At 41.5% G+C, this 144,179-nt stretch overlaps 2 long non-coding RNA genes across 4 annotated transcripts; one reads left to right on the forward strand and one right to left on the reverse strand.

Annotated features, from left to right (window-relative positions):
• The first annotated feature begins 6,819 nt into the window (after positions 1-6,819).
• Positions 6,820-46,808, forward strand: LOC106732616 (uncharacterized). 3 transcript variants are annotated; one of them, XR_001368859.3, is made up of 5 exons: positions 6,820-7,150; positions 21,056-21,173; positions 42,787-42,908; positions 44,192-44,384; positions 44,584-46,808. It is a non-coding gene; the product is annotated as an uncharacterized LOC106732616 (long non-coding RNA). The 3 variants fall into 3 exon arrangements; XR_012902568.1 differs by having other exon boundaries at positions 45,791-46,800; XR_012902569.1 differs by lacking the exon at positions 6,820-7,150 and adding an exon at positions 16,034-16,290 and having other exon boundaries at positions 45,791-46,785.
• A 2,542-nt stretch (positions 46,809-49,350) lies between these two features.
• Positions 49,351-56,339, reverse strand: LOC142827814 (uncharacterized). Its single transcript, XR_012902570.1, has 3 exons — positions 56,117-56,339; positions 52,285-52,403; positions 49,351-50,491 (listed from the first exon to the last, which is right to left on the reverse strand). It is a non-coding gene; the product is annotated as an uncharacterized LOC142827814 (long non-coding RNA).
• Positions 56,340-144,179: the final 87,840 nt, after the last annotated feature.

Genomic DNA, 144,179 nt, shown 5'->3' on the forward strand with positions numbered 1-144,179 from the left:
TTAATAAAGCAAATGTTGTCTCCTTTCAATATCTGATCCTAACTAAATTGTAAAAATATTGTGTTTTTTACATCTTTATGTGTTCACTGCCTATTGAAGACAAAATAAAACTTGGTAAAAGCCTACAATGCACAGCTCTGCTTACACTATTTATCTGCAGTCTTGGTACCACATAGCCTACTTATTATGTACCAGTTACATGTCTCTAATCCAAGTACAGCAATGTGCACATTATGATTTCAAAGTTTTTCTTCCTCCCCTCGCCCCGGTGTGTATGTTAGTCAGTTTCCCACCTGAGCCACCCTCTTTTGGAAATTGTCATCTGTTTGTGAGCCAAAGGCTGTATGTGCGTGTGTGTGTGTAAGGAGCCATGATTCCACTTGTCAGTTAGCCAATCCCCCATTATATTTAGGTTCGGTGGATGAATTCTGTTTAGATTTACACAGTTTAAATTGAAAACTATATGGAGAATACATTTGCTATTCACTGTCACCCACATGATGTCTTTTAGGAAATGCAATAACGATCTAATAAGTGATGAAATTCTAAAATATTACTTAGGATTTCAAAAACAAAGAGGTAAGCCCTGTAGTATGTGAAATTTTCAAAAAAATTGATTTATTTTCAGTGAACACTTTTATTTGAATACTCATATAGGCTCCTAGTTGAACTCTTTGCTACTTGTACAATTCAAATTTTAACACACAAAAGAGATGTGCCAAGAAAAAGAATGCTGCTGAATACTGACTTTTTACGTACATGAGCACTTTTATTTATATATAAACTCTGTCTTAAAAATGTCCTCTTTGAGGTGAACTTGACATTATGAAGTCTTGTTTGCATATTTCTGTTTTGTCATTCCTCTACAATACCTGTTTGTTTTTATTCCTCCTTAAAAGAATCTTCTGTAAGGCTTTTCATTACTAAAGCACTAAATATAGTATTTATCATAATACAATTTTTCAGTTAAACACCAACAAAACAGATGCATATTAAACAACAAGCAAAGCAATGATAAATATTTAATACGAAACATGAGAAACAAATCAACTCATATGATCTTCTTCCACAACAAAATTAGGGCAGGTCTCTTTTTCTTGTACACACTGACCTCTATAGTTTCTTGTCATAGCTTGTAGTCTATTTGCACTTCTGCAGACTGCATATTCCAAAGAAATAAGACTCTGAGATTCTATTAGCTTGTAAATCTCTATATCTATGCCCAGTTATTGAAATAGTAATTGTTCACTTTTTCTATAGCTGAACTTCCACTGTGGTCAATGAGCCCTGGTCTACACTAAGGAGTTATAACTCCCCTTATTTCGAAATAAAAAGTAGAGTATCCACACTACGAAGACCATTATTTTTAAATAAGGGACAGGTTATTTGAAAATAATAACTCCTACTTTTCATGAGGAATAGCACTTATTTTGAAATAGTTGAAGTACAGTAGTTGCTCCACTACTGCTATTTTGAAATAATTACTCCCTGGAGTCATTCAAAGTAATTTCTCCCCAGTGCTTCCTGGGTCTCTAAATTGAGGTAGCAGATCCATGTTAAAGGAGCCTGCCTCTGACTAATTTTGAGGCTTCCCTGTAGTGTGGACATGCTATTTCAAAATAATTATTTCAGGAGTTATTTCAAAATAAGTTATTTTAAAATAATTTCCTAGTGTAGACATGCCCTAAGAGTTCTATATGAAGAAAAAACAAGATTCTCCACCATAAACCCATAATCAGAAATTAAAATATTTCCCATAACTTTTTATACAAAAGTAGATTTTTGGATCTGAACTGTCTTAGGCCTGATTTACACTAGGACCTTAATTCAAAATTAGTCCCCTATGGTCAATTTTCCAAGTGATGCGTCCACACTGCCAAGACCATTATTCCATAATAAGGACCTGCCAAATTCAAACTCTGTAGTCCTGATTTTCATGAGAAGTAACATTATTCCCATACTTTTAAGTTCAAAATAACGTTATTTTAGATGCTCCGTGCCACAAATTTGAACTAATTGGCCTCTGGGAGGCCTCCTGCAGCTCCCCAGAGTGCTTCTTGGGGCTCTGAGTCTGAGGGAGGCTCTGTTAATGTGGATACACTATCTCAGACTACATTCAATTCTTCCCCAGAGTGAGGACACGGAACTTCGAATTAGTAAAATCGGGTGCCCAGAAGTGGAACTTAGAAAATTTGAAATAATCACCTAGTGTAGACATGGCCTTAATGACTCGATCCAGTTTTTGTGTACATGCAGCCTGGTTGAAAGGAGAAAGAGCAGGTGGCTTGCCTATGGTCATGCTTTATAGAAGAGATCCAAATTGTTTTTATTTTTTTGCTTTATTTACCTTTTCCCAGAAAAGGTGAAATGACACCCCAAAGATCTGCTTATTGTGTAATTCTGTGGCAGGCAGCAAGTATAACTGAGCAAGCAAATAAACCCTTAATATTGCAAAATAATCAGTTCAATACTAAATCTATAAAATTATGTCTGAAACTTTCTACTTCCATTTTATATTTCCTTACTTCATATACTCTCCCCGTATTTTGTTGCTTTCACTGCCTTTAAAATGTTAATAGCTAAATGCTGTAGTTTGTTCAGGGTGTGTCTACATGGCATGGCAATATAAACTTCAGTGGGGGGGAGGTTATATGTAAAGCATGCTAACATGTTGTGCACTAATAGGTCCATGTAGATTCTATTGGTGTTAAAAGGCATGAGGTAGCTTTCAGTGCATACCACTAGCAGGGTCTACAACATGTTACTGCATTTGAAAAATCATATCCCCGCACAAATCACAGCACAAAGCTGTGGAGTTTAGATATATCCTTAGAACAAGCAGAATATAGCTAAGTATGGGTATGTCTACACTACAATGTTAGTACGAACTAACGGACGTTAGTTCGAACTAACATTCATAGGCGCTACACTAGCGCTCCGCTAGTTCGAATTTAAATCGAACTAGCGGAGCGCTTAGTTCGAACTAGGAAAACCTCATTTTACGAGGATTAAGCCTAGTTCGAACTTACTAGTTCGAATTAAGGGGTGTGTAGCCCCTTAATTCGAATTAGTGGGAGGCTAGCCCTCCCCAGGTTTCCCTGGTGGCCACTCTGGCCAACACCAGGGAAACTCTATTGCCCCCCTCCCGGCCCTGGCCCCCTTAAAGGGGCACGGGCTGGCTACAGTGCCCGTGCCAGGTGCAAGCCTGCCAGCACCCAGCCAGCAGACCCTGCACCTGGCACGGAACAGAGCCACCCACCCGATGTCCCCCAGCCCACCCCCTCTTCCCGGGACCAGGCTGGCGGCTCCCGGGAGCTTGCCCTGGACCGCAAGAGGCGGGCACCTGCCTGGGCTAGTGCGGACATCGTGGACCTCGTCCACGATCTCCGCACTAGGCACAGGAAAGTGGCCGTCTAGGGCAGGAGAGCTGCCAGCCTGGCCACCCAGGAGCAGGTGTGCATGAAAATCAAGGGGGTCCACTGAGACCCCCGACCCTGAGCCCTGAGCTTACAATGGCCATACTGGGTCAGACCAAAGGTCCATCTAGCCCAGTAGCCTGTCTGCCGACAGCAGCCAACCCTAGGGACCCTGGAGGGGATGGACCGAAGACAGTGACCAAGCCATTTGTCTCGTGCCATCCCTCTCCAGTCTTCCACAAACTTTGGGCAGAGACACCACTCTTACCCCCTGGCTAAGACTACTCCATGGACCCAACCTCCATGACTTGATCTCACTTCCCTTTCAACTCTGTTCTAGTTGTAGCCTTCACAGCCTCCTGCAGCAAGGAGTTCCACAGGTTAACTATTTGCTTTGTGAAGAGGAACTTTCTCTTACTAGTTTCAAGCCTGCTACCCAGTCCTTTCCTTTGGTGTCCTGTAGTCCTTCTTTATGGGAACTCATGAAGAACTTTTCTGAATGCACCCTCTCCACCCAACCTCTGCTTTTAGAGACCTCTATCCTGTCCCCGCTCCATCTCCTCTTTTCTAACCTGAACAGTCCCAGTCTCTGTAGCCTCTCTTCATCTGGGACCTGTTCCCAACCCCTGATCATGTTAGTTGCCCTCCCCTCTCCCAGCCTTTCTCTTCCCCTCTCCCACCTTCTTTTTCCAGTCTCCCCCAGTTTTGTTCAATAAAGACAGAGTCAATGTTGGAAGAAACGTTATCTTTATTTTGTACATCAGGAAGGGGGGCTAGGGAAGGGTAAGTGGAAGGAGGTGAGGGAGGAATGGGGTACGAGCCCCCGATGGGGAGGACTGGGCTGGCTCTGCGGGCTTCTGGGGGTGGAAGCTCTCCTGCAGCCCCCCAATTGCCCCCTCTCCCCAGATGGCAGCCTGCGGCAAGTGCAGCCGGTCTGATGGCCGAGTGCTGTGATGTGCCCAGTGTGGGCACTCCGGGCACTCCAAGCCAGGACTGGTTTTCAAGCGGGGCACCCCTGAGAACTGTCTGTCCGGGGTGGGGATCGGGTCCCTTTAAGCGCAGCCCTCGGCTAGCCTGAGACAGCATCTCCACGCTCTAAGTCCTCCTCTGATGCCCTGCTGGCACTGCTTCCGGCCATCCTTAAGCCCTGTTCAGGGTCCACTCAATGTGGACATGCTAGTTCGAATTAGCAAAACGCTAATTCGAACTAGTTTTTAGTTCTAGACGTGTTAGTTCGAATTAGCTTAGTTCGAATTAACTAATTTGAACTAAGTTAGTTCGAACTAACTCTGTAGTGTAGACATACCCTTTGATAACAATTTTGAGCCCAATCCTGTAAGCCTATGGCATTCAGCATCTCTTCTGGTATTCATTGATTAGGCCCTTTAATATTTACACACTGATCTTGTGTTACTGGGAACATCCCTAGATACAAGTAGCTTTTTAAGATGTTAACAGACAGCCTTTATAAAAGTTTTACTGATGAATATTTTACAAGACCTATGGATGATTTTTGATGTGCAAATATCAAAAAGAGTGACTGTGTGTGTATGTGTTGATTGGAAAGGACGGGGGGAGGGGGAGAGATTTGGCATAGGCAAAAATTAAACTCTTAAATTTATGTACATTTCCTTCCTACAGTAGCATTCAATTTTACAACAGAAGAAATTTCTGCAGACCATGGGGAATTAAAATAAAAGCAACAAACTGCAAGAAAAAAATGATGAAATCCACTCCTCCAGCTGTTGACAGGTATGTTTGTTAATGAGATTCAGTACCAGCATAAATGCCAACAGAAGGGTTAATGATGGTTTATTAAATAGGGATATCCCAAGTAACAGAAACAGCACTGTAGAACTCAATTATGGAGTCATAAAACAGGTAAAATTTCACATAGGTGGGAAAGAGGGACACAGCTTGAAGAGTGTGTTATGTTTAAAAAAAAACAAAACAAGTGGTATGGCCAGTGAGAGAGATACCTGGTTCAGTAGCTTTCTTAAGAAACTCTTCAGGCAAAATTACTATGAAAATATGTGGGAAAATGCTGTTCTATCTGCCTTGTATTGGTTTCCCCCATCTCTCCTGCCAAAACGTAGAACCCTGAAAATCAACACTTTTCCTTTAAAATGGTGAATCTTTGCTAGTGGGCAATGGGATTAGATTGCACAAGGTACACCAGAGGTTTTGCTATCTACCTTCCTCTGCCAGCTTTGCATAATTGGGTCTATCATATGTCTTTAATCAAGTGACTAACTAATAATATTAAAGGTTACATCAAATGAATCTTCAAAGATTAATAAATATTAGGCATTTAGCTTTGAATTATTTCCTGCCTTTCTAAGGCATTAAAATTTAATCCCCTCCCCCAAATGTCCAAGATTCATTATTATTTTTAAATATATTTCTTAATATATATCTGGACTTAATGCTGTTCTTGGCTAGGGTGGAGAGTCAAACATGTGCAATGCTCCTTACCATACCTAGAGGAAAAGCCAGCCCTGATCTAATTTTCAGTATGATAGACAACTTTTCACTGTGCTGTTATACTAAGTGCATGTCCACTATTTTATTAGTTTAGCTTACAGTAACTGTTCTGAGATCATTCTTACCTATTTAAATATTCTATGTCCCAAATAACTTGAAAAAAATATATTTCATCACCATCATATAGTTTAATTGCTATAGTTTTAGCCAGTTAAACCAAAAGAGAAGTAGATGCTGCCATGTTATTGTTTAATTATAAGTAGCCAGCTGTTGAAATTTATTTACAAGCTTCCCATATTAGCCTCAGTACAACAATAAAAACTAAAAATATTAATCAGTTTTGAGAATAGAATAGCACCAGAATATTCTTAGTTTGTAAACTCTTTGGGGCATGGTCTGTGACTACATCTGTGTTTACACAGTCCCTATGTTACAAGGCCTTAATTCCACTTGAGATTATTTCTGCTCCACACTACAAATTTATGTCAGTAAAACTATGTTGCTCAGGGATATGAAAAATCCACACCCTTGAAAGGCACGGGTTATGCCAATCTACTTCCTGGTGCAGACAGCACTGCCTCTCAGGGAGGTGGGATACCTACTGCAATCTCCTGTTGGCTTCATCACTAAGTGCAATAGCATTGTGGGAGAAAAATCAAATAACTCCAATTGTGTCTAAGGGGGGACTGTGCAGAAATCAAAACTCTCTAAAAGAAAACTGCTGTAAGGTTTAAAAAGTTTTCCAGGCCTCTCTCCCTGTATCAGAGTGAAATCAAATTAACTCTAATCAAAGACCCTTAGGAATGACTATCTCAAATTCATGGAGACTTCTAGTCTGTCACAAATTATCATGTAAACCCTTATCTTTGTCACAGTTTGCCTTGTAGACTCCTCCACTCAAGTTCTCATGTGACTTTGTGTACTGTAAAAACTTACTTCTAGCACTCCTGGGGTGAACAGAAGTCTCAGAGTACTTCTGCTGAGACTTTGATATGTTAAAGAAGAACAATCCACAACTGAACTGTCTAAGCATTCTGTATATAGGATACCTGAATCTGTCTGTCAGGGCTGCTGCTTCACTCTTGGAAGTGACAGCCTGCATGCATGCATCATAAAGTTTTCTCTTCTAGGTTTCTCTCCTGCCTCACTGATTTGACCTCCGGCCTCGGACCCTTCTGGGGGCTCTGTACCCCAGGGGAGCGAGATTTCCCCCTCAGCATCACTATACCTCCTTAGGCACTATCACAAAGGTAGGAAAACTACAGCCGATGGGCCACATGCATGTCATCAGACCTTTTAATCTGGCCCTCAAGCTCCCTCAGAGGATTGGGGTCAGGGACTTGGCCACTCCTGCTTGTGGCATGGCTCTGCACAGCTCCCAGAGGAAATGGCATGTCCCTCTTCTGGCTCTTAAAAGCCAGGGGTAGCCAGGGGGTTGAGCATGCTGCTCCTGCCCCATGTGCCAGTTCTGCAGTTCCATTTGGCCAGGAACTACAGCGGAGCTGCAGGGGCAGTGCCTGCAGACAGGTCAGTGCGTAGAGACGCATGGCTATGCCTCTGCATAGGCTCTGCAAGGGGGACATGCTGCGGCTTCCAACATCTGCCTGAGGTAAGAACCACTTGAAGCCTGCACTACTGAGCCCCTTCATGCCCCAACCCACTGCCCCAATCCTGGCAGCACATTCCTACATGCCCAACCCCTCAGCCATGGCCCCACCACAGAGCCTGCCTCTCCAGCAGTAGCCCTCCCTGCCTCCACATTGCAACTGCTTGTCCCTGTCTGGAGCCCCTTCCTGCACACTGAACTCCTTGTTTCTGGCACTATCCAGACACCACACCTTCAGCTGTAGCCCTCACCCCCTCCCACATTCCAACCTCAATTTTGTGAGCATTCATGGCCTGTCATACAATTCCCAGACTGAAATGTGTCTCTAAAGCCAAAAAGTTGTCTTACCCCAGTGCTAGCTGTATATTTAAGAGAGTTTGTGCCTCTGTCTGTCTGTCTGTGAGACCATTTGTTCAAGAACTCTTCCTAAACGTAAGAGGTAGGACCACCAAATTTGGTACGCAGATTAACTTAAAGCAAAGTTCGGGTTCCTGGCACAACCAAACCCGATGACCTGCTGGCCAGAGTTGGGCAACGTAGCCCTGGACACCACATGAGGAACCCCCCCACTTCCCAGCCCCTCTTCCCTAAGCCCCCATAGCCAACACCCTAACATAAGCCCCCATTCCCAACACCTTCCAACCCCCTTCCCTAAACCGCCACAAGAATCCGAGCAATGCTAAGTAAATCCTCTAGTCATAATATAAATAATAAAGAAAATAATGAAGAACAGGAAGAATCTGACAGAGCTACAGATTATATTTTCAAATACATCAAACTAGGACTTGTAACTGTGGCTACTGAAATAGGAATTACGATGGGCTTAAACTGGAACCATTCAAACTTAGTTGACTTTTGGGGGAAGGTGAGAATCAGCTAGAATGGGTCAGTGATCTAAATCACTCTTGGTTTTAGATTTGAAAGAAAACACAGCCAATGGAGTTTTTCATAATTAACACCAACCCAACACGTGCCCATCCTAATACATTACACGTCTATCGTAAATATAAAAGTTGTGGAGGCATGTTAGTTTCATTAGGCAATAGAAAAGAATGTTGTTGTTATTCAAGTTTAAGCATGGCTTCAAAGGCAGGCAGGAAGAAAAGAAGATGGGGGGGAAAGAACAGAGAAAAATATGAGAAAGAAACATGGGTTTGCGTTTGAAACCTTGATTGATAGCCTGCTCTCAGACCTAAAGGATTGCTTCATGGACTACAGGATGATACTATGCTGTAAGTGCCAGATTTTGGACCCTGTACCCAGTGTAAACAAATTTTGAGAAGGCTAGAGGAAAGGATGAATTCATGGCTGTAATACACCCTTTGAGCTGCAGCTGCTCTTATGGCTTTTATTACTCTGAGGGCAGATTAGTGATGTATCCTTTCAGTTCAGGATCAACTGTCCCTGGCTTCGAACTACATTCCCACTCTGCATTTTAGTTGAATAATCTCTTCAGGGAGAAGGTAGGCCAGGGAAAGCACAGATATGAATTTTAACTAGCTGTGTGTCCCCAGAGAGGGCCAGGTAGAGAACAGAAGGAAATTACATAATAAAACCTTCAGGAGAAGACAGCCCAGGTAGGACAGTTCTATGAACTCTAAAAGTGCCTCCTGTGATTATTCCAAATTAGGAAGATATGAATTAGAGCTGGCTCTGTGTGTGTGTGTGCGAACTGAAGATCACTCCCCCCCCATGACGGGGCACCGTCACCCCACACTCAGAATGCCCCAGCACCTGTGCTGTACAGTGAGAGCGGAGCATGGCCTGCCACTTGCACTGCCTGTTCGTGGGCCAGGGCTCAGCTGAGTGGCGCGGTGCCACAGTCTCGGGATGGGCACCATGCTGCCGCCGGTGATGTAAAGGAAGGGGGGGCAGAGCTTAGGAGTACATCGGCGGGATGTCACAGAGGGAGGCGTGGGCAGTGGGAGCGGGGAGGGAGATACAAAAGGAGCATGAGAAAGTGGGAAGGCAAGCAAGCAGGGGTTTGATTTTCCCTCTGGCCCCGGGAGAGGTTTGGGGGCTTCCGCGTACAGGCCATGCATGCTGAGGAGACTACTGTGAGGATGCTCGGAGTTCTCTGGGTGGAACCGGGGTAGGAAGTAGCCCAGGGCGGGGTTTCCCTGTCTGAACCTGCAGGCTGACAAGTTGCAGCAGGAGTCCCCATCAGCCAGACAGGAGTGTGTTTGAATCTGTCTTCAGGGCCCTCGGCTGGGACCCGTGAGAAAAGGCAGGTCCGGGTTCCCCTATCCTGCCCACCAAAAGTGGGTACGAGTAGAAAGACTATTGGACAACCTAGGGGTTATATGAACTGTAGGAGGGACAAAATAGACTGGGAAACCCACAAGCGGGGGAAGGTCGAGGGCCCGTGTGTGGCCCCGGTGGAGTGAAAGCTTACCTCATCCTTTCCACCCTGCCGAAAAAAGGCAATCTAAGACCTAAAGTGCCCAGTGCAGTGGAAGGGGGTTAGTTAAAAGAAACCAGTCACAAAATCACCTACAATGCTAAAAGGCGTCTGTGGAGTAATTAAGAAATCTTCAAAGGCGGTAATCCCAGAAGGGACTTTGGCTCCATATTTTAGCCAGCAGACAGTATGGTAAGATGGCATCAGGCCTTCACAGGAGGACTTCCTAGTCAGTGCTTACACTCTATACCCACCTGAGAGAATGGTTGAGCTTATTAGATTTAGAATCAGGAGAACCGAGTTCCATATTCAGACACTTTGATGATAGCTGCTATGAAAAAGCAAAATCTTATACAGGCACAAACATATCCTGAAAAATGTGTTAGTTCAATGTGTTCAAAAAGTCATCTGTTTTGGTTCATGTTCCACCCAGCCTACACTTTCAATTTTCTCATTGATCTTTATGTATGAGTTGGCTCCTCCAACAGCATTCTATCTTGCCCACCAGGCAATTGTCCAGTCTTTTTATGGCAGGGGTGGGGAACCTTTTTTGTGTTGGGGGCTGCTGACTTATAAAAAAGTTAGTCAGTGGCTGCACACAAGTGAGAAGCAAAATAAAACCAAACAAACCCTCACTGATGTAGCTCCTGACTGAGGGGAAAGACACTCCTCACATTCCTCTCACACACCAGAGCCTAGTGGTGCTTTGTCTAGTAGATTTTGTATGCTCCAGCCCCGCAGAGAAACAACAGGGTGGCTGAAGTGCCAATGCTGAGGTGAGCCCTGAGCCTCAGGGGCTGGATCCATGGAAGCCGGGGGCCAGATTCGGCCCCTGGGCCTTAGCTTCCCCACCCCTGTTTTATGGTGATGGACTTCAGCCCTGCTGTGTAGATGTACCCTCTGGGTATGTCTAGACTACATTGCTTTTTCAAAAAAACTGCCCTTTAAAAAAAAAAACAACTTCACCTACATGCACACTGTGATTGTGTTCTTTCTAAATTAAATCGAACGAACGCAGGGTTTTTCCGACATTGGTAAACCTCAAATAATGAGGAAGAACACCTTTTTCAAAAGAGCTCTTTCGAAAAAAAGTGTGTGTGGACGCAGAACAGGGAAATTTTTCAAACGAACAGGAAATCGAAAAAAGCACAGATGCACTGGTGGACACTTTGTGAATAGCAATCAGGGCTTTCTTTCATGAGAGCATCCATGCAGTCTGGATGCTCTCTTTCAAAAAAGCAGATTGCTTTTTCTATCTGTTTTGAGGTATGAATGCTCTCTTTTGAAAGAAATTTGCATTCTAGATGTACTCTCTGTGACCTACTTGTCAGGGCCAAAGTCTTTCAAGCAAAGTTCACGTGTCCAATATCATTGAGACTGAACACTAGCTCTGATTTAGCATCAAGCCCAAACCTAGCCCGAATCTAAACATCTTCAGAATTCTGGGGGTCTGAAAAACATATGGATCCACTCTGCACTTCTCTAAGCGAACTCCAGGTCGAGCTGTGCAACAAGATCAAAACATCAAGTTAAGTTATTAGTTTCTTAGACTTAGACTTCAGCTATTTTCCCTTGACTCAGGCACCATCCTTCCTCTAAGCGACTCTTTGTGTGTTGTAAGTGCAGTCCCTTAATAAGTTTCAGGGGACAACTGTTATCTGAAGAAATATGAATATTTTGTGCTGTAGATAGAACATTGTAAATCCTTTAGCTAGTATAACACACAAGGCATTTTCTGTGTGAAGACAGGGACCTGTTAATTAGAAACAAAACTATTCCTTGAGAATAAGGGAGCTATCATTCCAATAAAGATATGTAAGCAAAATGTAGTATTTCACTATTTGTGTAAGAATATAGTAAGTATAATGAAGGTAATAAGGTACATTATATAGGTGTATCCTGCCAGCTCCCCTTTCTGGTTAGCAGAAAGGAATGGCCTAGTGCCATTGGAAGATAAAGCTGTGAATGCACACTTTGATGTTACAGGGGGTGGGGCAGAAATCCTTTGTGGTTTATTATGATCACTTTTTAAATGTTTAGGTTAATGTTTTATTTCTTTTGATGTTGTCAGAGCTGTTCCCAACTCTGGCACTCTGAGTGCAGAAGGTGAGGGCCCACAAGAAAGCTTCAAAACCTTTCCTCTAGAGGAATCATAATACACAGATTTTGGAGAATCGCTGCCACCATCAAGTACTTTTTTATCTCTAAAAACCAGGGATGAACACTTAACACCACCCTCAGGGGTACCCCAAGCACTTTTGCCCCAAAAAGAGCTTGAAAAAAGAAAAGGCTATGTCTACATTACACTGTTTTTCTGGAAAAAGCCATGCAGATTGCGAACTGCAATTTGCTTAGATTTTTCTGCTTCTTTTTTCGGAAGAGGCTTTTTCGACATTTGGCCCATCTACATGGGGCCAAATGTAGGAAAACTCCCCTTTTTCAGAACATCCTTTCTTCTTCGTAAAATGAGGTTTACAGGGATGCCAAAAAAGTGTGTCTGCTTGTCTGAAAAAAAATTTCAGAAGAGCAGACTTGTTTCCTGGACGCAGCAGAGTTTTGCCGGGATACCGCCAGTATCCCGGAAAAGAGCTGCTATCTAGACGTAACCAAAGAGAAAAAACAAGCTGTAGTCTCTAGTAGCTGCCCCCTCAGTCTGAAGCATGCAGATACACATAGACAGACAGACCTTCGAGGACACAATAATCAAATCATCATCTTAAAAAATGTGATTTTTATTACAAAACAAAAGATAAACTTGATAAAGCATACTTGGTTGCTAGATGTTACAGAGCAACTAAGGAAAACAAATTAAAACACAGAGGCTACGTCTACACTGGCATAATTTTGCGCAAATACTTTTAACGCAAGAGTTTTTGCGTTAAAGTATTTGCACAAGAGAGCGTCTACACTGGCATGTGCCTATGCGCAAGAGATGTGCTTTTGTGCAAAAGCATCCGTGCCAGTGTAGATGCTCTCTTGTACAAGAAATCTCAGATGGCCATTTTAGCCATCGGGCTTTCTTGCGCAAGAAATTAACGTTGCCTGTCTACACTGGCCTCTTGTGCAAGAGGGCTTATCCCTGAGTGGGAGCATCAGAATATTTGCGCAAGAAGCATTGATTTCCTACATTAGAACATCAGTGTTCTTGTACAAGTACTCGCAACCAGTGTAGACAGGTGGCAAGATTTTGTGCAAAATCTTGCCAATGTAGACACAGCCAGAGAAAAGTCTCTGGGCACAATTCAAAGTAATGAATTGGGAGGAGAGGCACAGATTCACACAGAGCAGATCAAAACAAACCACAAAATAAAGAAAAATTACCCTGAATTCAACTGGGTTCACTTTTCCCTTTACTAACTTCCAATTTTCTCTTTGTTCAGTCTACCCCCATGCCCCAAATTCCTTTGAGATGTAGTATCCCTGCCTGGGTTTAAATCATTCAGGCCGTGTCCAGACTCAGGGTTTTTTTCGGGAAAAGTAGCCTTTTCCCAAAAAAACTTCCCCTGCGTCCAGACTCAAGCCGCGTTCTTTCGAAATTATTTCAAAAGAACGCGGCTTTTCTTTCGATGGCGGTAAACCTCAATTTACGAGGAAGAACGCCTTCTTTCGAAAGTTCCTCTTTCGAAAGAAGGCGTTCTTCAATGTAAAGAGGCCATCTTCGAAAGAGAGCATCCAGACTCGCTGGGTGCTCTCTTTCGAAAAAGCGGATTTCTCTTTCGAAAGATCCGCCTGCAGTCTAGACGCAATCTTTTGAAAGAGGCTCTTTCGAAAGATGCTTTCGAAAGAGCCTCTTTCGAAAGAAGCCTGCAGTCTAGACATAGCCTCAGTGTCTCTCAGCTTCTGGTTTATCTCTCCCACACAAAGAAAGCAGGCAAGGAATCTATATCCAATTCAAATTTCAACACTCTCTCTCAACTGGTTCTCCCCGCCCCCTGGCCAACAGCTTTGCTAGCTACCTGGGTTTAGCCCCTTAGTCACTGGTTGCTAGTCAGGACTCCTCCTGTCCATTACAGATGTCATAACTGATTTTGTAGTAGCTATCTTACACTTTAAGTATGTCTGTGCTCTTGGAGCTAGAAAGAAGCTGTGTAATTCTTGTTTGTTTGAGTGAAGACTGCATGCATAATGCATAATGAAAAGTAGGTATAAAGGCTACTGTTGGGTGCAGCTGGCCAAGAGAGGAGTGAGAGACTTGAAGGCATCATTGTACCTGATGAGGGGCAGATTGAAGACTCTGAGGCTAAAGAAGGCATTCCCTGAGGACAGAGTAGTAAACATCACTGAAACCAGCATGGGGCAACTTCTAGAGCAGCCATGGCCAACCTATGGCTCGCAAGCTGCATGAGGCTCTTCCCCCGCATCAGTGCGGCTCATGAGAACAGCCTCCTGGCTCCCTTGTGCTCACCAGGCAGGGGAGCTGTCTGGTGCTTCCAATATGGTACTTTCAATATGGCAGCAGCTGGTGGGAGCCTGCTGAGGCTAAAAAGCATAGAAACACACTTCTCACACTTCTTAAAGGGGCAGGCCTTTTTTTTTTGTTTGTTTTTGTTCTACAACTTTGCCCCGGCTCTCCGCGCTGGATCCACTAATATCTTGGCTTTCTGTCCAGAATGGGTTGGCCACCCCTGTCCTAGAGAGATTCATTTGAAATTCTGATGAAGAATGACAATGGAAACTACAAAACCACAAATGGTCTGGTAGCACTTTATAGACTAACAAAACATGTAGATGGTATCATGAGCTTTCGTGGGCACAACCCACTTCTTCATATGACTGAAGTTTTGAGTTTAGGATGAAATTACCTTAAATTAAACACTCACCAAGCATGAGGCAGTGAGATCCATAGGCTTGAATGGCAAAGAACTACTATCAAGGTAAAGTTTTTTTTACCATGGGACTTTATATTTCATCCTGCCAAGCCTTGGAGCATCAGATTGCAACTGGCTATTAGATTGGTCTGAGGTACAGATTAGTAACTATAACAGCATTGACAGGACTGGTGTGTGTGTGTGTTGCATGAATGAGAGCATATGCTGTTTTTAATGTTGTATTCTCAATAAATGTGGCACGCTGCCATATCCCCTGAAAAAGATCCAGTGTGCTTCTTGTAAGCATAACGTATTTAAGGAACAAAACAACTCTGACAATGCACTACTTTGAAGAGTAAATGTGCAGCCTATATTGATAACCAGGAGGCACACAAATCAACTTATCAGCAGTGGCAGATGGATGCCTATTTCCCCACATGTTGTACAAATCAGGGACTCTGAAACTTCTGCAGTTTCACAATTGCTTTGTATTGCAGCTCGAACTGTGCTGTTGATAGCATAATTCATGAAGAAATGGCCATTTACTAGAGATTGTGGTGGAAAAGCAGCAATGAGACACCAAAAGTTTTTTTTACTGATTATTCCCAAGGCGCTGATAAAGGAGATACTGGAGACAAAAAGCTGAATAAATATGCTTTCAACCGCTGAGGAGTTAGTAATTTGAAAATAATGTAGCTTTCCTATTCCTTTCTAACCAAATGATTGGCTCTGTAATGAACTAAGGGCTCTCTTAGGCTGTCTCCCACTACAGTACTTAGAAATTAGAAATGTGCTTCTGTGCTTTATTCCCAGAATGCAATAACAATTCCTCTTAATGAGCAGAAATATGTTATATTGTCGTGGCACCAGTGAAGCAGGAAGAGCCAAAAACCATATATGAATACAATTGTGTAATAACTATTTGGGAACATCATAAGCATTAACTTCATGTTATCTTTCATCCAAATGTAGGATTAGTCTGATCCAAACCATATGAACGAGGAAAATAGCTACTGTTTTAAATAGTTCTCCAGGCAGAAGACAAATTAGCTTTAAATCATAGCTGGTTGGTTCAACGTGGCTTTCATAGTTTCATCAGAGTAAAACTGAACCCTGGAATCTTTAGAACATAATGTTTTCTGTGGCTTTGGTGTTAATTCAAAAGGATGGACAAACAGACACACCATTTTTAACTGTTATTGCTGTTTTAAACTGTTGTTGCAGATGATTCTCATGTTTATTAAAATGTAAATATGTTTGGTTAGTTTAAAAACAGTGGTTTTACTTCCTATTCACAGATCCCCTACCAGATGGAACAATATGTGCTGCCCATCCCTTTGTGCATGTGGAGTATCTGCACAACTCATGAATGGCCCAGCTGCAGAGGTTGTTATTAAAATACCCTCTCTCCTCAAACTCTGCACAAGACCCAATAGAAGGCTACAAAGGGAGGTTAGGAAGCACTGCCATCTGGCCACCCCTCCTCTCCCTTGGGAGCACCTGAGGAGAAGATATCCCTGAGAGTCCAGCAAAATATCCCCTTTGGCAAATGTGAGGTGGGAGCTGCATTTCCAGGTAATTTCATAATAATTTCATTTGATGACCGATTCATGAACTTTATGGCCCAAGAGACCACTATGATTGTCTAGTCCAGCAATTCCCAAACTGTGGGCAGGACTCCAAAGTGGGTCACAGCTCCATTTTAATGGGATTGCCATGGCTAGGGCTGGCATTAGACTTGCTGGGGCTAAAGGCCAAACCCCAAGCCCTACTGACCAAGGGCTTCAGGCTTAGGCTTGCACTTCAGCCCTGGGCAATGGGGCTCAAGTTACAAGCCTCCTGCACAGGGTTGAATTCCTTGGGCATCCTCTTTGGCCCATCTAGGGCGGTGAGGCTCAGGCAAGCTCAGGCTTCAGTTCTGCACCATGGGGTTGTGTAGTAATTTTTGTTATTAGAAAGGGGTCATAGTGCGATGAAGTTTGAAGACTGGGGATCTAGTTTGACCTTCATATTACCTTGTCCAGTAATTCCTGCATCAAGCCCACAACTTCTGACTGAGTTATACCATAGTCTTTGGAAATATAGCCAGTTTTTTTAAGACTCCAAAGACTGAAGAATCAATACCACCTGTAGGTATGTTGTTCTTATAGCTAATTGCCCTCACTTTAAAATGTGCACCTTATTTCTAATGTGAATTTATTCAACTTCATCTTCCAGCCACTTTTCAGTAGATTAAAGATCCCTCTATCAGCAATCTTTTCACCCTAAAGGTAATTATTGACAACAATTAAGTCACAACTTAAATTTCTTTTGGATCAACAGATCAAGCTTCTTAAGTCTCTTACTCTAAGATAGACATTACAGAGTTCAGATAATTCTTGTATCTCTTTTTGAAACCTTTCCAGTTTTATCTGCCTGAGCACTTTTCACCAAGAAAGTCCCTTAGTTCTCTTTACTATAACTGTAGATTTATGGTGAATAATCCTTAGATAGTTCAGGCCTCTGTTCTTGTTATTCCTAGGAAGTAAAAAGTGATTTTTCTTGCAATTTTATGTTTAGTTCCAGATTACTGACATGGGAAATTTCTTTCTTTCTAATTGATTGTATTAATAGCATACTGGGTCAAATTATATTCTCAGTTATATAGCAGCATAAATCTGGAGACCCACCACTCAAGGCAGCATTCTAAATTCTGCCAGTTCTACAGGCTCTTTGAATGCGAGATATATACAAGTGCTGTCTGTTATGCTCCAACATCATAGTAAGCAGTTCAATAAATATGAGAATCAGCTGCAATAAAACTCACAAGTTATTCTACAGTTACAAAAATTTAATTAAGAACATTTTGTGAAGTGGGTTTATTGTATTGGTTGCTCACAAAGTATCTCAGTGATGTTTCCAGGATATATCTTCAGAGTTGGCCTTGGGAATGGTGTGACAAAATAACCCAAACTATGCTTTCTAACCTAAAATGACCAGCCCTTTTGTAAGGCTTAAATTCCAGTTTCTATTAATAGTCTCTGTGACATGGTGCTGTCACAGGTGACGCTTAAGGGTGATTCCTGGGTGCTGACAAGGTTACAGCCACCCTCCTTTTTGCTCTCTGGGGCTTGTCGCTGCTTTGTTCTTCTGGGCCAGCCAAGGCACAGAGCTGAGAATCAGGGTCCACCCCCCCCTCCCTTCGAGAAGCAATGCAGACACCGAATCTCTTCAGGGCCAAGAAAAATGCAGCTTTGGCCCCAGCTTCCTGGGATACCACTCCCCAAATGGGATCAGAACTCCAAATGAATAATTTAGGTAAGCCTCCTTTAACAATGAAAGGGGGAATGTACACATTGATTCCTTCCTCAGGTAATAATTATTTACACTGGGCTTGATAGAAAATAAAAGTGATTATATTAAGAACAAGCAGTAGGATTTAAGTGGTAATAAGTGAGAACAGGCAGAGCAAAGTAGACTATAAACTCACAATAACAGAAAACAATTAGCTACTTCTACGCTAAAACTTCAGTACAAAATTATTACAAACTCACCCTAAAGCAGTTTCTTTCTTGGCCACGCCTTCCAAACCAAGGAAGTCTCCTTTTCCTGGGGGTCTCTGGTTTCTTCACAGGTGTGCCACACCAGCAAGCCAAAAGACAAAATACTCCTACTTTCCTATTTTTTTTAAAGATTCCCTTAGTGCATGGGAAGTCACCTCTCAACCACTGCTAAGACTTAAAGACAAAAGGCTATTTCCATGGCTACCTCCAGACTGCATCCCTCTGTTGGGATGCAAATAAAGCAAGTGCAAATGAGCCTGGGATTTAAATATTCCGGGCTTCATTTGCATACTCACGTTCCAGCGCTGTGCCGATCACACGCCATTTTGAAAGTGAAAGTGCTGTGTAACCACAGTTCTGCCAATAGCGGGGAGCTTTTTCGACAGATCCTGTAGTCCATTTTTTGAGGTGTACAGGATCTGTTGAAAAAGCTCTCCACTGTTGGCAGAACCGCAGCTACACAGCACTTTCACTTTTGAAATGGCGTGTGATCGGCACAGCGCCGGAACAAGGCTTAAAGGATCTGCCGACGAAGGGTTCTGGGGTTGGCAGATCCCTGTCTAGACTGCCATGCTGTGCCAACAATCAGCTGATCGGCACAGCGCTGCAGCCATTTTTATTTAAATGAAGCGGCGATTATTTAAATCACAGCTTCATTTCCCTTTGCTGTCCTGCCTAATCTACATGGCTCCATCAATGGAGCCATATAATTTAGATACACCCTGAGTGTCTGGCTGGTGCCCTGAAGCATGAGATCTCACAGACTTTATTAAAAAATCCTTTACTCCCTTTTTTTAAAATGCCCAAACTTTTGTGAAATCCTAGTATTCTTGGGTTCAATGATATCTCATGACAATGATTCCCACAGCATACTTGTGTGTTGCTTAACATATGTCCTCCTATCAGTTATACATTTTCTGTCTTTGGATTTCAATGACTGCCCCATTTTAAATAAAGGAGTAGCTGATTGACTTTCCTTATACCATTTGATTTTCCTTATGCCATCCATTTTTATGCCATTATCCTGTCCATTTTATTTGCTTCCTCTGTAAACAAAACTTTGCAAGTATTTTATGTTTCCTTCATCATGCCAAAATCTTTCCATGGTGCTGAGCATTTTCACCACCCATTTCTGAACCTTCTATTCATGCTATATATTGGTTGACATACGGTGCTCAGTACTGGACAAGTGTTCAGGTTCAAAGTATTACATGGAGTCACGTAATGGTATTGTATCTTAAGTAATAACTTCCACCCCATTTCTAACACATACTATTATTTTGATTTACTTCAGTCCCTCAGGGCCCACCAAGATGATTTTTCAATGGTGTTTATAATTACAACCAATTTTTTCCTTATGGAAATTAGGCTTACTGATCAGTATACTTTAGCTACTTAATTAACTTCTGATAACACATAGGACAGGCATGTAAGAATCACTATAGAACTGGTCATTTGCACTGTTAATTCATTTTTGCTGTATTTATGGTTTTTGAAACATCTGTGAAAAATCATGACTAAAGTGGTAAAATTTTGCAGATATCCAGCTTGCTACTAGCTAGATCTTCCTCTTCTGTATCTGCCTATTCTTCCCTCCTTTCTAAAAGGCCAGTTAACACCTGTCTGTTGTATCTGCCCAGTTTTTTGCTAGGTTTCAGGAACACATTGCAAACTTGTCCCTTTCTTTCGTGCCCTCCCCTACCTTCAAAGCCACTCTCCATCCCTTCTCTCCAGAATATCCATCTACTAAGCATCATTATTCAGCTATTTTTATTGTTTATAGCACCAAGAACATACCCATTATGGAGGAAGTTGCTTCTAAGCTTCCATCATGTACATTTCCATATCTGCTTTTTATATTCTAAAAATGGTTTCTCAACCTTGATATCATGAACAAGTCTTGGGGAGCACTTTACCAAAATAATACCTGTATAAATAAAGATTACATCATAACAAAATCTGCTAATATGCACAGTGGCAGGCTGAAAATTAAAACAAAAACAAAAACAAAACAAAAACCAGAATGAGTACATCCTACTGCTGATCCACATTGAGTCTTATAGCTGCTACTAAAAACGTAATTAAAAATTTTTAAATTAGAAAAATAATCCACACGAAGGAGATTTTCCCACTTATTTCAAAGAGAAGCTATTTTTAAAGACAATAGACTTCCTACAACCAGCTATATATAAGGGGGCTTATTCCTATGGACATCATTCATAACTTTTAGCTAGCAACACAAACTTCATACCTTGACATCTATTTTGACATTATGGGTGAATTCTGGACCTCTCTAAAAATCAACAGAAGTTTTGGCATAGGCTTCAACGAGCTGGGATTTCACCCTAAATGTTTCTCTGTGTGCCTTCTGGAAACAGGGGCATGTTAATAATATGGAATGTGTTTGACGAGAAGAGTAAAATTAGAATATCCTGCTATACCTTGATTACACAACTGCTGATGTTGAGGGGCTACACATACAAAAAAGGCTTTATAAAATTAGCTGCTAACCTCCAGCAGCAATCAATTATGTTCTTAATTCTCAAGGATTAAGCATAACAGTGCCCCTGGATAATGAGAGAGAGATTAAGAGAAAGAAGAAAATGAGATAGATGATATCTCCTGGGTCTGAAAAAGAATATACATTAAGGTGCCTTTTCTACAAAAGATAATATTTATGCTTAAATTATATTGAGATGAGCGTTTAAAAATTTTGCATGATATTTTGTTCTGGTTATTGCTAACTCTATTTTCTTGACTCCTTGTTGATTATCACATTGTTCCTGTTTTATTTTTAGAATGAAGATGATGATAGACAACACTTGCTTTACATAATGGAAAAAATAAAAAAGGCCTGATTTTCTTTTATACTAAGACTCCTTCACACCATATTGGTAATATAAGAAAAGTTTTCAGGTGAACCTTACAATTCTTCTACACCATGAAAGTGGTGAAATACAGAAAAAATAGGATTTTAATAAATAATAAGGAAAGAAAAATTATAGGCCCAGATCCTTAGCTGGGGTAAATCGGTATAGCTCTTTGATTTTAACAGATATAGGACAATTTATACTAGCTGACAATCTGGCACTGCATGTTTTGGTTCCATTATTTTCTTCTAATTATTTTAATATTAATTTTTCTAAGTTGTTGACAGAGTGACAGATAGATATGAAATTGATCCTGATTTATGTATTTTAACTTCAGTGAGGGAAAAATGGGTTAATTATACAAAATATGCGTAACTGTTTTTCTGATCTAGAAACAATGGGGCTGTGTCTACACTGGCAAGATTTTGCGCAAAAGCAGCTACTTTTGCGCAAAATCTTGCTGCCTGTCTACACTGGCTGCGAGTATTTGTGCAAGAACACTGATGTTCTACTGTATGAAATCAGTGCTTCTTGCGCAAATACTCTGTTGCTCCCTCTCAGGGATAAGTCCTCTTGCGCAACTGTTCTTGCGCAAGAGGCCTGTATAGATAGGTAACATCAATTTCTTGTGCAAGAAAGCCCGATGGCTAAAATGGTCATGAGAACTTTCTTGCGCAAGAGAGCATCTACTCTGGCACAGATACTTTGCGCAAAAGCAAATGTTTTGCTCAAAGGCACATGCCAGTATAGATGCTGTCTTGTGCAAATACTTTTCCGTTAAATGTATTTTCACAAAATCATGCCAGTGTAGACGCAGCCCGGGAGTTTTTCCTGAATAATGATGGTAGGATAGGGAACTTCTTTGGGTATCTCCAGCCACAAGTGTCTTTTTAGTAAAAAAATTAAGCATGGGTTCTGAGCTTAGTTATGTGTCTATACATGGTTTTATTTTATTTCTGAAGAGCAAAACACTGCAGAAGTGTACTATGTTATGTCCCTTTTGTCCTGTGTAAAAAATCATTAGACAAAAACATTTTGTTTCCCCTTCATCACAAAATGTGAAATCTCCCCACTATGTAGCATTCACTCCTATGCAAAGCGCCAATACAAAGGAATATGCATCTGCAATGGGATCATAGCATGTCATAAATAACCTGCAATGGGATACATTTTAATCCTATGTGTACAAACATATAGACAGCATCATGAGTTGACATAATTTAAGTGATAACAATTCTCAGGGAACAAACATGAAAGTTATCAGTGGCTGTGTCTACACTGCACCCCTTTTCCAGAAAAGGGATGCAGATTAGACACATCGGAATAGCAAAATCCGTGGGGGATTTAAGTAGGAATAAGAGATCCTCCACAAAAGGGCTTATTTTCCGGAGAATCACGTCTAGACTGGCAGTTTTCTCCGGCTTATCCCCAAGCCGGAAAAAAGCGGCAGCCATGTAAATGCAAATGCCGCATGGGATATTTGAATCCCCCGCGGATTTTGCTATTCCGAAGTCTACGTTAGCATCCCTTTTCCGGAAAGGGGTGCCAATGTAGACACAGCCAGTGAGTCTAGAAACAAATGGGTCCAATTCTTTGAAGTGTTTAATTTTGTTAATTATTTTCAATACCCTGAATTCTGCACCACCCTAAAGAAAACCCTTCTATGCAAGATTCAGAACTCTCTGAAGTATATGATGCCTAGTAGCTAGTTATGATACAGTTAAAGGATTTTATTAACCAACCATCCTTAATCTAAAAATATAAGTAAATAAATTATTCTGCATAGTATGTTCTTTCTGGTACATGGTATATTTTCATCATTCATTAAAAGAAAAATGTGCAGGATATGTTGTCTACAAATAAAATATTTTAAAAAAATTAGTAGAAAATTCTATGAGTCCACAGTTATAAATAAACCAAAAGCAGAAATAATGACCTTTCTGTCCTGTAGTATTGAAAACAGTTGTTAAAATGACATGGTTAAGTGTTAAAGGAAATGCCAGCCAGAGTCAATTCCAGAATAGTTTCTTATGCTCTCAGGAATGTAAAATCCATTTAGTCTGTGCAAGTGGAAAATAAGATCATTTTTAACACATGAATTTTAAAGGAAAAGCAAATAAATCTAGCTTGTCTAAACAAAATCTTAGTCAAGTCTCTCAGTCTTTCAGTATAATATATTTCTTTTCTAGCAATGCAATGTTTGAAGGGAAGTACACTTTAAATAGACTGAGTTTGCAACTCGGATATAACTCACACTCTCAACCTACAGAAATAATGCCAGAGAAGAACTAGAATTAATTTCAGTCTTTTAAGAACTTTAGATGTTTGATATTCCAAAAGAAATGTTCTGACATCACTGTTAGCCTATGTTTCTTTTATCTGTTACCTATCATTAACTTTAAATTTTGCATTTAGTAAGTTACTTTCATTTTAGAGTATGATATGGGTAGTTTTCACCCATTATTTAAATACAATAGTCACCGGAGAGGGTTATTCTTATACTTATTCTGAATCGGACAAACTGCACAACAGTTTTTGGAGAAAGGAAGTGAAGAGTAACAATAAGGAAAAATTCAGGTAGTTGGAATGTAGGTATCCAAGCTGATATTTGGCCAAAATACTGGTGTAAACACTATGAGCGCCAAGCCTTAGTTTTGCTTCTCTTCTGAAAGAGGCTCTTCCAAAGGCATATCATCCAGAATTTGATAGTAGGGCATTGGGTCAGTGTTGACCAATGGAGCAATAGTGCTATATTCTGAATCTTCATTGTCACTTCCTGCGGCACCTAGTTATTCTCTAAAGGACTCCCATCCAAGTCCTGACCAGACATTATCTAGTTTAGGTTGAGAAATAATAGCTCAAGGGATGAAGGTTATAATTACATAGATAGTTTACCGCTATCTTTTCAGCAGTTAAACATACACTGTTAAAAGAAGGCCTACATTTCCCTTAGGCTATGTCTAGACTGCAAGCCTCTTTCGAAAGAGGCTCTTTCGAAAGATACTTTCAAAAGAGCCTCTTTCGAAAGAGAGCGTCTAGACTGCACGTTGAACTTTCGAAAAAGCGGCTTGCTTTTTCGAAAGAAAGCATCCAGTGAGTCTGGATACTCTCTTTTGAAGAAGCCCTATTTACATTGAAGAACGCCTTCTTTCGAAAGAGGAACTTTCGAAAGAAGGCGTTCTTCCTCGTGAAATGAGGTTTACCGCCATCGAAAGAAAAGCCGCGTTCTTTCGATTTAATTTCGAAAGAATGCTGCTTGAGTCTGGATGCAGGGGAAGTTTTTTTGGAAAAAGGCTACTTTTCCTGAAAAAACCCCTGAGTCTGGACACAGCCTTACTTATGTTTTATCAGCCTATTATAATGGCTCAACCAAACCCAAACCTTGCTTTAAGTAAGGACAAGAGGAAGCTGAATATCAAATTTGGTGTCCTAGCTCTTACTGTTTAGGTAGGAGGAGTCCTTAGATAATCATACTCACAGATGGACAGACAGACAGATGCACATTTCTAAAATATATTGTAAAGATTCTAATACCAGGGTCTAGCAGAAATGCTTTTACATAGCAAGTGTTTCTTCCTTAGAACAACATTCAGTCTGTCACAGCTGAAGCCCTGTTAACCAAGTATTCTCAAGATGGGTGTTCTTCTTTCAAATTTTAAGGAAACCCCCAATAGTAACTAAATATGACTTTCTTAGTGCACCTGAGTGACCTATGCATTTTATACATTATTTTATTCATAATTTAAACAGCACTAAGGCAATTGTAATCATAACACAGTAATATGAACTGACCAAATAGCTGTTAAAATAAACAGCATTCATCCCATATGAGTAAGTGGTTTAAAAAATATGATTAAAATTATGAGCCTGATGGTACAACCCTTACATTGATAGTTCTTAGTCACATGAGAAGGACTATTGGACACTAACTTCACAGTAATATAACAGAGATAACAGTATGGCACATCTTATAGAACGGTAGAAGAAAGATTAATTGTAATGTTAATTTTAATGTGCTGCCACTGTAAGGCCCTCTTCTAAAAAAAGACACATTGGTCATCTGTGTATTTACTATATGTGGCTAATCAAGAAAAAAACATCTCTTTGAGTAACAGAAAGGGCTAGGAGGTAGAGGGCTCACCCTCTCTTGAGTGCCCATCTGGCCAAAGACATGTGTCCACAAGCTCCCACTCCTTCTCCTGGCTCTGGGAGTGGATGCTGTCCCAGGTTCCTCTTCTTCTAGCTTGCCTAGGACCATGCTTCTTCTTGCCCCCTTTAATAACTACTGTAAGGTAATGCCTTGGACAGCATTGGTCCAATAGAAGATATTACGTCATCCACCATGTCTCTCTAATATCTTGAGACCAACATAGCTACAACATGTCTAGATTATGTTATTTGGGTGCTTTCTGCCTAATAATATTCTATCAATATAGGCCTACCCGCTCCTCTGAGTCCCAGTTCAGGGACCATGTAAATAGCAATTGTCTGCTGAGTGACCGGTCCTTAAGGTTTCACTGCAACTTGATCCCTGGGCCACTTCCCCCTAGGTCTGCACCATCCCTGCCCTCACCTCAAGGCTTTTTCTCAGATTTTCAACAGCACCCTGTCCAGGATTCTGCAACTTTTCCTACCCACAACCTCTGATCTTCATTTGCCAGCCCTGGGCTTCAGTCAGATCTGCAATCTGTTCTCCACACTGACCTGTCCAAGGTATTGCCACTTTCTCAGTCAGTCTCTGGGTCTACCTAGCTTGAACTTCAAAGAGGAATGACTAGCTCTGGCCGAGCAGCTTCTTTATACTGGCTTACTGGGCTTTGATTGGTTACAGTGGAAGGAGCCACCCTAGCTCACCTGGAGGACTTCTCCTCTGCTCTTTTTTCTAAGGCCACAAGCTTCCAGCAGGGGGCTTCGGGGCCTAGTCCACCCCATCACAAAGTGTCAGTTGAAAGCTGAGGTTTTTGCTTGTGTACTGGATGTGGTTATGCTTGAAGAAATAGAATTCTGTTGGAGGCAGGAATTGGATACTGGATTACTGTGAGGATTCATTTTTTATAAATTACTAATTTAAACATTATAAATTAAAGAGTTCTGAGCTTTTCTTTTTGTTATAAATATTTACAAAAACCACAATAGATTCCAAACCATTGGTGAACCTGAAACACAAGAATGAAGAAGCTTGTAACAGGCTGTAAATAAGGCAGGACAAGTGGGGCAGCTGCCCAGGGCACAAAGCCAGTGGGACAGAAAAATGGGGAGGAAAAATTATGTAAAAAATATGTAGGTGGCACAAATATGCTTGCTCACCTTAAACACTAAAATGTCTACTTATGGCTCTGAACAAAGATAGAAAAATACTTGTCCATTGACTTGTTTAAAATTTCCAGAATTGGTCAAATATCATTTCTATAATATTAAAGAGACTTGGGGTGGGAGTAAGGTAATATCTTAGACCCAATGTCAGTCCTATAAAAGATATTACATCATCCACCATGTTTCTATAACATCTTGGGACACAGCTAAGTCATTCGAACACAGGAATGGGCAATATAACAGTGACAATTCACCAAGGTTAGCTCTTGTTGGGCCACTGCCACTATATTTACCTGTCCCTCTGCAGGTACAGTCAATCGCAGCTCCCACTGGCCCGGAATGGTGATCCAGGTAAATCCAGGTGAGGCGCAGGTAAATACAATGGTGTGGGGGCCCACCAGGGGATAACCCTGGCAGATGGGATCCAGCCTGCAGGCCAGTATTTGTCCACCCCTGTTCTAACAGGTGAGGCAACGAGTTGAGTCAGATCTATGAGACCAATGAGGCAGATGAATTAGTACCAGGAAACTAGCTATTACAGGAACCAGAGGCTCCGAATTCCCCTCTAGTCAGGGGATGCTCGACCCTTCCCCCACCACAGGACATCCCTCCACTCTGCCTCTTTTCCCAAACCTCTGCCCCTGCCTTGCATCTTTTCTGCCTCCTTCCTCAAGTGTGCCTTATCCCAGCTCATTCTACTCCCTCTGGAGCCACCTGAACAAAATGAATCATCTGTTCATGGAGCTCTGGAAGTTCAGGGAGGGAGGGGGATGGGTCACCACTAGAAGTGTGGAGCGGGGCAGAGTTTGGGAGCTTGTCTGCCAGTGGGTGCTCAGCATCGACTAATTTTTTGTCACCTCTGACAGGAACTGTGCAATTTCAAAACTCTAAAAGGTTTTACAGCTAAATTTTCAGAGGGTCCTTCATCTGAAACCTATTTTTGCTCTGTCAGTTTTGGCTCCAAACACCATGCACATGCTTAATTTTGCATATGCATAATTTCATTGAAGTCACAAAGGTTTTGGAACATGAGAACAGCTAAATATAAATCCTCACATAGCACATGCTTGAATTTCTGTGTGTGAGTACTCCCATTTACTTAATTAAGTGAAAATGTACATATGATTGGGGCCATATTGCTTAGGAAAGTTTATGCTTTGCTCTACTCTGTTCATGTTCTGGAATATATCTGAATAATTACTACTGACTGGTCAACTCTTTGAATGTTGATGTTCTATGTCTACAAGCTGTCAACACTGCATTTTAAAACAGAAGCAAAGACACAGAGCCTATCACTTAACCAGTGTACAAGATCTGTTTTTAAATACAAATATTTAGTGCATCATCCCTTTAGCTGACAATAGCATTGGCTAGTGGTGGATATAAAGTTAGTTACAAGTGCAGGTAACTGGGGGATCAGGTACTATATATGGCTCAGATTTTCATCCTCTCCTAATTCACGAGTACTTATAAACACTTTGTAATTATTTTGTTTTCTCAAAAGTAAAAAAAAAAGAAAGAAATCAAACACTTTCCAATCATTGCAATTGGCAAGTTTTCTGTCTTCGGGAATTATTTTTGGCATCTCAAGATTTTTCAGTGTTAGAGTAAGACTACGTTTTCACCCTCTTTTGAGAAAGGGATGCAATTGAAGATATTTGAAATTGCAAATTAAGCTGGGATTTAAATATCCTGTGCTTCATTTCATATTCGCATTATGGTGCTATTTCAAAATAGCACTATTTTGAAATAACAGACGGTGTTAAGATGCAGCTATTTCTAGAGAAAACCCTTCCTTCGAAATAACTGGTAAACCTCATTATATGAGGAATAAGGATTATTTCGAGAGAAGGGTTTTCTCTCGAAATAACCACGTCTTAATAGTGTCTGTTATGTCAAAATAACGCTATTTCAAAATAGCGCCATAACGTGAATATGCAAATGAAACACAGGATATTTAAATCCCGGCTTCATTTGCAATTTCGAATGTCTTCCTTTGCATCCCTCTCTTGAAAGAGGGTGCAAGTGTAGATATACCCTTAGAGATTAAGTAGCTTTGTATTCACATTTCAGGAGGACACTTGAAGGTTTTTGCATATTGGTAGAAAGATTCTGGAATGGAAAAATTTTGTACATGTGGGTAATGAAAGATTTTTTTACATTGCATAAGCCACAGATTACTTGATTTGTATCTGGTAGTTAATTGCCAAGGTTTTAGAAGGAAATCGGGCAAAGAATTTTGGACGTCCTAGAAGAACTATAAATCATTTATTATAAAACGACCAAATAGATTGGCACGCATTATTGCAACAGGAACAGCAAAAATACTGTAGGGAACTTACTGAAGAAATGCGAGGGCAGATCCACTCCCTATCAAAATAAATGGGAACTTTGCCATTAGCTTCACTGGGAGCAGGTTTGTTCAGTAGTAAGTTCAATCAGCAAAAAGAGAAAAGAAAGGAATCATTTTTACACTTCAAGTTAAAGTAAATTCTGGTAATAAAAATTCACAGAACACATCCATGTAAGTTAGGTCCAGTGGTTGTGTTCATTTGGCAGGCCTAGGACAAAATAAGTTATCCTGAGTAATTCACAAGTGTAGCATGTGAGGAGTTCATTATAAAGTATTTGTAAATAGTGGATATTTGAACTAGAGTCCACATCTAATAAAGATGAGCTAATATTTTTGTGTCACAATGAACTTTAAAACATCATGTGTGAATGAAAACAAATCATTTGAGGAATTGTCTCTTTCATGGAATTCTACAGTGCCCACTCCTATGTATCTAACTTAATTTTATAAGGCTTCCATTTTTTGAAGAAGTTGTTTGAAACATGATCAAAAGTTCAACTGTTGACTCTTACAGTGTTATCACAGGGCCTACCTAGCCAGTTCAGTGTCCTGCCTCATTTCCCTGAGAGCCAACAAAGTTGTCCATCCCTTTCATCACAGCCTAGACCTGTAGCCATGTCACATGCCCTAAAAGGAGCAATGTCTACACAGCAAAGAAAATGCTATGGCTGGACCCTCCAGCTGGAAAGGCTTGGGCTGCAGTGGTTTTGTTCCTGTGTAGACTTCCAGGCTTGGGCTAGAGGCCAGGGGTTGGGAGCTGTGGGGATGTAAGAGGTAACAACCCCTGTCCATGTTTTCTATCCCCTTCTTCCAGGGCTACCACACAGCACTGACTATTCCCCAAGGGTATGTCTACACTACAAAGTTAATTCGAACTAACAGACGTTAGTTCGAATTAACTTTGATAGGCGCTACACAAGCGCTCCGCTAGTTCGAACTTAATTCGAACTAGCAGAGCGCTTAGTTCGAACTAGGTAAACCTCATTCTACGGGGACTAAGCCTAGTTCGAACTTACTAGTTCGAATTAAGGGGTGTGTAGCCCCTTAATTCGAACTAGTGGGAGGCTAGCCCTCCCCAGCTTTCCCTGGTGGCCACTCTGGGCACCACCAGGGAAACTCTATTGCCCCCCTCCCGGCCCCGGACCCCTTAAAGGGGCACGGGCTGGCGACAGTGCCCATGCCAGGTGCAAGCCTGCCAGCACCCAGCCAGCAGACCCTGCACCTGGCACGGATCGAGCCAGCCACCTGATGCCCCCCAGCCCTCCCCCTCTTCCCCGGACCAGGCTGGTGGCTCCCGGGAGCTTGCCCGGGACTGCAAGAGGCGGGCACCCGCCTGGTCTAGTGCAGACATCGTGGACCTCGTCCCCGACCTCCGCACTAGGCATAGGAAAGTGGCCATCTAGGGCAGGAGAGCTGCCAGCCTGGCCACCCAGGAGCAAGTGTGCATGAAAATCAAGGTGGTCCTCTGAGACCCCTGACCCTGAGCCCTGAGCTTACAATGGCCGTACTGGGTCTGACCAAAGGTCCATCTAGCTCAGTAGCCTGTCTGCCGACAGAGGCCAACCCTAGGGACCCTGGAGGGGATGGACCGAAGACAGTGACCAAGCCATTTGTCTCGTGCCATCCTTCTCCAGCCTTCCACAAACTTTGGGCAGGGACACCACTCCTACCCCCTGGCTAATACCACTCCATGGACCCAACCTCCATCACTTTATCTCACTTCTCTTTAAACTCTGTTCTAGTTCTAGCCTTCACAGCCTCCTGCAGCAAGGAGTTCCACAGGCTGACTCTTGCTTTGTGAAGAACAACTTTCTGTTACTAGTTTGAAGCCTGCTACCCATTCCTTTCCTTTGGTGTCCTCTAGTCCTTCTATTATGGGAACTAATGAAGAACTTTTCTTGATGCACACTCTCCACCCCACTCATGCTTTTATAGACCTCTATCATATCCCCCTTCCATCTCCTCTTTTCCAAGCTGAGAAGTCCCAGTCTCTTTAGCCTCTCTTCATATGGGACCTGTTCCAAACCCCTCATCATTGTAGTTGCCCTCCCCTCTCCCACCCTCTCTCTTCCCCTCTCCCACCTCCTTTTCCCAGTCTCCCCCAGTTTTGTTCAATAAAGAGAGATTCTATTTTTGAGCACAATTGTCCTTTATTTAGTATATCAGGAAGGGGGGCTAGAGATGGGTAAGTGGAAGGAGGTGAGGGAGAAATGGGGTACGAGCCCCCGATGGGGAGGACTGGGCTGGCTCTGCAGGCTTCTGGGGGTGGAAGCTCTCCTGCAGCCCCCCAATTGCTCCCTCTCCCCAGATGGCAGCCTGTGGCAAGTGCAGCCGGGCTGATGGCTGAGTGCTGTGATGTGCCCAGTGTGGGTACTCCAGGCAATCCAAGCCAGGACTGCTTTGCAAGCAGGGCACCCCTGAGAACTGTCTGTCCGGGGTGGGGGTAGGGTCCCTTTAAGCACAGCCCTCGGCTAGCCTGAGACAGCATCTCCACTCTCTAAGTCCTCATCTGATGCCCTGCCGGCACTGCTTCCGGCCATCCTTAACCCCGGTTCAGGGTCCACTTAATGTTGACATGCTAGTTCGAATTAGCAAAACACTAATTCGAACTAGTTTTTTAGTCTGGATCCGTTAGTTCGAATTAGCGCTGTAGTGTAGACATACCCCAAGTTTCTTACAATGCTTCTGCTGTAACTTTCCCCTCAGGTCTTCTGCAACTAAGCTCCCAGTAGCATCCCAGGTCCCAAGCCTCCCATATCCTACCTCAGCTGAGCTCCTCCAGAATCACATTTTTTCCTGGTTTTGGCCTGCTCCAGGCTGTACTATATTTTGCCCCTTTTCTAGGGACTGCCACACAAATGATTTGTTTGGTAGAGTTTGGTAGAGCCCTGTCCTCTTTTGTTTTACTTCTTCAGTTTTTTTCTGAACCACTTCTACCCTCTAGCAGCTCCCAACTTCTGCTCTCAAAGGGTATGTCTACACTAGAAAGTTAGTTCGAACTAACGGACGTTAGTTCGAACTAACTTTCCTATGCGCTACACTAGCGCTCCGTTAGTTCGAACTTAATTCGAACTAACGGAGCGCTTAGTTCGAACTAGGTAAACCTCATTTTACGAGGACTAACGCCTAGTTCGAACTAGCTAGTTCGAACTAAGGGCTGTGTAGCCCTTTAGTTCGAACTAGTGGGAGGCTAAGGCTTCCCAGGTTTCCCTGGTGGCCACTCTGGCCAACACCAGGGAAACTCTATTGCCCCCCTCCCGGCCCCGGAGCCCTTAAAGGGCCACGGGCTGGCTACTCACTTTGTGCCAGTTGCAAGGCTGCAAGCACCCGTGCCTGCACAGCCTGCACCTGCCACACTATGAGCCAGCCATCCGAGGGCTCCCAGCCCTCCACTGCTCCCCACGACCAGCCTGGCGGCTCCCGGGAGCCTGCCCGGGGGCGCAAAAGGCGGGCGCCCGCCTGGTCAAGTGCGGAGATCGTGGACCTCATCGAGGTTTGGGGGGAAGCCTCAAATGTCCACGATCTCCGCACTAGCCACCGGAACGCGGCCGTCTATGGACGCATGGCTGCCAGCCTGGCCGCCAGGGGCCACCAGCGCAGCCGGGAGCAGGTGCGCTGCAAGATTAAAGACTTGCGGCAGTCCTACTCCCGGGCCTGCCTGCCAGGGGCTGACCCGGAGGCCTGCCCCCACTTCCATGCCCTGGACCGCATCCTGGGGCCTCATGCCGTCCCTGCCCCCCGGGACGTGATTGACCCCGGGGCAGAGGGACCGCTCCTGGACACCGAGGAGGAGGAAGAGGGCTCTGAGAGCCAGGAGCCTGCCGCCAGCCTTCCCAGGACCCGGGACCCCCGAGGCACCCCACAGAGCCGCTCGCCTGCATCATCAGAGGCCGGGGAGGCGTCCACCTGTGAGTACCCTCGTGTTCCCCTTATGTGTACGGGGGGCTGGGGCGAGAGGGAGCCCCGGGACCGTGCGCCTGGGCCTTGCCCACTACGGAGCAGCAGCTGGGGATCCTGCAGGGGCCCTGGCCTTGCAGAGGGGAGCTGGGTTTCACACACCTGGGCCCCTGGGGTAATTGACCGCTGGTCTTCTTGCACCACAGCTGCAGCACCGGGGACTGCAGGGCGCACCACCCCGCCTGCAGCAGCCGCCCGCGCCCGGGCAAGCAGGACAGCCAGGAACCAGGAGGACTACCAGAGGCGGCATCTCCGGTTCCTGGACCGACAGCTCCGTCTCCAGGACCACTGGGTCCAGGAGGACCTCAGGCTGCGCCAGAGGAGTCTGGAGGCCCTGGAGGAGCAGGGCCGTGCCCTGCGAGGCCACCTCCAGAGCCTGCTAGACCGCTTCCCATTTCCTCCTCCCCCTGCTCCCCCTCTTGCTCCCCCTCTTGCTCCCCCTGCTCCCCCTCTTGCTCCCCCTCTTGCTCCCCCTGCTCCCCCTCTTGCTCCCCCTCTTGCTCCCCCTGCTCCCCCTCTTGCTCCCCCTCTTGCTCCCCCTGCTCCCCCTCTTGCTCCCCCTCTTGCTCCCCCTGCTCCTCCTGCTCCTCCTGCTTCCGCTCCTGCTTCCTCCACACCCCCTGTCCTCTCTGCCCCCCCCTCCACAACCATTCCCCACCGACGCCCCCGGACCCGCAGTGTGGCGAGACGGGAGAGGCACCCAGACTCCCACCCCTGAGCTTTCCTTTCCCTTCCTCCCTTCCCTCCCCTCCCCTTCCAGCTCCCTCGTCCCAGGTTTCCCCCTCCCTTCTCCCACCTTCATTCCTCCCTCCCCCACCCCAGTTCTGTGAAATAAACAGACGTTTTTGTTGGAAAAACAGGTGTCTTTATTGTACAGTAGGTAGGGAGGGGAAAGGGGAAGGGGGGGGTAGGGTGGAAGAAGGCCCCGGTGGGGCATGCAGGGAGAGGTCAGTCCTCCTCCTCCTCCACCTGGAAGCTCTCCCGCAGGGCTTCCCGGATCCGGATGGCCCCCCGCTGGGCTTCCCGGACGGCGGCGGTGCGGGGCTGACCGTAGTGTCCAGCCATGCGGTCAGCCTCAGCCATCCAGGCTGGCAAGAAAGCCTCCCCCTTCCGCTCACACAAATTGTGGAGCACACAACATGCCGCCACCACGGGAGGGATGTTGTGCTCGGCCAGGTCCAGACGGGTGAGGAGGCATCGAAAGCGGGCTTTCAGTCGCCCGAAGGCCCCCTCCACCACGATGCGGGCCCTGCTCAGCCTGTTATTGAAGGCCTGGCGGGAGGGATTGAGGTGTCCCGTGTAGGGCTTCATGAGCCAGGGCTGCAGTGGGTAGGCGGCATCCCCCACCAGGCAGACGGGCATGTCCACGTCCCCGACCCTGATGTGGCGGTCGGGGAAGAAGGTCCCGTCCTGCAGCCGCTGGCACACGGAGGAGTTCCGGTACACCCGGGCGTCGTGTGCTTTGCCGGACCAGCCCACATTTATGTCCGTCAACTGTCCCCGGTGGTCACATACGGCCTGCAGGATGACGGAGAAGTACCCCTTGCGGTTCACGTACCGGGACGCCTGGTGTTCCGGGGCACGGATGGGGATGTGCGTCCCGTCGATGGCCCCCCCGCAGTTGGGGAAGCCGAGGGCGCCGAATCCCCGGATGACGGCATCCGGGTTGGCGAGGCGGACCACCCTGCGGAGCAGCACCCGGTTGATGGCCTTGACCACCTGCGGAGAGAGACACAGCAAAGCGTCAATCAGTGGGGCGCCCGGGTGGCTGGGAGCGTGCGTGCCCTGGCAGTGCCCCGCGCCCCACTCCCGGAAGCAACCCCCCTGGCGGCGTGTAGTACGGCCGGGACAGCCCGACCCCTCCGGTGCGGGGCGCTTTCGCCTCCTCCCGCCCCCCCCTTTGTCCCTGGGGCGGCCCATCCCCTCCTCGCAGCCCCCCTCCCCCCCGGCTCGGTGGCCGACGAGCGCCGTACCTGCATGAGCACTGCTCCGACAGTGGATCTCCCCACGCCGAACTGGTTCCCGACGGATCGGTAGCTGTCCGGCGTGGAGAGCTTCCAGAGGGCGATGGCCACCCGCTTCTGGAGGGGGATGGCGGGCCTCATGCGAGTGTCCCTTCTTTGCAGGGCAGGGGCGAGCCACTCGCAGAGCTCCAGGAAGGTGTCCCTCCTCATCCTAAAGTTCTGGGTCCACTGTCGGTCGTCCCAGTGCTCCAGGACGATGCGGTCCCACCAGTCGCTGCTGGTGTCCAGACGCCAGATGCGGCGGGGCACGCCGGTGCCGGGGCGCCGCCGCGGCTCCTCCACGGCCCCCAGGGCGGCCAGGCGGAGAGGCAGGGGGCTGACGTTCCCCAGGTGGTGCCAGGCAGCCTCGAGCCATTGCTGGCAGGCTTGCAGCAGCAAGTCCAGAACGTGCACCAGAAGGTGCAGGGCGAGCCGTGGCTCCATGTTGCCACCTGCGGCGGCCCCCCCGAAGGGAAGCACCGACACAGACGGGCACAGAGACCGACGCTTTGCTGTCCCTCGGCGAGGTTGGCAAGCAAGCAGGAAAAGCTGAGAACCGGCTGTCCAGGGGGGGTCCCTTTAAGCACGAGCCTCAGATAGCCTCAGACAGCAGCCACACAAAGCAACTGCTGACCTGATGCCCTGCCAGAACCGGTTTCAGCTGCCCTTAAATGCCCCCCTGCGTCCAATCAGTGTGGACGCGCTAGTTCGAACTAGCAAAACGCTAGTTCGAACTAGTTTTTAGTTCTAGATGCGCTAGTTCGAACTAGCTTAGTTCGAATTAACTAATTCGAACTAAGTTAGTTCGAACTAGCGCTGTAGTGTAGACGTACCCAAAGTGTGGCAGGGGGGACTCACACAGCAATTCCCAGTGAACTGCCACTTGTGCCTTCCTTCTTCTGCTGATGCCTTCTGTGCTTCCTCCCCCTGAACTTCTGCCGAGGCCCCATTGGAAGGCAGTTTGTTCAATACAGCTGAACTGGACTATTTCCCTTCTAAATAGGAAAGTCTCTTTGTGACAAATACATATATTTCTATGTCAGTTATTTCATAGAAAATATAAGATAAAGGACTGTGATCATGCTAGGTATACCAAGACTCAGCTAATATAGAAGCCTGCTGAACTAGGCTGGAGAATGTGCCCTTAAAACTTTTGTCTTAAAGGAAACAGCATTTTTTCTAGTTTCTAAAGTCGGTACTACATTCACTGTTATATAAAATCACTTAGAAACACAAAACTGTGTCCAATTTCTTAATTATTTTTCATCCATTGAACACCTCCATGTTTGTTTCCTATAGCTTCTGAGAACATTCTCTTTTTTTAAATAAAAAGCACTGATATATTTGACATGAAATCCCCTACTCCATCATCACTGTGAAGTGAGAGAGGCAGGGGGTAGTATGTTAAGAGATGTGAGTTGGCAAAGATGAGAATTATGAAGAACCTAGAAGCTTAAGCCAAAAAGCCTAACATGGATGTGGTGGTAACATGGCAAGCAAGTAAAGGGATGCACAGAAAGGAGGGTGATTTGGACAAAGTGACCAACAAGGAAAATAATCTTAGCAGCTGTGTTCCGTGTTGACCATAAGGGTGTTAAGGAGGCACAAGAAAGGTAGGTGACAGTAAAGAAAAGTCGGTGCTACCAACCAGAGTTGAACTTTAAATTACATTATTAGTAGAACATTTGCTTAGGTATAATGGGGCAAATTAATTTCTGATGCAGTTCCATAAATCAATGGAGCTGCAGCATGCAGCTAAATTTAGCGTACTTTACTGTCCATTATCATCATTTTGTGATATTTATTTTTTCATATAATAACATTAACTTTCTCTTAAGTTTAAATTATTCTATGATAACAGACAAGAAACACTTGTTCTTTCTCATAATAAAAGTTGGCCTACTAAACTTTATAGATTGAGAATTATTTGCCTCTTTTATACCTGGATTTCTTTGTGTACATCAGCTAATGTTTCATATGCAAGATTTCCTGGGAATCAAAGTTGCAAAAATATTATATTAGTACAGTTTCTCAGGATAACCTATAAAATCCTAGTAACTTATTATTAAAATAGATAGTTACACTTTCAATAAATGAGCACATAGAACTATGATGGTTGATAAGATGGGGTGTATCTAGACTACATGGCTCCGTCGATGGACTGTACTTGAATTATTATTATAAACTAGCCAATTAGCCCATCATAAGACAGGATTTTCAGGTCTCTCCTCCACATCAGTCTTCTCTCCTGAGCCTCCAGTCTCTCGTTCCGTCTCTCTCTCCTACTCCTTCTTCCTCCCCCCCCAGCTCTCCTCCACCTCCTGCCTATCTCTCTGTCTCTCTTTCACTTCTCCTCCTCCTCCTGCACCTCACTCGGGGGACCGCGGTGCCCAAATGGCCATTTGGGCTCCGCACTCCCCGTGCTGCATGGGGGGGGTGCAGAGCTCAAACGGTCACTTATGCCACTTGCTCCCATGCGGTGGCCTGGCTGAGCAGCGCAGAAGTCAGACGAGAGCCACTGCGGGATGCAAAGGGGGGTGGGGCGATGATGTTCATGGCCAGGGGGCGGGGCCTGGAGCCGCTGTCATGCCGCATGTCACCACCCCGCCCCCTCTTCCCCTCCCACTGTGGTGCTCGGCTGACTTCTGAGCTGCTCAGCCAGGCCGCCGTGGGGGAGCAATCGGTGCAAGCGGCCGTTTGGGTCCTGCTCTCCCCATGCAGCATGGGCCGCCCAGAGGGAACAGCCAGCATTTCAGCAACAGTGCCGCCCAGAGGGAAAGAGCCAGCATTTCAGGCAACAGCGCCCCTCAGAGGGAACAGCCAGCATTTCGGTGTTACAGACTCTCAGACACTGGGGGTATGTCTACACTACAAAGTTAGTTCGAACTAACGGACGTTAGTTCGAACTAACTTTAATAGGTGCTACACTAGCGCTCCGCTAGTTCGAATTTGAATCGAACTAGCGGAGCGCTTAGTTCGAACTAGGTAAACCTCATTTTACGAGGACTAACGCCTAGTTCGAACTAGCTAGTTCGAACTAAGGGCTGTGTAGCCCTTTAGTTCGAACTAGTGGGAGGCTAGCCCTCCCCAGGTTTCCCTGGTGGCCACTCTGGCCAACACCAGGGAAACTCTATGCCCCCCTCCCGGCCCCGGACCCCTTAAAGGGGCACGGGCTGGCTACGGTGCCCGTGCCAGGTGCAAGCCTGCCAGCACCCAGCTAGCAGACCCTGCACCTGGCACGGCACAGAGCCACCCACCCGATGCCCCCCAGCCCACCCCCTCTTGCCGGGACCAGGCTGGCGGCTCCCGGGAGCTTGCCCTGGACCGCAAGAGGCGGGCACCTTCCTGGGCTAGTGCGGACATTGTGGACCTCGTCCACGATCTCCGCACTAGGCACAGGAAAGTGGCCGTCTAGGGCAGGAGAGCTGCCAGCCTGGCCACCCAGGAGCAGGTGTGCATGAAAATCAAGGGGGTCCACTGAGACCCCCGACACTGAGCCCTGAGCTTACAATGGCCGTACTGGGTCAGACCAAAGGTCCATCTAGCCCAGTAGCCTGTCTGCCAACAGCGGCCAACCCTAGGGACCCTGGAGGGGATGGACACGAAGACAATGACCAAGCCATTTGTCTCGTGCCATCCCTCTCCAGCCTTCCACAAACTTTGGGCAGGGACACCACTCCTACCCTCTGGCTAATAGGATTCCATGGACCCAACCTCCATCACTTTATCTCACTTCCCTTTAAACTCTGTTCTAGTTCTAGCCTTCACAGCCTCCTGCAGCAAGGAGTTCCACAGGTTAACTATTTGCTTTGTCAACAACAACAACTTTCTCTTACTAGTTTCAAGCCTGCTACCCATTCCTTTCCTTTGGTGTCCTCTAGTCCTTCTATTATGGGAACTAATGAAGAACTTTTCTGAATGCACCCTCTCCACCCAACCCCTGCTTTTAGAGACCTCTATCCTGTCCCCCCTCCGTCTCCTCTTTTCTAAGCTGAACAGTCCCAGTCTCTGTAGCCTTTCTTCATCTGGGACCTGTTCCCAACCCCTGATCATGTTAGTTGCCCTCCCCTCTCCCAGCCTTTCTCTTCCCCTCTCCCACCTCCTTTTCCCAGTCTCCCCCAGTTTTTTTTCAATAAAGACAGAGTCAATGTTGGAAGAAACGTTATCTTTATTTTGTACATCAATAAGAAGGGGGGCTAAGGAAGGGTAAGTGGAAAGAGGTGAGGGAGGAATGGGGTACGAGCCCCCGATGGGGAGGACTGGGCTGGCTCTGCGGGCTTCTGGGGGTGGAAGCTCTCCTGCAGCCCCCCAATTGCCCCCTCTCCCCAGATGGCAGCCTGCGGCAAGTGCAGCCGGGCTGATGGCCGAGTGGTGTGATGTGCCCAGTGTGGGCACTCAGGGCACTCCAAGCCAGAACTTCTTTGCAAGCGGGGCACCCCTTAGAACTGTGTGTCCGGGGTGGGGGTCGGGACCCTTTAAGCGCAGCCCTCGGCTAGCCTGAGACAGCATCTCCACGCTCTAAGTCCTCCTTTTATGCCCTGCCGGCACTGCTTCCGGCCATCCTTAAGCCCTGTTCAGAGTCCACTCAATGTGGACTTGCTAGTTCGAACTAGCAAAACGCTAGTTCGAACTAGTTTTTAGTTCTAGATGCGTTAGTTCGAACTAGCTTAGTTCGAATTAACTAATTCGAACTAAGTTAGTTCGAACTAGCGCTGTAGTGTAGACGTACCCTGGGCTACTATATATATGATATTGAATAAATACTATGTATTATAAAACATAACAAAGAAGGCAGATGTTTTTGTCTTTTGTAATATAGAAGAATTTCTATCAAGCAAACTGCAAAGCTCTCTACCAACTGCTCCTGGTCTTGAAGGAACCTGCTTCGCTTTCTTTGTTCGGATTCCTCTTGGAACACTGGTGCTCACCATCTGCAAGAAAGATGTCTTTCTACTTTGAGTCATGGCCCCACTGTCCTTAGCCCTGCTCTCCCATTCCTGAGAATCTAAATTTTCTGGCTGTCTATAGCCCCTCAAGAATGTTACAGATGAATTAATGGTTGCTTGATTGTGCCTAAAGAAGTTAAATGATTTATTTATGGGCTGTATTTCAATTTCTATTTATAATACATCAAAAGGGCCCCCACTCTGTGGCATCGAGTCCCTGGCTTTCTGTTAGGTAGATGGCTGGTTTGGTTAACCTTTTTTAACTCTTCAGATTATTACATAGAAGGTAATAGTGAACCAGAAATTTACTACACAGACAAGAGTAAATCTGAACATGAGCGACATCCCTTCTAGCTCTCATCTTGTTTCAGCTTCTCCCAGCTGAGTTGTCTTCCTGATGGCAACACAACTTACATTTATCTGTGCCCCTTGTTAAAGGAAGGGATGTTCCAAGAACTCTTTGCCCTTTGGCACATTAGAATCTTCCACTTGGGGCTGTTTGTGTTAAGTTTACCAGTGTGTGGCTAATTTAATAAAGAAAGAATTAATAAAACATAAAAAATTGAATCAAAATTAAAATGGCTTGCTTAACATCTCTGGATTGGACTTCCATATTCAAAACTAGATATGGCATTTTCAGTTTATTAGCCTACATCTCTTGAAAACAATCCCCGCTTTGAATCCTATTGTCAAGTTGACATATTCATTTGCTATATCAGCTTTTCATTGTTGTCCAGAGCTCTCCCTAGTGCCTCCAGGATCTATTTCTTAATTCCATTCAATCAGACTGGAAAGCCAGATATACCTTCCCTGATCCAAGGCAGCTACTCCTGCTCTCTAAACCATTTTTTTCATAGTTATATGAGCACCCACATAGATATTGAGTGTTTAATGATCACCTTTCTATGGGTTAGATAACTCAGATATCATCTCTCATACATAGGCTATCTGAGTATATCTAGATTTGGTCAGGCCTCTTCTAAAACCCCTCTAAGCATTTTTTCTCTTGTCAAAATATGAATTTTGAACGGGCCCCAGGTCTCCATCACGTTGGACAACTGAAAAGGGATTTCTACAATAGTATTAGCTTTCCCACATAGAGTATGATATGTTCATTTCTCTCTCTCAACCAGCTCTCACAATTTCTGAATTTCCATCCTGGGCAGACACATCATATTCCTCTCTTGTTCTACACAGTGTCAAGCATACTATTGATGGTCTATAAATAATTGATCATCACTGACTACTAAGTTATTCAAACATTTCACATGTCTTCTCATAACATAACATAAGAACATAAGAACGGCCGTACTGGGTCAGACCAAAGGTCCATCTAGCCCAGTATCCTGTCTACCGACAGTGGCCAGCACCAGGTACCCCAGAGAGGGTTGACCGAAGACAATGATCAAGCGATTTGTCTCCTGCCATCCCTCTCCAGCCTCTGACAAACAGAGGCCAAGGACACCATTTTATCCCCTGGCTAAAATTTAATCCCCTTTCTCACCTTTGTTTGCCTCTTTAATCAACTGTTGTGTATTATGTATAGCATAGATTGGGATCTCTTTAAGGCAGGGATTGTTCTCAGATTAGCTGTTTTTACAGTGCTGAGCAAAATGGCTTCCTAGGTATTACAAATACCTATATATATAAGAAAACTATATATTATTAGCAACTATATATTGTTGAGAGTGTATCTGGCTGCTTAAGCAAGAACTCCTCCTAAACTGCAAGAGCTAGAACCACCAAATTCAGTATTCATTTCCCTTTAAGTTATTATAACTTAAAGCAAGGTAAAGGTTAGGTTGTACCAGAAAAATGGGATGTGCCTGGAATGGGATTGTGTCTCATAAAACCAAACATAAAAAGGACAAAATCACCAAATCAAGTACAGTCCTCAACACTGAATGAGTCAGTAATTAGAAATATAGACTGCTGTGTTTGTGATGACCAGGAGAACCATATGGTGACTTGCCTGCTTGGTGTAAAGGTTGCAGATCTCTTGAGATATCTAGATATACTTATGTGTAGTTCTGGGGAGGAGCAGGTGGTCGTGGTATATGTAGGTGCCAATGACATAGGGAAGGGTAGGAGAGAGGTTCTTGAGGCCAAATTTAGGCTGCTAGGAAAGAGACTGAAATCCAGGACCTCTATGGTAGCATTCTCTGAAATGCTTCCAGTTCCATGTGCAGGGCCATGTAGGCAGGCAGAACTTTTGAGTCTTAATGCGTGGATGAGATGATGGTGTAGAGAGGAGGGGTTTAGATTTATTAGGAAGTAGGGACATTTTTGGGATAAGGGGAGTCTATACAGGAAGGATGGGCTCCACCTAAACCAAAATGCAACCTTATTGCTGGCACTTAACATTAAAAAGATCATAGAGCAGTTTTTTAAACTAAGAGCTGGGGGAAAGCTGATGGGTGTGGAGAAGCACATGGAATGGACAGAGACATCTCTTAGGGGAGGTTGTATAAATAGAGATTATCTATGTTCTAGTCAGGAGGAGAGGATGGAAGATGATAAAATACGGGTAAAATCAGATGAGAATGATCAAATGAAAAAGAGTGTAACACTTCAGGAAATGGCAGACAGATAAATATTGACAATTTTTGAAGTGCTTATACACAAATGCTAGAAGTGTAAAAAGATGGGTGAACTAGAGTGCTCATATTAAAGGAGGATATTGGTACAATAGGCATCACAAAAATTTGGTAGAATGAGGGCAATCATTGGTACACATTCATACCAAGGTACAAAATGTTACTGGAAACCAAGGTGACTATAGCCTTTATTTTGTTAATACATAGCAAGTGATAAGAGTTTGTAGGGATGAAGGAAAAAAATAGATTTGATGGAATTTTTAAGACCTGACATGACAAAACTCTGGCTGGGGAGATTTAGTAGGGCTGGTCCAGCTTTAGGAAGAGGGTTGGACTTGATGACCTCCTGAGGTCTCTTCCAACCCTGATTCTATGGTTCTATGAATGCCCATCTAAAAAACATTAAAAAAAATTAAATGGAAAAATGTTAACAATCTCTTTCTTAAATAAATCCGAAATAAAAATTAACTTATAAAATCTCTCTATATAGAGAAAAAAGATTTCCTGATGGACAACAGAATGTTCTTGCTGGACAACAGAATGATGACATCATGTCAGCAGCATCAACAGGCTCTCTTAACAAAACAATAGCAGCCAGAGAGAGGGGAGAAGGTGAGTGTAGCAAGCAGAGGGTATTGACCCCTTGTAAGTCTGTATTTTTGAAAAATACAGTAATTTAAATAAAGTGTGTACATTTTTCTTTTGTTTTATAAAAAGCCCTTAGTAAGAACTGAGCAATGCCAAGTAAATGTGCAAGTTATTAATAATATTGGCTTCATCTAAATTAAATAAAAATAATGTAATTAAAATTTCAACTTTTAGACAAGGCCCCCCATGTATGTCACAGTAATCTTAATCTATACTCTGAATTCTTTAGTATTCCAATGCAGCAAAGTAGAGATTCTGTAGCAGTTTCAAATACATGTTAAAATGACATTTTGATTGACTTAAACATGAAAAAATACAATAATTATAGTAAGCATTGTGCTCTTTGAATTAAAATTGAATTTATTTTGCAACACTGTTCAAACTGCTGCATAATACTTTTCTGAGAACATAGAGTACACAAGGACATAGTGCCTTCTACTACACATTAACACAGTAGTAAATCTACTTAATGCTCTGACATCTGGAGACAGTCAGTATTCTCATACTGCTCATACATTAAATGCAGAAAAAGATAAGAAGCAGGTGGTTTTGTATGTTATGCCACACCATTTCTTTAATAGCCCTAAGTGAACAGCATTTTTCCCTTCAACTTAATTTATTAAAATGTTAGTGGTGTTTTAAATATGTTCCATAGGTTAACTATTTGGGGCCAGATTCTCAGTTCAATGGAGCTACACCAATGTATTCCTGCTAAGAACTGGGCCCTAAAGCTCATGTACCTGATAGTACTTTCAAAATACGAATATATTCAGCCGAAGAGGAATGCCTTTTCCTCAGGTTCACTCAGAAAGGAAGAACATGCCCTTCAGGTTTTCAATTAGCCACATTCCTTTCTTATTTAGTACTGTAGATTTTTGAAGAAAATCTTCATAGGTTCCCAAGGTCAGAAGGGAACATTGTGATCATCTCATATGACTTCCTGTGTAACACAGGATTCAGAGCTTCCCTGAAAAAATTCCTGGGGCATATCATTTAGAAAAATATCCAATATTGGCCACTGATGGAGAATCCATGACACTTGGTAAGTTATTCCAATGGTCTTGATACCGTCATGGTTAAAAAAAATGTGTCTTATTTCCAGACTGAATTTGTCTTCCTTCAACTTCTAGTTATTGATCATGTTACACCTTTCTCTGCAAGACTGCAGAGTCCATAGTTAAATATTTGTTTTCTATGTAGGTACTTATAGCCCTTAGTCATGTCACTCTTCTCCTTCTCTTTGTTAGGCTAAATTTATTGAGCATTCTTCACTGAAAGTTATGTTTTCAACATGCTTCTTAAAGTGTTCAAGCATCCCAGGATCACAATAGTCTTTTTGGCCACAGCATCACACTTGGAGCTCAAGATCAGCTTCATTATTCACCAAGAGTTCCAAATCTTTTTCAGAGTCACTGCTTTCCAGGATAGAGACTCCATCCTGTAAGTATGGCCTGTACTGTTTGTTCCTAGGTTTACATGTTTACATGTAGCCATATTAAACCACATATTGTTTGCTTCATCCCAGTGTACCAAGTGCCCAGATTGCTCTATATCAGTGACCTGTCCTCTTTATTATTTATTACTCCCCCACCAATTTTTGTGTCATCTATGATTTTATCAATGATGATTTTATGTTCAGGTCATTGATAAAAAAATTCAATAGTATAGGACCAAGAACTGATCCTTGGGGAAATCCATTGGAAACACATCTGCACAAGAATAACTCTTTTATTTTGAGACCTATCAGTTAGTCTGCTTTTAATCCATTTAAAGTGCACCATGTTAATTTTATATTCTGGTTTTTTTTAAATCAAAATGTGTTGGGCACCAAATCATGCACTTTGTACAGAAGGCTAAATATATTCAATCAACATGATTACCTTTAGCAACCAAAATTTTGATGTCATCAAAATATTTCAAATTAGTTGCACAGGTTCTATTTTCCATGAACCCATATTGGTAGGCATTAATTATGTTACAATTCTTAAATGTTTTGTTATCTGAGTCCTATCTTAGCATATCACTATCTTAGCCAGGAACAATGTATGACTGACATGTTTATAATTACCTAAATCATCTAATTTCCTGTTTTTAAATATTAGTACAATATAACATTTCTTCCAGCATTCTGGAATTATCACAGTGTTCTCAAACTTTTTTGAAAACCAATGTTAACAGATCAATGAACTCCTAAGGCAGCTCTTTTAAAAATCTCCACGATATAGTGGAGTTATATAATTTGCCTTTTCCTCACATACGGAAGAGAAAAATTATTAAATATTTCTTCACTATTATTGATAATTGTACCATTTCCACTGAGTAATGGACCAGTACCATTGTTTAAAAAAGAACCAATAGTATTTGTGCTCTTAATATACTTTAAAAACACCTTTTTACTATCCTTAACACTATTGGCTATAGATTTGTTTGTGTTCCTTTGCCCCTCTTACTCATTTTCTACAATTCCTAGTGTGTTACACCCCCACCCCCATGCCTTATGAAAATTGGCTGGTGAATATGAATATTCATAATCTGAAGATGCTTTAAACAAAATATGTGATGTTACCTATCAATTTTAATGTTACAATTTGATGACTCTGCATATCCTATTTTTGTGCATGTATCATTCTTGTTTGTGAAGTTAGAAATATGAAGTGTGAATCTGCTTATAGTTTTAAATGTGCTAATAGGAACCACTGTTGGTGCCCCAGAAGCCTACTGGCTTGGTGATCAACTCAACAACCTGTAAACACCCTTGTTTGTCCTGTAAGTCCAGAAAACAGTCGGTTGAGGAAGAAGTGTGACTTGGTACTGTAATTCATTTTGAACCTAGTGTTTTTCCACAGGAGGGAAGATGTCAAACAAAAGAATCCCATCCTGGGGGAAAGTCTTTTTAAGCAATGGAAAGCTATCAGCTCTTTGTCTTTGGTGGCCTTGGAAAATGCTTGACATACCCTAAGAAAAACAAAAGAACTTTAATGGGCTACAGTGGAGACCCAAGTAAGGGTAAAAGATCATCTCTGACTTGAAGTGTTTGCCTGAAATAAAAACGGCTTTTTATGTTAAGAATTTGCATGTAATAAGTTTCTTAGTGTATAAGAACTTGCTGTGAATTATCTAATCATTTTAATTTAGTCACTTACTTTGATCCATCTGTTTTCAATTGCAACCACTTAAATCCTATCATCTGTACTTAGTAAACAAAAGTAAGTTTTATTATCAGGCCTAATGTACATAATTTTTACCTAGGGGAAGCAACCACTGTATATATCTCTCTTTCATTGATAAAGAAGACAACCATCCTCATAAGCTTTCCATGTGTAAAACTTTTCCATGAAGAAAGATTTATTTGAGCTTTTTATCCCTTTTGTGGATGATTTTTTCAATGTTGAACCCTTAAACTGCATCCTCCCAGAGCTGAAGTGGTTCAGTGTCTGCATTGCTTTGCAGAGAAAGGGCAGTTACCTCAACTCTGTGCATTGTCTGGCATAGCAGGATAGGGTGGTGGGGAGCCCCAGGGTATGTCTAGACTACATGGCTCAGTCAACGGAGCCATGTAGATGAGTTTATTAGACAGCAAAATGAAGTGGCGATTTAAATGATCGCCGCTTTATTTACATCAAAATGGCCACCGCGCTGTGCCAACGATCAGCTGATTGGCACAGCGGGGCAGTCTAGACGTGCCGCGGTAGACAAGGGAAGCCTTTGTCGACCACTCCGGTATGCCTCGTGAAACTATTTGTTGTTTTTTATATTCTTAAAGATAGGCTAGAGGGCTGTAATTTCTGCTTGATGTAATGATGTATTGTATATTTTTCACTAATTCCTCTAGAAAGGCATTCTAATAATAACCAGAAGCATATACTGTAAAATGTTATACAATTGTATGTATATTATTTATTAAATGAATATTTAGGTGACAAAATCACTCTCTTATATTTTACATTACTAATTTTAACATGGTTTCAGCAATATGCACATTATAAATTGAGTGATATGACAAATTTTGGATTTTCAGTTACTATGGTCGTGCTGTGCAGCAAAGAACATGGCAGATAGCCTCAAGCCAAGTCTCAGCAACTATAGTAATCATTCCTGGGGTACTCAGGATCTTCTTAAGTGTTAACTATTGGGCTTTCCTTCACTGGGCTGGTGTGGCTATTAAAGTACTCTAGGCAGACAGATGTTCTCTATGAGAAACCTAATTCCTGAGTATACTCTTTGTCTCTGTTCCTGGAATGACTACTGCATCTAGTTCTTTATATGCAGCTGTGTAATAATTAGTTCCAGGCCTCGTATAGCTTTGTGTGTGTGTGTGTGTGTGTGTGTGTGTGTGTGTGTGTGTTTGTGTATTTAAATGTTAAATGGCAGAATTGCTAATAGATCTGAAAATATCTTCTAGGTAATATCTTATGGGTAAAGAAGGAAACAATCATCTACCTTTAAGCTTTTTGCAATGCAAATTGTCTTTTAGAGGGTTCATGACTATCATTAATTTGTCTGTTTCTTTTCTTCCATGGAGTTCTCTGCCACTTCTATTTTCTGTTCTACAACAAAATTGTTATTTCCATGGCACTTTCCCAGCTGACTGAGTGTGGATTGAACCACACCCTAGAAGGGCCCCATCCTCTGATTTCTAATAGCATATTCCCTTTCCTCCTCCTCTTCTAAGTCCTCCACCTTAAAAATATTTCATTCAGATTCCAGAGCTACCAGTGTGCCAGCTGCTCCTACCAGAGCACTGAGAAAGCCACGTACTAGTTACTCCTTAGTATGGACACTTGACTAAGGTTCCTTGGTTTTACTCTGAGGATACGTCTACGCTACAGGACAAAATAGAATTATGATACACAACTTCAGCTACATTAATTGCATAACTGAAGTCAAAGTAGGTTAACTCAACTTTTGGCACTGTCTTCACTGCAGGAAGTTGAAAGAAGAACACTCTTCCTTCAGCTTCCCTTATTCCTTTTGAAAGCAGGTTTATTGGTTGATGTGTCTTAACTAGACTGCTAATTTCAACCCTAGAAGTTAGACAGCAGCATCTTTGATCTTCCTCTATAGTCCAGACGTACCCTGATCTCTCTTTGGAGAGACTGAAATGGGGAGAGGGAAAGAATTGCTTACTTTCCTTTGCTTCTAGGCTCTTTCTTGCAGTCTCCTACCACCTGGGGACAGCTAACCTGTCACAGATTTACATCTGGATTTGGAATCAATGCTCTCTGTTTTTTCCAAACAGCTCAGTAGCTGCTTGTTGCAAGAGAGTGGGCATTTTCTTTTAATGGTGATCTTTTCCACAGAGGTCAATAACTCCCCAGAATACTCATTTACCTAACATTTTTACTGTTACATAAGCCCCTGAACATCACTGAATCAAATTTAATTTCCAGGCACACACTCTCTAGACTTCACAAAAATTAATACACTCTCTCACTGGGCCAGATACAGCCACATTTACTCCAGCTGAATAATAATCTCTTCTGTGGATTGTCTCATTATATGTTGTTTGAGGTGGGTAAGGATGACAGAATTGGGCCCCAATCTTTGATGCCGCTTGGGATAAATTGACGCCTCACTGAAATATCAGGAGGAGGAAGCTTGGTACACAGTCAGAACATTAATGTAAACTCTCAGTTACATTAGAGTAAATGTAGAAGAATTCTACTAGCTTAAGTGATTTTAAATATAGATGACTAAAAGCAGACCCCAAATTGTATTTGTGCTGAAGAGTAATTAGAGAGACCAGGTGGGTGAGGTGATATCTTTTGGACCACTTCTGTCAATAAAAAGGTACAAGATTTTGAGCTTACAGAGAGCTCTTTTTCAGGCCTGTGCAAGCCTGAGAGCTTCTCTCTCTCAGACAACAGAAGTTGGTCTAAAAAAAATATTACCTCAATCGCTTGGTCTTTTTAAGAACTTGGGACCAACATGGCTACTATAATATTTCATTGAAGGGGCACTAGGGCTATGTCTAAACTGCAAGCCTCTTTCGAAAGAGAGCGTCTAGACTGCACGCGGAATTTCGAAAAAGCAAGCCGCTTTTTCGAAAGAAAGCACCCAGTGAGTCTGGATGCTCTCTTTCTAAAAAGCCTGTTTGCTATCAAGAACGCCTTCTTTCGAAAGAGCACTTTCGAAAGAAGGCGTTCTTCCTCATGGAATTAGGTTTACCACCGTCGAAAGAAAAGCCGCATTCTTTCGATTTAATTTCGAAAGAACGCGGCTGCAGTCTAGACGCAGGTGAAGTGTTTTCGGGAAAAGGCTACTTTTCCCGAAAAAACCTCTGAGTCTGGACACAGCCTAGGTAAAACACACAAGGTGTATCTTTGTAGATGACTTGATCATCATTTGTCAGTATGCGGACTTTCAGACTACACTGTTGGCACATAACACATAGTCACAATGCAAATAACAATAGCAATATCTTTATTACAATGCTATAGCTACATTAAAATTTCCAAGAGCAATGACTATTCTTGATTGATTTCTCCTCAAAGATTTATTTAAATACTGCACACAATTTGAAAAAGTTATAGAGTTAATAACTGGGAAGTTTGGCTATTATTTTGCAGTGTTCTTGTTAATCACTTTCATTGCATCCCATCTTATTGCTTCTTCCAGCAATACATCATAATCCTGTGTTTGTGGTGTCAGTAGTCTGTTGCTACAAAAGGACTGAGATGTTCTAAATTCCTCATTATGAGCTGACAATAGAATAAACTGCTGAGAGAAAATAGTTTAGGAGAGAGCAAGTGTTTTTATAACATAAATACCTATAGTAATAAGTAAAGATGAATAAGTAAAGAAATATTCTTATTGTCTGATGTATTGGAAAATGCTTTTAGTCTGATGGTAGTTACTGATTAATTTGGATATTAGGCAAGCACAGTTCCAATAGGTTAGAGTAATCATTCACTTTTCAGCATGTGGATTTTAGAAACTGCAATGTGCATTAAAATATTTGAGTCATCTACTGTTAGCATCATTTGCTCTATAAAAGTTATAGAGAAAGCAACCCAGGGTACATTGAGACAGGGACAAAAAGCCCACTGCTGGCATGGGTCAGTTCATTCAGGCTTGTGGAACTGGAGTTGAAACTTGTTCTGCAGACGTTTGGACTCAAGCTGGAGCCCATGAGGGTCCCAGAGCTCAGGCATCAGTCCAAACATCTAACTAGAGATTTATAGTCCCTCCGCCTGAGCCCCGTGAGCTTGAGTCAGCTGCCCTGGACCACTCCCAGCTAGGCTGTGGGTCTTTTATCCCAGTGTAGATATATTCAGAAAAACACACATTTTCTTAGGTGGCCATAAAAATGTGCATGTATATTTATGCCACGGCAGATTTCTATGCATGTCACCCATGACTGGACATGCATGGATGTGGGAAAACATAAGAAAAAGTACATGTTTACACGTGTGCTTTTGAACAGTTAGGTCGGAATGTTTGGTGGTGTCCGTATTCTGAAATTCACAACCTCGATTGATTCTTTATGTGAATAATTTTGTACTGGTAATCTTCTATGTCCATGTACTGCAAAAGCCACAGGAAGCCTGCAAAACAAGGGATTTAGTTAATGACAAGCAAAGTTTCGATCAATACCAGCAAGCTAAGACTTAAGTTAAATAGGTTTAAGATATATTACACTGAGTTTTTGAAAGTGTGATATATTCTCTCACTGAACAGTTTCCCAAGACTTGACAAGAGATGGAGTCTTATGTGAGCCACCTCTATGGATCAAGGTGGTCTAGAAGTGGGTTATATTTGCAAAGGAGAGGAAGTGGAAAAAAAATCAAATTTTCTAATCTCTATTAGTAGATGAGGTTTAAAAATATGTTTTAAAGGCGAGAGCTGCCCCATTTCCTCAGCTGAATATATATTTAGCACTCTAGTTCAATCTGCAATACAGGCAGTCCCCAGGTTACGTACAAGATAGGGACTGTAGGTTTGTTCTTAAGTTGAATTTGTATGTAAGTCGGAACTGGTACATCTTGTAGGGGAAACTCTAGCCAAACATTTCTCCAGAGCTCAGTTTTATTCTCCCACACCTCACTTCCCTCAGTCCTTTATTCTCAAGCTAAGGTTTCTGATGAGAAAAGCTGCTCCGCGTCTCCCTAGTCTGCTGGCGGGGGCGCTAGCTTCGCGTCTCCCTGGTCTGCTGGGGGGAAGCAGCTAGTGCGGGGTTGCCTCACCCCGTTTGTAAGTAGGGATCCGATGTAAGTCGGATCCATGTAACCCGGGGACTGCCTGTATATACAAATAAACTACTCTGTAGCCAAAAGAAAGGGAACTTTCTATTTGAAGATCAAACTTGCAGAGAACAAAAAGGTAATTTCTATTCAAGCTACTTATTTCTTAGAGATACTCTGAAGTAAAGTGAAGAGGGTTAACCAGGAATTTATGTTATTAAAAATAAAATGGGATCATCAAATTTTCATTCATCCCTATTGAAAAACTGTATAAACAAAAAAAATTTAAAAGTGGCTTGCAAAACAAATAGCTTTCAAACACTTTCATTCCCATATAGGAGTTAATCTGAGAATTGTACATAGTAAACAAAGTCAGACAACTTAGAGGGTCAGAGTTTCAGCTGGTGTAAATCAAGCTCCATTGAAGTCATTGGAGCCATGTTTATTTAGGCCAACTAAAGATCTGGTCTATAAAGTTTTCACTTTCAAAACACAGCACTTTTTCCTTTTTAGAAATCTAATCTCCTTGCCTTTGATGAAGCAACGTGGAAAACTCAATGACACCCAAAAGCTTTTATTCCCTCAAAACTGAATATACACCACAGCATTTGTAATGTTTTGACAAAATTGAAAATATTTTTATGATCAGATAGCATAACAATATTGTGCTCATGTTACTTGTTTGGGAATAAAAACATCAGTTATTTCACAAGACACATGTTAGTGGTTAAAATAATGGTCTTTGAACTTCTACAATCTTTATACATATATTAAAATGAACATATGCAACTGCTTATGCATTACAGCTTAGAAAAATGTTTTTATAACCTCATTAACAGAGCTATAATCTCAATTTTAATTTCATTTTACTATAGTTTCATCAGATTTTATGAAGATAGACAGTATCTTACTGTAACTTTGCAGCAAGTAATATATATTTTCATGGACGTTGGACACAGAGAATTTTTGGATTTCTATAGCTCAGCAATCCCTTTGCATCATGGCAGAGCTGATTTCATTATCCTTTAAACATCTCTAACATATACATGCCGAATCTAACCTTATATATCTTCAGGGATACAAATTTCACAACCTTCCTGGGTATTTTACTGTTTTCTAATTATCCTCTTTAAAGTTTTACATTAGGCTCAACCTACCCTTTCCCTGCTGTAATTTCAGGTAATTTCTTGGTCTGTCTTCTTTAATGATGGCCCAGTTTAATTCTTATTTCTCTGCTACCGAAGTCTTATTTTTTATTTTGGCTGCAATTTCCAGCCTGTTGAAATATATGAAGTGATGAAGTGTGGGGCTGAAAGGATTGAGGCATACAGACATGAATTATTGAAACTGGTTGACTGTACAACAAATGGATGCAGTCAAAAGCAAATCCATCACTAGCCTTTTCAACTTTTTTTATAGGCTCATAGAAGATTTCCCATGTTGGTAGCACCATGAATGAACTTGGCCCCAGAGGAACAAGTACATTTTCTTAAACAGTTGCCTAAATCATCTGAAATTAACCCCAACACTGTTACTTTGCCTTATTTAAACATATCTCTTTTTTAAATACAGTGCAGGGTGTTTTGTTGTTGTTGTTGCTTTAGTTCGGATGTCAGGGTCGAGGCCACTATAGCTATACAATATTACAAACCTAGGCTCAGATTTAGATTTGCATCCTAATCCTACTACGCCAAATCTTTTCTGATTTGTGAGCAAGGTCTCAAGAGTCTTATGACCCAGGTGAGCAGGACTCAGACCCAGCAGGCCTTGTTGTTTTGCACTGTGGATGCAGGTCAGGTATGGAGGGCAGGTTTCAGGGTTGGGGGTACAGCCACAGCACTTAGCATTGAAAAGATTCTAGGTAGCTAGGTACAATTTGCCAAAGTTAAACGGCCTCCCCCTTAGACAATCTAGATTATGGTAGGGGCTGTTCTTGCCATGGCAGCAGGGCAGAATCAGGAGGGTACAAAAATGATTTTAAACCATTATGCTGAGTCTCTTTACATAAAAAATAAAGAAGGTCTCTTTGAGGTGCAGCCCAAATTTTCAGCATGGAGGGTAGTGATCTCATTTCACTTTGGATGCCCTTTGTACAATGGTCTTACTGAATTAAGTGACTCCAATTACTAGTGAAAGCTCAGATATTGCTTCAGGGATGTGTAGTGACCTGCAACTGTTAGCAAGAACATCTCATCTAACCCCATCTAACAGGATGAATAAAAACTGGAGCTAGCCTGGAATTGGAATTTTCAGTCTGTGGGAAATTTGGACATACTGAAAAAAAGAAAAGATTCCAAATCAGAACACAAAAGCCAAAATCTCCTCCACAATAAATTTTGTTTCCTATTTTTATTTTGTATCATTTGGGACATTTCACGTTCCCAGCGTAATTTTATCTATACTTGTTATTTATTTTATTCTGTTATAACATAAACAATAAGCCTTGAAATTAAACATAAAGAATGTTCCATTCCCATAAAGTTGAAATGCCTTGTTTTTATTTTTTTCTAAATGGTATTTTGTCAGAATTGATATTCTACAGTGTTTTGAGATTTAAAAAATGGCATTTTCTGATGCAAAATTGCTGATAGGAGAATTTCCACAAACTCTACTCATAAGAAGAGAGACAGCTGCTAAGAATATAGGTCTGGTGCTATGTAAGATTTAATGAGAACAGTTTAAATGGCACACAAATGAACATGAATAAATTTTAGTCTCTGAAGCACAGGTATAACTATCTGTATTTGAGAGGCAGTACTGAGTTAGTAGGCATGTTTTGTCCAAGCTGAAGTTTCTGAGGGGTCTAAAAGGTATCCTTGATGCTGGAAACTGTAGTAAACTGACCTATGGTTAAAGGCATGGTAACGATGCTGAGTTGTAAATCGGAGAAGAAATCTTAGAGCATGTGTACACTAGGAAATTATTTTGAAATAACTTATTTCATAATAATAACTCCTGAAATAACTATTTCAAAATAGTGTGTCCACGCTACAGGGAAGCCTTGAAATTAGTCTGAGGTAAGCTCCCTGAATGTGGATGCACTACCTCAACTTAGAGCTCCAGGAAGCACTGTGGAATAATTACTTTGAATGATTCTGGGGAATAGTTATTTCAAAATAGCAGCAGTGGAGCCTCCGCACTACCACTATTTCTAAATAACTATTTTGAAGTAAGTATTATTCCTCATGCAAAGCAGGACCTACTATTTTGAAATAACCAGCCTATTATTTTGAAGTAATGGGCTTGGTAGTGTGGACACTCCACTTGTTATTTCAAAATAATGTAGTATAGTATAGACCAAGGTTTAATATCCTGTCCAGGCACAAAGGGGAAAAAGCATTTCTGGGTGTCATCACTAACTCGGAATCCAGGAACTTTCATAGGAATTCCAGATTATGAATTAAAAACAACCCCACAACCCTAACAAAAAAACCAAAAAAACCAACAACAACAAAAAAGGAAAAGCTAAAGACCACATTTTTTGGATGTGATTAATGGTTATGGGTACTTTCATTTTTGGGTTTACAATGTTGACACCGTAAAGGGGACTGTTTTTCAGAGGATAGATACTTCCCCAAAAAGGAGATAGTAAAATGTACTTGTCATTTTTGAATTTCTTGGCTAACATGATTGTTGTATATTTATAAAACCGAACACATCTGCTTAACTAAACAATCATCTAAAAGATCAGTTGTGGAAGAGGACTTTTTCATGCCTAACCTGGAATAAAGGAACAATAAAGAAGCCCAGCAATTGCTATTCATAATTTTGAATGCGAGTCATTACTCTTTGTTTTATTACTGGGAAAAGTTAGCTGAATGAAAGGTCTTTTTTTGTATTATTGCAAGTGAAAAGTAGCTTTTGTTCAGCTTACTTATGTTGCAAATGTTAGAGCAACATAATATTTACAAACTGTGGGACAGACAAAATGAAAAGAGCAGCCTGGCATGCATGTGTGAGAACAACTATTGTTGAATGGTTGGAAATGTAATAAACAATGAGCAACAATTACAGAAATGAACACTAATGAAAGAAGCAATACAGTCAGTTATTACAAAGATAGAGAACAATAGTTTTACAGGAGACATTAAATTCTATGTAAGTAGCTGAACTCAAACAAGACTGGATTTCAACATCTGCAAGACAATAAACTGATTTCTTCCATGTGGTTTTAATTTAAAAATGTTAGACAATATACAGTACCTGGTCAATCCTATGCTGGAAAAAAAGAACCCTCAGAAGATTGATCAGGAATAAAATCCAACTAATGTATTAAAATAAAAAACACCATTTCTTGCCCTTCTTTATGTTTTTCATTAGAAACTAAAACAAAAGGATCTTTTTTACAGACTCAAGCACACATTTGTACTGACACATTTTTAGGACTCCAGAACATTTTGAGATAAATTATTTAAATCCATATTTTAACACAAATCATACCATACAAATGCCCTACATTGACAAAATTCTAGCCCATTTAAATGTTCATGTTATCCTCATCAATGAGTTACTAAAGCCTAGGTATTCCCTTTTTCATTAACTTTTTCCTTCCTCTAATATTCAGAATAGAAATTCTAACTAATAAGCTTACTGTTCAATGGAGCTGCTTCTTTTATTTCATATTCTCTTTCTGCTAAATCATTCAGTTCTTCATATCCTCGTTATAAATATATGTATTCAACTTTTCTGCATGTAGCTTGTGGAAATGTATATTACTTGTAACTCTATCCTGAAAAATACATTATGGTTTCCCCATATGTGCCCTTGAATCCTGCTAGGTTTAGACTTTTGTAAAGCTGTAACTTTGTGCAAAGTTGTTTATGCATTTAAATCCAGCCATATTTATAGATATAAAATGATTTAGGAACATACTCTGCGTATTTTTACATATGTGCATATATCTACTGTTGTCTGAAAATTGTCTTCTGTGTCAAGCACCGTGCCTTGGCTGCCTGTTATTCTGCCAAAAGAACATTCAAAATACATTACCACGCAAGCCTCTTGGGACTGTTGTAGTGATTATTAAGGAGAGATCCCCCATACAGTTAATCCTGAAAGTTCTAGCAAAACATACAGCCGAATGTGCAAAATCTGTGCATTGGGTCAAATAAGCCACATAGGTTTTATGTGAAGCAAAGCAAGGTTAAGCATTAGCCATAGCCTTCCATACTGAGTAACAGCAAATTTTAAGCTTCAAGAACATTCTTTCACTCACATGCAAGATCACAGGTAAACAATGGCTGGGGTGATTGGAGAATTGGTGTGTCTGAGGAAATATAGACATAAGTATAACCTTGTCATAGGCTTATAAGGCATTTAGCCCCACATTCTCTTTAGACCAGAGATGGGGAACCTTTTTTTGCTGACCCACAGAAAAATCAGTCCAGGGCTGCATATAAGTGAGAAGTGGCTCCCTCATTGAAAAGGAGAAAGACACTCTCCACTTTCCCTCCCATACCAGAGTTTAGGGAGGCCCAGCCTAATAGATTTTGTGTGCTCCAACCCCACGGTGGAACAGTGGGAGGGCTGGAGAGCCAGCGCAGCCTCCCCAATGCTGGGCGGAGCCCTGAGCCTTGGGGGCCAGATCCAGGCATGCCAAGGGCCACAACTAGCCCCCAGGCCTGAAGTTCCCCACCTCTGCCCCTGAACTTGCTCAAGCATATAGAAACATCCAACAAAACTATGCTCTGTTGCACTTTGCAAATGTGTATGTATTTATTAACAGAGTTTTCATGGCCCTTAATTTCTTAGTGCCTCACAAACATTAATGTACTTATCCTTACAATGATCCTGTAAGATAAATTTGTCACTGAGTCTTAGGGGGTCACAGATGAGAATATGAGATTCAGGACAATATGCTGAGAAATAGGGGCAGATTCACCCCAATTTGGTGATCATCATATCATTTGAGGTACCACACCAGTTACAAAAGTCAACTTTGATCTCACCACGGTGGTTAACAAGAAGTCAAAAATTTTATCTTCCGTGGGCATCCCTACCCTTGTGTTCATACCCAGACACTAGACTTTTTGATGAGTAGTTAAATGAAAACTAATTTAATCAAAGGGCTCTTCTGATCTCAAGAGACCAGTCACATAGCTAAGTCAATATGTAACACAGATCTTACCCAATGGTCATACTTCTGCCGATACTTTAGTAGTCAAATCTTAAGGTTTATTCATAAGAAAAAAGACATTGAGAGTTAAAATGGTTAAGGACATCATATACACGCAAGTGAGTTTGAAGTTTTCATATAATTTTTCAAGCAGTGATGGAGTAAACTGCTAGTTTGTAAAAGTCTTTCAGGAAATTACCCAAACAGCTTGGGAGTCATAAGTCTTTGTTGAGAGCTTCCTTTCAGAAATCCAGTGCAGAGAAATAAAGCAGGAAATGAAGACAAAATGGAGAGGATCCCAATCTCTTATCCTCTTGACATGAATGGAATTTTGTTGTCCCTAACAAAACTTCCAACCTCAGTTGGGGTATGTCTAATCTACATCCCTCTGCTGACAGAGGGATGTAGATTAGGCACATCACTATTGCAAATGAAGCAGTGATTTAAATATCCTGCACTTCATTTGAATAGAAATGGCTGCTTCTTTTTGCCGACACGGCACTTTGCCAGCAAAAAGCAGCAGTATAGATGGGGATCGGTCGACAAGGAAAGCCTTTTCCGACTTATCCCTTATGCCTCACACAACGAGATTTACAGGATAGGTCGGAAAAGGCTTTCCTTGTCGACCGATCCCCATCTATACTGCTGCTTTTTCCCGGCAAAGTGCCGCATCGGCAAAAAGTGGCGGCCATTTCTATTCAAATGAAGTGCAGGATATTTAAATCCCCGCTTCATTTGCAATAGTAATGCACCTAATCTACATCCCTCTGTCGGCAGAGGGATGTAGTTTAGACACACCCTTTTGGGAAATTACAGGCACGAGACGGAGTCCAGGGTCACATGAGCAAGAGATTCCATCAGCTCTTAATGGTTTCACCGGGGAGTGGGCAACTTTGCTGCTGCTGCATCTTTCCATTGTCTTTCACAACACTATCCACAAACCAAGTGTAAGGTTCAGCCCCCTGACCTGCACAACAGTGATTTCAACTCTAGTGATCACTGAGCAGAAACAAGGACTCTTTTATCAGCTCTTGTCTCTCAACACTCAAGATGGACAGAGGAGGGTGTCAAATGGTATCTAGAATGTATTAAATAAGTTCCCACAACCAGACATGAGCACTTTTGCTTGGATTTGGCACTATTACACTCCACTTAGCATGTGAAGTTAAAATTAGGTGAACCCCTCAGGTCATATTAAGTACAGTTCTCTGACCCATTAGTCATACAATAATAGGAACGTTTCATTACCCCCTGCATCCAACACTAAAGTGAATTTCAACCCAGCTCATCAGTTTGGCAAAGCAGGTATGTCTGCTGATCATTTAGGCAAAGTAGAAATGTCTACACAAATACAGCCTGCTTCTGAAGTCTTTTCCCTCATTTTCTCAAGAAAGGGCCAGGGAGAGACCCTTCAGATTCTGCTTACATATAGCCTTCCTAAACATGTTTATAATTAAGGGTTTGTTCCTTAAGAGAACTTCCCTGTATCCTATGTAGCTCCCAATGGCTGGCTCAGCTAAAAGCAAATTAATACTTCTTTGTTTTCTGCTGACATGGCAATGAAGCAACACTGAAGCTCAAAAGTGAATACATACTTTCAAAACCCTCAAAGTGTTTCTGAAGAGGAACACAAAAAAGACAGTGACAAAAGACAAGCCACCCACAAGATTTGTTCAAACCTGACAGTTCATTAGCAGAAACCTGTTGTTGAGCAATAGAATAGGAACTGGCAAATAAATTAACTGACATTTAGGTTGGGAACTGAAAGAAAAAACGGGGTGAGAACCCAGACAAAAATAATGTTTAAGATTGACACAATACTCTCCCATGAGTACTATCAGCTCTAGGTCAGCGAAGGAAGTGCCTCATAGCCTTCATGATCAAGAAATTATTAATTAATTATGACCGCAAAATACGAGTAATTTTGGCTACAGGCACACTTTCTGAGAGTATATTCAGAAGCAGTGCAATTTATGAAAAAGCTAGAGCTAGTAGCTGGGCACACGACAAGACTAATGTCTGAAAAATGTCTGAAAAATATCTGGCTTGTAAAGAGGTACCAAGCTAAAACTCTCAATTCTATATTCTTCCAGTTAATCATAAGGGCTGAAGATACTGGAAACATGATTTATGGCATCCTAGTTCTCAGTAATGGAAGAATATTTAAGAATCAAGCACACTTCCCTGGAACAAATCAGGAATGACATTTACTGCTAAAAAGTGACCACATTTTGGTAACAGTGCCTCTGAACATGTGTCAGACCATATGTGTCAAAGCTTCTCAGTTCCCTTAAATGATGAAAACACATGTAGTTGAGTATCATTGACAGTATTCACCCATACTTGAATTATTCTTCAATGTTTCTGAAAATGATTTCTGAGATTCCTCTGCTATGATGAATGACTGACCTTGCTCTTAAAATCATATACCTCTATCCTCAACAAACAGCAAGCATCAGGCAGCTCTGGTCCCTAGGTATATGCCTACACTGCTCAAGTTTAGCAACCCTTATGTCTACTGTGCTAACCAGGGCTCAGACTCAAAGTTCCAAGACTTCAGAGTCAAATGGGTCCTACTGCTTTGACGTGTAGATGCCATTCTTCTTGATGTGTCCTGGGAGTCTGTCAGAAGTAGTTTACATTTCCATGGGCCAATTTCCTTAGTCTTCTCTATCCCAACAACCTCTATTCAAATCCACTGAAAACAGTAGCCACTCTCCTTCCCCTGGCTTATGGCAGCAGCTCAGGTCAGGGTTAACCTATTCACTTTTGAACACTGAGATGCAACACACTATTGGAGAGCCTTCTGAGTTTGCAATGGAGACTATGCAGAGTAAGGTTTTTGCAAACTGGTCATGGGAGCACAGCCAAATTTTGGAGAACCTCTGTGGCAAAAGCCAGTAAAACTGTGAATTTCAGCAAAAGCCCAGGCAATAACCACAAGTACCAGCAGATAGCTAAAAAGCTGGAAACTGCAGATTTTCTGGGATCAGTGCAGGGAGCATATTAAGAGGCTTAAGAGAAAGTACTAGAAGACTAGGAACAAGAACCACACATCGGGCATCATGCCAATGACATGCCTATATGATAAGGAATTTGACTGGGTGGAGGTAGTGTGCTCAGCATGGAGTCAACCATGCTTCATAACGATGTGCTCAGCTGGCCCCGAATCATGGAGAAGGTGGAGCAATACAATGTCTAAAGTTTAAGGAACTCTTTTGTGCAATGACAAATTGTTATGGATAGAGTCTCTCATGCCACAGAAGAGTTATGACTTTCATTATTTTAGGATGTTTTGCAGGGCCTGGGTGGGATCCCAGGAATAATTTCTGGAATACAATCTTCATAGTAATCCCAAAAAGGGCAAGTTTATTGAGATGGATGATTTTCCCTGCTCCTAAAATGTCCCAAACAAGGTGTGTTCTTCCTGTTCTAAATGATCATGTAGCATTGTTGCACAGATTCAAACAATTTGAATGATACATTGGATGAGACATGTCTTTTTGTATATGACTGGATTCAAATATCAACTGCTGTAACCTTTCACTAGCTCAACACTTTTGTGGACTGGTTTTGGTAGCATTTTTAGCTTATGACTATGCAATGTGCTAATACGTATATAGCAGGATTGTGCCTGTTTTTGTATTTGTGGCGGTGGATTCTCAGAACATCTTTAAAATTAGTGGTTTTTACTGTTTCTTTTATTCAGAACATTTTCTGAGTATTCCTTTTAATTCCATCAAAGTTTAGTGTGAGTTGAAATTCTGTTTCAAACACACCTATCCCCTATATAAATGTCTTTCAGCTTTAAAATTGTGTTTTAAAAATTCAATAATTCTTGGAGGTTGTTTAAAATTTAATTGTAATCACAAAGTATTATTTTCCTTTTTTTCTTTCCAATATATGGAGAAGGGACTCTTATCATTCTGAGTTTGGTGGAAAATTGCTTAATCATTGCCAGATAATAAATTAATTCCCAATCAGTAATATTTTATGCTCAAATCGCTTCTTATATTAGTAATCACATATAGTACCAAGAGACCTTATTATACTTTACATGCTATATACTATTATTCATATAACAATGGTAGATATTTGAAGGGTTCAATTTAGATAATATATACATTTCAAAAGTAGCTTATGCCACGTTAAGCAACAGAAGGACAACAAAAGTTCTCTCCTTTATGTGGAAATATGTCAGACGTAAAAATGTCTTTTGTAAAACATTTCCCAACCGTAAATGCTCTCTTTTACACTTTTTAAGAATGAAGATTTTAGGCTGCTTCTAAAAGAAATCAGTTTCAATAAAATTATTTCTAGAATTCTTTTGATCTGTAACTACTGAGATGATTAAAGTGTTCTCCCAGGCTATGTCTACACTGCGGGGGTTTTCTGGGATAGCTATGGTATCCCAGAAAAACCCCGCAGTGTCCAGGGAACACGTTTGCTCTTTTGCTTTTTCTTGCAGAAGAGCAAACACATTCTTTCAGGGAGCCCTGTATTCCTCGTTTTGAGGAATAAAGGCTCCTCTGAAAGAGGAGGCTTTTCCGCCATTTGGCCCCTGTCTGGACAGGGCCAAATGGTGGAAAAGCCTCTTCCTGATAAACAACTGGAAAAAGCTACACAATTTGCGTAGCTTTTCCGATAAAACCCAATAGTGTAGACCTAATCCCAGAGGGGGATTTTTGGGATAATTCTGTAAGACAGGGAATGACCTTTGTGTTCCAGCTAATGCAGAACCTGTTGTCTCTTCTGACTGTTCACTCTGTTAGAACCTATGTCTACCACCCACAAGCAGACAGGTTCGTAGAACATTTAAGGGAATAGTGTGAAAATTCATAACTACTGAGTATTGGAATTGGGACAAGATGTTATCCAGCTTGTTGTTCATGATCAGGGAATTCCTACAATCCTTTACAGGCATCTCACCTTCTGAATTGCTGAATGGGAACCAGTCCCTGGGATGTACAAGGACTTTAATAGGACTTAGTGTAATAAGAATATAAGAATGGCCATAATGAGTCAGAGCAATGGTCCATATAGCCTACTATGCTATCTTCTGACAGTGGCCAATCCCAGGTGGCCCAGAGGGAATGAACAGAACAGGTGATCTGGGATGTAGCAGGGTGCTCAGGGCTGGGGCAAGATGTTGGGGTATGGGAGGAGGCGAGGTGTGCAGGCTCCAGCCAGGCAGTGCTTACCTTGGCCAGTTATTGATCAGCAACTCAGCAGGGCTCCACATGTTGCCCCTGCTTGCAGGCACAGCCCCAGCAACTCCCACTGGCCTCAGTTCCCAGCCAATGGAAGTTGCAAAATCAGTGCTCAGAGATCCCCTGCCTCCTTCCCCTGTCTAGGGGTTGCAGGGACATGCCAGCTGCTCTCAGGAGCAGTTTGGGGCCAGGGCAGAAGCCTATTAAAGATTAATTTTAATCTAATTAAAGCATATTGTATTTTTTTGGTAACCTGTTGTTCATATCACCCATGCTCATTTTCTCTTAAACCCTTTATCTCCATTAATAATCTTACATTTGTTTTCATTAAAATATATTACAGTGCTGTGCTGTTATAAAGGACCTGATCCTGAGTTGTACCAATCAAGCTGGGCATACACTGTTTCTTTGGAGACAGCTTATTTCTGGGACACCAGTGACAGGGTACTACAGAGGGACTAAAGGAATGGTCGTATGACTGTTACTAGTCTGAACTGAAAGAGCAAGGTCTGTGGAGACCTGAATGACCAACAGGCTTGTATTGCCTGTTGAACTGAAGCACCTGGGTTGCAGCAGGCAAAGCCAAAACTGCTTCATGCTAAAGGCAAGTGGTGGTGAGGTGCCTCACAACCTGTGTACTCTGGGGGAGTGTCAATAATCCTTAGCTATGTTAGGCCTGACTAAGGAATACTGGCAGTTCCCCATGGCCTCAGAATCTAGGGAGATAATAGCTTTGGTCCATGCCTTATAGTCTCTGCAATTATCAGCCCTTTCCCTTTAGACTTTCAGTCCCTGGGCATATACTGTGGCTGACCTTGATAATGTACTGTTTACACAGCTATCTGGGCAGAGCATCTTAGAACCGTTACAGCAACACTCTGTTCTTTCAGGGCAGCAGATTTCACAGCCAACGTGGCTAAGTATCAGAGGGTATGTCTACATTAGCTCGTTAGTTAGAGCTAGGTAGGATAATGAGGGCAAGCTGAATTGCAAATGAAGCCTGGGATTTAAATATCTCGGGCTTCATTTGAATGTTCCCGGGCACCGCCATTTTTAAATGCCCCTTAGTCTGAACTCCGTGCCCGCAGCTACACATGGCACGGAGAAGGTAGTTCGAATTAAAGATCCTAATTCGAACAACTGTTACTCCTCGTGGAATGATGAGTATCAAGCTTCTGATGAACAAGGTAAAGGCCCACTTGTTCACTTTGGCTACATTTAGACTGCATCCCTCTATCGACAAAGGGATGCAAATCAAGCACATCGAAATTGCTAATGAAGCAGGGATTTAAATATCCCGTGCTTCATTAGCATAAACATAGCTGCCGCTTTTTTTCGAAATGGGGCTTTTTCCTGTATTCCTCGAAAAATGCTCCATTTTGAAAAAAAGCAGCAGCCATGTTTATGCTAATGAAGCATGGGATATTAAAATCCCTGCTTCATTAGCAATTTCAACGTGCCTAATCTACAGGGCTTGACGAACGGCGGTGAAAGCCGCTCACCAGACCCGCTTTGCACATGCGCGTGCCGCAAATGAACGGGGTGCCCGCCATGGGCGAGTAGATTCAATATTTTGTCAAGCCCTGCTAATCTACATCTCTCTGTCGACAGAGAGGTGTAGTCTAGACACAGTCTCTGATATCATGTACAGTTTTCATTACAAAGTGAGAGGTGCAATCTTTTCTGGAACTGTTTGGACAATATTGTTGGTTCATACCCCAGTTCCATGTGGGAACTTCGAGTTACGTGGGTACAGAGTATACACTCTACTGTGGTGGAGGAAAGAACAACTAGGCCCTGCAGCTCCCTTAGCCTGGGGAGGACCTGTCCATCACACTGATGGAAGCTTTCATTATATAGGTTGAGAGCAGGACTATTACTTTCTATTATTGTTTTTGTGTTTGAGAATAAGCACAGCACTGAGGTAAGGGCCACAAACAGAACTAGGCGTGGCCATATGTTTGCCTCAGACAGGTGATCAGGTCCATAAGTCTACATTTGCCTTTTTGACCAAATGGTTTGTATCATTTGCTGTACATTTACACGTTGCTATTAGAGACACTTATCAAATATGCTATACCAAGCACAAATTACAATAATACCTGTATACATCTTTCAAAACCTAGTATAAAGGAAATGGTATCTAATGTTAAAGCAGAATAGAAGTTCTAAAGTTGCTTTCTAGTTTTTCCACAGACATTTTGAAGTGAGAGTGCAAGAATATTGCACAGAATGCTGTGTATTCCTCAGCTTATAGCTCCAAGAACCACATTTGCCTATGTAAGCAGGATCTGAATGAATATTTTCCTGACAGCTTGCTGGGAGATGGTGAGATCCTGGGTGTGTTTATGCAACACTGTGCATAAACTATGCATGTTATATAACATTATGCTCCTGTTTTGCTTAGATTTGCTAGATATTCAGCAGATGGAGCAGTGTTTTGCTCATTAATGATGAACTTGGCTGCTGTTGGGTCACAAATTATGTTAATACTGAATGCAGGAGTAGAGAAAAATGATTACCAATTTGTAATTATTGTGAGAATACTGAAAAGCTGGACTGTGCTTAACCTGCCCCAAAGGAGGGAGTCACTCTTAGGCTACAGTTACACAGCTTCCCTCTTCTGCAAAAGCCTATGCAAATGAAACACAGATTAGCATATTGCTGTGCTTCATTTGTATAAGTAATTAGAAGCCGTTTTTGCGCAAATAGTGTTGCTAATGCTTCTAGAAAATATGACTATTTCAATTTCAAAATAAGGTATTTCAAAATTAACTCAAAATAAGCAAATCAATATGCATAGCTCAAATTGCATAGCTTATTTTGAGTTAAGGGTGAAGCGTAGATGCACCGTTAGCGCACAGAACTGTACACATTACTACAGCTGAGACCTCCCCAGTGCTGAGTAGAATGGGATAATTGCTTCCTATGTTTTGCATACAACACTCTTGTTGATACACAGCAGACTGATACTAACCTTTATCACAAGTGCATGACACTATTGAGTTATACTCAATTTGTGATCCACTATAATACCCCCTTTAATACTTTTCAGTAGTACTGTCTCCTAACCAGATATTCCCAATTTTGTAGTTGTGCATTGGATTTTCTTTTCCTTCCTAAGGCAGCTCCTTGCACTTGTCCTTATTCGTTTTCATCTTGTGGAAGGCATTTAGAAGAAATGCTAGATCAAGTCCACTAATTTTAAGTTACAGCCTAATCCTGTAAACCATTAATCATGTAAATTGCTCTAAGTTCCATTTAGACTGCTTATTTAACTAAAGATGACACATATGAATAAAAATCTGCAAGATTAGACCTAAAATTCCAATTCTGCAACTGATAGCTTAGTGCACAGAAGGCTGTTGTGACAAACTTTCCTCCCCAGCAATATATTTGTATTGTCAAAACTGTCTTCACAAGAAAAAGGACTAGAAATACAGCTGGCTAGATAATGACAGTTCTGTTATGCAACAGCTTTTGAGGTTATGAAATATGTTTTTATTCTTCATCAGAATGAAAACAAAACCTTTTTAATGTTTTTTTTAAAATGGGCTGTTTCAAAATGTCCATTTTCTAACGGAAAAGGGCAGATTTTTGCTAAAGGACTCTTACTGGAAGTGACCTGAAAGATGACGTTGGACTTCAGAAATTTACCCATAAAAATCAATACAACTCCACAAAACATTTCAGTGTCAACAAAATAGCATGCTTCAGTGCCAACAAACTTCCAATGATCTCTAGTTAGCTTTTTTGTTTTTTAAAAGGTAACTTAATATTAGCTTTGGCTAGTCTCCAGAACTGATGGGCATAAATGCAGTGCAACAACAATAGGTCCCAGTGCCTGGGTCTAGAAATCTGATCTCAGACTGAATTTCATAATCCCGTACAGACTCATGACCAGTGTATGCAGGCCTCACTGTTGTTTCTAACAAATCATAGTTCATCTTACAAGCTTTATAAGACATGTACCCAAGCATTGCAATCCATGTTTATTGTCCTGATTTGGTAGTAAAACTGCAAAGAAGAATGATAGTCCATGGGTATGGTTATGAGAAGTCCTAGAAAGAGGAGTTGGTACTAAGCACAGAAAAATATATATTTTTAAAACATTAAAATAAAATAGTGCAGATTAATTATGTCATCAAATTGACTGGAAAATGTAGAAATCAGTTTTACAGTATGCTGGGTGGGGTAGCACATTGTCCAATTGTATTGAAGACTTGCACTGTGCTCAACTCCTCATACGCCAGGCATTTTAGTGGCTTATTGTTCTAACCAACAATCAGGAACAGTTACTGGAGAAAGCTGAGGTAACAGCTAATTACTTTATCCAACAAACATTCCCACCAGAGTGTCTCAGCACCTCTGTACTGAAATTGCCTCCTACTGAATATTAAGTGTCAGTAAAAACCAAACCAACTGAACTGGGCTCAGATTCAAAGACTTGCCACAAGATAATACATGTGCACTGAGACTTACAAAATTGTATGGAAAGTGTTATAAACAAATGTATAGAGTTTGTGGTATAATTCATCTAGTGAAATGCTAATGCTATATATTACAGGGTTTAGTGAACTGCAGTATTGAACTGTGTACCCCAACTTGCTGTAGGGAATTATAATAGTGACTTGCACTACGAGTTTACACTACTTTATGACTCAGCTCACAGAATGTGGATCAATTAGCTAATCCTCATAAAATGCCTTGCATGTTATCTGCTAATGGCTATTTATACTATACAATGTCTTAAAACAGTTTAATATATTGTCACACTGTTTAAAGTAGCTCATGACTGTGAGTGCCTACTTCAGGCACTTTGGGCCACAGGGACATACTGACTTCCCTTAGCTCCCTTTGACTGGGAATACTGAACCACAGCCAATGGGAGCTGAGGGGGTCATGCCTGCGGATGGTCAGCATCAGCAAAATGTCTGACAGTCTACCAGTGGTTTACCCTGAGGGTATAGTGTATATTGCCATCCAGGCCAGCAGGAGCTAGTGATAAATGGTCATTTACAGCAAAAATCACACCACAGTCATACTGCTTCCTATCCAAAGAGACCAGTTCTGTTGGTACACTAAACCTTACACCGAAGCCAACACCTGTAGCCAGTTCTGTAAGAAACTATCTAAAGGTTTTTTAACTAGGAAAAAGCAACGAGAGGTCAAAGCAAGCAAGCACACACGTACAAGTGAGTTGCAATCTAAATCCTAAGAGTGAAAAAAGGTGTAGTGATCTTTTAAGTCAAAATGTCTCTCAGGGCAATCCAATGAATAGCCTGGGAGATTTCTTCATTCAGTTTAGAGAGCCTGGCCCTGTGAGGGATCAAATAGCAAAAAAATGAAAATTTCTCTTGTGACCTTGTTTTATCTGTTGCATTTCTGTTCCAGTCTATGAGTACCCTTTCACATAATATTTCTAAAGTATGATAGGGCCATTCACCAACAATCCTTTTCATCCTGATGTTCTTTAATGACTTATTTAATCTTGACAGGTTTCTTTAATGGGCAGCACTGGGAAGCAGTGTGGGGGAGAGGCCAATCCCATGCCTGGGTTCACAAATTCAGAGCAAACATTTTCAAAGTTTTAATCAAACCTTACATAGCTCCTTATAGCATAGAATACAGACATTGCAACAGAGATTTAGGCATGCCTCAATTTACAAGAATTTCAGAGTCTAAACATTAAATATATTCTTATGAATACTGTTTTATTTTGAATAAAACTAACAAACAGGTGAGCTGGTTATGTTTCCAGCAATGAGTTTGTCTGTTCTTCAGTTAACACCTACAGCCTTGGCCAAAGCTAGTACTTGGTTGACTGGTGCCACACACATTATTATATATAGAAATAGCTTTCTCATCACTACTAAGCTGGCAATCCTGAGGTGAAACAAAGTTGACTGAATCTGTGCAACAATTCTACATGATCATTTGGGACAGAAAGAACACACCTTGTCTGGGACATTTTAGGAGCAAGGAAAATCAATTAACCTGTCCTTTTTGGGATTACTACGAAGATTGTATTACAGAAATTATTCCTGGGATCCCACCTAGCCCCTGAAAAACATCCTACAGTCATGAAAATCATAACTCCTCTGTGGTGTGAGAGGTTCTATCCATAAAAATTTGTCATTGCACAAAAGAGTTCCTTAAACTCTAGCCATTGTATTGCTCCACCTTCTCAATGCTTCATTTTGAAACGTCCTCTATCCTGTGTCCATGGCAAAATTTTCTAGCATTATGAATACAGCATCTCTTTATCCTCTTTCATAAATCTTGTTCAAGGAGCATTGCTCAAAAGATGGGGGTAATAAAAGAGGAAGCTATGGGTAGGGTTCTCAAAATGACTTCATGGCTTTCAGAGCCACACAGATTGCTCTGAATCTCAGAGTTATAAGCAAGGATAGAAAACTAGCTGCAAATAATGTTCTTGTAGGTGAATCAATAGCATTTGCAGTGATCATTCATACCAATTTGAAGGAAATTGTGGACATCCAGCTTTTGGTAGAGGTGGAGGACAGAAACATAGAGACAGTCCAAAAGAATGAAGCAATCACTGGATGGAATGCTATAAAAGAAGATGATAGAGCAACTTCATGCTATATAGTAGAATTAATGATAAACCCTAAAAGAAACTGAATATGAAACATACCATTGTGATGGAGCACAGCCACGTGGTGCGGCATAACCATATGGCTAAACGTAAGTGGGGGAATGGTCCCACTGTTAAGGGGAACTTTACTTCCTTCTACACTATTCCCAGTGAAATGGGCCTTCCCTTACTAAGTGGCCTCCCCGAGGGGCTCCCCTTCCACTCTTCTGTGTCAACAAGGCTGGCCCTAGTGAGGGGAGGGAGGAGGGACTTGGGCTGGTGGGGCGGAGGATGGAAAAGGGACAAGGGACACGGCTTGGTGGGTGAGAGAAGGAGCCTGTGGTGGCACAGTGTGGGAGAAGGAAGAAGGGACCTGGCTGGCATGGGGTTGCCTGGGGGGCTTGTGAGCATAATGAGCGGGGGCACAGCCCCCTAGTTAGTATTCATAATACATTTTACGGAATCTGTCTTGCTGCAATTGTCTTGTCAGGGAACCTATTTGATATATTTATTGAACATTATATGAAAAACTCTGGCAGTCGGCATTATTCAATCCGATTTTTTAGATTGTAGGCCCTAATTTTTTAGCCCTTTTTAGTGGCTCTTAATCATTATGAGAAATCTGCCCCAGAAACTCTGCTATTATCCTCACTATGGAACTTATTTTCCAATTATTGCCGGTAACCCATCTGGGCCTGGAGAGTTCATCATGTTTTAGTAGTTGTGTGATGGTTCTTTCAATATATTACTAGATTCAGAGGAGCAGGACAGTGAGAGAGATTTGAACTTAACCACTTTCCTATTTTATTGAATTACAATAACCAAAGAACTTTGCAAGTAAGAGGGTCAATACAATTCCCATAAGCAGTGCAAGACAGATAAACACAGCACAAATCACAGTACAAGCTTCAGCTATGATTCATTATAGGCTAACTTATTACTATGCAATATAGTTCTATATACTATAGATTTTAAGAAGGGTTAGCCTAAGATATTTATAATGCAAAGCTGTTAGTTCAAAACTTTCTATATTACAATATTTAAGCCTAATTCACTTCCTGCTCACTCTTGATCCCCAACGAACCCTGGGTCTCATTCCTTCCTGTGTGCTGAGACATCCTAGACTGCGTGATGTGGATGAACAGGCCCCTAAGCTTATGGTTACTTGAACAGAGTTTGCAGGTCCTCTCTGTTCCTCCCTCCCAAAGCACATGTGTGCAGAAGCATCTTTTATCCAAGGGGAGACTCTATTGCTTCACACTTTGTTGCCACGTGTTGTTCCAGCCATGTGCACTTCTTTATTCCAACACCCTTAGGGTATGTCTACACTAGCCCCCTAGTTCGAACGAGGGAGGCTAATGTAGGCATTCGAAGTTGCAAATGAAGCCTGGGATTTAAATATCCCGGGCTTTATTTGCATCTTCCCGTCCGGGCGCCATTTTTAAATCCCCTTACCCAAACTAACTACCCAGGGCTACACGCGGCAGTCAAACGTTAACTCGAACCAAGTCCTTAGTTCGAGTTAACTGTTACACCTTGTAGAATGAGGTGTAACAGTTAACTTGAACTAAACACTTAGTTTGAGTTCATGTTTGACTGCCGCGTGTAGCCACGGGCAGTTAGTTCGGACTAAGGGGATTTAAAAATGGCTCCTGGACAAGAAGATGCAAATAAAGCCCAGGCTATTTAAATCCCTGGCTTCATTTGCAACTTTGAATGCCTACATTAGCCTCCCTAGTTTGAACTAGGGGGCTAGTGTAGACATACCCTTAGATAGGCTACTCATTTTACTTCACACTGTCTGCTCAATGTTTAATTTACGCTCTTATCCTAAGTTGTTTACCACTTTTGTGGTTAGCACTTTCATAAAATACATGGTGTTCCCTTTGTGTCACCCTCTATTCCTATAAGCCACGTCATAATAATTCTGGAAATTTTGTTCATGCTGGTTTTTAATGGTCTATACTTTAATGATTTCAGCAGTTTAAGCAATTTATTAGTAGACCTCGCCCAATGACCGAGGGCACAAACTAAGCTGTTTCATCACTTTAAGCAGTTTACCATTAAGTTTTTACCACATGACCAAAAGGTCATATTTCCACATACTTACTTCAGCCTGAGGCCCGCCTGCATGCTTGCTAGCACTGGACTTAACAGGGCCCTGCTTCTTAGCCAGAACTCATATCAAGCCAAAGAAGGCCGTGCAGACTCCTCCACATTCTGATTATCCTATTTTCTGGTTTCATGCAATGATAAACACCATTTTTACTTCTTGGAAATTTATTTTATTTATTTTAATTTATTTAAATATTTTTACCCTGCCTTTCTATTTAAAATATTCAAGGCGGCTTACAAGAATCAGCCGGCTTACAAAGAAGCTTCCGGTTTTTTGATGTTATCCATTTCTCTGCTGAATCAATTAGACAAAGGAATAATTTAAGTCCCCAGTAATATCAATATTGTTTATGAAGTGTTACACAATAAACCTTCTTAATCTGCAGCATTAATCATTTATTTTCCTGCCTGCAATGTGTGTTACCAGCTCCAGCTGCATAGAATAGATTTTTTTAAACATATGACAGCCTCCTGTCTTTCTCTTTTATGTTATTGCTGCTGATTTTAAGTAGCATACCCTGCATCTTATCCATAAAGGCTTCTTTCTGACTCTTCACATGGGAAACTAGGAAGGGCTTCAAATCAAACAGTCTGTTCAATGGAGTAGAGTTCTATGCCTTCACAGAGATTTACTGCAGCAATGCTGGTAGGTATACTCAGCCAATAAAGTACCTATCCTGCTGCTATAAGCGAACCCAAAGGAACTCATTGTGGCAGATAGGAAAACTTCCTGCAATATCTTTGGAAAAAAATACTGTATTAGCAGTTTATGTATCATTGTGGGCCAGGGACTGTGTGCCCTCCACAGGGGAAGAGTTACCACATCTGTTTCAAGAAGTGAAAGCAGTCGGGGATGATTAAAGCAAATCACTCAGGTTATAACACTTCCAAAAAGGTGCCACCTCCCTAGGAAGTGCATATATTCTGGTTCAAACAGGGTTCTCCATACACCAGCACACACAGAAAGGATTTTTTGTTAAACTGTCTGAGCTTTCTTTGTTGTGGGCTTTGCCCTAATGTCTTGCATGAACCCATAACCTGAGGAAATACCCAGTTGTAGGTTTGAAGGTCTAAAAGTGTTGGAATGAGGAGTGACCTCCGATAAGCGCCTTTTACCATGTGTGTAGGTTGTCTATTGTTCCATGTACTTGCTCTATAATGGGTTTACCTTAAGAATAAATGTGCTTGCTGAACAGAAGCTGGGTGGTGACCAAGGTTCCCTGTAAGCTGTGCACCCTCCTCTTTTCTGAGCCCTGTACAGAGGTTTAGAGCTCCCCGTGCAGGGGGAGCTTAGCTGTTCAGCTGGGGAAGGAGGGCGGGGCATTCACTGTCTCCGAGAAGCAGAAGTGGTAGCTGCCTGCTCTAAATGGAGAAGCTAGCTCCAGCCTCTACGCCATGGCTGGGCAAAAGATGATCTGTGGGCTGGAACTGGCTGTGAGAGCCTCAGCTGGCTCCCTGCCTCCCCCACACCTTCTTGGCACTCAAGAAAGCCAGGTGCAGGGTCACGTGTGTGTTTCTGAATGCTGAGAGCCTACAGGGAGGAGAGAAAGGGCTTGTTATGCTGCCCACACCCCCAGTAGCTCCCATTGGCTGGTTTCAACCAACAGGAGCTGCCTGTTTGCAGGACAGGCAGCACGTGAAGTGACCCTCCTCACTCATCCCCCAGGCTCACAGCATTCAGTTCAGAACAATAAACATGGCTCCTGCAGATCCCTTGAGCATGTACAGGGGCTGAAAAGCAGGGATCCTGGCTAAGGAACCCACTGGGTTGCTGGCTGGGAGCCAGCTAAGGTCTCCCAGATAAAGCCTATCTCTAGCACCCTAGCTCCTCCCTCCTTCCCCCAACCCTCTGCCCCCTTCTGCTCTCTTACCTCATGCAAACCAAACCTTCTGCACCCCTGCTCCAGCCCCCAAACATCTTCCCAGACACTGCACCCTCTCTTACACCCCTCCTCAGGTCACAACCATCTCTCAGGCCTTGCACCCCAATTCACTATTTCTGGTAACAGCCCAAATCTCTGCACCCCCTCCTGGACTCCTGCCCCAGGTCACAACCCTCTCCCAGGCCCTCCACCTCCTCCTCTCCCCAGTCTGTTACCCCAGATCATGATTCCCTACTTCACACAAACTTCCTCCCAGATCCCACACCCCAATCCCTTACCCCAAGCTCCCTTTCTGTACCCAACCTCCATCCCTGACCCTCACACCTCTTCCATTAATATAATAGAAGAGTGTAGCCCTCAGCCACTTACCAAATCCTTGGAGTGCCTCCCCCCCATCAAAATTATTGCCCCTATGTTAATGAATTAATTTAAGAAAAAAAAGATTCTTTTAACGGAATTTTTTGAATGTTGCAGATATCTAAAACTCTGATCTTAATGATTGTTTAAAATCCTGTGTTACTAATTAACACATGGTAAATTGTATTGCTATCTGGTAGCATGCTGGCTTTTATGAGTCAGAAGTAGCAAGTACTTGGTGTGATGGTAGCTGTTTTGTAGGATGGAACTTTATTTGCAAGATCTTTGCATCTGTCAGAAAGGATGATACATGTACTCCAAGGTCTCAGAGGGGTAGCCATGTTAGTCCATAACTAAAAAAAATTAAAAAACAACAATGGTCCTGTTGCACCTTAAACTAACAAAAATATAAAAATATAGTATCATGAGATTTTGTGGGCAAAACCCATTTCTCCAGCCAAGAGTAGAGTTAATTTTCTGTTTATTTGTTTTCATATTAAATAATCATAAGCATTGCTCCTTGTTAATTATCCTTTGTTTTAATATATTTTCTTCCACACCTGTGGATTATTTAAAATGTATATTTATATCTTTGGTTTTTGTTTGTACTGGTGGGTGCACATCACTACCTCAATATTGGTGTTGCACAAAAGAAATTTCAACATACCCAAAAGAAATTTCAATCTGCCCAAGGATGGAAAACATTTGAGGGACCACTGGTAGAGACTGTAATTGCTGGACTTACACTGGGCAAAACTCTCAGAGAAAAAGCAAAGCACAGGAGCTGGACCGGCTTCCTGGGGATTTCACAATGTAGATCAGGGAGCTGTGCAGCCTTAAAACCCCTGCTCAGAAGGGAGTAAGGGTATGTCTACACTACTCTCCTAGTTCAAACTAGGAGGGTAATGTAGGCATACCGCACTTGCAAATGAAGCCCGGGATTTGAATTTCCCGGGCTTCATTTGCATAAGCGGGGAGCCGCCATTTTTAAAACCCTGCTGGTTCGAACCCCGTGCAGCGCGGCTACACGGGGCTCGAACTAGGTAGTTCGGACTAGGGTCCTAGTGGAACGAGGTGTACCGGTAGTTTGGAATAGGAAGCCTAGTCCAAACTACCTAGTTCGAGCCCCGTGTAGCCGCACTGCACGGGGTTCGAACCAGCGGGGTTTTAAAAATGGCGGCTCCCCGCTTATGCAAATGAAGCCCGGGAAATTCAAATCCCGGGCTTCATTTGCAAGTGCGGTATGCCTACATTACCCTCCTAGTTCGAACTAGCGGGGTAGTGTAGACATACCCTCAGAGAAGAGTCTTCAAGAGAAGTGATAGTTGGGAGCCAGTGAATCCCAATTTTTAAGTGGGTTCCCTCAAAAGACCTCAGAGGGAAACACAGATGCAGTTACCCGGATACTGTAACATATTGTTCATTCTATAATGTATTTACTGCTCCCATTTAACTCTTGCAACACTCCAGTAAGAAAGCTGAATGCAAATTAATTTTTTTTACATTTCCTGTCAACCTTTTTTGTTTAGATATTTATTGAATTCTGCATCCCATCTCCTCAAATCAATAGATACTTCCTTATTTGAAACTCTAAAAATTGTTTTTCCCATGTCTCCTTCCGGCATTTCCAAAACCACATCAGATTAGCAGATAAAAGGAGAAATGAAGTTTGTGAAATAGAATATTTATTTACTTCAAGACAAACTGTAAAGTGCAGTTATGGCATCAGTATTTGGCATAAATATGCCTTATATTCAAGAAAGCAGCATGACTTTTCCTGTTTGTATGATGATAATGTCCCCCAAGGCTTTATTGTTCAATCTCAAAATCACAATTGCTGGCTTCTTAGCTTCAGACATGTAGCCAAGCTTAAAAAAAGTTTTAAATGATTAGCATTATCCTTAAAAATAACCACTCTTAGGGTACATCTACACAGCAGCGTTATTTCAGAATAATTGATGTTATTCCAAAATAACATAGTGTGCATGTACACTACAAGCCTTTATTTCGAAATAATGTTGAGGTGGAGGACTTCTTACTCTGACCCCTGGTTAGCCTCATTTCATGAGGAGTAAGGGAAGTCAAAGGAACAGTGTTCTTCCTTTGACTTCCTGCTATCTAGACAGTGCCAACAGCCAAATTAAGCTTTTTCTACTTATACTACACAATTGACGTAGCTGAAGTTGCCCAGATTAATTCAGCTTTAGCCCTGCTGTGTAGACATGCCCTTAATGAATGGACTATTGTAAAATGTTCCATTGTATATACTGTATATAAAAACAGTGAGTGATTGCTTAAAATCAGGCTCAGAATAATTCTTTTAAAAATAATTTTGATGGATAATATCTGTATTTTTAAGCATTTTCTCAATTTTATTGTTCACAAATGTAAGAAAGTAGAGGGGTTTCAGATGCTGAGATTGATAAAAGTAAAGCTTTCTAAACCATTAAAACATAAAATGGCAACATCATATGTCAAACAATACTAAGTCAAAGTCCTTATATCAAGAAATAATACCAGATTTTACTAATACAGGCAGTCCCCGGGTTACGTACAAGATAGGGACTGTATGTTTGTTCTTAAGTTGAATTTGTATGTAAGTCGGAACTGGTACATATTTGGGGGGGGGGGGGGGACTGGAGTTAGGTGAAAAAGACCCTGATTCTCATACAACTTCCTTATTCTAAGAAAAACACATACTGTTTTGATATGAAGGTTTTTTTGGGTGATATTTTAATTAAAAATTGATCCTAAGTTTCAGTGTTTCATGCTATATCCAAATCTTCCATTTGGGGTACCTGAAAGATCTCAGTTATTCATTTAATAGTCAGAAGCTTTGTTTTTTATAACTAAAAAAAGTTTATTCAATGCATATTACTGTTCCAAATAGAATTTGCTGCAGATGGTTCAGTGAAATGGGTATGAAGTGTAATCAATAGTCATTGGAGAGCACAGTGAAATATTGATACAATCAAAGCTATTGTTGTATTCTGCTGAGCAGAAAATGGAAATCCCTTCCTGTGAAGTGTGTGTGTGAATTTATCCACAGGATTAATTTTAAAGAAAAATTCTGTGTTGGGAACAGGAGTTTAGCCACAGGTGGGTCCTCATTGTCCACTCACCCACTTTGCAACCAGACCCATCCCCTCGGGGCTTACCCTGCTCCACTCCAGCCAGGATGTGGGGTTGGGGCTTATCCCCTCTTCCCTTCTGTCCTGCTCCTCCCTATTCTTGCCCACTGGGTAATTTTTCAGCTTCACCTCTGCCAGGCTGGAAGGGACTTGTTAATTTCACGTGACGCTAACAAGATACTTGCAGCTCTAGTGCTGAAGAGGGAAAGAGCTGTTGCTCCCAAGGTAGGGACTGTAACACAATGGATCTCACTGCCCGCTGCTCCTGCTGTTCCGTAGGAAATTAATTTTTCCTCTCTGGGGTGCCCCCTTTTGGCTGGTGTCTTGTTCCCCCCAGCAGACCCGTGTCCTCCGCGGTGAGAAAAGCCTCTCCACGTCTCCCTGGTATGCTGGGGGAGGGGGGGACGCTAGCTCCGCATCTCCCTGGTCTGCTGGGGGGAAGCACCCCCCATGCCGCCGGAGGTGGCGACAGTGGGGGAGGCACCCCGCACTAGCTGCACCCCCTCCGTTTGTAACTAGGGATTCGATGTAAGTCAGATTGATGTAACCCGGGGACTGCCTGTACATCCACTAATCCATTTTAACAAGCCTAATTCAAAAGTCCAAATTGCTCTATTTTGGTTTTTCTCAAAAAGCATTTTTCTTACATTGTCAATATGTGAATTTTGATTTTTTATCAATGGAAATACATTTTTGTCCATTTGTGTGTGTACAGTGAAAATCTACTCCTTCCAATCCCACTTAAATGTCGGTAGCCATAGAGCACATTATGGTATATTGGATTCTGGACCAGAGAATTTGTTGTGCAAGAAAGTAACTCATGGCAAGATTGCATAATTTAAAATCAACCTACTCTTATTTGGAGAGGCAGGAGGTTCCCAAACTTCATTGCACCAAGACCCCCTTCTGACAACATAAATGACTTCATGATCCTAGGAGGAGGGATTGAAGCCTGAGTCCACAGGAGCAGCACCAAAACCATGGGGGGAGAGTAGGGGCAGTCAAAGCCAAAGCTGTACTGTCTTGGGGATATTTGTGCAAATTTGAAGCCCAAGAACTTCATTTCTCAGCAGGGAATTGTAACTCGAGTCCTCCCACATGTACTCTTCCAGATCTTTGGTCTATAGAACAGCAACTTCTCTTCTATTTTGTATTCCTAGAAATTTCCCTCACTCTTTAGTGTCTTATTATATTTTTCAGGTATTTATGACACACTATAATTCCTGCACTACCACTTCCCTTTGTGTTTCTTGCATAACCAAGTTTTAAATAACTTGTAGTATGGTAGCACCCAACAGCCACCAAAGATCAGGACCCCATTGTTACAAGCACTACAGATAATGCATAGCAACCAGCAATTTCACAGCTGCATTGTCAGTTATTTCACCATGTGTCTATGAATCTCACTGATTTCTATGAATTATTTCAATGTGTTTTTCCGTATTCTTTATATTTGTGTGTAGGTGCATGTGCACACTCAAACACACCAATATTTCTCATAGTGCAGATTTCAGGAAAAAGGATTATCTGCCTTTTGGACAATCTGAGTCAACTTTTGCCTGGTGATATTGAAACTAAAGTCTCCATAAGCAATGGCATATTTGTTTAGTGAGTTTAACCAGCACAAGGACTCAATTAGAGTTTTGCTGCCACAAGGATGGAGGGAGAAGCTGAGTTCCAAGAACTAGTGCTGAGTCATACATCCTTTTTATAGACAGACTGGGCAAAATATTAATTGAAAAACCATGTCTTCACTTTCTATCTAAATACTGAAAGGGCTTGAGCTCATTTTGAACTCGTGTGGTATGGCGTTCCATAGGCAGGACTCTGCCATGAAGTATGAGTTATCCCAATTGAATAAGATTCTAAGGCTATGGCTACACTATGGCTTTTACTGGAAGAGGCATAAGGATCTTGCACAAAAATGGGGTTTTGCGTAAAAAGGAATTGTCCACACTGCTTGTTTTTGTGCAAGTGATTATGCAAACGAAGCACGAGAAAATGCTAATCTGCTCTTCCTTTGCATTGCCTCTTCCGGCAAAAGCCATAGTGTAGCCGAAGCCTACGTGTTGTTTTAGCCAGCTGCTGACGCTCCATGTGGAGCATACCTGTCTTGGAAGTTTTTACAGGTGCTGCAGTTGGACGTGTTCTGTTCTTGGTCCATTAAATGCTTTGTAGATGAAGACTGGGAATTTTAATTTTTATCTGAGTTGGAGCTAGTGGAGTCTAAAAAGCATATGTTCATTGTATTCATTGTGGCCTTTGCTATACAGCTGAGCACATCACTAACTTCAGTTTTTCTATCTCAACTGGCTTTGGACCCATAGGTAAAGTAAGTTTTCAGTAGCTTAGTCTGCTCTCATGACAGAACTAAATATTTAGATCATTTCTGACATATTTTAGAATCATAGAATCCTACGTCCTTGAGAGATAGTCAAGTCCAGTCCCCTGCCCTCATGGCAGGACCAAGCATGGTCTATATCATCCCTGATAGATGTCTGTCTAACCTGTTCTTCAATATCTCCAGTTATGGAGATTCCACAACCCCTCAATCTTCGCTTTTTCAAACTAAACAAGCCCAATTCCTTCAGCCCTGCCATATAGCTCATGTTTTCTAGACCTTAAATCTTTTTTGTTGCTCTCCTCTGGACCTTCTCCAGTTTCTCCACATCTTTCTTGAAATGTGGTGCCCAAAAGTGAACACAATACTCCAAATGAGGCCTAATCAGTGCAAAGTCAAGCAGAAGAATGACTTCTCATGTCTTGCTTACGTCACCCCTGTTAATGCATTCCAGAATCATGTTTGCTTTTTTAGCAACAGTGTCACACTATTGACTCATATTTTTCTGATCTGCTCTTAAAAATTTCCAGTGATGGAGATTCACAGCCTCCCTAGTCAATTTATTCCAGTGCTTAACCACCCTGACAGTTAGGAAGTTTTCCCTTATGTCCGACCTAAATCTCCCTTGCTGAAATTTAAGCCCATTGCTTCTTATCCTATCCTCGGAGGTTAAGAAGAACAATTCTTTTCCCTCTATCTTGTGACAACCTTTTACATAGTTGAAAATGGTTATCATGTCCCCTCTCAATCTTTTCTTTTCCAAACTCAACAAACTCATTTTTTCCATCTTTTCTCATATGTTTCCTAGATCTTTAATAATTTTTGCTGCTGCATCTAGCTTGATCACAACGCTTCACGTTGCTTTGACTTGATGAAGTGTGATGCTAGCAAGGTTTTTATCTTTTCTAGGCTGAGCTTTAGATGGCATGTCTTCATCCATCTATTATTTCTTCCCTGAACTATATTTCATTCTGATGTAAAATAGGGTTGTGATGGTGGAAAATGATACATAAAATTGAGTATCATTTGCATATCTGTAACTCAGAAGTCCACAGTATCTCATAAATCCTCCAAGTAATGCACTGGAAAACACGACAAGAAAGACTTTTGAACCTTGAAAATATAATCACCAGTCACTGATCTAGTGCATAATTTAAAAAAATTGGTAATATAAAAAGTGATGACATACCTACACTTAAATTAGAACAGAACACATATAAAAGTGCAGAGAAAACAAGGACAAAGGTGGGGTTTACCTCAATGGAATTTTCTCTGATATTAAGGAGTGCTGTATTGATGAAAATATAAAATATATTATTTGAAAGAAAGAAAGCATATTAGTCTCTAATGAGGACATTTTTCAAAAACTTCCATTACACACAAGTAGGTCTTGAAGATGGCTGCGTGTAATACAAGTATGCTGACAGTAATACAAGTATGTATAGTAATGTGTGAAGGAAATGTGCAATGACTGTTGACACACAGATATTATAAGAGGACTGTGTAATCTTCTCAGAGAGTACGGTGTTGAAATCCAAAAGATACATAAAATGAAAAGTGAAGTTGAATATCCGGAGTATTTCAAGGGCAGATGACATAAGTGTCATTAAGATAGTACAATATTTGTAGTTTAAGAATGTGATAATTAGGTGATTGTTGTAATCTGATGACGGATTTCCCTGAGTTTTTCCGATTTGGTCAAAATCACATATGTATTCCTTCCCCAGCATTGCTAAATGCTTCAAAATCATGTTAAAAATCTTGTTAGAATATATTTTGTAAACCAGCTACACAGCATAAATGTGAATTGTAATACACAGTAGGGTGTTTGGTTAAAACATGAAAATGCCTGCTTTCCAGTAGGTAGCCAAGCATTTGATTGAAAGATGATTAACCTACAGCTTCTGAGATGCTTGTACGCTCAGTAACACTCTACCTAAAGTATAGAAGATGGACCCAAACCCAAGCTATAGGCCCCAACACTTCCAAATATCATGGTTGTCCTATCTGCATAATGCAAAACAAAAAAACAAAATTAAAAAAAACCTCTGAATATGGGTTGTGTAGAATAGGCTAAACCAAAATTCTAGTTAGGGACACTCACATATTTGGGAATGTTCACTTTAGGTTCTGGATTTTGATCCAAATCCTGTGGCATTCTCTGATGCGGTGTATATATTGTTATGATTGCAAGTGCCAACTTTTGGCATCTGGAATTTATATTGGTATGACTCCATAGTTAAATATATCAGATTGCCTCCTACAAACCAAGAAACTCTCTAGTTAGAAATACTGCTGCAACAGGGAGCGTTTATGTCTTGTGACTCAAATGTTTATCAGCAAATTAAAATCACGTGAAAATATTTATTTAGAAAGAGGGGTATCTGTGTTCATCTATTTCAGCAAAAATGACAAGAAATCATTGGACACCTTAGAGACTAACAAATTTATTTGGGCATAAGCCCACAGAAGCTTATGCCCAAATTTGATAGTTTGTAAGGTGCCACAGAACTCCTCGTTGTTTTTATTTAGAAAATAAACTTGTTCCTGGAAACCTTTCTTCTGGGTGAATGATTTACATATCTTTCTGTGTATGCTTGCAATGAATTGGAGCTTGACACGAACCACATAATGATTATTGATTATAGTTCTTTGTTAGCTAAGGCAGGCACCAGTAGTCCCACGAAAATTGCTTAACAGGATTCATCATCATCATCGGCTCCATACATCTTGAAAGATGGTGGGATGCAGCATTAAACTGGTCACTTTTTGCAATGTTTTGTATGGCTCAATAGACCAATGTGAGAAAGGCATGTTCGGCTGCAGTAGGTACAACTCCAGGCTGTAGTAGTGTCAGTTGTTATCATCCATTCTTTCCTCTACATTCTTTTCTTGTTCTGGTTTTCTGCCAAAGACTTGTTGTAGTGCTTTTGTCCTTGGTGGAGGTGTTAAAGCCAGGTATTTCTATCCATTGCCAGGTTTTCCCAACTATCAATGTCTATCTGAAACTTTACCAAAGCAGCTTTGCAGTAGCCTCTGAAACAGAGTTTAGGGCGTCCTTTTCGTCTTGTTCCCTCTGCCAGTTCTCCATACAAAATGTTCTTTAAGATGCGGTTATCGTCCATTCTCTTCACATGACCCAACCACCGTAGCCTTCTGTTATGCAGAATGGCTCCCATGCCTGACATTCCACCTCTAATATTTTCTCATTAGGGACTTTATCTTCCATTTGATGTTCAAAATTTTGCGTAAGCAACAGAGATGGAAAGAGCTAAGTTGTTTTTCTTGGCTTGCATAGGTGGTCCACGTTTCTGATCCATAGAGAACGCTCAGCACATATGCCTGGTAGATAAGTATCTTTGTTCTAATTGTGATAGAAATGTAGCCGTGTTAGTCTGGTGTAGCTGAAACAAAATACAGGACGATGTAGCACTTTAAAGACTAACAAGATGGTTTATTAGGTGATGAGCTTTCGTGGGCCAGACCCACTTCCTCAGATCAAATAGTGGAAGAAAATAGTCACAACCATATATACCAAAGGATACAATTTAAGAAAATGAACACATATGAAAAGGACAAATCACATTTCAGAACAGAAGAGGGATGCAAGGGGGGGGGGAAGGAAGGTAAATGTCTGTGAGCTAATGGTATTAGAGGTGATAATTGGGGAAGCTATCTTTGTAATGGGTAAGGTAGTTGGGGTCTTTGTTGAGCCCCCCGCGGCGAGTGTCGAATTTTAGCATGAATGACAGTTCAGAGGATTCCCTTTCAAGTGCAGATTTGACAGTCTTCTGGAGTAGGATGCAGGTGATTAGGTCGTTGAGACAGTGTCCTTTCTGGTTGAAATGGCAAGAAACTGTTTTTTCTTTATGATCCTGTCTAATATCTGTTTTGTGGGCATTGATCCTTTGGCGAAGTGTCTGAGACGTTTGTCCAATGTACATAGCAGACGGACGCATTCGGCACATGATAGCATAAATTATATTTCTGGATGCGCAGGAATATGTATTCTTGATCTTATAACTCACTTGGTTAGGCCCAATAATAGTATCAGCAGAGTGAATATGTGGACAAAGCTGGCAACGGGGTTTGTTGCAAGGGAAAGTACCAGGGTGTGTATTAGTGTGGTATGTCCTGTGGTTGTTGGTAAGAATCATTTTGAGGTTTGGTGGTTGTCTATAGGAGACTATGGGTCTGTCTCCCAGAGCTTCTTGGAGTTTAGTACAGGCAGTCCCCGAGTTACGCGGATCCGACTTATGTCGGATCCACAGTTACGAACAGGGCCCTCTCCCTGGTCTCCAGCAGACCAGGGAGAGGAAGCAAAGCGGGGGAACACGTGGGCAGCAGACAGCCCAGACGCATCTGGGCTGTCCGCTGCCCACGTGTTCCCCCGCTTTGCTCCCCGTCCCCCTGGTCTGCAGACCAGGGGGACGGGGAGCAAAGCAGAACAAAGCCGCAGAGCACGCGGGCAGCGGGCAGCCCAGACGCGTCTGGGCTGTCCGCTGCCGGCGTGTTCCGCCGCTTTGCTCCCCGTCCCCCTGGTCTGTAGACCAGGGGGACGGGGAGCAAAGCAGAGCAAAGCCGCGGACCCCGAGGGCAGCCACAGTCTGGGCTGTCCCGCTGCCCCCGTGCTCCGCAGCTTTGCTCCGGACGCCTGTGGTACAGCAGCTGGGGTGCTGCCGGTTGGTCCCGTAGCGCCACTCTGGGCGCTACTGGACCAACCCGGCAGCACCCCAGCTGCTCTGCCCCAGGCGTCCTGATTCAGCCACTGCTGGTCAGTTTCAGCAGCGGCTGAATCAGGACTCCTGGGGCAGAGCAGCTTGGGTGCTGCTGGGTTGGTCCAGTAGCGCCGAGGAGCGGCAGCGCTACTGGACCAACCCAGCAGCACCCCAGCTGCTCTGCCCCAGGTGTCCCCAAGTCAGCCGCTGCTGAAACTGACCAGTGGCTGACTACAGGAAGCTTCTGCCCCAGGCTTCCTGGAATCAGCCGCTGATCAGTTTCAGCAGCAGCTGACTTGGGGATGCCTGGGATTCTTAAGTTGAATCTGTATGTAAGTCGGAACTGGCGTCCAGATTCAGCCGCTGTTGAAACTGATCAGTTTCAGCAGCGGCTGAATCTGGACGCCAGTTCCGACTTACATACAGATTCAACTTAAGAACAAACCTACAGTCCCTATCTTGTACGTAACCCGGGGACTGCCTGTATCCTGTTCCAGTATAGGCTGTAATTTATTGATAATGTGTTGGACAGGTTTAAGTTGAGGGCTGTAGGTGATGATAAGTGGTATTCTATTGTTGGTTTTCTTGGGTCTGACTTGTAGTAGATGGTTTCTAGGTATTCGTTTGGCTCTTTCAATTTGCTTTTTTATTTCTCTGGGTGGGTAGTTGAGGTTTATAAATGCTTGGTAGAGATCCTGAAGTTTCTGGTCTCTGTCAGTGGGATTAGAGCAGATGCGGTTGTATCGAAGGGCTTGGCTATAGATGATGGATCGTGTGTGCTGGATGGGAGCTGGAAGCATGTAGGTTACTACTGACTTCCTAAGGAAACTACAAAACATCGATAACCTCCCTAATAACACTATCCTTGCCACCATGGATGTAGAAGCACTATACACCAACATCCCACATGAAGACGGATTACAAGCAATTAGAAACACCATCCCAGAGGACACCACTGCCAACCTGATAGCAGACCTATGTAACTTTGTTCTCACCCAGAATTATTTCCAGTTTGAGAACAACTTATACCTCCAGATCAGCGGCACAGCCATGGGTACACGCATGGCCCCACAGTATGCTAATATCTTTATGGCTGACCTAGAACAACGTTTCCTCAACTTCTGTATCCTTTTACCCCTTCTCTACTTACGCTACATCGATGACATCTTTATGATCTAGAGGCATGGCCAAGGAACACTGGAGACATTCCACAGAGATTTCAACAAACTACACCCCACCATTAATCTCAGCCTGGACCATTCCACACAAGAGATCCATTTCCTGGACACCACAGTACAAATCAACAATGGAAAATTAGACACCACCCTCTACAGAAAACCCACTGACTCATACAGTTACCTACTTCCATTAGCCCTTCAGGCCTGGGCTTGCTCAGCTGGCTGTAATTGGGCTTTTCAGCCAGGCTTCAGTGGCAGAGCTCTGGTTTAGCCAGCAGTCTGTCACAGTATTAATTTTGATAGTTTGTCTTTGCAGGACACAATATCTTCTGAGATTGAAGATACTGAGGGCAAAACTTGTTTGTAAATTGGCTGGGATTAATATTAAAGGATAATAATAATCATTACACATCAAGACAACGGTTTTTTGATAACATTGTTTAAGTGAGTAAACATTATTTAAATTAGTTATGATTTAAACCAATCATATTTATGTTGCTAGCAAACCAAACACATACAGTACTGAATTCTGCCTTAGGTTTGCATAAGAAATTACTATGGATTTTTGGACATACCAGGAATATCATATTAATCCTGAGTTAAATAAAGTTTATCAAAATAAACGTGCCATTTTACATAGCATTGAAGAACTAGAGAGAAGTATAATTTCTAGAAGGCCCTTTTCTGTAAAACATGTGGCAACACTCTCACACTGCACATGCCAGTTTTTCAGGGCTTCTGCAGCCTGGCATAGAACCCAGACATACTTTTTACTACATATGGCAGCTAAATTACTCTACAAGGAGACTTTCAATATGTTGTAGACTCTAGGCTACACCTAGTAGCATTGTTTATCAGAGACAGTGATGTACAAACTTTCAAATAATTAAAAGTAAAATCATTGGCCTGAAAAATCTCTTTAGTCATATTGGTATTGTTTTTGTTCTATGTTTGGGTGCTGAATCTGCATCCCCGCCATATACGTTTGGCAAGTGGTTGATGTTATGCAAATTACAAAATGGGGAAGTTCTGCAATATTAATATATACATACATAGTTTTCTTTTATACCTGGGCACGTGAAATGGTTTCCCCTTCTTTAAGTTTATTGACAGCCAAGTTAATGACTTAGTGGCTGATCTAGTGCCCAATGAAGTCACTGGTGAGTCTACCATTGACTTCAATAGTTTTTGGCTTTTGTCTGTATAGACTAGACAGGTGCAGCTCTGTCATGGAGTTCTGATTTTGCTCCTTAGTCCCAAAGATCAACATTCTTATTTTATGCCAAGACAGGAAACTATGTTAAGTTGGAGTTCAGGTTAAGAGTCCTTATCAATAATTTAGGTGAAAACTTTATAATGATGTTGTAATTATTCCCAAAACAAGCATACTTCTAGGGAATTCAAATAGTTTAAACATAGAACAAATAAAAATATATTTAGGCATGGCAATGTACAATTAGGACACTAAACAACTTCACTCATCCTGTGATGAAATGCCATTGTCACAAGCAAATATTCATGATGCAATAATAAAGAGGGTAAACCTTTACTTTAAGGGAAACCTCAACTTAAACTGTGGAGTCAGAACCAAAGCTTCCATAATTACTTCTGCTCAGCAATGATTGCTAGTCTGATAGTCCTTGTGCTTTTTTCTTTAGGCAATTTTGATTTGTGCAGGACACATGATCTATTCTATGGATTATAGACTCAGATACCAAAAAGTGGAAAGAGGCAGAAAAAAAAGACTCAGGAGTATTATAAAGGGAGGTACAGGAGAAATGCAATGAATGTTTATCCCAGTAGTAGTTGAAATAACTAAAGTTAAATAAATTAGTAGAGCAACTCCATGACAATGTAGCTTCTAGCTAAAGGTTTTTTAAAAATCTAGCATAACAACAAGCCTTGTCTAGACTGAACAAAAATATTTCAGGGCTAGCATGGGGCCAGGCTAAATGCAGTTTTCCAGACCTGGAGAAAGCCTCTGTCTAACTCAAGCTCCCAGTCTAGACTAAATCTTTCAAAGGTGGTGCAAGATTTAAGCCACTAAATGCCAACCAATCAACTATCACTCTCAGTGGCAGACCACTTTGTCAAGGTATACAATTGTCCATGAGGTACTAGGATAAGACCATTGAACTTATTTTCATTGTCATCTAAAACAGGATTCAGATCAGCTACTCAAAGATGAAAGTCTTTTGTAGGAACATATCTGTGCCAATCATCTCCTACTTAATGTCAGGAAGACCAGCCAAGGCATACCACATATGACCTCCCCGCACTCCAACTGGCAGCCTATAGTATCTCAGTTAAGCCTTTTCTTTACAACAAACAAATAAAAACATATATGCACCTACTGAAACTCCATTTTATAACATGGCCCATCTCTGCTCTAAGGCTTCCCTGAGAGAAATTTTCCATCAAGGATGCAGCTGAGTTTATCATTAAGCAGGTTGAACATATTTCCCAACCATGGACTCTGCTCATCACAATCAGTACAGAAAGGGGCAAATTGCACCTTCCTGGGTTAGCAGGGCTGCAGAGCTCAGGATTGTTCACCTCCAAAAGAGGATTTCACACTGCTGTGCTCTCTCCACGGTTCCACCAAGGATGCCACAGAATCAGTAAGTTCCTTGGCTGCTGTTTTCCAGGCCACTTTGGCCATGCTGGAGAAGCTATGGTCACTGCAGTTCTTTCTCAGTGCACTTTCCATTAGGACTGGCCAGAAACCAATAATTCTGGCTTTGAAAAATTTCAAGATTTTGATTTTGTTCTTGTTCCACATTAGAACAAAAACCTAGAACTTCTGAATGAATTAGTGCACAAAATGAATCTGTTACCCTCGAGTAGCCAATAGACGGGGGTCTAGAAAACTCATATGTGGGGGGGGGGGGAAGGAAACCAACTTTAAGTCTCTGATTGACTGCAGAAATGCTCCACTGAAAAATTCCCAACCAGCTTTCCATTCTTCCTATATAATAAGGCCTAACCTAGAGCTGATTGAAGCCATAGAGCTGCAGACACTTGGGTGGAGTAAGCCTCAGAAAGCTTTTCTGAGGCAAATGTCCTTTCCTCACAATGAAATAATTACAAATATTCTGTATAAGAAATTAATAAGATTATTTTAAATTGGGATGAGAATAGACCTGATTTTATCCTATGAGCTCTGCTGCTACTGGCATTCTTGCGCCTCATAAAACCATGCTGGAAAAAATATGATTAGATCAGAATGGTGCATGGAAGGAGGTGATAAATGATGTCAGGACTCCTGGCAATATAAATAAAAAGAAATATATTGTAGGAGTTCTGAATCATGTATTTGGATTTCTAAATCTGCACCTATTTTTCTCCTACATTTAATCCTGTCATGAACACAGTAGACTAATTTTAATACAAGCCAAACAGAACTAGAAAGAATTTTCAGTTTTTAGGCTAAAGTTAGATGTGATTTTTTAAACTGTGCATATGTTCATGTTTGCTTTAACAGTTGACACCATCACCATAACACTCCAAGCATGACTGCTCTGCTAATGGACTGAGAAAAGGATGAAACTGGACTCTTAAGGAAACACAGTTTGCAAAGTTGGGATTGGGAGCCTCAACAACAAATGTAGCTTTCAATTTCCACATTAAAATGAAATTGTAATTTATCTTTTGCCCACTGATGCTGAAAGAAAGAACACTGACCCAGGGAATTTCTCTTCTCCCCCAGTAGCTTACAGCGGAAACTAGCCCAAACTCAGGCTTGGCATTCTATAAATAGCAGTGTAAATTATTCATTGGGGAGCAGTGTAATGGTGTGAGTGTAAGTTGATGAGTCTTACATACTAAAGGGACAAAAGACCAGGTAGGTAGAAGGAAAAGTATGAAACACAGGAGTGGATGAAGGATGACATGGTTTATCTTATGCTTTCCTTTTGGATCATTTTCCTGCTGTACCCTGGCCCTTCTGTGCCTTCAGCATATAAATGGTATCATGGGCTGCATCCACTGATATGTTATTTTGGCATTATCTTCATTGGCAGCAGTTTGCACCCCCACTTTTGTTAGCTCTCTGTTTGGCCCCAAGTATAATGTGAATGTGTAAGCAACAAATTATAAAACAATCTAGAAATCTGATGTGATCACTTGCTCTTGGGTGGAGCACTAAAGAGCCATTTCTGTGAGGGTCCTTGATCTGATTGTCCCATTGTGGTTTACCTCCATTGCAGAATAGGCTCTATAAGAATAATCCCTCTCCGGGGCCCAGAAGGGAGGGAACTCCCACTTCCATGCAGAAAGGGGTTGATCTGTATGCAGAGGGAGCCTTCCTTGTGAAAGTTGGATGTGGGAAGAATGCAGGCATCTGATTTTACAAACATTGCTGCTGAAATTCTAATTTTGATTTCTACTCTTGTATTTGAGATGGAAAAGTCCTCTTACTATCACATATACAAGGTGGATATTTTCTTATCACATGTTACTCTCTTTCTTATGACTAACACAGTGTTTGAATTAGCCATACAATAACAACTATTACTACCACAGGAACTGAGAAGGACCATACAACTCTGCTTGAAATGCAATACCCAGTTCTTGGAGCTTACTTCCCCAAAGAGCAGCATGTAGTGATATTTCTGCATTAAAAAGCTACAACAATAAATGTGTCTTCTTCCACCTGAAAGGGGGAGAGGAAACAGATGTAGCAAGCTTATTTTTGTTTCAAGCTCTTGAAGCTGCTATTATGGTGATGTTCATGATACGAGAAATTCAATGAATTAGGCAAGGTTTCTCCTCCATGCCTCCACTTTTCATTGTTGCAGGTTAAAAATCAATAAAAGGAATAGGAAGATGAGGAGGCTGACACATCCCATCATGAATGTCATCACTTTTTCCCCAGTGGAAAAAGAGGAGCCACAAAGAAGGTGAAAGAAAGAGATTGTGCTTTCTGTCTCTGGTGTGGAAGCAGCTACAATACGATATTCAGTTGTAGGTACCACATAAGAAGAGGGTAATAGCAAATTAGAGGGAATTGAGAAAAAAGAAACAAGATGAATCCAGAATTTAAGACTCTGATTTATGAGGAGAAATTAAAAGATTGAGGAGTAAACCCTGCCCCATTGATTTCACCTTAAATACATATAGCTTGACTATCTGTTGACTAAAGAGGTGACAAGTACCAAACTGTCAAGTATCTCAACAGTAGAAAAACTAGGGAGGGAAAGAAATTATTTAGTGTATGTTAAATATTGAAATTAATAAAGGAAACATTTAGGCTAAAATTTAGGAAGAACTACATGAAAGTGGAATGTACGAGGCTGTGGCATAGTCTACCAAAACAAGGGGTATAAGATATCTTAATTTAGAACCTTAAAATCTAGATAGGGCAAAGTACTGTAGTTAAGTCATTCAGTTTGTCTCCTGCACTTGTCTCTTTTCCATCTCTCACTCCAATAAAGAGGGTGAACTACACAAGTTTTCTTCCTCCTGGCACTGCAATTCATTATTTGAAAGTTGATTTTTGACCAGTTGGTTGTGGCCAGTGTTTACTTTGTAATGAAAGAGGTGACAGGTGTAACTGTCAGGCCTAGCAGGGCAGGGGGCTTAGCCAGGCAAATCCAGGCACAAATTAAGCACTGGTTGTGACTGTGTGAGTAGTTTAAGGTTGACTCACTTCTCTGTGCACACTGTAATGGCAAATTAGAGGGAATTGAGAAAAAAGAAACAAGATGAATCAGGAACTTAATATACATGAGCCAAAATACAACAGTAAATGATTATGCGTCAGCTGATGAACCAGTGAACAAGGAGATCCATCTTGTCAGTTAAGGATGGTTAAAAGAGGGACAGGAAAGGGCAGGAAGGGAAGGGGAAGGTTGGAAGCAAGGGCAAAGCAGCATAGGATCTCAGAGTGAAATCTTTCTCTACTTCTTCCTGTACCTTGGTAGTAGGTAAAGGCTTAGGGAAAGCCTTACACTGAAGGGACCGAACATTTATATAGAACACTGTAAATAAAGCACAAATGCCACTGGTGGGCAGGAGGACTGTTTGCAGCAAGGAATCCAGGATGAGGAAACTCCTGTAGTATTTCTTTGGAAACATGTCACTAGACATTACACAGCTAGCTTCTTTTAAATTTCTGTCTACTAAGTGATGCTACTGTAATGCTACAAATCTGGGATTAAGCATAAACAATAACATTTGTATTCATTATCCATCCTGGGGAAATCAGCTGGCCATGAGACTGAAGTAATATACTGTGTGTGTCATCTTGGGTACCTCAAGCATGGACAAGACTTAGAATTTAGGGTGACAACAACCTTAAATTATTGTTGTACAGAAGCATTTACTTGAGATTTATACTGTGGTGGGGCATATTTTTTGACCCGGTCTACTTTAGAGAACTTGATGGATATTTAATGGACTCAGGATTATTTATTGGGAGGGTATGACATAAATTCTCTTTAAAATATTCATTCTCGAGGCCTCCCTGGATTTTTTCCCTGGAGTCATTACCAAGCAGTTTGAAATAATCTTGATTGCCCAAATGGGAATCCTTCCTTCAGTCAAGAAACACTTGAGAAAATAAATATATGATTAACTGCCCACCTTGGTATGTTTTCCCCCTCTTTCTTTCATAGCTATGTGGTGTGAGGAAAGAGGGCAGAAAGTGAAATATTTCTCCATTAAAAACACGCAACTGGTTTTCATTTTGTTGTAAAAACTTCTTGATACTAGAATATCATATATTCCATGCCATTGAACACTGTATATGTGTTCCATGCTGTTAAACACTCTCAGTAATTCACATCCCCACAGTGTCTTTAAAAAAAAATATTGGCAGCTCTGGAGTTGCAAAAAACAGTATGATGCACAGAAAAGTGCTTTGTTATAAAGTGAGTGCCTTTTGTCTTTTATTCTTTCTGCACATTTGGCTGTGTATTCAGATCTGATTCCTATCCAGAAAAGCCAAATATAAACTGAAGCAGATATGAGTTTTCTAAATATTTGTAAAGAAATCCCTGTTTTGGGTTCATTCATACTTGGGCTGAAATACAAAGTATACCTGTCTCCCAGTACAAAGATTTTCTGTTTGTCTTCCTGAGAAGAGAATTTTATCCGGGGTGCATAACTAATGTATAGGCTGTGAAGAAGCCAGAGATTCCTACACTTTTTGTACAGCAAATGCTGCTGATCACTTAACCATGATTCTTTTATTTTCCTTCTAGCCTCAAGATAACCTATTCCTCCAGCCAAGAATTACTTTTCACAGAAATGAGTGGATATTTAAAAAAAAAACGTGTTAAATTGCAAGCAAAAATGTATATGATAACATTGTAATAAAGATGCCTCAGGCCCATATTCTGCATCTGGGCCCATGCAGAGCTCCACACCAAAGCAATTTGTTCAGGGGTAGACTTGTGTAATTTTCAGTGCAGAGCCAGTACTTTTGATCATAGACATAACACATAAAGGTTAAATACAGACAGATATTTACTAGAATTGGTTGAGATTTTTTCTCCAGAAACTCTTAAAATATTTCATTTTAAACTGTTTAGCAACATTTCCCATAAAAAGTAACTTGTTCTTTGACAAAAAACTGAAACATCAAAAATACCAGTTTTTAAAAACAACTTCCAGATTAAATATTATAATTACTACTATTATTTATAACTATTTCAGTAACAATTTTTATTAAAGTTTCCAGTCACTGCATTTTTTTGTTTCTGTGTCTGTTTTTTCATTGAATAATCAAGAAATTTTGTAAAATTTTAGATTTCTGAAATATCAGACTGATTTTGTAAAATATTTCCTTTTCCATTAAAAGTAAATTTTTCTAAGGAAAAATTTTCACCAACTTTAATATTGTCAAACATTTAGGTCAATGCCCCTTCTCAGGGGACAGGCATAGCAACACTAAATGCTATCATAACAGATTCATTGGGATTCACATGACCCTCTGTGAGGGTAGCAAAATAAAGCCAAGCAGGAAGGTCTCTCTTTTGTCATAACATGGAAAAGTGAAAAGAGATTTAGCAAAACAATTTGGTGAAAAAGCTTTTACCAATTAAAAAAAATCCCTAACTCAACTCTTTGAGTGATGAGGTTTTGCTTCTACAATGACTTCTTCTTCATGGCACTATGTACATTGTTCTCACTTTGACTGAAAGAAGTGATGGTTCTTTTTGCATAGGTCTGCTTGGAAATATATTGCTAAATATACAAGTTAGCATGTATAATATCAGTGTTAATGGTTGAAAAACCACATGTCGTAATGATCAACTTTTATTACGTAGGGACCTTTTTTCTATTACAGTCATAGTTATGTCCTTTCCTTTAATTACTGAACATACAGATTCTTCTTTTGGCCAAATTAAGAGGACAATTTTAAAGGAGTCAGTTTATGCAGGACCCAAGGGTGCCAGTTTATACACACATCTATGAGATGGGTATTCCAAAAGAGACTTCCAGTGCAGTATCTCTGGTTCCCTCCACATATTACCCTGTATCTGCAGCTCCAACACTGCACAGCTTATGAGTAGCTCCATCACACTCTTCAGGTAGGACTTGAGATGGCTCTTATAAACCTATGTATGTACAGAATAAAATGCTTTGGCGAGGGAGTAATCAGAGACATCCTTAGGATTTATGGGCGACTAAGTACTATTACATTGGTGCCCCTTTGCCCGACGGCCGTCGGGGAGTGAGGAGAGTTATGATTTTTAGAGATGTGATTTTATAATCTTCAGCAACACACTAATGAAATATTTTAAAGCAAATTTTAAACTATAGACTAACACAGTAAATTCAGAAACTGACAGTATATACCTGTTAAATGGCATTATTACCACTTGAATGGCCCTTTCACAGGTTCAATGCTCTGCTAATAGGTGTGGCAGGCATTTTTATTTTTAAGTTAAGTAGATTCTCTCCAGAGAAGGCAGTGCCACAGAACAGGGAGGAGACAGTTGGGTAAACATTGAGACCCATTTGTGCCCCAGATTTTCATATAATGCATTTCGTATTTCTCAACTGTGTATAATACATATGCATAAAGACAGCTCTGGGAGTAATTGGCAAAAGTGATCAAAACTGGTGACATTTTTTCAATTTAATGTGAGATGGATGAAGGTGGCAGTGTTTAGATCTAGAGTCTAATTAGGTTTAGGTTCATGGCTGAATTTAAGGCTGAGTCAGGATTTAGGTTCTAAGTTGAATTCAGATTTGGCAGTAAAGAATTACGGAAATCCAGCAAGCTCAGTTTTCTCATGAGGCTTCTTCCATGGCCTGCCAAAATCTCTTGAGACTATTTAGCTATGAAGTGGTGAAAATACACATTGTCTGGTTTTGGCTTTAGTCTGAAACCAAAATTATCGGGACAGATTCAATTTCAGATCTTCATGGTAAGGTGAGGTCCTCCTAACACCAAGCAGTATGTCATTTGTTGAAGTTAGAAATCAAACCTATCCAGAGCACTTTAAGTATATATCATTCAATCACTGGCTGCATGGGTTAATGCTCCACGTACATATTAGACCAGACATTTTTCATCCATACATTAGCTGTCAGAAAAGTTTGGAAAGCTAGTTACCAGTAATGGTGTGTTTGGCAGCTGGTAACAATTGCATAATCAGCTTTCATTGTCCATAATCCAGTGATCTAATAGAACAAGCATTAGATTCCAGAGACTCTTATTTTTATTTTTTCTTATAACAATTTGCAAATTGCTATTAAGTATAACATTCTATGAGGGTAGGATTAAAATATACGCAGTCTAACTCAGTGGCTCTCAACGAGGGGTACGCTGGGGGTATTCAGAGGTCTTTCAGGGGCGTTCAGCTCATTTATACCAGTTGTTTCTTGACCTGGGGCTTGCCAGCCTCTGGGTGGTCCTGGGATGGGTTTAGGAGGGGTTGCTAATTAGGGGTTGTCATTGGGATATGGCATGCAGAGCAGTTGTCCAGGGCTTTATGCCATAAGCCCCTTCTCCTCATGAAGCTAATTTATATGCTTCAGCCCCAGATGGTTGGGTTTGGGATCTGGCCCCAAACAGGGCGTGTGTTTCTGATAAGGCTCACAGGTGGAAAAATAGGTGCAGAAATACACTGAAATGTCAGTGCCACACTTACATTCCAATGGAGCTATTTTAAAAGTATATAGCAAAAATGAGGAGGAAAGCAGTTTTTCGGTAATTTTCAGTACAGTAATTTTTTTAAAAAATTTTGTGTTATGTCTGATTTTGATAAGTGAGGTGAAGCTGGGGGTTCACAAGACAAATCAAACTTGTGAAAGAGGTTTAATCATCTGGAAAGGTTGAGAGCCACTGCTCTAATGTACCTTCCTGACAACAATGTATGAAGCATGTTCTTTTTAAACTGTTAACAAATTACAGGCAGTCCCCGGGTTACGTACAAGATAGGGACTGTAGGTTTGTTCTTAAGTTGAATTTGTATGTAAGTCGGAACTGGTACATACTGTAGGGGAAACTCTAGCCAAACATTTCTCCAGAGCTCAGTTTTATTCTCCCACACCTCGCTTCCCTCAGTCCTTTATTCTCAAGCTGAGGTGTCTGCTGAGAAAAGCCGCTCCACGACTCCCTGGTCTGTTGGGGGGGGAGAGGAGGGGCTAGCTTCGCGTCTCCCTGGTCTGCTGGGGGGAAGCAGCTAGTGCGGGGTTGCTTCACCCCGTTTGTAAGTAGGGATCCGATGTAAGTCGGATCCATGTAACCCGGGGACTGCCTGTATATTAGGCCCACAAATGCTCATTTAAGTATTATTGTGATGTTTTAACATATGAGAAGAGAGCCCCATAACAGACTGATTATGAAGAAGTTTAGACAGGACTTGGAGGACTCATGTTCTTTTTTTCATATCTCTCCTCCTAAAGGCCTCACCCACTTTGTCATATGTTCATAGCATTACTCTGATTTGTACACAAGGAGCAGAACTGGCTCAAAGTCAAGAGAGTTTGAGTGCCATGAACCAAAGGAGCATAACTAAATTACATCCAAAGACAGACGAAATAATGGAAGTGGGAAAACAAAAAGAAGAAATATTAGAAGAAACCATTAGAGACAGAAAGAAGTAATAAGAAAACAGAACATGCATCTGGAAAAAAATAAATTAGAACTGGCAGAGATTGTCCAAAACACATCTGCTTACTTTGGTAAATATGTGAGCACTTACCATATTCCAGCTGGAAAGGGGGCTCTGTACACAATATTTTGCCATACTCTGTTTGCTCTAATTTTTCCATTTCCTTGTCTTCCTTCAAGCTTACAGTTTTCCTGTGGTCCCCTTCTCCTGCCCCCTCTCTCTTGGTTTTCCTTCACTCAGCATATTTCTGTTCTCCTGCACCCTTTTACAGTAAGACTTCCTCACTGAACATTCTTCTCCAGAGTCTCTTTTTCTCCTCCAATCCTTGCCTCTAGAGTTAACCTGTCCAAACATAGCATCTGGATCTTCAAAAGTATCCTTCTTCCATTTAGGCCCATTCTCTTGGCTTCAGAGGTTTCTTTTTCCCCTCCAAGCCCAATCCCAACAGTGAAAGAATTCAGGTGCAGAAGGAAGGCATCCCATATCTGAAAACGTAGGCCAAATCAACCAGAATGCATCAATTATAAGAAAACTGAACTTCTCCTTATCTAATTATATTTTCCCCCACATTCCATTTAGTTATATTATATGGAGATCTATTGGATAAGATTCATTGCTACAGCACAAGTCGTTTTGCGGCATGAAAAATTAAATGCAGTTAAGCTTAAAACAAAGCAGAAGCAATCTCAAGAAGCTTTGGTTGGCACAGAGCTAACATGTTAATATATTTTTTTGGATTCCACATTATAAAATAATTCCTAAAAATATCATTTCTGACTGCTTATCAGGCTGTGGAAAATAGACAAAAGAGTTATGTCTGGTGAAGTATGCTTTTATTCCATGCATGTGGTGGCTGGATTAGTTCTGCCCTGATGTGGTGTTTCTGAGTAGACTGGAGTTGGGTAGATGGAACACCATCAAAACATTTTATTCAAGTCACATAATTGTGAAAGAATGGGCTTTCGCTGTCTATTATTACAAATAACTTTCTTGTGTATACAAAAAAAATTCAAGCATATAATTGGAAAAAAGCTTTTATTTTTTTAATAATCAGGCTGGACATCAGTCTAGTACTTTGGTTGCATAAGAAAAATGAACAGGATTGTAGATGAATGTAAAAATAAAGACATCCCTATATTACTTATTGATTTAGCATGAATTCCAAGAAGTGTTCTGAAAAACAGCTGTACAGAAGATGCTGCATCTTCAATCACTATGAGCTATAGCAATGATAGGAATTTTGATTTTTGAAACAATGACAAAAATGCTCTATTACAGTTTCCAACAAGCAAATGCTTAAGTTTTTTCAGCACCTTAAAATTATTTATTTGTATTACAGTATCACCAATAAGTTCCGGGTGAAATCAGGCCTTTGTAGTACTATGTTCTATGGGCCTACTTGATATAAGACACATGGTAGAAGCCAGAAACTTACAATTTAAGTAGACAGGTCAGGGAAAGGGAATTATTATTATCCTCGTGAATGGATGAAGTGGAGATATAAATCCAGAATATTTTTACCCAATCATCACCATACTTTGTTTTTATGTTCAGAACAGGAGAAAATGTTGTTAACTAATGTTGCAAAGAGCCATTACCAGCTAGTTTTGAGCTGCATGTTTCAACTCATCGTTTGTGATTTTTTAATTTGTCTCCTGGGATTTACTTTATGTTCAGATTTGTTCAAATCTGGTATGATAAAGGTGAATCTTGTAAATAAAACAGTCATTTTTCATAGAACTCTCTGTACTGTGGGTTTTGGAGGTCATGTGAGCATTCATAAGGTTCCATTTGACTCCAAAAACCTCACACGGGACTAGCTAATACAAGAATCATAGAATCATAGATTTGGAAGAAACCTCAGGATGTCATCAAGTCCAATCCCTTGCTAAAGGCAGGGCAAATCGCAACTAAAATCATCCCAGCCAGGGATTTGTCAAGCCAGGACTTAAAAACCTCTAGAGATGGAGTTTCTACCACCTCCTTGGGTAAAGCATTCCAGTGTTTCACCACCCTCTAAGTAAAATAGTTTTTCCTAATATCCAACCTAGACTTTCCTCCCACTGCAATTTGCAAGTTGTCATGGGAAATGACAGAAAATCCTATTTATCTGATAACTGGTTAAAAGACAGTAGACAAAGGGTAGGAATAAAGGGTCAGTTTTCAGAATGGAGTGAGGTAACTAGTGGTGTTCCTCATGGATCCGTATTGGGACCAATCCTATTCAAAATATTTATAAATGATCTAGAAAAAGACATAAAGATGAGGTGACAAAATTTGCAGATGATACCAAACTGTTCAAGATAGTTAAGACCAAAGCAGACTGTGAAGAGCTCCAAAAGGATCTCCCAAAACTACATGATTGGGCATCAAAAAGGCAAATGAATTTTAGTGTTGATAAATGAAAAGTAATGCACATTGAAAAAAATAATCCCAACTATACATACAAAATGAGGGGGACTAATTTAGCTATTACCACTCAAGAGAGAGATCTTGGAGTCATTGTGGATAGTTCTCTGAAAACATCTACTCGGTGGGCAGGGGCAGTCAAAAAAGCAAACAGAATGTTAGGAATCATTAAAAAGGGATAGCGAATAAGACAGAGAATATCTTACTGCCCCTGTATAACTCCATGTATGCCCACATCTTGAATACTGAGTACAGATGTGGTCAACTAATCACAAAAAATATATATCTTGGCATGGAAAAAGGTTTAGAAAAGGGCAACAAAATGATTAGGGGTTTGGAATGGGTACCATATGAAGAGGGATTAAAAAACTGAGACTTTTGAGCATTGAACAGAGGAGATGAAGGAGGGATATGACAGAGACCTATAAAATCATGACAGGTATAGAGTGAGGGTATGTCTACACTTGCACCCTCTTTTGAGAGAGGGATGCAAATGAAGACATTTGAAATTGCAACTGAAGCCGGGATTTAAATATCCCGTGCTTCATTTGCATATTCACGTTATGGAGCTATTTCGAAAAATGCTGTTAAGACATGGTTATTTTGAGAGAAAGATTGAAATCCCAGCTTCATTTGCAATTTTGAATGTCTTCATTTGCATCCCACTCTCAAAAGGGGGTGCAAGTGTAGACATACCCTTTAAAGTGAATAAGGAAAAGTTATTTACTTGTTCCCAATAACATGAGAACTAGGGTCACCAAATGTAATTAAAAGGTAGCAGGTTTAAAACACACAAAAGACAATTTTTCTTCATGCAGTACACAGTCAGCTGGTGGAATTCCATGTCAGGGGATGTTGTGAAGACCAGAACTTTTTTATAAGATTCAAAAAAGAACTAGATAAATTAATGGAGGTTAGGTCCATCAATACTTATTAGCCAGGATGGGTAGGAATGGTGTCCCTATCTTCTCTTTGCTTGATGATTATCTGTAATGTTCATTCCCTCTGGGACACCTGGCATTGGCCACTGTCGGATGACAGGATACTGGGCTAAATGGACCTTTGGTCTGATCTACTATGGCCGTTCTTATGTTCTTATGAGTCCATTGCTTCTTTTTTCTGCCATCTGGCACCACTGAGAACAGCCTCTCTTCATCCTCTTTGGAACCCCATTCAGGTAGTTGAAGGCTGCTATCAACTCTCCCCCCCCCCCCCAACTCTTCTCTTTTGTAGCATTAATAGGCCCAAATCCCTCAGCCGCTCCTTGAAAGTCATGTGCTTCAGCCACCTAATAATTTTTGTTGTCCTCTGCTGAATTCTCTTCAATGCATCCACATCCTTTCTGTAATGAGGGATCCAGAACTGGATGCAATACTCCATATGTGGAGTACTGAGTTGTTGTAAAATCAAACTTAGGCTCTGACTCTGCAAACACTTCTACATAGCACTTCTCCTATGGACTCCAGCCAAAGTTAGGCATATGCTATGTATGTGTTGCTCAAAGCTTCTGTCTTTATATGATAGACTTCTCCTTTGAATCTAACAATGGGTCACAGGTCCACGAACTTTGCTATTTTTTTGTTTCCATATTTGAATCTTTCTTTTTGAGCTAGCAAGTGATTCAGCAACCAAAAACCAGATGAATTGATTAGCTATTTTACAAAGAATTTCCTGGGTTTATATTTGGTGAAATTTTGAAGATGTATAAATGTCAGGTAAATATTATACATTCCCCTTCTTTTTACTGTTTTGAAATTGATAACGATTTCCAAAAACGGAGTGTGCTTTATATTTAATTACAATATACCATTAGCATCTTAAAAAATGTTAACATCTTAAAAAATGAAGGAGAGCAACCTAAAGTGTAACACCTAGGCCAGAGTGAAGATGTTTGACTCACTTGGGTATCGATAGGTCTCCAGAGATGCAAGCTTCATTTCTTTGATGTATTTTAAGGTTGTGAGGAGGGAATGACTGCTTTATTCCATACAATATCAATGCAGGATTTAATTTTTTAGATTATCCCAGAGCACTGTGTTTGAATCAAGTGGATTAGCAATGGTATATTGTATTTGATTTACCTTTCAGCTTATATTTTGGAATTAATGCCTGAAAGCACCAAAGACAAAAGTTTAATGATATCTCAATTTATTGTTTTCTTTTTGTCCTCCAAAATAAGTAATCTTGTCATCATAGGTGGAGATTTCCTATATAGAATTCTCTGTGGCCCATAGAGATATAAGGAAATGAAGGCACCTGAATGGAGTTGAGAAACAATGCCCAAAAGCATAGCAACAAAGAATGTCATAGCATATGGGCAGCATATGGTAGCAGTAAAAGCTTCTGTCAATCTGGAGAAAATAAACATGAAAGTATTTAAACCACTTTCTCACTAGATACAAACAATATGCCAGGCTTAGTAACATAGGAGAAAACTTTATATAACATTGCAAGTTATTCAAGTTGGCTTGAATAATGTCATTTAACAAAGGAAGGGAGAAGACACTGAATTGCTTTTACTGTTTCCAGAAATTCCACTTAGTGCATCCAGAACATGTAAACAACAAGAATAAACAAGCCATTTTCCCTTGTGTATTTTGCTGGTAGGCCCACCAGGCCAGCAGTTAATTATCTCTTGCTCCTGATCTACCACTTCTCCACCATACCATGGATTTAAACTACAATCAAAAAGTCATATAATTGTATCCAGGGATCGAATGCAACTGGAAAAAAAATGGAGAAAAATGATACCATTCATGTTTAAAAGTGCTAAACGTGCTCTACAGCTTAAGTTTCAGACTTCCAAAATCATCAACTCCACGAGCAGCTCACTTGTCTTTGATTATTGAGTGTCTCTTCACCATATTGATTCTCCTTGATTTCACATAGTTAACTTTCAAAAAAGTGTAAAGACAGGGTCTTTTGATCATTATTACCTGATGAACTGATGAACAGGAAGAAATAATATATTATCCTTATGCCATTTCCATTTACTTCACTTCCTAGCAATGGACAATTCTTCAAGGAGGGTGGAGACACAACCTAGGAGCAGTTAATTAGAAAGACACTTCCCAAACAATAGTTTTGCTTCATAGGTATCAAGAATAGGCTAAAATGAAGTACCAGTATGTAAGGGAGTGAAGAGTGGAGGGCCTGGTATGACAGAAATCAGACAAAGTCTTTTGGCCCAGCTAGCCTTGTCCCACTTTACTTGTAGCCAATGCCAGGCCTGGAAGCAGGATTAAAGGAAGGAGCCTGGCTCAGTTGGGGCTGACCAGCGAGGAAACAGGAGTTGGTTCTGCTGTCTGCAGGACCTGAGCTGGAGCCTGTCTACTTGGCTAGGCACTGGAGCACGTAAGCCTCCAAACCCACCCCCTAGGGAAAAGAAAAGTAGGGGGACCTATGAGGAACCTTCACTAAGGAGAGGGAAATTTGGACTCTTGGGGCCATGCCCCAAACTTAAGAACCATACTTGGACAATGAGCTGGAATTCCTAGGCCTAGGGCACCAGAGGCAGGGTTCTGCACCCCTTTTCCACCAGCTAATCCTGGGACCTAACCAATAGGCCACCCCAATGCCAGGGAGAGTGGGCCACACAGTGTTATTTGGATGTTGACCATTTTTATATTTCCAGACTCATGCAAATGAACATGTAATGTGTCTTTAGAATATAGGAATAAATGTTTTCACAAGCATAAACAAAACCAAATAATGTAAATAGATACTGGGGGGATAGATTCTCCAACAGAACTCTGAAGATTTACTCCAGGTAAGACTCTGACCTAACTGAAGTCATTAACTTTGTTGGAACTATATTGACTTGCATCATCTAATGATTGGGCCCAAGATCCATTAGTGATCTTAATACATTTTCAAAGTTCTGCTAAATCAAGTATGTCATCCTTGTGTATTTATTGATCTGTCTATGTTTATTTTCACAGCCTAGTATGTCCCAGTGAAATAACAGAATCTACCAGTATTAAAAAAAGGGAGGTAATCCTGCAGAAACCCTAATTAAGATGGCCAAAAACTGGCCCATTTGAAAATGGAAATGAAAGAAATTCAAAGCATAAAGAATAAATTGGCAAGAGACTGCTCAAACATCACATATAAAAGCTCAGTTTTATAAATAACAAAGTAAGAATGAACTTAAACAACAAATGGTCTGGTAGAACTTTATAGACTAACAATACATGTAGGTTGTGTCTAGACTGGCAAGTTTTTCCGGAAAATCATCTGCTTTTCCGGAAAAACTTGCCAGCTGTCTACACTGGCTGCTTGAATTTCCGGAAAAGCACTGACGATCTCATGTAAAATCATCAGTGCTTTTCCAGAAAAACTAAGCTGCTCCCGTTAGGGCAAAAGTCTTTTTCTGAAAGACTTTTGCCCAAAAGGGCCAGTGTAGACAGCATAGTACTGTTTTCCGCAAAAAAGCCCCGATCGCGAAAATGGCGATCGGAGCTTTTTTTCGGAAAACCTCATCTAGACGCGCTTTTCCGAAAATGCTTTTAACGGAAAACTTTTCCATTAAAAGCATTTTCGGAAATTCATGCCAGTGTAGATGTAGCCATAGAGTATCAGAGGGGTAGCCGTGTTAGTCTGGATCTGCAAAAGCTACAAGGAGTCCTGTGGCACCTCATAGCTTATGCATTGGAGCATAAGCTTTCATGGGCAAAGACCTACTTTCAGGGGTCTTTGCCCATGAAAGCTTATGCTTCTATACATCTGTTAGTCTAAAACATGTAGATGGTATCATGAGCTTTCGTGGGCACAGCCCACTTCTTCAGTTGACTGGAGTTTTGAGTTTAGGATATGCAGACCTAAAATAAACAGGGGAGAAGGGAGGGCAGAAAGAAATAAAGGTGCGGGAGGTGGGAAACAAGGAGCAGAGGGTATAGAAATATCAAAGGGAAAACCAGGAAAGCAGAACTGGGTATTAGTAAGCACCTAAAGATTGGGTAGTTAAAACGAAGCAGATAAGAATCAAAGGCAATAACAGGAATCTGCACAAAGCTGTTTGCACCTTCATTGAAATGCTAGGTTGATAGTGTCCCAGCCATCTCTCATCACGATTGAGGCCATTAGCATGAGAATTGAACTTGCGGATTAATTGTATTTCTAACGCCTCTCTGTGTATCTGGCTAGTAGAATTGGTTTGTGACAAGATAGCTACTTGAAGATCTTTTAAACAGTGATTAGATAGATTAAAGTGTTCCCCAACAGGTTTCTCTATGTTCCCTTTATGTATATCTGGCCATGGATGAACACTAGTTCAGTGAAAGCTACCAGTAAAATCAAAGGGAGAAATACACTGATGCTAGCCTAACTGGAAAGGGGAATATGAAAAGCTTCTGCTATGTATGGAAAGAAAATTATTATGGAGAATGTAGGTGTATTAGTAAATGAGGATTGGATTAAATTAATTATGTAAAAATAATCATGTTTAATAAGAAAAATGTAGAAAAGAAGGCTAAGCAATTAGATCCAAATCCTGGTGTCTCTGAGGTCACTTTAGTGAAAAAAAAAAAAAAACTGGCTAGCAAGAGTGCCTTGCCTTGCACTTCATTATTTTCAATTTATTTGTTCCTGAAAAATGAGACAATGCTCATTTATGGATTAAGATCCTAATAAACAGCCTTGAACCCAAGTTACCTAATTTAACGTTGAATAAAATGTATGCTTCTCTAGGGAAATAAAGCTACCGCAATGTCTGATCAGTCTCATGTTTATCTTGTCCCTATATATGGGTATGTCTATACAGCAAGGTTATTTCAAAATAACTTTCCTTGCGTCTACACAAGCCAACCACTATTTCGAAATTAAATCAAAATAGCAGAGGGCTTATTTCGAAATTGGTAAACCTCATTCCATGAGGAATACACCAATTTCAATTTCAAAATAAGTGCTGTATAGACTTATTTTGAAATAGGTAGCTTCTAGCCCTTCTTAGGGTGCCCTGGTGGCCACTCTAGCCTCAACCAAGAACATTCCTCTCCCTCCCCGCCTCCTTGGAGCCATTAAAGGGGTAGACTCTGGCCACAGTGTCTGTGTCAGCTCCAAGCCTGCCAGCCCAGAGTCAGCAGTAACTGCCTTTGACCCAGTGGCCCCAAAACATGAGCCAGCAAGCCACTGGCAGCCAGCCCTCTTCCGCTCCCAAGGAGCAGTCTGCCAGCTACCAGAAGCCTGCCAGGGCCTGGAGAAGATGGGCACCTTCCTGGTCCAGGGCGAAGATCATGGACCTTATTCAGGTTTGGGGGGATGCCCCCAATGTCCATGATATCTTCACTAGACAGAAGAATGCAGCCATCTATGGCAGGATAGCTGCTAGCCTGGCCACCAACGGCCACATGAAAACCCAGGAGCAGGTTTGCATGAAAATCAAGAAGCGGTGGCAGGCATATGCCAGGGCCACAGGGGGCAGCTCCCAAACAGAGGTAGACACCTGCTCCTATTTTGATTCCCTGGACCGCATCCTGGGTGGGCAGGACAGTCTGTGCCTCCCAGGTGGTCATCAACCCTGGGGCAGAGAGGGACCTGACCAGGGCATGGAGAAGGAGAAGGAGGTCCAGGAGCTACAGAAGTGCAGAGGAACCATGCCACGCACCCAGGACCCCTGAGATGTCCCAGCAGGCCTGTTGCCGGTGTTGTCCAAGGCCAGGAAGGCATCAACATGTGAGTGCCATCACTGTCCCCTTATGAGGGTGGGGGAAGGGGATTGGATGAAAACCAGGGACTGTGCGTGTGGGCCTTGTTGTCCACGGATCACGCAGCAACCTGTGCATGTGTGAGTATGTGCCGTGCCACCCCTGGTCATGTGGCCGCAGCTGGCTGCCATATAGGGGGCCTTACCCTGTTAGCCACATGCATGTATGTATGAAGAGGCATGACAGTCTCCTGACTCCGGGGTGGGACACAGCAGGACACCCTCCCTCCACAAGGCCACTGAACACAGAGCCAGGGGACAGCTCCCCCCTACCCCCCTCACACACTATATACAGCACAGGGGCATGGGTGTGGTCTCAAGGTAGCCCCCACTCCCGGGGATAGTAGGACATTCTGAACATGGCCTCTGTGCAACCTCATAGGCTCTGACGGTGCAGGGCATGGTCATCCTCACCTTGAAGAGGGAGGGCTGGGCTTCACCCACTGTGTCCCCAGGGATAACTGACCACTTCTCTTGATTCTCCACAGCTGCACCAGCTCTGCGTGCAGCGTGCACCACCGCGCCCGGGACATCCTCCTGCACCCAAGGGCTTCACAATACCACCCGTGCAGTGGAGGGGTACCAACAGGAGCACCTGGGGGGCAAGGCGATCCCTGCACCACACCCTCCAGCACTGAGTTCAAGAAGACCTGAAGCTCTGGTGGGAGCAGCTTGCCCAGGGCCATGCCATCAGCCAGCACATGCAGACCCTGGTGCACAGCGTCCTGCCTCCTGCGGTTTCAGTGCCTACTGCCTCCCCAGCTACTGCTCCTCCTCCTACTCCTTCTCCCCCTCCTGCTTCTCCCTCCACACTTTCACCACCCTCCACCCCCTCCCCACTTTCCGGGGACACTGAGGCCATGGTGCTGGGAGACAGTTGGTCTGGTGAAACTCCCAACCCTGAGCCCTGAGCTTCCCCTCCCTCTTGTTCCCCTTGCTTCCCGCTTCCAGCTCCCTCCTCCCAGGTTTCCTCCTCTCCTCTCTCACCCTCTCTCCTCCTTTCTCTCACCTCCTTTCCCCAAACTCACCAGAGTTTCATTCCTCCCCGCAACTTTTGTTAAATAAAGAGAGTTTGTGTTCATGATAATACATGTATTTTATTTATCATCAGGAAGGAAGGTTAGGGAGGGGTAAGTGGAAGAACGTGAGGGAGGAATGAGGCACAAGCCCCTAGTGGGCACACCAGGGAGGCTCTTAGTGCTCCGCAGGGTGGAAGCTTTCCCACAGGGACCCCTGGATATTGATAGCCCCCCGATGGACCTCCTGGATGGCAGCCTGCAGAAAGTGCAGCCAGGCTCGCAGCAACACGTCCAAGAGAAGCACCAGCGTGCCCAGGGGCAGCTCTGGCTCCATGTTGAAGAGTGCTGTGGTGTCCTGAGTGAGGGCAACCAGAGCAAGCAGATACAAAATGCTTTGCCGTTCCTCATCGAGGTAGACAAGCAAGTAGGGAAACCTGAGAACTGGCTGTCTAGAGGGGATCCCTTTAAGCACAGGCATCACAAAGTAACTCCTGACCCGATGCCCTGCCGGACCTGGTTATGGCCAGCCTTAAATGTGATTCAGCATCCACTCAGTGTGGACGCGCTATTTCAAAATAGCCAAATGCTATTTCAAAATGCATTTTGTGTGTAGACGTGTTATTTTGAAATATCTTATTTTGAAATAACTATTTTGAAATTAGATATTTTGAAATAACACTGTAGTGTCGACCTACCCTATGAGAATTAGTGGGCACTCAATTACACTGAAAGTATAATACATATATTTAGGCCAAATAGAGCCCCAGATGCCCACATCTAAGTACCCGGGGCAGGACTTGGTAAAATATATAAGTAGGGAGAAAAGAAAGGGGAAGGCTGTGCAGCAAATGTGGATCTGCTTAAATGAGACTACTCTATCCTACCCTTTTGCCTCACCGGGGTGTGACCCTGCCGTACCCTGGGCATGGGTTTGCAGGGATCTCTCATGGAACTGAGCTTTGCAGTTTGCAGGGATACAACTCCTGTGTGTTCCTCTATATCCTTCTTTCCACCACCGCCATGAGGAACTTTGCACTCATGGATGAAGGACAGGAGCACAAAATCATAGAAACATACAGTTAGAAGGGAACTTAAGAAGTCATGGAGTCCAGACCTCAGTACCTGGCAGGTGTTTTTAACTTGTTTTTAAAAGGTTCCAATATTAAGGACTTTCCTTGGAATCATATTACAGAGTTTCACTACTCTTATAGTTAGAAAGTTTTTCCTAATATCCAACTTAAGTCTCCCATGCTACAGATAAAACCTATTTCTTTTTGTCCTACCTTCACTGGACATGGAGAACAATTGATCACCATTTTCTTTATAATAACCTCTAACACATTTGAAGACATATCAGATCAGCTTGTCACACGGTAAACAAGTGGATTCATGTGCTCTAGGGGTCTCCTGAAATAAAGATCTTGGCTGGCTTTTTAAAACAAATGGATGATTTCATGACATTTTCCCATATAACAGAGCTGTTTTGAAAATGGTGACAATGTTTTGTTTTTTTCTGTTATACTGGGCCTTGATTTCTGTTATAAGCAGTAAGTCTACATAGATTGAGCAATATATGATATAGTACGGCAATCTGTATGTCTCTTAAAGAAAAATCAGAATCATCACTATGTCTACTGCTGCCAGAGTATTTGCAGGGTGGATTTATCAGTGTTTTTGTGTACATTTTTATTTCAAATCAACAAGTAGTCCTGAGGCACTTTAGAAAGTAACAAAAATATAGTATGTCATAAATATAAATATATATCATGAGCTTTCTTGGGCAAAACCCACTTTTTCAGATGAGCTGGATGGTTCTGCTGGTTACATCCACATTCTGCCCTGACTGTTAGACTATTCCATACCTTTTATGGATTGAAGGAGAACAAACCACACATTCTCTGCTATGTCTGTGCATACTTTTAAAGTAGGTCTCATAGGGTTTTATTAATGAAATGAGAAGTATTTTGAATGTTTTATAACAATGAATTATTGCTATGGGAAGAAAATAAGAAGAAAGAGAAACAAAATAGCATGGAGCTGCTTCCACTTAAAGAAGCATCTACGACTCATGAAACACATTTTACTCGGTCATTGTTACATATCATGGAGCAGTCATAGTGCCTCAGGGCTCTTTTCTTCCCTTTATTTTTACATATCTCTTTTTAGGATTCTGTACGGCCACCCGGGAGAATGACAGATTTGCCAGGCCCCTGGGCAAGTTGGGTAGGAAGTTTCACACTCCCAGAAGAGGTTGGGCCTCAGGTGGAAGGGGCAGGGAATGGGGACAGCCAGCCCTTAGCACTACCTGGTACACACTGCTTTATACCCTCACCCTGCCAGGCATCCCTCAGAGCCACCAGGAGCATGCTGTGTGGTGTTCTGGCAGCACTTTAAAGGACCTGGAGTTCTGACTGCCAGAAGCCATGGGCCCTTTTGAATTGCCGGGCCCTGGGGCAGTTGCTCCACCCCCCCAGTCAGTGGGCCTGGATGCCTATGACCACAGTGGCGATGGTGTTGTCCTTTATGTTCAAAGAAGATGCTGTTGATGCTATTATGTCTTGTGCAAAAGGTTGTGGCTAAAAAGGCTGATGCATAAGCAATTGTCCTTTCAGCAGGAAGTGCAAAGGTACCCACAGCCAAGGAACATATTACAGTCCACACCTGCAGTCTCTGCTGCTGTTTACAACTCAGCCTTTGTGCCTCAAGATCCAGATGGTGGTTAATCCTGAAATGGTAACCTCATTGTTGACTCCTACTTGCCAGAGCGATCTATCTGTTGCTGACAACTCCCAGCTGTCATCATTCATGTTGCACTGTTTCCAGTTATGCTTCAGTCTGTCCTTGAAGTGTTTTTTCTGGCTGCCTTGTATGTCATTGCCCACTTTATTTTACCATACAGCAACTGCTTTGGCAATCTGGTGTCGGCCAGCCCAGCATAGCTGTGATACAGTAAGCATGGCTTCAATCCCTGGGGAGTGGATACGTTTTAGAATCGCGTTATTGGTAACTTAATTGTGTCATTTGATGCAGAGTATGGCATGCAGATGTTGTAAATGGAACTTATCTACCAGCTTAATGTGATGCCTGTAGAGGGTCCAGGTCTCACACCCTTGCAACAAGTTGGACAGCAATACCATTTTATGGGCTTTTAATGTGGTTTGATGTTTAATACCCTGTTGCTGCCAGACTTTGCTTCATAGTCTGCCAAATGATGTACTGATTTTGTTGATATAACTTGTCAACTCCTTGTCTATAGTAAGTTCATTTAACAGTATACTACCAAGATAGCAGAAGTGTGTAATAGCATTCAGCTGTGTGTTACTGATGGTGTCTTGTGGTTTTCTGTAGGGTTTGCCTGGCACATGACCTCTGTCTTTTTCAGACCGTCAGCCCGTACTTTTCTGCAGTTTTGTCGATCAGTCTGTAATCTATTTCTTTTAGAGTATGTGCCTCTTGAGTGTAGTTTTTGGCATGCAACTGCTCATGAACAGCTGCCTTGAAGACCTTTGTGGAAGTTCATAACCTGTTCAGATTAAATCATTTTCCAGAGGATTGGATGTGTATCCTGATATTGGCATTGAAGACTCTTGCACCATTACCAAAGATCACTAAGCATTGCTTCCAGGAAGAGATATTTCAGTTTTACTGTTTAGTACTGCCACCCATCACTGTAGTCTATAATATGGATATATCCATGAAAGCTGAAGGTCAAGCATCCTCTGCAATCCCAATGACTTTAATGGGACTACATGAGGTATAAGATTTTGGTCCAAGATCTTTATTAAGAATTTATCTGTTGTGGCCAGCTCTTGTTGATCCAATGAACAGAACACTGATCATTGTCCAGGGTCAAATGAATCTGGGTAAGAACTCAATTTCTTTCTACCATATTCCCTTCCTTTTCCTGATTCTCATCTTGGAGTTCTCCTTTTCTCTTAATTTTTTAATTTCCTCTAAATTTCCAAAGGGCCAGACAGCTTTATAGCTTCAGGCTCACTTCCTCTTCACATGCACCAATGCAACTCTGTTTCATCTCTCCTCAGTACATGCCACCAGGTCCCAGATCTCTTCTGTACCACAACCTTCTTCTCAGCACTTCCAAGGCCCAGCAGATTTCCAAGGCCCAGCTACCAACCTTATATGTTCCAAAATCATGTCTTGGTCTAAAAAAAAAAATTATGAGATTAATTTAAAATGTATGAGACTTTTAAAAAATATTGTGTTGTTGGATTTCCCTGTATTTGTTTTCTGGTTTCAGAGCCTAACCTGCATGGGTGTCATGCTTTCCATGAAGCCTGTTTGTTGTTTGTTTGTTTTATTTAATGAGAGCTAAGGTTTTCATGTATTGATTTGAGACCAGCAGCTTTGGGCCTTTCAGGAACATATCAGAAGATTCATCATAAAAATGTGAAATTTGGCACCACTGTGACTGCCTTTTTTCCTAGGACCCTGCTACACTCAAATGGAGACTTCCTACTTGAAAGGGCCTATGAAGAATTCTGGGCTGTGTGGAATGAGAGCACGGGAAACTGTAAGGGTATGTCTACAGTAGCTCATTAATTCAAGCAAGTTGGCAAATCAGGCAACCAGAGTTGCAAATGAAGCCTGGGAATTAAATATCCTGGGCTTTATTTGCATGTTCCCGTCCAGCCGCCATTTTTAAATCCTCCTTAGTTCGAATGAACTGCCCGCGGCTTCATGCAGCAGTTTAAAGTTAATCCGAACTAAGTCCTTAGTTCGAATTAACTGTTACACCTCATTCCACGAGGATTAACAGTTAATCCGAACTAAGGATTTAGTCCGGATTAACTTTAAACTGCCGCTTGTAGTCGTGGGCAGTTCATTCAGACTCAGGGGGATTTAAAAATGGCGGCCGGACAGGAATATGCAAATAAAGCCCGGGATATTTAAATCCTGAGCTTCATTTGCAACCCCGGTTCCCTGATTTACCTACCTAGCTCGAATTAACGAGCTATTGTAGACATACCCTAAATTAGTGGCTGATGGGGACCAACGCTTCTGGCTGCAGAACTCCTGTGAATCATAAAAGCTAACTGTGCTGCTGTGAGTGGTCAGAATAAGAGTAGCCTATGGCAAGATTGCAAGTCAGAAGTAACGGGACATGCTGGGGAATGGAGACCGGTGGGAAGGAGAAGTCAGGATGTCTGTGAAGGGAGAAGGAGGTAATCTCAAAGTTTAGATAATTTGGGAAAGCACTGGCTGATTTCACAGAGATAGACATGTTAATATGATTCAACAAAATCAACTAGGTTTCCTGTGGCATTTTAAAGACTAACACATTTATTAGTGTATGAAGGCTTATGCCCTAATAACCTAATCAATTTGTTAGTCTTTAAAGTGCCACCAGACTTCTTGATGGTTTTAATATATGAGCTTTTGATGCTCATCCAAATGAAACCAAAGTTCTGAACTTTTTTAAGTCAAATTTTCCCAGGTTCTAATCCCCTTTTTATAATATGGCAAATATTTCCATGGTGATAAATAGTGGTGTTGCAAACTGAATGGTGACTCCACTTGGGAAATAAGCTGCATTCATGGTCCTTTAAGGCACAATGTTCCTGTTTGATGGCCAATGCCTTTTAATAATAAATACCATGGGTGAAGTTAGAGACAGAGGATATTAAATAAAACACATGGCCCTCTAAAGCAGAACTGACTCAAAATTAATGATTTCAGTTTTCTGAGAGATATCTGTCAGGTGATAGTATATGAAAAATAGCTTTTGTGTACAAATCTGGTTTGTTCAAATGGCACAGACTAAAGATAAGATCATCCCTACTCCCCACATGGTTTTTTCTTGGATAAAATATTTTCCTATGCCTACTTGCACCTCCCATAGCTTATTTCATGTAACTAATAGCTGAAACACCACTGCCCACAGCTTTGTTTTCATAACATGTGAAATACAAAAAAGATGATCTTCTGCATGCTTGAATTAGTGGGCACTCATTTTTTGGCAATTAAAATTGCTGAGAGGCAGCTGGAATGATGCCTGGGTCTCTAGCACTGAGAAAACCTTTCTTCTTATTGTCGTAGCGGATGGAAAATAGAACCAAAGTGTTTTTGCAATAGGAAACTTGCAATTTAAAAAGTTGTCTGCCTCTCAGCTTCCTTATTTTTCCATCACCTCCTTCTCTGCTCTCTTTTCCTGTTTGTGGAAGAGTTCACTTACTTCTAAAGCATCTCCTCATGACTGGGTGTGGTGTAGCAAGTGTGCTTTTTTCAAAGGCCTCTGTCAGTGGACACTCTGGCCCTGCAGCAGACTCTTTCCTCTAATTTGGCCTCCTGGCCAGGTCATAGATTAATCCCACCTCTTCAGGGTAACAAAGTCCAGATATCCTTAAAAAGGTATTTAGTTCTAGCTCTGGGACTAAAGCCTTCAAGTACACTGCAGTATCCAAAAAGTTAACCTTTGGTGAGATGGCCTCCACTCCAGGAACATGTTAAGCACTGCAGTTTTGTGAGCCTACTGAATTATGATGATCGTAAGAATGGTTCCCATCCATCACTTTCACGCATTTGCTGATGTATTCCTTCACTCTTGATTCAGTAGTGCTCCACTGCCTTCTTCAAGATATGTTCCTTTCTGTGCAGTGTGTGTATCCCACATTGGCAAGACAGGTGGAAGCATTATCAATGGTGGAAGCTGAGCATGCTACCTCTGGCTCAAGGAGGCAGGGGATGTAGTATCTACTACCCAAGCAAAGCCAGCATGTTGCAGTAGGATTCCCTGCTGACTGGGTGATGACCAATACTCTTCCCAAAAGGTCCCTCAGCTGGGACCTGCTTGAGAGGGAGGGCTTTAGTCCCCCTGTGTGGCTGCATCTCACCCCTAAGGTGAAGCTTGCTTCTCTGACTCTGGCCACAAGAATGCTCAGCCCTGATCCCCAAGGGTAGTTATATTGACTCTAGTTGCTAGGCTGCCAAGGGCTGCCATGTTGGCTTCAGATGTTTTTGGCCAGAGGATCATCTGGCAGACTGTAATTACACTTTCTCTCTCTGTAATATGCCTCATCTAATTACGGTCATAGCTGGCTGCCAACATGGAAACTCTGCTTTTCTTTCACCTAGTCGAAACTTGTCATTTCATGCTCTTCTTCCAGAAGAGACAGGTTTCTCTTTCTGCTGATACTAGCCATGTGGATTGATGAGTCAAATAGTTTGGTGGCATAAAAGAAGCAGGTGGATTGCTGGTCCTGAATCTGCTATCTTTACTTGTTGAATGCTTGCAGAATGGAAAACAGAATATTACAACTGGGCTGCTTATCCAATGCATCTTCCTTTTAATCCATACTGACTTGTTCTGTAATGAACTCTCAGAAAACCATTATTATGAACTGATAAAAGAGGAAAAGCACAGAGCACTGGACTAGTAATGTCCCTCTTCCCCGATCTATTGTTTAAACCAACAACAGTAACAAAGCTCTATTAATTTAAACCAGTTTGTTTGGTATATTCTGGTTTTTTCCCTACTCTGGTTTTAATTTGTTTTGCTATTGCAATTTTTTGTTTTATTTCTACTCCCCCCCCTTTACCCACTTCAATCATTTCTTTTGCTAATTTATAAAGAGGCTTATTTTGGTGACCAGGAATGTCCTTTTGATGTAGCCCATTTTAAAATACTCTCCCATAGTATCAAGCTATTAATCAACATTACTTGTATATTTAGATTTATAAATATAAGATATTAATTCTGAGATCCCTGTGAATGGTCTTTGATTTTCCTCAAACTCTCTTTCACATAGGGAGTTTAACTATAACCAAGTGACCATAACCAATAAATTCCACAACAGTTGTGCTTCTGTCATGTGGCAGTTTGGCTTTTGTTTCAAGAGTTCTTTTTTATGAAAACATAGCAAAAAGTATTTATGACAAATGTTTTTGTTCAGAGAAGGTTGTGGCTAGACTTTTTTCTATAGCAGTTTTCATAGGTCTTCTTCACAGTGGGGCCAAATTCACTTTTGTTAAACTTCATTGACTTAGTTTTTTCCGTACGATCATGAATCTGCCCTACACCCAATTAAAAATTTGCCTGAATTAACTGACACATAATAAATAAGTTGACTGTTTCAGAAGCTATGGCAGACTCTCTAGGCTGTTAAGTTCATTGTGCATGTATAAACTCTGGTCTGGAGCTTATGACAGCAGCGGAAAGTTAAACAATGGGAGTTTTGCCACTGAATTAAATAGGGCCAGGCAGGATCACCAACGGGGTGGGTTGAAGTGGGTAACTGCCCAAGAGTCCAGCGATTTAAAGGGGCCTGGAGCAGCCGCCACAGTGCCCAGAGCCCCAAGCTCTTTAAATTGGTCTTGGAGCACTGTGTGGCATGCTCTGGCCGCTGCTAGGGGGCAGTGCCAAGGTCTGGCTGCCCTGGCCCCACCCCTTCAGCCTGAGGTCCATCTCTTTCATGAGCATGGAGCCTGGCAAGTCCAAAGGCTCTCTTGGGGCCAGGATTTCACTGCTGAAGCCTTAAAATTTGTCTTACTTTGTAGGACTGGAGTGTCTTTTTGTTAGAAGGAGGAACACAATGTGATACAATGAAATTCACCATAGAGGACAGATCATTCCTGGCAAGACAGGTACTTTGTAACATTCCTATCACTAAGCATTTATGTCATGGCAAAATTCCCATTGATTTCAATGAAGGTAGGATTTCACTCCAAGATGGAACTAGCAGAACACTATTGTAAATCTGGAATAACTTCTCTTTTGTCAGTGAAATTATTCCAGATTTACACAAACACAACTGAGATCAGCATCTGGCCCACACATATCTAGTAAGTTTATTAGATAGATAAACAGGAAGGCTGGCATGCAATGCTAGTATCAAAGCCTAAGGCTCACATTTTTCCACTATACATTAGCTTCTTGAAAATAATTAAAATTGGAGAGGACATAATTTGTTTTTTTGCTTTTCTTGTTTCCTGATTAACAATAAATCTTCCTCTATGATAAATCCCACATTCCCTTCAGAGTCTCTGATTGCTCTGAATTATAGCCATAGCTTAAATTGTAGGAAAATCCAAGGTCAACCTTGCCACTATACAAATATTATACTGTTGGATTCTGTTTACATCACCCTCCCAGGGAGTTTGCAATTGATTTCAGAAACAATAATACACAAACATTTTCCCTATGAAGACCCTTACAGAAATGCACAGGAACTTTCCATTTAATAAAAAAATATATCTGTCTGTCTATCAAGACTTTCAGAAACACTGACCTGCCTTTGATTATGCCCAGGACTCTATTCCTTCCATTACATTCCATCACAACATCATCTGCTTTTCAAAGCATCTAGAATCCCACAAAATGCTTTTAAGTTCAAAGCAATCTTTAATAAATCTTTTCTGGGGCCACTGGGATGAAGCAGTAGATCAGAATTCCAATACAGCTGACATTCATCCAGGCAGCAGCAGCAGTTGTTTTTCTGTACTATTTGGGCTTGATTCTGATCTTGCTTATACCAGTATAAATCAGGAGTGATTCCAGTAAAGTCAATGAAGTTGCATCACTGTAAGATCAGTAAAACTGACATCAGGATCAGTTTCTGAGAATTCAAACTAAATCAGTCGTTTAATTATAAGCTACTCCATATTTTTTCAATTATAGATTTCATTCACCATCCATGTTCCCTCATTGTTTTCTCATTGAAACTTGAATTAAAATGCCATAATTTTCTGTTATGTATTCACTGCCATTTATCAGATAAAAATAAAGAAACAATAAAAAAGATGAATAGCTTTCAATTAAAGGCTGCGGAACTATGTCTTGGCTTAACTAGTTAGCTGCAAATTGTAATCTATTTAAGAAGCTGGTTTTAAGGCTTTTAGTGCCACTCTTCTTTTTTCTATGTGTAATTGAAAATCAAGAGGTGAAGTCATTTGAACCTACGTGAATGGATTTTAAGCATGTACTGAGGTGCAATTAAATATGAAATTGTAAATAGAAACAAAATGAAATAGTTTATAATTACAAAGTAAGAGTCTAGTTCAGTTAGAATAAAGGAGTTTTCCCTACCCAGTTATGTGGCTAAGTTTTAAAAAAAGACCTGGAAATATTATCTGTGATCACAATTTCACATTATATTTATCAATCATTTGCTACGTAATGTATTTCTCTTCCAGTTTGTGTCCTTTTTTATCTTTATACTAAGATTGAAACAGCATCTTTTTCCTCTGCATTCAGACCAAAATAGTTCTTATAGTCAATAAGAAAAAATGTAGTAGTAGATACTGATGTTGAAACACAAACTAACAAACTCAGCAATAAGGTGGGTGAAGTAGTATATTTTATTGGACCAATTAATGTTGGTGAAAGGGACATGGTTTTGAGTCATACAAAGCTTTTCTTTGGATCTTGGAAAGGTACAGCAAATGTCCAAGGTGGAATGGGTTGTTTAGCACAAGTAGTTAGCACATATCCTAAGGGATCATTCAAGGTAGATTGGCCAAATAATACCTCCTCATTTATACAAAAAAAAATGGGTAGTGGGTTACAGCTTGTTGTTGTAATCCATAAATCTAGTGGTAGGTCAGATATAGAATCACTGCTTTAAGCTTACCATCAGAAGAGAGATCCCCACAAACTAGGACACACCATCTCAAAGTGAAACAAGACCCTACCTACAAGAACAACAAATGCAAAACCTATAGATATATCTCCTCTGCTACAATAATCAACACCCCCTCCCCCCCACAACACACATTTCAAGATTATTGGATCCTACACATGCCTATAATACCACATAATATACCTTAATCAGTGTACTATATGCACCAATATCAACTGTGTAGGTCAAACCTGACAATCACTGTACTCTCAAATTAACTCTCACAGAAAAATGATCCTGTGGGTTGAAACTTTTCACAATATGGTCACTCTATCTCTGATCTATCAGTCTTTGCCATCAAAGGAAACTTGCATAATACTTTCAAAATACAGGCCTGAGAGCTTAAATTCATTACTCTGTTAGGGTGCATCTACACAGCAGAGCTTAACTCAAAATAAGCTATTCAAATTGAGCTATGTCAATTGCATAGTTTATTTCGAACTAGAGCACTCTTCCTCCGATTTCCCTTACTTCACATACAATGAAGGTTACAGGAGTCAGAGTAAGAAGTCCTCCAGCATGACAGTATTTCAACATTATTTCGAAATACCTGCCTGCTGTTGGACTGGATAAAGTCATTTGGAAATAACGCTAGTTATTTTGAAATAATGTTGCTGTGTGGATGTACCCTTAGACATTAAAAATCATGGATTGGACAGAGACACTGGATTTATGGTTTATTACAACAATCTCTAAACCACTAATCCCCCTTTTTTTCTCCTATGACTGCACTGGTATTAACAATCCACTCTACCTTGAATGGTCCTTTAGCATATATGCTAACTTCTTATGTAAACAATCTGTTCCACCTTACATTTATCTGTGTCACTTGGAGTATCTTTCCCAGACTTGAAGAAAAGCTCCATGTAACTCAAAAACTTGTTCCTCTCACCAGCAGAAGTTGGTCCAATTAGACATATTTCTTCACCCACTTTGTCTCTCTCAGGCAGGGGTGGAGAACCTAAGGCCTGGGGACCAGATGCGGCCCCTGGGTTGCTTGGATGTGGTGCCTGAGGTTTAGGGCCTCCCCCAGAATTTGGGAGCTTTCACTGGCACTCCAGCCCCCCTGCCGCCTTCCCACAGCCCCCATCCCCCAACTGATTTTTCTGTGGGTCAGCAGCCCCCAACCCAAAAACGGTTCTCCACTCCTGCTCTATGGCTTTATCCATATCACACAGCTCTTAATGACATGGTGCTGTTGCTAAAATTCAGGCAGTGTAAACACTATTTAACCATATTTGTGCCAACAAAAACCTTCAGCCCACACGAGCAGAGTTTGCTTTGTTGGCGGGAGAGCACTGTTTACACTGTGACAAAGTTTTTGTTCTTCCAGAAGGAAGAGAAGGGCAAGCACCTGTGAACAACAAAATTTTTGTCATTCAGTTGCTAGTATAGACAAAGCCTAATAATAAATTAACTCCACAATTGGTATACACCAAAAATTTCATGCCTTCTATGCATCCTCGTTCTACTATCCACTTTCTATGTAAGCTTCTCAACAAGAGCACAAGGTAAGTTTCACAGTGCACACACAACTCAGGTTCCACAATTTGTACAGCAGGGAATGTGCGACATTTTGCAAAGTTTGTGCAATTAATTCAGACCAAGTTAAGCAGTGAATTCTAAAAAGCACAACAATTCAAGAATTTTAAATAAAAATACAACAGTAGGGGATAAAAATGATTCCACTACATGCCCAGAGCAAATCCCACACTTTTTGCTAAACCAAAATAACAAATGACCTGTGCACAATTTTAAATAAAGTGGTATTCTGCACAAGAAAGTTCTATCCTCAGAGGAAACTGGAATGTCAGTTACATTGACTTGTTTGTGGTACTCAATGTGATAAAAATAGTAATACCCATTCCCAGAGACCACATACACTGTAGTTAAAATATGGAATTGGGTTTCACTTGTGGTCCTAAAGACAGCATATTCATATCTTTTTATGATTATGTCACAAATACAAATGTCTCTGGTGACCTCATTCCAGTCCTAAGTAGACATATGTCTATATAAAAACAAACAAACAAACCACTTTGTAAGTTGGTACATTTTGAAAACACTGATCAGGAAAATATTAGGATTGGTGTAGCAAAGATTTTGCAAGTTAGGATTAGTTCTTTTGATACAGCGAGCTGTTGGTAGAAAGTATGTAATAATCACCACAACATTCATATTGTGCCATAATCACCAGAAATGAAAGAAAGACACAAATTCAGGACTTGAACATCTTTTCTTGTTCCATGTGAATATATGTAATTTAAATACCATGGGCCAGTTCTTTAGCAAATATAAAGTGCTATGGACCCATGAATGTGATGTAAATCAGCAATAGAGCAACACTGATTTACACCAGATCAGGATCAGGCCTAATTTATGCTGGGAATGAGTCTATTATATACAAACCCTCAAGTCCATTATGATGGAAAATATTGTACCACAAAGGTCTGCTTCTGCACACTGTAAGTTAAAGGAATGTTGCCATTGATTTCAACTGGAGCAGAACTAACTCTGTGCATCAAGTCTTCAACCCAACACCTGAGTATATGGGTCAGGCTCTATGCCGGGGTGTCTCAGGAGAAATATCTTCCCTCAGACTGCCCTCTGGAGAGTCAGGCTTGTAGAATCCATGCAATGGCAGATCCTGGAACCCCATCATATTCTGTTCCATTCTCCTGCTGAGGAAGGAACTTGTGTGGAGAAGGCTTCATATTTGGAGTTCATATCAAAGTTTCTGATATAAAACACACGTGCTATGGCTCTTTCCCAAATATTGTGAGCAAGCCAAATTCTGCCCTGAAACATGTGCACACATTCCTATGGACTGTTTTGGAAGTTTATGTGTGTACATTGTGTGTAAATCCCAGGGCACAATTTGAGGGTCAGTTTACATATGTCATCACAACTCCTAAAATAAAATTGTGACAGAAATACTGTAACTTACAAAGCACATGCTGAACTGAAATTCATCTATTGTAAAATAGGTCTCACACACTAACAATCAAGCACAATTTATTATACTGTAGAAACATGTAAATTATATGCAGTACTACAATGACCCATAGGAACACTCTAAAAATGTATTACTTTTTTTTTTTTTTTTTTGCTTAAAATGCCCAACCTCTTAATATAACTAAATAGCATGAGGGTATTATAAACTGGCAATTAGGACATTTCCAAAATAAAGTCTTGTTTTATACAGATATTTGCTACCTGAACTCAGGAGCTAAGCTGCATAAAGAACACTTTGTCTTGATTTCTTTCAGAGCTCCTCAGGGTTACAGGAGCATGATACATATACAAAGCACTATGTTAGAAGAATTATACATGTAAATCTAAAAAATCTAATTCAAAGTGAAGCAATAAGCATGTTTCCTGTTTGACAAAAGAATTATGAAGTTTGAAGGGCCCATTAAGCCTGTTTCCTGTTTGACAAAAGAGCTATGGGGTTTGAAGGGCCCATTTCAAATGCAGGGTGATACAATATTTTTTACAGAAAGCAATTTCTGCAATAGAAATCCTGGTGCCTTTACCTTAAATGATCCTGAGTGTTGTGACCAGAACTCCTTAGGGTAGGCATAATACATAAAACAGTGGTATATACTTTTGCCTGGAATAGATGGAGAACCAGTAATACATATTTGCAGGATTGACCCCTAAATTATACAAAAAAGTAGACAAAGAAGGGGATAGTGGCTATAAAGAAAACACAATATGACAGAACTGTTTGGTTTTGTCCAGTAGCCTGTGAGTTCCAATTTAAAAAGGAAACAAATTATAATTTTTATTGATTTTGGAAAGTAGGCTAAGAAGCTAACAAGACTAAAGGAAGAACTGAGCGTAGGGAGGGGCATGAAAGGTAAAAGCAGAGTCTGGAAGAGGTAAGACTGTTCCTAGAACAGAAAGCAAAGATTCAGAGTCATGAGTGGGAGAGAAGGAAAAAGAGTTTGGTTACATGAGAGGACCTGGCAGAGCTTATGTCTTGATCCTGCATCACTGAAGCTCTTCCATTGACCTAAATGGGAGCAGGAGCATGCCTGTATTCCATGAGAAAGGAATTGCAGATGAGAAGACCTAAGATGTAGGTAGAGGCAACATAGTTCATGTGGGGCTTTGAAAGTGAGGGCAAGGAGTTTGAAGCTGATGCAAAATGTGATTGGACGCCAGTGACAGGGGCATGAATGGACTACCAGGTATGCCTGGACTGGAGAATAAAGACATGGGAGCTGTTGGGGAATGTGGGTGTGGTCAGGGATTTGTGAAGATAATTTGAGAGAGAGGAATTGCAAATGTCTCTATGAAACATAAAGGAAGGTAACGCCATTCAAAAGTCAATATTCATTGGCATGTGTTTTCCTTTAATATAAACAGGAAAGTAGAGCCACATTTCAGACATTACTCTGCATGAATCTTGACTTTTGAGGGGAGCCACTGACCTTCCAAAAAACTGTCCTACCAACAAGAAAAATTGTTAGGCAAGGGAGGAAAAGGGCAGATTTATATTCATACCTTATTTGGGAAAAGTGAAATGCTGGCATTAAATAAAAAACAAAGGGCCAGATCGGGTAGTGGCTTTGTCTACTGATAACATTTGTGACTAAGAAGGGTGTTGTATCATTGATTTAAACACTAAAATATTAACAATGCAGATCAAAGCATTTTCAACAACTATGAACTGATGTTCTAATTCAATCTTTGTTTTCATATCACATGCATCCCAGGGGTAGCTGACGGCCATGTTCTGTGAAAGAATATAAGGAACCTATACTTAGATAATCTAACTTGTGAGTGAAGCCATGGAAACATGAGATAATATTGGTATGTTTTAGTGACAAGGCTATAATTTAATGTATAAAAATCAGTTTCTTATTTACAATTCCCTATACACTGCCCCCACATTAGAAAAGCTAGTAGATTAATTTCTCTGTACACTTACAGAAAGAGCAAAAAATGTATACTTTACAGGGAAGTACAAAGGACTTTGCAGATATGAGATTTAGAAATTATACAGACAATGATTGTGATTGCCCCTGAGATTCCAAAAGTGAGGACGAAAGCATTAAAAATCATGAACTTGGATGAAGAGTGGAGAAGCCCTTTCCATAACCAGTCTCTAGATCCACATGCTACAATTAACTCCATTTTATATGGCAAATATCAGTAGTGTTTACTTGACAAATATGAGGCACTGATGTGCTTAATTCACATAGGGTATGTCTACACTACAAAGTTAATTCGAACTAACAGACGTTAGTTCGAATTAACTTTCATAGGTGCTACACATACAAACCGCTAGTTTGAACTTAATTCGAACTAGCGGAGCGCTTAATTCGAACTAGGTAAACCTCATTCTACGAGGACTAACGCCTAGTTTGAATTAAGTAGTTTGAATTAAGGGCTGTGTAGCCACTTAATTCGAACTAGTGAGAGGCTAGCCCTCCCCAGCTTTCCCTGGTGGCCACTCTGGGCACCACCAGGGAAACTCTTCTGCTCCGCTCCCAGCCCCGGAGCCCTTAAAGGGGCATGGTCTGGCTATGGTGCCCGTGCCAGGTGCAAGCCTGCCAGCACCCGGCCAGCAGACCCTGCACCTGGCACGACACGAACCAGCCACCAGCTGCCACCCAGCCCTTCACCTCTTCCAGGGACCTGGCTGGCGGCTCCCAAGAGCCTGCCCGGGGCCGCAAGAGGCGGGCACCCGCCTGGTCTAGTGCGGAGATCATGGACCTCGTCCAGGTTTGGGGGGAGGCCTCCAACGTCCACAATCTCCGCACTAGGCACAGGAAAGTGGCCGTCTAGGGCAGGATAGCTGCCAGCCTGGCCACCATGCGAACCCAGGAGCAGGTTTGCATGAAAATCAAGTTGGTCCAGTGAGACCCCCGACCATGAGCCCTGAACTTAGAACATAAGAACATAAGAACGGCCGTACTGCGTCAGACCAAAGGTCCATCTAGCCCAGTAGCCTGTCTGCTGACTGCGGCCAACACCAGCTATCCCAGAGGGGATGGACCGAAGACAGTGACCAAGCCATTTGTCTCGTGCCATCCATCTCTAGCCTTCCACAGAGGCCAGGGACACCATTCCTAACCCCTGGCTAATAGCACTCCATGGATCCAACCTCCATGACTTTATCTAACTTCTCTTTAAACTCTGTTATAGTTCTAGCCTTCACAGCCTCCTGTGGCAAGGAGTTCCACAGGTTGACTATTTGCTTTGTGAAGAAGAACTTTCGCTTATTGGTTTGAAGCCTGCTACCCATTCATTTCATTTGGTGTCCTCTAGTCCTTCTATTATGGGAACTAATGAAGAACTTTTCTTTATGTACCCTCTCCACACCACTCATGCGTTTATAGTCCTCTATCATGTCCCCCCTCAGTCTCCTCTTCTCTAAGCTGAGAAGTCCCAGTCTCTTTATCCTCTCTTCATATGGGACCTGTTCCAAACCCCTGATCATTGTAGTTGCCCTCCCCTCTCCCAGCCTCTCTCTTCCCCTCTCCCACCTCCTTTTCCCAGTCTCACCCAGTTTTGTTAAATAAAGAGAGTTTCTATTTTTGACCACACGTGTCCTTTAGTTTGTACATCAGGAAGGGGGGATAGGGAGGGGTAAGTGGAAGGATGTGAGGGAGGAATGGGGTACGAGCCCCTGATGAAGAGGACTGGGGTGGCTCTGCGGGCTTCTCGGGATGGAAGCTCTCCTGCAGCCCCCTGATTGACCCCCTCGGATGGCAGCCTGCGGCAAGTGCAGCCGGGCTGATGGCCAAGTGCTGTGATGTACCAAGTGTGGGTACTCAGGGCACTCCAAGCCAGGACTGCTTTGCTGTCCCTCATCAAGTTAGACAAGCGAGTGGGGAACCCCTGAGAGCTGTCTGTCCGGGGTGGGGGTCGGGTCCCTTTAAGCACAGCCCTCGGCTAGCTTGAGACAGCAGCTCCATGATCTCAGTCCTAATCTGATGCCCTGCCAGCACTGCTTCTGGCCATCCTTAACCTCAGTTCAGGGTCCACTCAATGTGGACATGCTAGTTCGAATTAGCAAAATGCTAATTCGAACTAGTTTTTAGGTCTAGATGCACTAGTTCGAATTAGCTTAGTTCGAATTAACTAATTTGAATTAAGTTAGTTCAAATTAGTGCTGTAGTGTAGACATACCCATACTGATGATACCATGTCACTGGTGCTAGAAGCATCTGGCTATATCCCACAGTGTTCTCAACACACAATTGAGCAGAAAGTGAAAAGAACAGAATCTTGTTGGTTACCATATGAGATTTCTCTTGAAGCATGTGATTAGATATCCAAGACTCTTTAAGATCTTCCAGAGACAAGGTAGCCAGCTGAATTTTTGCTGTAAGACTCTCAGGTTTTGCATGCTTAACTTTTTCTCTGTGGTTATAACTATAAAAGGTTCCATACTTCCTAGTGGAGGTCCCCTGAGAAAGCTCTGTGGGTATGTCTACACTACCCCGCTAGTTCGAACTAGCGGGGTAATGTATGCATACCGAACGTGCAAATGAAGCCCGGGATTTGAATTTCCCGGGCTTCATTTGCATAAGCCGGCCGGCGCCATTTTTAAATGCCGGCTTGTTCGAACCCCATGCCACGCGGCTACACGCGGCACGGGGTTCGAACAAGCCGGCATTTAAAAATGGCGCCGGCCAGCTTATGCAAATGAAGCCCGGGAAATTCAAATCCCGGGCTTCATTTGCACATTCGGTATGCATACATTACCCCGCTAGTTCGAACTAGCGGGGTAGTGTAGACATACCCTGTCTTATTAGAGAGAGTTCCACTGTGCCAGAGGAATGACTATGGTCCTGAATGATGCTATACAAAATCTAAGTCATTCTGATGTCTTTATTGCATTTCCATAAAAGTGTAAAAGCATACTGACTGAAATTAAAATATATTTTCGCATTACGTGCAAAAGGAATTTAAATACAATACTACATGTCATACTGATTACTGAATGACACAGAGGCGTATGCATCTTAAAACATCCCTTCAATTTTAAACGATGTTCATCATCTTATTACCTCAATAAGCCTGTTATAAACAAAATTGATTTATGTAGGCTATCATGGAAACGTAAATGCTCATGAATCTTTTTCAGTCTCTGTATTTCAAACAGACAATTTGTTAATCCTTAAATACTGGCCTAAGATGTCAATTAATATATTACCAGTCAAAGTTACTGTCTTTTGCAGAAGAATAAAATCTAATGTCAAATATCCAGAATTCGTGAGAGCCACATTTCTTATTTAAATCATGGACAAAAATGTGATGTTCAACACTACCATAATAATCTACATTGGTCACAAATAATTCAACTGTTGTATAAATTCAGAGGAGTTGGTGGAGATATAGATATTAATGTCTGGTTGGTTTTTTTAAGGCCATATATTGTCACTTCACCAGACCACTTTATTGTATTTATGTTTTAGACTGCAATCTGTTTACACGACAACCTATTGTAAATAACACTGGAAATATTGAGCTCCATTTTATCTCCATCAAGCTATAAAATGATAAAAGATAACCAAAATATAACTACAGTGAATTCGTAATTTCTTTCTTTCTGGGAAAGTACCAAAACCAGGATATTCTGACTGTGTTGTATACCCTGCTATCTCCTGTACATAGAGGAGTTTCCCTGTCTGTCACAATTAAATATTTCTGGATGATAAATTTAAAGGGACACATTTCTCATAATAGATGCCATGCAAAACCTTCTAAAATAACATTTCTTTTACAATGAATAAGAGAAAAGGGGTTTAAAGTTTTAAAGTCTGACCGACTAGGTCTGCAGGTTTATATTGCAAACAGGATTTTCTTTTACTCTGTACTACAGAGCTGAGAGAGCAAAGAACCTGGAGAGCAAGGACTACATAAGCAAGCACTATTTGAAATCAGAGCTTCAGCTGCTGAATTTTACATCTATATTTCTATTAAAATAAATCTGAAATTAAATGATTGAAGATTAGATCATCCCAGTCTTTCCTTTACTGACCTGCTTTCTACCAGGGAGCTATTGGTATGGGTCAAGTTTCTTCCCGTTTCTTCTCATCTCCCCTCTTGGCTGTTGCGTACGAATGGGAATGCCACCAGTCATCCATGGGGAGGAATTCAGAGACTTCCCTGTTATGTGATTGTCTTATATGTAGATTCCAGAACAAGAATCATGTAAGTGGGCTCCCTTTGCAGGATGGGTGTCTTCATCCCAAATGAGTCCAGACCATGTCAGTATGGTTATCAGGACAGGCAGAGAAAATTCTGTCTTTCTGGTGCCCTGTACTCTTCACTGGTTTCTTGTTACAATATGGACTAATTTTAAGGTTTTAGCTGTGATATTTAAAACTGTAATTGAGCTGGGTACTAATTATCTGATATAGCTATCTATAGTCTCAGGTCTGACGGAACTGGGCTTTAAGTCTTGAAAGAGCTTGCAGAGATACTATATAATCTCCTTAGCAATCCAAGTAAATCCTCTGTCTTGACTGTAAGAATATTTTAGACAAATGCACCTCACTGAAAAGGAATGTTAAGTAATTTATGCCACAGTTTTTTAAATCTGGGTGCTTAATATTAGTGTGTCCAATCTATATTTGGGCTTCTAAAATTTGTTTTCATTGAGATTCTTAAAGTAAAGGTGTGGCTACATGGGGATACCGATGTGAATTTAAATTGGATTAGCCAAACCACTATATGGACACTTTCATTCAAACCTTAGTTTGGTTTGTTAATTCACTTCCAAACTGAATTAAATTAAACCAAATTAAGGTCACTTGAATTCTGAACAAGATTATACACAGGGATTTAATCTAATTCACTTTGAACATGCATTTGGGCTAACTTCATAGTCAGGAATAGCATTACTCCTTGTTAAAAACAGAAGCACTGAAGTTGAATTCAGCGCCCCTTATTGTCAATATGACAGGTTTGGTAGTGTGGATTCGTCACTTAGAAAATGATAGGTGGCTAAAGTTAATCTAAGCCTTCGTGTAGACCTGGCCTCAGTGTTCCTGGATAGGTTGGCCTTAGAAGGCAAGTTCTGTTTTTAAGGGAAGCATGTTGTTACACAGAAAATCAGAATGTTTTGAGAATAATTCTAGAGCTACCTGTAGAATTGAATAAAACAACAGAGGTCCAATGAACTGAGTACGAAGTATTGACACAAGAATTCTGCTCTGTACTCTGACAGTGATACTTACCCATTCCATGCCTCTGTATAATGGAGTTAATAATATTAATCAGATTAGCAAAGAATTATTGGATCAGAGTTAGATAAATGCATGGATGAGGTATTAAGGATGAAAGAGTGAACTGTGGAGGTGGATGCTATTAATGCTTTTCAGTTCTATTCTCAACACATTTTATAAAGCTACTTATATCTAGGGCTCATCAAAATAATTCTGTTGAAACTATTTTTAATAAAAAAAAGTGAATTATTGAGTGACTGAAAACTTTTGAAAAAAAGTCATAGCTTGTTATGGACATTTTTTACTTCATCAGAAACCTAGAAACATTTCAACAAAACACCAAAACATTTTTTATCAAAATCTTTTTTGGGGGTAGGACAAAACTTTTATTTTTGACAAAGTCAAAATTTTCTTGGGGAAAACTAAACAAAACAAAACAAAAACAAAATTCTCCAAAGTGCTCGACTTACATCCGTCTTTGTGGATCTAATATCTATTTCAAATAATGGAACTTCCTTCCTTCCTCTTTCAAATGATCTTTACTTAAAGAGAACATTTCCTGCTAGTGTATCCCACTGTAGCCAGACAGGAACCCCCCCATAACATCCATTTTTGCTTGCCTGAATCATACAGGGCACACAGAGCAGTAAAATCAGCATAGTCTTTGAAGCCTTGACAGGAGGCCCAGATATGCCAGCTCACCCAGTGACCCTGGACAACTGTAAGCATAGATAAGAGGGTGATCGAACTAATCGCTGACCAAGAGGCTGCCGAGGAGTGCCCTTGACTGAAACCCATATTGATACGATCACACACTCATCCGGGGGAGGAATCTCCCTCCCAGTAAAAAAATGTCCAGTACTCACAATTTAGTTCTCTCTCTTGCAAGTGTAAATTAAGTTGAAACTCCCTTGTAAGAACTGGCATCACAAAGATGGACCAACACAATTTGGCATCTTAGATAAAAAAGAGGATATGGGTCCCTATGGGTATAAAGATGGGTCCAGTAGCACACTTACTCTGAGCGTCAATCTACCATCTATCTGCTGGCCGGGTTAGATGATTGGCTTCCCAAGGTTCCACGGGGACGCCCACCTTGTATTCGTCTTTCCTAGGAAGTGAGGGACCGGCCCTGGCCTGATACGCTGGAGTAGAGAGGCACAGAAGGGGGTAAAAATTGTACCTGTATGTGTTCTTTGTCTTAAGTGTACACATAGATTTAGAGCTCTTTAAAGATTAAGCTGTCACTTGGTACCGTTATTTCTATTTTCTATCTTTATTTTCTTTGTAACCATTTTTAAGATCTATATTTGCTAGCAGTTAAGAAATAGAGCAATAGCCATTGTAACCATGTGATTTATAAGCTTCTTTAATAAGCCTGTAACTGTTTAAGCTTTAACCTGACCCCTTTAGTTGCTGTAACAGAACCAAGCACAATTTAAAAGAACTCCAGCCGGTCATAAGGGACAGATACAGGCAGAGCTGGGCATTTGGATCATGTCGCTTCCAGAGGACAAATCCGTAGGGGCATCTCTCAGCCTTCCCTAGGCTGCCCACTGCGAAGGGATCATGTATCCTAGCAGTCAAAATCTGAGGTGTAATAAGCTCTCCCTGTAAACTCTGGGGCATCTGATGGCCTGTTGGCTGCCCACCGCGAAGGGATCTGGTCCTAGCGGTCAAAGACACGGACGTTAAACTTTTCGGGGCACCCTTCAGCCTCCCTAGGCTGCCCGCTGCGACGGGACCTTGTGTCCCAGCAGTTGAAGACTCGGGTGTAACACACACACACACTGCCCTGACCATCGGCTGACACCCACACACCTAGACTAACGCAACAGATAAGATCAAGAGCCCTCTACAGCATGGGATAGAAGCTAGCTGGCTTTTAGCTCAGAGGGTAGAGGCTCCTATACTCCGCTTCAGAGATCCCAGGTCCAAATCCGCCTGGTGGTGGTTACACTAGCACATGTATTCAGAATTTTTCTGATGTCTTCCAAGTTACTTTTCTGAGATGTCATCTTCTCAAATCACAGTTTATAAAAACTAGACTATACATCAGATCTTGCACAGCAAAAAGGACTTAATCCAAAATCCTAACGTCACTAGAAAGGCTGCCATTAATTTTAGTAGGCTTTGGATCAGATCCACATGCACAATCTTCCAGTCATAGAAGAATCACCCTTATACCCAGATGATATTTTGCTACCATTGAGCCAACTCAAAAGCTTTTATAATACCTCCCTCTCTCCTGTGTGTGGCCTAAGGAAAAGAGATGCAGTCAAAGTGCTCCTGTGCCATGCTTATTCCTGCTTGTTGATATAGTTCTGTGGGGATGCTAGCAGTCAGTGTATATTGCAACCACCTTCAGGGACTGGTCCTCCATACAGCAGCAGCAGCAGAATCAGGGCAGGGCAAAGCTAAACTTTAAGATATCTTTATCTTAAAATATTTTAAAACAATCATAAAAATGGCCACATTGGATCAAACTAATGGTCCATCTGGCCCACTATCCTGTCTTCAAACAGTCCAGTGTCAGATGCATCAGGAGGAATGAACAGAACTGGACAATTTACTGTGTAAGTCATTCACCCCCTGACATCCAGTCTCAGCTTCTGGACGTTTAGGGACCCCCAGAGATTAGGATTGCATCCTGACCATCCTGGCTAATAGCCAGTGATGGACTTATTGTCCATGGAGCCACCTCCATTTTATTTAACTAATATATACTTTTGGCCTTCACAATATCCTCTTGCAATGAGTTCTACAGGTTGATAGTGTATTATCTGAAGAACTTCCTTATATTTATTTTAAACCTGGTACATATTAGTTTCACTGAGTGACTCCTGGTTCTTGTGTTATGTGAAGGGACCAATAACATGTCTGTATTACTCTATTTTTTCCACATCATTCATGGTTTCTAAACCCCCATCATATTCCACCCTTGGTCATCTCTTTTAAGATGAATTTTCCCAGTCTTTTTAACATCTTATGAGAGGTGTTCCATGCCCTTAATATTTTTGTTTCCCTTTTCTGTACCTTTTGCAACTCTAATATATCTTTTTTTTTACATGGGTGACCTGAACCACACACTGTTTTCAATATATGGACTATCATGGATTTATACAGAGTCATTCCAATATTTTCTGTTTTATTATCTATCTCTTTCCTAGTGGTCTCTAACATTCCATTAACTTTTTTGACTGACACTTGATGTGAAGCAGATGGTTTCAGAGAATTAACTGCAGTGACTCCAAGTTGTCTTTCACGAGTGTTAACAGCTAATTTAGATGCCATCATTTTATACATACAGTTGGGATTGTGTTTTTAATGTATACTACTTTGCACTTACATACCCAGTTTCATTGAGTTATACAATATATATTGAGTTATACAAATTATTGATGGAATGGAATATTTATTGAAATGGGAGAATCATTTTTGCATCAGATGTTAGTTAAGAATGAGAATATATAACTTCCTATACACAGTATTTGCTCCCTCATTCTTTATTTACTTTACAAGTCTAAATATAATTTGAGGAATCAATTTGTTTTAAATTATATTTGTCAATGCTGAATGCATCATACTGTTATCTGAAAAACGTTAGATGCTATTTGATTGTGCATCATGATTTTAAAATGAAGAGTAAACAAAAAACAAAACTTTGGTGCATAAACTCAAAACAACTGATGTGTATTCTTCTTATTTGTATTGTATTATGGAAACAGAATAAATAGCTTGTGCGCCAATTAACACTATCAGCATTTTTGGTTTTTCATTAAAACTTTTAGACTAACTCTGCTCTTCAAACTAAATGGTCTGTATGCAATTATTTCCAAGTTCTTCATCATCCTTCATGCTTGTTCCTATATTGTGTTCATTACATAGATGTTTAAATTTTCCAGTCCAGGACAAGAGGCAACATTTTCCAAGTTGGTTGGTAACTGACAATTAATGAGCATGTAAAAGAGAGAGAGAGAAAAAAGATGATACATATTTGTGAGTACGGGTTTTTCCATTGACATCAATCATGCTATGATTTCACTCCCAGGTTCTTATGTCACACAGTATTTAAGTAGATACCATTTAACTTTTTGTGGCCATGTATGTCTTGAATGAGGGTTCAGTTAAGTGCTGTGTGTACAAAACTATATTTTCTTTATAGCATACGTTACAGTTTTTTACTCAGCACTATATGCTATAATATCACATTTAGCATGGCACCTAATTTTATTATGTTTTTTAGTAACTACAGATGTAGAAGATATTACACTATTAACCTATTTTTATGGTAACTGACCAGTTTTTCAAAGCATTTCACATTTGACATATATTCCTAGAAAGCCTCAAGCAAGGTGTAATTCACCCCATGCTGAAGCCTACATGAGACCCATTCAAGTCCATAGGCTGGGTGACAGTCATTCCCTGCATACTGGCTTCACAAAACCCTCTGCCCTAGTTAAGCCCCACAGTAAATTATGGAAGTCCCCCAGAGCTTTGCATAGGCATTGAGATAATTTTTACCCTCTGTTTTCACTGAGCCTATACTGAGGCATAATTCACATTCCGTTGCACAGGATTTTTAACTGAGTAGGGAATAGGTAAGGAGCCCAGGATTTATCTCACAATATCTGAATCATGCAGCAGGAGACTTTATTTTACATGTATGTTTCTACTCTAATAGCTTTGATCTCTCATATCCCCTTTACATAGGTATACATGTGAACTTCATGTTTATCCTTATTATTGAAGTCTTTGGCACAATAATTGTTTTTCAGTTACAAATGAAAATGAGCTGTTAAAAAAAGGCAAATAGCCATTAGTATTTCATGACACTGATCTTCCAAGATTCAAGCCCATAAGTTACAATCAGGGAGCAGTGACATTTGGATTGGAAATGAAATGTTCATCTTCCAGAATATTGTAATTTCCATAAGCAAGTTAACAGCTAACTACATTCATTTGGAATGCTGATGTTGAATTTGCTGTCAACCATCTTGCCTAATAAGGTAAATCACACAGTCTTTGGTCAAACTAAACTGAGGGAGGCTATTCAGTTTAGGTTCCTTTTGCCAGAAGACTCTCACAAACCACATGTTAAAGCTCACATTCACCAATAATACACTGCAGATCCAAGAAGAAACACAATCAGGATATGTTTGTTGCCTCTGAAGGAAAATGTAACTTTACTTCTAAATGGCAGCTTTGCATTGGAACAATCAAGTTTCTAGCAACTGCCAAAGCTTCCCCAAATCATAGCTGGAAAGATGACTTGATGTTAAATGTTACAGTTGATAAAAGGTTTTTTTTTTAACTATTGTTTGTTTAGTTGTTGAGGGAGACTAACCAATTGGATTTGGTTTTGTTGTTAGAGATGAGTAGGAATTGGCATTCACTCTATCCGTGTTTATAGAATCTGACCAGTTCTTCAAAGTGTGACCAATTGGCAGTGACACTCTGGGAATAGTGCTATAGAACTATGCCAAATAATGGTATTGAGTACTATTTTTTAAATTTTCATGATGGAAATAATTCAGACATAAAATATTGGAATATATAGGTACTGGGTATGGCATAAATATGTCCTTAAATAGTTGGCAGAAAGTTTAAAACACCAGTAGATACATGGGGACAGCTTCAGAAATAAGGTAAAAGATAGTATTAGTTAGATCCTTCTTGAACGCCATCACATCTACTAAGTGTTTTATATGCCACTCATCACCAGGTTATCTAACAATTTGCCATGTAAACACAATAACAATAAAGAAATTCTTAGTGGATTTCATTAAGCCCTGGTTTTCCATCTCTTTGGGAGTAAAACTCTGCTTGGGGGATAGGAAAAACTTTTTTTTTTGGTTGGCAGGATTTTCTTGGATGGAAGAGGGAGTCAGTGTTGCTAGTGTCATTTTTGTGGTGGATTTTTTAATAGGATGGTTTTATAGCATTTTTCATGGGTTAACTTGAAATGGATATGGATAAACTTGAAAGGGTCCGGAGGAGAGCTACAAAAATGGTACAAGGTTTAGAATACTTGACCTATGAGGATAGGTTAAAACAACTCTGGGCATGTTTAACCTTGAATAGAGAAGGCTGAGATGGGGGGACTGGTAACAATCTTCATATATGTTAAGGTATGTTTAAATCTAACTGTGGTCAATTGTTCTCAATGTCCACTGAAGGAAGGACAAGATGTAAAGGACTTAATCTGTAGCAGGGGAGATTTTGTTAAATATAAGGAAAAGCTTCTAAACTATACAAGTGGTTAAGCTCTGAAATAGGCTTCCAAGTGAGGTTGTGGACTCCCCAAAACTGGAGGCGTGTAAGAAATTGGTCAAACACCTGCTGGATAGTCTAGGCTCCTGACTCATTGCAGGGAGTTGGACTTCATAACTTCTCAAGATCCCTTCCAGCCCTACTTTCCCATGATTCTGGTATTCTCCTGTGTAACTGGGGCTTGATGAACTGCTTTAAAAATTAAGACCAAGATCTTAACCTGGCATCAGAAGCCAAATGGGGGCTAGTGTAGGAACTCGAGCACGAACCTCACCATACTTACTTGAGAATAATTGACAGAGAAGGCGAGCAGCAACATTCTGTGCCACTTAGAGCAAGTGCATAGACTTCAGAGTCAAATTCAGGCTCAGGGTGATCTAGTGATCCATCATGTAGGTAAAAAATGTATCAATCACTGTGCTCAGGTCCTCTACTAGGAGACTCCACTTTAATAAATAAGGATTTTATGCAATGGATAATGACTGCTGCAGCACCTGGGAGGAGGGGAGAAAGGGGGTTAAAGGAGATGTAGCATTACACACTGACAAGATACAAGAAGGTGTAAAAAATGTGTTATACAGCCTCTTCCCCTCTTTTAACATATACTTGTCTAATCTGATCTGTGACCTTTTCTGCATATTATGTTTCTCATTTAGCTATGTGGTAACTGTCCTAGAAAGTTTTGAATATTGTAAAATATATTTAATTATATATTCTCAAAATAGCAACTCATATGTCCTTAAATAAGTAATATAACACAATATTTGGAGACTTTTCAGTGCTTCACTTGCTATTTAGCGCTGTTGCACAAGTAATTTGTCACACTAAAACTAATGAAAATGGCACCAGCCAAAAATAAAAGTATTTTTCTTTGTGGCTGCTACTTGAGCTTTTCTCAGTGCTTCATAATTGATCTCCAGTCTTTTGTTTCATTATTTCAGGTACATTGATTAACTGGAGCTATGCCAATCTTTTGCTTTATGCCACAATGGGCTTCCAGGAATAAACACGTTACAGTAATAACTACCTCTTATATTTCTGAAAATAAAAAGGATATTTTAAAAAATCAGTTTTATGAAAATATTTGAAAATATTACTGGAAACATGTTAAAAACAATTGATGACATCACAGTTCTCCTAAGAAGGTGATTTAATCAAACTAAATTTACAGAAGATGGTGAATTCTGAAAAATACAGGAAGAAATAAATAAAAGGAATGGTGATGCCTCTGAAATATATTTAGATGTTCACATTACAGTATTTTCTTAAACTAAGTTTACTCTGTTTTCCTTTATATATATATATATATATATATATATATATATATATATATATATATATATATATATATATATATATATATGGGTTAAGTTACAGTCTCATTTAAAACAATATAAATCCAGGGAGACTTCATTGCCATCAAGTGTCTGACCGCCCTCAGGGGAAATTTCATGCACAGATCTGAGCCATCTGATATCTGAAAGGATGTACATGGAGGGCATGACTAACCACCTCAGTGGTACCATCCCTCCCTTCCTTGGTCTCCGTGAAAAGATTTTTACACAGCCTTACTGGATAGATAGGAATACATATCTTCTCTCTCACTCAGCAACCATAATTGATTTTACCCATGCTTAAATACAGTCTGAAGGTCCCTGTGTATTGAAGAAACCCACTTTAAAGAGGATTTGGGGGGATATATTACTGAGTGAAGGCCTAGCTGCATTTTCAGTTGGAGTTATGCTCCCAGGAGTCAAAAGATATATATTTGGGTGGGGCAGAGAGTCAGTCAAGCTGATATCTGGTGTAGAAGCAGACTTCCAGTTAATGGATACAGGGGTTCTATAGAGATTAAGGACCAGTGAGAGTCATGGGTTGCAAGAGATCTTATAATCAAGCCATTTTTTATAAGCTACATTTGGATTTAGGTGCCTAACTTTAAGCACTCAAATTTGCAAATGTTGCCCTAAGATTAACAGGCTGCTAAGAACACAGGCAGATACACGGATGAGTATTTCTTTGAGTCATCTCTAATTTTCCATTTGCAAACCTGTGCCCACAGTTGCTCATGTACATGTTTACCGCTCTTTACACATATATATGCATTTACACATATATATTCACTATCAGCATACTAATCAGTACATTATAGCTACTTTTCAGAAAAGCATTTCCTTTTTTGCAAATGCAAGTTACATTCATGAAGGTCCAGTCTGGGAGCATGTATTGCATCTCAAATTAAAATGTGAGCCTCCTATCCTCCCCTAGCATCATTAGGTTTCGGGGAAAGATGACAGGGAAGAGCCAGAGAGTTCAGCCAGTTGGACCAGATGCAGTCACAGCAGAGAGTCCTGCACTGGAAGTGTGTGTGTGGGGGGGTAAATTTGGATCCAGAAGGGACATCTCTCACTCCAGTAACCTCAAAAGCCAGAACTAAACAGGGGAAAACCTTATGCTCTAGTGGCACTGGGACCCAGATGGTGCCTCCACTCCCACCTACCATGCAGCTGTTCGGGCTAAAAGAAAACCTCAAGCTGCAGAGACAGGAGCCAACTAGATATTCCAACTGGCAGCAGCAGAAGCAACCAAAGCAGGAACCTCTGGATGTTCAGGTTTGTAGAATCATAAAATCATAGAACACTAGAACTAGAAGGGACCTCGAGAAGTCATCAAGTCCAGTCCCCTGTCCTCATGACAGGACCAAGCACCATCTTGATCATCCCTGAAAAATGTAATAGGTGTGAACTCATCCTTCAATTAATATAACTGCAGACTTAAGCCCCACCTAAGACAGAAAGTGTGTGTGAACCCACCCAAGAGCTTTTGAGCTGAGTATTATTTGGGGTAGCTGTGTGTACAAGTGTGAGAGAACATACAGACACAGGCAGGAACACAGAGGCCTGGTCCACACTAGAAAATGAGGTTGTTGTAAGGATGTTAGTCAGGAGTGTGAAAAATCCCCATCATAGACAGATGGAAGAATCCTTCCATTGACCTACCTACTGCCTCTTGGGGTGGTGGATTACTTACCCCAATGGAAGAACCCCTTCCATTGGTGAAGGTAATGCGTACACTCAAGCACTACAGAAGCATAGCTGTGCATCTGTGGGGTACGTCCACACTGCAAGCTTATTTCAAAATAAGCTATTCTGGAATAGTTATTCCAAAATAGCTTATTTTGAAATTGCACATGTACACTGCAGGGAACCCTCAAAATTAGTCCAAGGCAGGCTCCCCTAATGTAGACATGCTATCTCGATTTAGGAGGCACTGGGGAGGAATAACTTAACATGGCTCTGGTGAGGGGCTATTTCAAAAGAGCAGCAGTGGAGCAGCTACACATGCCTTATTTCAAAATAGCTATTTCGAAAGACACATTATTCTTTGTAGAATGAGGTTTACAGATTTCAGAATAAGCCGTCTGTTATTTTGAAATTATTTTGAAATAACAGAATGGCTGTGTAGATGCTCACCATTGTTATTTTGAAATAACAGTGCAGTGTAGATGCACCCCAGAGTATTTTACGTGTAGGCACAAAAAGAGTGAGGGAAAAGGCATGAACAGCCAGGCACAAATGTAGAGAATTTTGGGGTTTGGTGTTGGCTATAAAGGTTTTCAGGCTGTAAGCTAAGGCTGTAAGCTAATCAATCACTCCTTTTTTTCTTGGTTTCCTCTGTGTTTACAGACACAGGACTTTGTACATTCTTTGTAAATGAACAAAAATTTCCTCCTAGTTGTAACATCTCCTGATCCTCAGATACTGACTAGTCATTCAGGTCAAAGGGACACAATGAAACTTTTGAGCATTTCACGCTACAAAAAGTAAACAGTCTATTAAAAACAGAGAATTAAGAAAAAATCATGCAATAGGATGATAATATTTAGTTGGCACACATTTTCCTATTACCCCATGACCATTAGTAGATAGCTTGATTTACTTCTTCTGAAATGGCATGACAAATTTGTCAAGCATGAAAATCAGTTTTAAGTTATATTATTCCATTTCAATTTTATATTATTAAACATACAAATAGTCCAAAAAGTAGACATGCACTTAATTCCAGTGCATTGAATATACTCATTTTTTTCCAAACAAAAAGAATGCTTTAAAATTTTAGCCATTATCCTCTGCAGAAAACAAACCATTTTCCTTAATGATGAAATGTGCACAGATTTAACAGAAAATCAACAGGCATTTAACAAATGCATGAGAGATTTTCAGTCTCTTGGAATCAAACAGCAGCAAACGTGTGTTTGACTAATTTTTATAGGCATCCTGGTTGTGTTATTTTTGTTTATCATTGTTCCAGATATTTCTTTGCAATAGCTCTTAAATATAATACTGAAATTCTTTAACTGAAAATGAGGAAAATAATATACATTAGCTATTCAGGCTGCACATGGACAACTAAATGTCTTAAAGATTTAATGAGAAAAAACATCTCAACAATTCAAATTAATCTTGTGCTTCTCCATGAAAAAGACCCAACAAGGCCAATGCACTATTTCATTCCTATTTTGAGTGCGAGTTAAATAGTACTCAGGAGGGAACTTTGCTATTCAGCTTTGATATGCAACAGCGGCGAGGAGTCCTGTGGCACCTTATAGACTAACCGAAGTGTTGGAGCATAAGCTTTCATGTGCAAAGACCCACTTCCTCAGATGCATGTAGAGGAAATTTCCAGAGGCTTTGGGATCGGGTGGAGAGAGAGCCAGTCCTGGCCTAGGCAGGATGGAGGAGCAGCTGTTGGGCCTGTGAGGGCTTGGGAGCAAGAGGGGCTGGGGGGCTGGGAGGGGCTAAGGGAGCAGGAGGAGTTCGGGGAGAAGGGGGAGCAGGGGCCTGATGTGCAGAAGGAGCAGTGCCCGTGACAGGGCAGGCTAGGACCCCCACAGAGTGCCACAGATGGAAGTGTGCTGCTGGACCAGCTCATCCAGCAGCCTGTTGCACCACTTGGCCTCTGCCTCCATCCTCTGCTGAAGGGTCCTGTCAAGGTCCTGCAGGGCCACTACGTGCTCCTTCAGCAGGTCTGTGTAGACACTCCAGTGCCTGCGGGTGCCACGAGTCTGGGATGATGGTAGTACGGGTGTGGTGATCCCTTGTTGGGAAGAGGGTCCAGCTGTGAAGAAAAAGAGGAGGAGACAATCAATGTCTGTGTGTACCCCCGCTGTCCCTGAGGGCATGCCATGGCTGTCGGGGTCTCTTCTTTGCACAGGAGACTTAGGGGTGTTACATGTGACACCATGTGTGAGTTGGGCAACAGCCTGAAATCATCACAGGGGCCCGACAGTGGCAATGGGACTAGATGGCCTTCCACACTGTCAACCCACCCGTGTGTTGTAACCCCTCAAAGCACTCACCTGATGATCCCTTCCCGATGTCCACGGATGCCTGGGAGGCCTCTGGGGTCTGGAGGACTGGCTTCTGGGAGAAGGTCCCTTCTGCATCCTCTTCCTCCTCTTCTGGGTGCAGCTCTCCTGCCTGGTCATCCTCCCTCAGAGGTCAGTCCAAGATGTGGTGGGGTAACCCACACTCCACCACATGCAGTGGAGTCTGGGCTTCCCTACCACCCAGGATGTGCTCCAACTCCTGGTAGTAAGGGCAGCTGTGTGGGGCTTCCCCGGAGTGGGAGCTCTGGTCCCAGGCCTTGGCATATCCCTGCCACAGCTCTTTGACCTTGGCCCTCACTTGGTCCATGGAGCGGGGGTGATGCCCTTTCTTGGCCAGTCGCTGGGCCATGCACCCATAGATGTCCACATTCCTGCGGCACGACTGTGGGGCCTCTTCCTGGGACCAGAGCTCCAGGAGGTTTTTTATTTATGGGACAGACCAGGCTGATGCCTTTTGGTGCTCTTAGGTGGGTTCTCCTCACTGTCCTGAGAAGGACCAGCGGGGTCTTGAGGCTGGGACATAGCTAGTACAGCTGGCACGGGTACAGCTGGCTAATAAAGCTGGCTGACTTCCTGACAGTAATGCCTCTCTGGGTGCCAGGAACCACAGAGGTGCTCAACATGAAAAGGCTAGACTGTCCACCAGGGCTTCTTCCTGGAGGCCTTTTTTTCCCCCGACAGAACTAGCTTCCTGCATCCACACACACTATTTTTGACAGGTCTCTGTTGAAAAAAGCATTATGCCTCATAAAACAAGGTTTACCGCTGTCAACAAAACCACCACGTTCTTTCAATTTACTGTTGACAGAACACGGTGGTAGTCTAGATGCAGGTATTTGTGTCCATTGAATGTTATTGCTTATTTTCCCCAAGTAGGGAAAACAGTTTTTGGCTAATCCTGATCTTCACTATATTATATATCACATCTTCTCCTCCTCTGGCACCACTCATGCTAATTTGAATGCAGACATCATCAGTCTTCAGGAAACACTCGTCAGGGTTCCAGTTTAATAAGGCTTTCCCATGCAGTGCCCCTAAATCAGAACCACATATTAAAGCCACCATTTTCTTACTGTTTTAAATAGTCGCGATTCACCATTTTCTGCTGAAAGAAGACAGTTAGGATATGGTTACGCAGCAGGGCTAAATCTGAAATAAGCTACACAACTTGTGGTACATCAATTGCGTAGTTTAACTTGAAATAGCTTATTTCAGCTTTTGGCACTATCTACACAGCAGGAAGTCAGAGAAAGAGCACTCTTCCTCTGACTTCCCTTATTCCTCCTAAAATGAGGGCTACATCTATTGATTTGTCTGTCTGGCAACTGAGGGTATGTCTACACTACCCCCCTAGTTCGAACTAGGGGGGTAATGTATGCATACCGAACTTGCTAATGAAGCCCGGGATTTGAATTTCCCGGGCTTCATTAGCATAAAGCCAGCGCCGCCATTTTAAAAAGCCAGCTAGTGCGAACCCCGTGCCGCGCGGCTACACGCGGCACGGACTAGATAGTTCAGATTAGGCTTCCTAATCCGAACTATCTGTACACCTCATTCCACAAGGCGTACAGATAGTTCGGATTAGGAAGCCTAATCCGAACTATCTAGTCCGTGCCGCGTGTAGCCGCGCGGCACGGGGTTCGCACTAGCCGGCTTTTAAAAATGGCGGCACCGGCTTTATGCTAATGAAGCCCGGGAAATTCAAATCCCGGGCTTCATTAGCAAGTTCGGTATGCATACATTACCCCCCTAGTTTGAACTAGGGGGGTAGTGTAGACATACCCAGAGTGAACAATTTCTGATTTCTGCTACAGAGAAACCTGAACCCAAAATGCTGTCCATGAATATTTCATATTTGAAGGGCAGGGAGTCAGAAGGGAAGAAGAGAGAAATTAAACTTTTTTGAAAAGTGTCTGAATAACAAGTCAAACCAGCCACCTGGAGCTGAACATACCCCAATTTTGCAGCCACAGAACATGTGATTTCTTTTGAAGCTGCAGAAATAGGGAAAGCAGTGCATACAAAATGGAATGTCATCAAAGTATGCTATCAATTTGTGTGTGTGTTTGTATATTCTTTGTGCCTTAGTAGCTATGTCATTTGGAGCAGCTTCTCAGCTAGCATAAATGGTAAGAGCTTAATTGAAGTCAGTGAAGCTATGGCACTTTACTCCAGCTTAAGAGTTGTCCATTACATATGTATTTTGCTGATGTGTTTGCTGAAACAGCACATTCAGCAATTTCAATTGTTACATGAAAGAAGTAAGCATAAAAGAATGCTGACAGTATATATAATTTCTTTAGCTAACTAACAAATCTCTGGTTACTATTTTCAATAGTATAGACATAACATTTTCCCATATTGTTAGTGGTCAGAAACCAGTTATAGATATTGTTCCTCTGTACTAAGTAATCAGTTTTGTTTGGGCCACTCCTAGATCTTTAGTGGTGCTAGCCAGGGGAAAAAAGGAGCTTTTATTACTTCCTGTGTTAAGTGTGCATCATCACATCCCTGCAGTTAGTGGTATTCAAAGACATAACTTTATGTCATTGATATTTCAGTAGCATTTCTTTCAGTAGCACAGTTCAGCTAACAGGACCTCTTTTCAAGATGAGAATTTTTATATAAAAGGGGAAAAAAATTCTACAACAGTATTTTATGTCTTTTCAGACTGAATCTGCTATTCACTATCCTTACTATGAATTATATTGTATTAATACTAAATACAATAGTCCATTAATAATCAAGGCACCCTCTGAATGTCCACTTCAGCAGTGTCATGTTGTGGGGAGGTTCCTGAGCTTCCCTTTTCTGGTTACATCCTTCCAACAAATCATTTATTTGTGAGTCTCATAAAAATACTTTGGAAGAACTTGGTCATTTTGCCTTTGCAATTCTCCCCAGAACATCAATTTCCAGAGTTTAAAAATGTCTTAGGGTATGTCTACACTACCCTCCTAATTCGAACTAGGAGGGTAATGTAGGCATACCGCACTTGCAAATGAAGCCCGGGATTTGAATTTCCCGGGCTTCATTTGCATAAGCCGGGCGCCGCCATTTTTAAATCCCGGCTGGTTCGAACCCCGTGCCGCGCGGCTACACGCGGCACGAACTAGATAGTTCGAACTAGGCTTCCTAGTTCGAACTACCGTTACTCCTCATTTCACGAGGAGTAACGGTAGTTCGAACTAGGAAGCCTAGTTCTAACTACCTAGTTCGTGCCGCGTGTAGCCGCGCGGCACGGGGTTCGAACCAGCCGGGATTTAAAAATGGCGGCGCCCGGCTTATGCAAATGAAGCCCGGGAAATTCAAATCCCGGGCTTAATTTGCAAGTGCGATATGCCTACATTACCCCGCTAGTTCGAACTAGCGGGGTAGTGTAGACATACCCTTATTGGGGAATATCTCTGAACAGCCCTAAAATTTGCCCTCCTCTTCTTCACCTTAACTTCATAACACAACAAATTACATGCTGGACTAATATGATAGAACAATCATAGCCTTTCCACATTTAAGGCTGATTTCGGCAAGCTTTCCATTCCGATCTCAATCGTGACTGTTTTTGTGTGTGGCTCATGGTTAGAGGACCTTTTTTAACCAAATCCAAGTTAATTCTAACAAGCTGTTTTTTAAAAGGTGTGTTAATTATATTTTCAAAATTCACTTTTGTTGCCACATGCTAGCTGCACACCAGTGTAGCAGAGCCACTGCAAACAAGCTTTGTCTGGAAGATCTTGATACATCTTGTGCAAACCACCAAATGTGAGAACCCCTCCCAAAAGAACACATGATGTTCAAGGCCAGATTAGGAACATCAGAATGGCCTGCATTACTGGAAATCCAATAGTGAGTTTTACAGAAAACTGCTGAGGAAGATTACAAATTCCCCAGACCACTGGTTTAAAGTACAGTGTTCCGATGTGCCTACAAAACACCCACCCACAGTAAGGGTATGTCTACATAGAAGCATTATTTCAGAATAACTACAAGCCTTTATTTCAAAATAATGTGGAGCTGGAGGATTTCTTACTCCAACTCATGGTAACCCTTATTTCTCAAGGAGGAAGAGAAATTGAAGGAAGAGTGTTCTTCCTTTGACTTCCTGCTGTGTAGACAGTGCCAAAAGCTGAATTACATTGTTTCGATAAGCTATGCAATTGACTTAGCTGATGTTGCGTAGCTTAATTGTGTAGCTTTAGCCTTGCTGTGTAGATGTCTTCTAAAAGAGCAATAGATCAGAACAATTCCACTGAGTATCATCAAGTCTCTGTGTAGCATCCAGACCTTGCAAGTCCCTCTTGTTTCAATTGCCCTCGTACTCCTTCTGAAGACTTTAGAAACTTCAGAAGAGCGTGTGAAGTTTCTAATCCATGCATGGTCCCAAGGTCCACTCCCTGTTCATCTTCTGGATTTTATAAGCCCTACTGGAGGAGACTCAAAGGAGTCAAAGGAAATATGAAAAGGTAGAAAGTCCTCTTATACCTCTGTTTTATAAAGGCAGCAAAAGAAGCACTGTGGAGCTTAGGGAGGCTTAAAAGAGCTACATATTACATAGGAATTTCCATAGGTGAGTCCCCACTGTCCTACTTCTACCCCAGTCTTAGGTGCTCCTCTATTACACTTGATATTTTCAGGGTGAGTTTCCACTCATATTCCAGTAGAAGAGCAAAACAATGAGGATTTTAGGAAGTAGGGAAGGTTTGGAGAGTATTTAGGTGTTGTACAAAATGCACTGTCTAGATACTTCTGTGGCCCTAGTCATCACAATAACTAACCACCTCAAAATCATTGATTATTATTCTTACAACTCCTCAGGCAGGGAAGGATGTTCTATCCCAAACTTACAATGGGAACCTATGGGTATGCCTATACTTTTACCTGTGGGTGTGATTCCCATTTGGAGGCGACACCCCTACACTAGCTTTCTTTGAGCTAGGGTGCTAAAACAGAGTGAAGTTGGAGCAGCATGAGCAATTAACTGACCTGAATACATACTTAGGGTCTCAGACAGCTGTGCACAGGTAAGAGTCCAGATCCTGCCCCCATTACTACCCTGTTTTAACGCACTAGTTCAAGTGTGTTTTCTTAAGTTGGGACTCATAACACCAGCTTGCAGTATAGCCATGAGACACAGAACAAATTAAATGACTTATATCATTCTATAAGTCCGTGTCAGACATTGAACCGGTGGCTTGAATTGTGGTCTGGTGCCCTATTTTAATGACTATTCCTATGACCCCTCTGAGCCAATCTGATAAGTAGGGGAGCGGAAAGGCTTGGTGAGTAAATATGCAGTGAAAGGATGGAATTGATAGGCATGGCAGAAGAAAGCACTCTGCACAGCTAATATAATTTGCTAGTTCAGTGTGTGTTACCTTGGTGCCAACTTCCCCTCTAGTGGGGGGTGCTCATCTCCCTCTCTGCCCCAGGATCTGCTCCCATTAAACTCCTTCTCCCATGTCCCTGCCTCACCTCTTCCCCCCCCCCGCTCTGCCCCCACCCTACCACATTCTATCCTTCCTCCAAGCCCCTTCCCCTCCCTCCCCCCCTCCAGTGCATCCCATCCTCACTCTTTCCCCACTCTCCTGGAGTGTCCTGAATGCTACAAAATGTGGAATGGTGTTTGTGGCAGGTGGGATGTGCTTGGGAGGAGGGGGAGGATTTGGTCAGTGCAGGGGGTGACTAGCAAGACGAACTAGGAGGAGGGGGAGCTT

The sequence above is a fragment of the Pelodiscus sinensis genome, chromosome 3, assembly GCF_049634645.1.
Source record: "Pelodiscus sinensis isolate JC-2024 chromosome 3, ASM4963464v1, whole genome shotgun sequence".
Lineage (NCBI taxonomy): Eukaryota > Metazoa > Chordata > Testudines > Trionychidae > Pelodiscus > Pelodiscus sinensis.